At 36.7% G+C, this 138,841-nt stretch overlaps 14 protein-coding genes across 21 annotated transcripts; 4 read left to right on the top strand and 10 right to left on the bottom strand.

Annotated features, from left to right (window-relative positions):
* Positions 1–2,912: 2,912 nt before the first annotated feature.
* On the top strand, positions 2,913–11,407 carry LOC120429626 (SET domain-containing protein SmydA-8-like). Of its 2 annotated transcripts, XM_039594660.2 has the most exons (4): positions 2,913–3,166; positions 9,138–9,164; positions 9,772–10,525; positions 10,584–11,407. In XM_039594660.2, the coding sequence occupies exons 1-4, from the start codon at positions 3,017–3,019 to the stop codon at positions 11,366–11,368; spliced, it is 1,716 nt and encodes a 571-aa protein (XP_039450594.1). In that variant the 5' UTR covers positions 2,913–3,016; the 3' UTR covers positions 11,369–11,407. The 2 variants fall into 2 exon arrangements, with proteins under 2 accessions (XP_039450594.1, XP_039450597.1); XM_039594663.2 differs by lacking the exon at positions 9,138–9,164.
* A 26,737-nt stretch (positions 11,408–38,144) lies between these two features.
* LOC120429866 (SET and MYND domain-containing protein 4-like) lies at positions 38,145–40,199 on the top strand. Its single transcript, XM_039594944.2, has 2 exons — positions 38,145–38,594; positions 38,656–40,199. The coding sequence occupies exons 1-2, from the start codon at positions 38,239–38,241 to the stop codon at positions 40,046–40,048; spliced, it is 1,749 nt and encodes a 582-aa protein (XP_039450878.1). The 5' UTR covers positions 38,145–38,238; the 3' UTR covers positions 40,049–40,199.
* Positions 40,200–44,541: 4,342 nt separating this feature from the next.
* Positions 44,542–45,095, top strand: LOC120428983 (uncharacterized). Its single transcript, XM_039594124.1, has 2 exons — positions 44,542–44,975; positions 45,053–45,095. The coding sequence occupies exons 1-2, from the start codon at positions 44,542–44,544 to the stop codon at positions 45,093–45,095; spliced, it is 477 nt and encodes a 158-aa protein (XP_039450058.1).
* A 498-nt stretch (positions 45,096–45,593) lies between these two features.
* LOC120429859 (zinc finger protein Xfin-like) lies at positions 45,594–52,505 on the bottom strand. The gene is made up of 12 exons (XM_039594933.2): positions 52,350–52,505; positions 51,981–52,283; positions 51,434–51,913; positions 51,148–51,369; positions 50,856–51,089; positions 46,848–46,928; positions 46,607–46,789; positions 46,464–46,541; positions 46,181–46,405; positions 46,035–46,115; positions 45,834–45,977; positions 45,594–45,770 (listed from the first exon to the last, which is right to left on the bottom strand). The coding sequence occupies exons 1-12, from the start codon at positions 52,380–52,382 to the stop codon at positions 45,657–45,659; spliced, it is 2,178 nt and encodes a 725-aa protein (XP_039450867.1). The 5' UTR covers positions 52,383–52,505; the 3' UTR covers positions 45,594–45,656.
* Positions 52,506–57,331: 4,826 nt separating this feature from the next.
* On the bottom strand, positions 57,332–59,848 carry LOC120429264 (zinc finger protein Xfin-like). 2 transcript variants are annotated; one of them, XM_039594500.2, is made up of 11 exons: positions 59,719–59,848; positions 59,366–59,658; positions 59,172–59,303; positions 58,794–59,021; positions 58,649–58,726; positions 58,406–58,591; positions 58,263–58,346; positions 57,997–58,206; positions 57,847–57,927; positions 57,615–57,782; positions 57,332–57,550 (listed from the first exon to the last, which is right to left on the bottom strand). In XM_039594500.2, exons 2-11 carry the CDS (start codon positions 59,654–59,656, stop codon positions 57,464–57,466), a joined length of 1,545 nt encoding a protein of 514 aa, XP_039450434.1. In that variant the 5' UTR covers positions 59,657–59,658; positions 59,719–59,848; the 3' UTR covers positions 57,332–57,463. The 2 variants fall into 2 exon arrangements, with proteins under 2 accessions (XP_039450434.1, XP_039450424.1); XM_039594490.2 differs by having other exon boundaries at positions 59,366–59,687; positions 59,790–59,831.
* Positions 59,849–60,767: 919 nt separating this feature from the next.
* LOC120428993 (zinc finger protein 91-like) lies at positions 60,768–85,255 on the bottom strand. 2 transcript variants are annotated; one of them, XM_052707701.1, is made up of 14 exons: positions 85,171–85,255; positions 84,216–84,545; positions 83,904–84,158; positions 83,578–83,844; positions 83,315–83,515; positions 82,920–83,255; positions 78,347–78,544; positions 78,186–78,278; positions 78,037–78,123; positions 71,879–72,097; positions 71,643–71,816; positions 71,267–71,587; positions 71,131–71,208; positions 60,768–61,882 (listed from the first exon to the last, which is right to left on the bottom strand). In XM_052707701.1, exons 2-14 carry the CDS (start codon positions 84,543–84,545, stop codon positions 61,700–61,702), a joined length of 2,742 nt encoding a protein of 913 aa, XP_052563661.1. In that variant the 5' UTR covers positions 85,171–85,255; the 3' UTR covers positions 60,768–61,699. The 2 variants fall into 2 exon arrangements, with proteins under 2 accessions (XP_052563661.1, XP_039450069.2); XM_039594135.2 differs by having other exon boundaries at positions 71,131–71,172.
* Positions 74,173–74,981, bottom strand: LOC120429873 (elongation factor 1-alpha-like). The gene has a single exon (XM_039594955.2). The coding sequence runs from the start codon at positions 74,766–74,768 to the stop codon at positions 74,496–74,498; it is 273 nt and encodes a 90-aa protein (XP_039450889.1). The 5' UTR covers positions 74,769–74,981; the 3' UTR covers positions 74,173–74,495.
* A 6,909-nt stretch (positions 85,256–92,164) lies between the features above and the next one.
* On the bottom strand, positions 92,165–99,672 carry LOC120429814 (zinc finger protein 585A-like). Of its 2 annotated transcripts, XM_039594876.2 has the most exons (21): positions 99,527–99,672; positions 99,027–99,393; positions 98,688–98,969; positions 98,506–98,616; positions 98,179–98,355; positions 98,012–98,116; positions 97,865–97,951; positions 95,267–95,485; positions 95,037–95,210; positions 94,650–94,982; positions 94,341–94,400; positions 94,186–94,272; positions 93,915–94,130; positions 93,618–93,851; positions 93,462–93,563; positions 93,214–93,399; positions 93,067–93,147; positions 92,794–93,003; positions 92,649–92,732; positions 92,421–92,576; positions 92,165–92,360 (listed from the first exon to the last, which is right to left on the bottom strand). In XM_039594876.2, the coding sequence occupies exons 2-21, from the start codon at positions 99,336–99,338 to the stop codon at positions 92,250–92,252; spliced, it is 3,327 nt and encodes a 1,108-aa protein (XP_039450810.2). In that variant the 5' UTR covers positions 99,339–99,393; positions 99,527–99,672; the 3' UTR covers positions 92,165–92,249. The 2 variants fall into 2 exon arrangements, with proteins under 2 accessions (XP_039450810.2, XP_039450804.2); XM_039594870.2 differs by lacking the exon at positions 99,527–99,672 and having other exon boundaries at positions 99,027–99,513.
* Positions 99,673–100,505: 833 nt separating this feature from the next.
* On the bottom strand, positions 100,506–102,788 carry LOC120429467 (zinc finger protein 260-like). Its single transcript, XM_039594553.2, has 7 exons — positions 102,690–102,788; positions 101,742–102,059; positions 101,591–101,680; positions 101,438–101,527; positions 101,147–101,374; positions 101,020–101,076; positions 100,506–100,959 (listed from the first exon to the last, which is right to left on the bottom strand). The coding sequence occupies exons 2-7, from the start codon at positions 102,057–102,059 to the stop codon at positions 100,681–100,683; spliced, it is 1,062 nt and encodes a 353-aa protein (XP_039450487.1). The 5' UTR covers positions 102,690–102,788; the 3' UTR covers positions 100,506–100,680.
* A 537-nt stretch (positions 102,789–103,325) lies between these two features.
* On the bottom strand, positions 103,326–105,784 carry LOC120429367 (zinc finger protein 567-like). 3 transcript variants are annotated; one of them, XM_039594546.2, is made up of 6 exons: positions 105,764–105,784; positions 104,292–104,912; positions 104,148–104,231; positions 103,868–104,086; positions 103,586–103,810; positions 103,326–103,530 (listed from the first exon to the last, which is right to left on the bottom strand). In XM_039594546.2, the coding sequence occupies exons 2-6, from the start codon at positions 104,889–104,891 to the stop codon at positions 103,453–103,455; spliced, it is 1,206 nt and encodes a 401-aa protein (XP_039450480.1). In that variant the 5' UTR covers positions 104,892–104,912; positions 105,764–105,784; the 3' UTR covers positions 103,326–103,452. The 3 variants fall into 3 exon arrangements, with proteins under 3 accessions (XP_039450480.1, XP_039450479.1, XP_052563663.1); XM_039594545.2 differs by lacking the exon at positions 105,764–105,784 and adding an exon at positions 104,986–105,745; XM_052707703.1 differs by lacking the exon at positions 105,764–105,784 and adding an exon at positions 105,606–105,736.
* Positions 105,785–106,699: 915 nt separating this feature from the next.
* LOC120428727 (zinc finger protein Xfin-like) lies at positions 106,700–110,475 on the bottom strand. The gene is made up of 9 exons (XM_039593806.2): positions 110,386–110,475; positions 109,865–110,326; positions 109,622–109,810; positions 109,074–109,562; positions 107,848–108,255; positions 107,713–107,796; positions 107,438–107,656; positions 106,944–107,177; positions 106,700–106,882 (listed from the first exon to the last, which is right to left on the bottom strand). Exons 2-9 carry the CDS (start codon positions 110,324–110,326, stop codon positions 106,805–106,807), a joined length of 2,163 nt encoding a protein of 720 aa, XP_039449740.1. The 5' UTR covers positions 110,386–110,475; the 3' UTR covers positions 106,700–106,804.
* A 693-nt stretch (positions 110,476–111,168) lies between these two features.
* Positions 111,169–113,109, bottom strand: LOC120429728 (zinc finger protein 791-like). The gene is made up of 5 exons (XM_039594788.2): positions 113,088–113,109; positions 112,917–113,026; positions 111,996–112,148; positions 111,541–111,939; positions 111,169–111,485 (listed from the first exon to the last, which is right to left on the bottom strand). The coding sequence occupies exons 2-5, from the start codon at positions 112,995–112,997 to the stop codon at positions 111,303–111,305; spliced, it is 816 nt and encodes a 271-aa protein (XP_039450722.1). The 5' UTR covers positions 112,998–113,026; positions 113,088–113,109; the 3' UTR covers positions 111,169–111,302.
* Positions 113,110–113,223: 114 nt separating this feature from the next.
* LOC120429720 (uncharacterized) lies at positions 113,224–115,505 on the top strand. Its single transcript, XM_039594768.2, has 3 exons — positions 113,224–113,825; positions 113,887–114,969; positions 115,066–115,505. Exons 1-3 carry the CDS (start codon positions 113,443–113,445, stop codon positions 115,376–115,378), a joined length of 1,779 nt encoding a protein of 592 aa, XP_039450702.1. The 5' UTR covers positions 113,224–113,442; the 3' UTR covers positions 115,379–115,505.
* Positions 115,506–127,316: 11,811 nt separating this feature from the next.
* LOC120429158 (serrate RNA effector molecule homolog) lies at positions 127,317–135,456 on the bottom strand. Of its 2 annotated transcripts, none has more exons than XM_039594385.1 (8): positions 135,317–135,456; positions 134,852–134,999; positions 134,530–134,784; positions 134,284–134,466; positions 133,433–133,499; positions 128,256–130,288; positions 128,087–128,194; positions 127,317–127,711 (listed from the first exon to the last, which is right to left on the bottom strand). In XM_039594385.1, exons 2-8 carry the CDS (start codon positions 134,986–134,988, stop codon positions 127,636–127,638), a joined length of 2,859 nt encoding a protein of 952 aa, XP_039450319.1. In that variant the 5' UTR covers positions 134,989–134,999; positions 135,317–135,456; the 3' UTR covers positions 127,317–127,635. The 2 variants fall into 2 exon arrangements, with proteins under 2 accessions (XP_039450319.1, XP_039450303.1); XM_039594369.2 differs by lacking the exon at positions 127,317–127,711 and adding an exon at positions 127,791–127,974.
* Positions 135,457–138,841: the final 3,385 nt, after the last annotated feature.

Below are 138,841 nucleotides of genomic sequence, written 5' to 3'. Positions count from 1 at the left end.
AAAATGGTCAAAATTATCCCATAGTTCTAACCAATATTTGCAAAGCCCCTTAGGGGATATATCAAAAAAAAAAAATAAAAAATCAACTTTCAAAATTTCAACTTTTTGGAATAATTTTAGGTTAAGGACCCCATTTCATGGCCAAAATAATGACCCCGACGAAATTGGACAAAATTATACCAAAGATCTAAACGTATTTAACAAAAGAAAAAATAATAAAAGATTGTGTTATGGGCACTTTGAAACTTTTCCATTTGTGCGATTTATGATAATTTTATTTCTAAGTCGGAATACCAAACGAATAACAAATCTTGTTATTAGGAGAGTTTTTGAAATGTATAACATTTCCTCTTATTAGCGTGTTATTAAACATTTTAAGTATAATATCACTTCAATTCTTAATCTTGTTATTTTATAAGAAACTGTTATTTTTTTCTTTTTAAAGTTGTGGTTCAGGATAAAATAATAACACTTGTTGTCACAATCAAAAGGATTAAAAGCTTATTTAAGGAAAAATAAAAAAAGAATTTTGATTTATCAATCAAGATAAACGCCATACTAAAATATCCCAAGTTGCGATTAGCCGGATTTCAGTTATGGAATTTGGAAATCATATCCTAATATTTACATTATTTTTTGATTTAGTTTTGCAAAAAATAAATATATTTACGTTGATCTCGTAAAAATTTTAGACGACAAATTTAAATGTTAGTTCTTATTTTAAAAACTCGGAAACGTAGATCAAAAGCCGGGTATTTTTTAATATTCTGTTTTTAAATTTCAGTCATAGAGCAATTTTCCGAAATTTCTGTCATTCTTTTTTTTGTATTTTTTAATCCTACTGAAACTTTTTTGGTGCCTTCGGTATGCCCAAAGTAGCCATTTTGCTTCATTAATTTGTCCATATAATTTTCCATACAAATTTGGCAGCTGTCCATACAAAAAAGGATGTATGAAAATTCAAAAATCTGTATCTTTTGAATGAATTTTCGATAGATTTGGTGTCTTGGAAAAAGTTGTAGGTATGAATAAGGACTACACTTGAAAAAATGGTACACAGAAAAAAAAATGGTGTTTTTTAATTTAATTTTTGTCACAAAAACACTGTTTTTTTTTAATGTTCATCAAATGCCAACTTTTCAGAAATTTCCAGATGGTACAAAAATCTTTGACGGAGTTGTGAGAATATTCACAGATTTTCCGAAATATTTTTTTCAAGGGTGGGCAAACTTACGCACTAATTTTTAAAAATGAAAAAAAAACTGCGACTATTTTCAAAAAAGTTACCTAAAAATGGCTATAACTTGAAAACGGTGCACATTATCAAAATTTCACTGTACACTCAAACCCCGATGGTTTGACAGCAACTGTTGTCAAACGAACGGGGTCACTTTTTAGTTTGACACCCCTTTTACACGGAGTTCACACACACTACCAAACGTTTGTTTTGATAGTGTGCGTGAGCGCCGTGTAAAAAGTGACAGTTCGTCACTTTTTAGTTTGACTTTGTCAAACCAACGGGGTACAAACTAAAAAGTGTCAAACGAAAAAGTGACCAACCACCGGGGGTTGAGTGTAGTACTTTTAAATTTCAAATTTGATTTTTCATCGAAAAATTAAGTTGAAAATCGAAAAATTAAGTTGAGTGTAACAATGTTCTACAAAGTTGTAGAGCAGACAATTACAAAAATTCCGATATAGAGACATAAGGGGTTTGCTTATAAACATCATGAGTTATCGCAATTTTACGAAAAAAAAAGTTTTGAAAAAGTTACTTTTTGCATTTCTTTTTGTTTCGTCGTCCGTGTCTGTCACGGGTGATCGTGAACGGCCGTGATCGATGACGACTAACTTTTTCAAAACTTTTTTTCGTAAAATCGCGATAACTCGTGATGTTTATAAGCAAACCCCTTATGTCTATACATCAAAATTTTTGTAATTGTCTGTTTTACAACTTTGTAAATTATTGTTACACTCTAAAAAATAACCCTAAAAAGTTAGAAAAAACAAGAAATTTTAAAATGAAAAATTTTGTTCTAAATGAAAAAATTACCCTTCTGGGTCAATGTAGATTCGAAAAGAACATTAAATTTCCCATAAAATGACATGTTCCAAAAAATTTTACAGTCAAGTAACGGAAAATGGGAGAATTTTTAAAACTTTTTTGTGTATTTTTCGATGAAAAATACGTTTTTTCGGAATTCTGAGTACGCCATCAAATCGAGCGTCTAATTTTACATTAAAGTCCCTTTGACACAAAATTTCTATCTCATCACCGTTTCACATCGTTTCCCTCCGTCACGAGATATCAAAAAACGGACCTCGGATTCGTGATCAGGGACAAAAGTTACCCCTTAGGACAAAGTTTCACGCAAATCGAAGAGGGGTCGGGGCAACTTTTCCCGATTTCGTTTGAGTTGGTAGAGAATTACACATTATATAGATTAAACTAAACAAAAAAGAAATAACCATAAATAATTTTATCATCCAAATTTTTTTCAAACATGGTTTTATATAAAATTTTGCCCGCTGGATAAGAACATCGTTCATTGCAAACAACTTTCGAGACATCATAATTCGTCCAGACATAAATTCTGTCACGTCTCCATCAACAGACCATTAAACTGCCACGCGTCTCCATTAATCCATTCTGTATTGTGCTCCGTCTGTTCGTGAAATCATTTTCATTCTCTCACATCAGCTAATGATCACCGCTTTTGTTTACAAACAATCAAGTCTCGGTGTCAACAGGTCGCATGACCCACCATGAATCTTCTACCGGTTTAGGTTGGCATTCACTCGGATCATGAACTCGACTCTCGCGAACCAAAGCGCATGCGTTAGTCACTTCTCAAAGAGTTTCGCACTTTCTGTGCGCCCGCAATCAATCGATTGGGTAAAATTTTCACTCCCAGTTCTCAGTCGCAGTCCCACCGCTAAAGATCGTGCTTCCGTGGTTTCGTGTGTCGTAAAAAAAACGTGGTCCGCTGTTACCCAATCAAAGTAGTTTGCCGGAATGAGTCTCGCACCGTCCAAATGTGCCCTGTGCGGAGTTGAGGCGAGCCTGAAGTGTGCCGGCTGCAAGCGGGTCGTGTACTGCAGCCCGGAACACCAGAAGAAGCACTGGAAGCGCCAGCACAAGAACGAGTGCGCTAAGCCTTATGAGGTGAAATTACGGGGCCGCGGTCGTAAGCTCTCCGAAAAGCTACTCGGGGACTATCCGGAGTTGATAGGGGTTTCCAGATGAATCGAAATCAAAAAAAGTTCAATAATTTAAAATTGTGTAGAATTTTCACAAAAAAAAATCTTCTTTACCCACAAAAAAAAGAGAAATTTTCACAAGTGCGAATGAATTTTTCAGTGAAATGAACGAAATGCATCTATAAATACTTCAACACAGATTCTAGACACACACTCACACCACCTATAGGGAAGAGAGGAAAAGTGGTTGTGAGAATGAAACAAATCGTTCAGCATACCGGCGCGCGTGTCACAAGCACGTGAATTGCGTGAACGGATTTCGTGAAATGCTGAAGAATGCTGTATGTTGTGTGTACCACCTGCTTCTGGTGGTACACAGCAGATGTGGGAGGGAAGCCGGCGTTTTTTTGGCACCCGATGTTTGTTTACATTCGAAGCAGACACGGCGAGATTATGGATCGGTGTTTTGCACGATGTTTGCAGAATTTTGTGGAGGTGCTACAGGGCTTAGATTCACGCCAAGACAGTGGAATTCATTGGAAATTTTAAGGTTTTGTCTTGAATTGATGTCATCAACATAGCTCAGAGCTATAAACGTAAAATTCCCAATAAAATTATTTTTTTTAGGGATTTGGCTTGAATATTGTGAGTACTTTTTAAAATCAAAGAAGCCATTTTACAGCAATACAAATCTCCATACAATTTTGGCAGATCGTTATCAAAACATTGGATAAATGTTTATCAAAGTAGGAAATTTCTTATCAACAAAATCGGCAAAATTGTAGGTTTTGATCAGTGTGTCAGGACAATAACGATAATGTATCATTATCGTTATAGTTATTTCGATAATACTATCGCCGATAATGGACGATAACTCATTTTTAAAATCGACTTAGTTCAGTGCTTTCACTAAGAATATATGTTTCGAACATGTAGTTAAGTAAAAAAATAAAATTGTTCACAAAATGCCGTATTTTTTGAAAGTACTCAATTTTTCTAAAACTGCAATATGGATTTCAAACGAAACGAAATTTGGTATAATTTTAAATTCAAAAGATTTTTTTGTTAAAAACTAAAATTTTCACATTTTATTTTTTATTTTCGAAAATACTAAAATTTTAAAAATTTTCGATATGGGTATCAATCAAAGCAAAACTTTGTATGCATTTTCACCTGATTGAAATTTTTTAGAAAATACAAAAAAATCACAAAATAATGTATTTTTTCGAAATAAAGTCAAAATGCATTCAACATTTCGCTTCCGTTGCGAATTTTGAAAATTTGAGTATTTTCGAAAAACACGATACTTTGTAAAAAAAATATTATTAAAAAAAACAAAAAAAAAGTTAAAATGTTGCCAAATTTTGCTTCGTTTTGACAATTTGCAATAACCAATATGCAAATTTTGGCATTTTCGAAAAATACGATATTTTGCGAAAATTTTAGCTTTCAAAAAAACTCTAATAAAGTGAAAAAAATTGAGTATTTTCGAAAAATACAGTAATTTTTTGTTTTGTTTTACAAAAAAGTTTATATAGTGGATAAGCATAAAAAAATTTGCTTCGTTTGATACTCATGACAAATTAAAAACAAACTTGATTATTTTCGAAAAAAGTACCGTTTGAGCAATTCTCTAACAAAACCGGAAATGGATTTCATTTGCATTTTTCGATTTGGCTCAAACTTTGTGGGGGCCTTCCCTATGACCAAATATGCTATTTTGTGTCATTGGTTCACCCATACAAGTCTCCATACAATTTTGGCAGCTGTCCATACAAAAATGGTTTGTAAATATTCAAACAGCTGTAACTTTTGAGTGAATTTTCTGATCAATTTGGTGTCTTGGGCAAATTTTTTTATCAACATTTTTTTCACTAAAACTCAATTTCCCAAAATACGTATTTTTTTATTTTCGAGATTTTTTGATATGTTTTAGGGGACAAAAATCCGCAACTTTTGAGCCATAGAGAAACATGGTCAAAAAATCTGCCGCCGAGTTATGAATTTTTGAAAAAATAGTGATTTTTGGAAAAAAAATCGAAGTTTTATGCAAAAACAAGTTTGACATTACTTTTTAATGCAAAATTGAATTTGCAATCGAAAAGTACTTTACAGATTTTTTGATAAAGGGCTCCGTTTTCAAGATATAGGCACTGAAAGTTTGATTTTAGCGAAATATTTGCAGTTTTTCAATTTTTAAAAATAGTGACCATGAGTGACCATTTCTAAAAATATTTTTTTTGTAAAGTTCAGATTTTAAATGGGCGTAATATTCAATATTTGGCCCTTTTAAAATGTAAGTCTTGATTTAAAAAATTTCAAAATATTTTTTTCAAAAAGATCGAAAAATTTTACGAATGTTTCATGTATTAACATTGATAATCGGACCATCAGTTGCTGAGATATCGTCATTAGTAAATGGTGGGTTATTTTGGTGAAATTAAGAAAACTTCAATTTTCGTGTTTCTTTTTCTTAAAGCGGCTCTATCTCAGCAACCCGAGGTCCAATCTTCAATGTCTCTTAGACAATTTTATAGCAAATTTTCTGAACTTTTCAAAAAATATATTTTTTGAAATGGTCACTCATGGTCACTATTTTTAAAAATTGAAAAACTGCAAATATTTCGCTAAAATCAAACTTTCGGTGGCTATATCTTGAAAACGGAGCCCTTTATCAAAAAATCTGTAGAGTACTTTTCGATTGCAAATTTAATTTTGCATTAAAAAGTAATGTCAAACTTGTTTTTGCATAAAACTTCGATTTTTTCCAAAAAACACAATTTTTTCAAAAATTCATTACTCGGCAGCAGATTTTTTGACCATGTTTCTCTATGGCTCAAAAGTTGCGGATTTTTGTCCCCTAAAACATATCAAAAAATCTCGAAAATCAAAAAATATGTATTTTGGGAAATTGAGTTTTAGTGAAAAAAAAGTTGATAAAAAAATCTGCAAATTTTTTTTCCGTGTACCTATTTTATTCTCAACAATACCTACAACTTTGCCGAAGACACCAAATTGATCAGAAAGTTCACTCAAAAGTTACAGCTGTTTGAATATTTACATACCATTTTTGTATGGACAGCAGCCACAATTGTATGGAGACTTGTATGGGTGAACCAATGACGCAAAATAGCTTATTTGGTCATAGGGAAGGCCCCCACAAAGTTTGAGTCAAATAAAAAAATACAAAAAATAAAAATGGTCGAAATCGGCCGATTTCGTAGAGAGTTGCTCGTTTGTGAAAACTTTAGTATTTTTCAAAAAAAACTATTAAAAGGTCAAGGAATAGCCTACAAAATATCGTTTTGTTTGATATCTTTATTGCAAATTATGAAAATTGAGTACTTTCAAAAATACGATATTAGGCGAAAATGAGTATTTTCAAAAAAATACGGTACAGTGTAGTTTGGGAAAACATTAGTATTTAAAAAAACTATTAAAATATGAAAAGTCCTCCAAATTTCGTTTTGGTTGATATCTATATTGCAAATTATGATATTTGAGTACTTTCAAAAAAATACTCTAATAAAGTGAAAACGCATACAAAATTACGCTTCGTTCAACACCCATATCGCAAATTTTGAAAATTTGAGTATTTTCGAAAAGGATAAGGCAATCTGTGAAATTTTTAGGATTTTACAAATCCTTGACCTGGTGCACAGTTTATACTAACAGGCTATAGTAACCAATAAAAGGAGAGGCCGTGGCTGACTGGTTACGGTGTTCGCTTTATAAGCGAATGGTTCTGGGTTCGATGCCCATCTGCTCCCAACGAGAAAGTTAAGAACACATAAATTTGAAATGATGAATATGACCGAAAAATCAAAGTCGCTCGAGGCGGAGTTCGAACCCCCGTACTTTGGATTGGTAAGCAAAAATGCTAACCACTAAGCCATGTCGACTTGGTGAGCGTGGACTGGAATTAGGAATACTGTTACAGAGAGCGAGTTGTGGCGCTATAACCACGGCAAATAGTGTCCAGGGCATTCGTGGAAATACAATGTCCCATCCCAGAGGGTCCCGGAGTACCAAACCTTCTTAGCATGGTGCTCCCAACGAATACAAACCAAAATCTCGGAGCGTATGGTGGTGTGTCCCCACGCTTCTTCCTCCCCTGTCGATTCAGAATTGTGTTGTTGTTCGAACACTCAGTGCTCAAACTCAACCCAATTATGAGTCATCTCTGCGATACGGCTTTACGCAGTAGGCCTGGCCGCTTTAACGCTTGTGTTGTTTCAATGCATTCAGATGCAATGGCGCACTACAAATGTTAATAAATGTCAAGAAGAGTGCTAGGCGTCATCTAACCTAAGGCACTCTCCAGGATCCCTTCGAAAGATTGGCTGCGCTAGGGTCTGATTAGATTAGATTAGACAGGCTATAGTAACCAATAAAACAACAAACTATACATTACAAATTAAAAAAGTTTATAAAGTTGAAAAGCATGAAACATTTTGCATCGTTAAATACTCATGGCAAATTTGAAAAACTTGAGTATTTTCAAAAAAATGCGATACAGTGTGGTTTGTGAAAATTTAAGTATTTTTTCAAAAAAACTAAAATTATGTAAAAAACCTACGAAATTTCGTTTCGTTTGATATCTATATTGCAAATTATTAAATTTGAGTACTTTCGAAAATACGGTATAATTTTTGAATAACTTAATTTCTCAATGTCTCTTATGCAAATTCATAGGAAACTTTCTGATCTTTTCGAAAACAATATGTTCAGAGATGGTAAACAAATTATTCAGGAAATCTGTTGTCAAGATACTGCCAAAATTGTATGGAGACCTTATGATCGAACTAATGATGCAATTGTCTTCTTTGTTCATAGATAAAGGTACACACAAAGTTTCATCAAAATCAAAAATTCAAAAATCAAATTTGCTATAAATTTGCTCTTTTTTGGGAGAATGGCTCGTTTTTACAAAATCATGCATTTTTGCCTTCCTCTCTGAGGCGAAGCATTAATCCTGCTAAGAGCTAAATATGAATTTTCACAAAAGCTCTTAGACCCACCTTCATGTAAACCTATCGACTCAGAATCGAAAACTGAACAAATGTCTGTATGTCTGTGCATCTGTGTATTTGTCTGTCTGTCCGTCCGTCTGTCTGTGTGTTACCAATAATGTCACTGAGTAGTTCAAAAGTTATGTATGAAAATGTGTTTTTGCATTTATTCGAATGTTGGATAAATGGCTGGAAATCCAATCAAATAGCATCATGTTGTACATCATTTGATATGTAATCAAAAGATCTTTCAAATGAGTCCAAAATATTGAAGATCTGGCAACCCTGTTTAAAGTTAAAACCACTTAAGTGACATTTCTGTACTTTTGAAGCCGGATCTCACTTATTTGTATGAAAAGTATGTCCAGATCAATCATCCGATCTATCATTGGATAGGTAATCAGAAGATCTTCCAATGGAGTCTGAAAAAAATCGGGTTTCCTTATATAATACACTAATGATGAAAATTCGAAACCAATATTTCAAATATTAGTATTAATTGTTAACAAAAACGAACTACCTTTCTATTGAAAATTAAAAGTCGATGCACTGCAAAGTCACAATGTTTGCAATATTCGAAGAATTGATAAATAAAAAAACTAAAAGTTTATTTATGTTGGTCATTGAAAGTATCGTATCTGAAGCAAATCGGAACAATTATGCTTTGAACTTGTTGGCTTTGCTTAACTTATCAGCAAAAATATTTAGATATTTTTTCTTCACATGGGTACTGCTTTCAATTAATAAAACACAACCGACATTGGTAATTTTCGTACAAATAAAACACTCGTACGTTTTAACCTATTTGCCTCTATCTTTTTTTTGCAAACTTAAACACACAATATTAAGACAGGACAAAGAATTGATTAATTTTAAGGCTAAAGCGTCCGTACCTACTAAAACTTTAATATTTATGTTTAATAGATCGTGCAGCACTCTGAGAACGCGAAGGTATTATTCAACGAGAATATCAATTTATTGCGTTGTATCGAGTTTAATGTCTTCATCCCCATTCCTTAAACGTTTTAACTAAGCATTACGTAGAGCAAAAACTAACAATATAAGCTTGTAAAAATTAACTCAATGAGAAGCATGACTCAAGTAACATCAGTAAAACTGCAAGCTACTAACATTAAAAAAAACGTTCATCCTTCCATTCCATTCAAATTAGCTTAAAAAATCAGATCGGTTGAACAATATTCTGATAACACAGCTAATAATTGTAAATTCTTCGTTTTGCACCACCCACAGTGAACGTCAACTCCCACAAGATTACATAATGACCAGTGTTGAGTCTTTCCACAGTGAATCGTTTTCCACCTCCGTATTACCAATCTGTGTATAAATGTTCACACTCCAAATGTATATAAAATGTGTTACAATTTCTCCTTCCCGATGTAAACCACCCAGTGATTGTCGATCACCTATCAAGTTGTACTGTCTATTGTGTTATTCTATAAAGTCCTTTTCTGTACATTTTCCTCGTTCCCATCGATCCGTCCATCACTTTCCAAGATCTCTAACGCTTCTTCTCTCCCGAACGCGCGATCATCGCCAGCTGGCCCGCAACGAGGAAGTGGGTCGCTTCTTCCTGGCTACGGAGGCCATCCCCAAGGACACCATCCTGTTCACCGAGTCACCGATGGTCATCGGGCCCAAGTGGAATCTGGACGAGTACGAGCAGCGATCGGCGATCGTCCCGTGCGTGGGCTGCTTTACCGACTGCCAGCTGGGGGTGTACCGGTGCGATCGGTGCAACTGGCCCGTTTGCAAGCCCGACTGTCCGGGGTTGGTCAACGCGAATCTGCACGCGATCGAGTGCCCGATTCTGCGCTTTGGAGGGGGTCCGAAGCCCCGCGATGATCCGGAAGCGGTGTTTGATTACTATCGGTACGATGCGATGCTGGTGCTGAAGTGTCTGGCGTTGCAGATCCACAACAGGCCGTTGTTCGATCAGATGATGCAGCTGGAGAGTCACTACGAGGCACGCAAGGGTAGTCAGTACTATCGGGATGCGGACGACCGGACGGTGCAGTATCTGCTGAAGAACTTTTTGGCACCGCTGAAGAAGCAGGAGGAGATCCAGGGCAAGACGGTGCTGCCGGTTGCCGATGCCAAGACGCTGCACAAGATCTGCGGCATTCTGGAGGTGAACGCGATGGTGATTCCGTTGACCAACGGTCGCGAGATCTGCGGACTGTACCCGATCGGATGCATGCTCGAGCACTGCTGCATGCCGAACTGCTTCTACACGTTCGACTGCACCAAGGGGATGAAGCTGACGTTCAAAGCGGGACGGGACATTCAGAAGGGTGAGTTCGATCTTCTTGAACTTACTCGTGTACGATCTAACCAGCTCATTCCTTTCAGGTGAACACCTCTCCACCACGTACACCCACGCCCTTTGGGGAACGCAGCAACGTCGCGATCACCTCAAGACCAACAAGTACTTCTCGTGCAGCTGTGCCCGTTGTGCGGACCCGACCGAACTGGGAACCTACCTCAGTGCTCTGCGCTGTCTGGGCGTAGATGGCGTCGGATGCAGCGGATACCAACTCCCGATCGATTCGCTCAACGACGCTAGCGACTGGAAGTGCAACCAGTGCCCGGTACAGATAGAAGCGGACCAGGTCAACTTCCTCCTAGCCAAGATCGGCGAAGAAATGGACGACGCGATCGAGCAGAAAACCTCGATCAAGCAAAAGGAGGACATGATCGCCAAGCTGTTGACCTTCCTGCACCCGAACCACTACCACATCTTCGCGCTCAAGCACTCCCTTATCCAGATGTACGGTCACCTCAAGGGCTACCAAACGCCTCAGCTGTCCGATCGGGACCTGGCCGACAAGATCGGTACCTGTCGCGAGCTGATGAAGATCATCGACACGCTGGATCCGCACTCGTTCCGGCTGAGTCTGTACGCCGCGGTAGTCCTGTACGAGCAGCACACGGCACTGCTCGAGGTTACCGAGCGGAAGCTGAAGGCGGGAGTTTCCAAGGAAGATGCCGCCGTGCGGAAGAACTACAACGAAGTGCTGCACTGTCTGATGCGGGCCAAGCAGGTGCTGGCCAATGAAATGGGAACGCAGCAGGGTATCAGGCTGCTGGAGGAAATTAAGAGGGCCACGGAAAAGGCGGAGGGAATTATTGTGTAGATTGGTAGTTTTGAGTGAATGAATAAAAGTCGTTTGTTTCTTATTAAATAGTTTTATTTTCGCGGGTTTCAAAAAAATGAAAATTTTATTTTATATTTGTTTATTTTCGTAGCTAACAAAGTGTGTAAATAATGTATGGCAAAAGGTCGAAAGACATAAGGTCGAATGGTCAAAAGGTCGATTGGAAAAAAGGTCGAATGGACAAAACGTCGAATTAAAAAAAAAGTTCGATGTGAGCCTTATTGCTTAAATATTGAAAAACAGCTATGGAAAGGTGTTTTGAACGGTTTGCATTAATTTCACTCCTATATTCTTGAAAATTTAGTGGTCTTCTGAATAAAAACTTGCCCCAAGATTGTTTGGGACTTTATGAAAAGGGAGGGGGAGGGGGCTATCTAGTTCTCCGATCGGGCTCAAAATTTTTCTGGAGGTTCCTTGGCCGAAATAATTAGGGTACCAATTAGGGTACCAGGGTACCTATACATGTTAGGGTACCAAAAGTTGCGTATTTCAATTACGAAAATTTTGGTACCTTAACATGTATAGGTCATCGCTGAATTTTTTAAGTTATCGCCGTTTTAGTGAAAAAAGTCGTTTTTTCCCGTTTTCGTCATTTTCCCATTTTTGCTCGTGGCGCGTCGAAAAACTCAGTTTTTATTTTCAAAAGATCGTATCTCAGAGTATCGAAAATATAACTTCACCATTTTTTGATATGTTATGTGGAATTTTCCGAGGAATCCGATAAAAATATTTTCAGACATAGGCTCTTTGGTCCCGAGACCTTCAAAACAGCATATTAAATTTTCATACGACCTTTTCAAATGTTAAGCTAGATTTTTGAAACTTCTTACTATTTTTCTTAAATAGTTAAACTAATCACCTTTCTTTTGCATCTAAGACATCTAAAATCGGATGAAATGGCGCGGAGATATGACTTTTTAAAAAAGTGGTTTTTGCAAAAATCGACGAAAATTGCCATTTTTCGAACCACCCTAACACGGCGTAGGTCACCCTAATGGCCAAACAAAAAAATACGGGTCCAATTATATCGGCCAAGGAACCCCCAGAAAAATTTTGAGCCCGATCGGAGAACTTTTTTTTCGAATCATGCTGTTTTCGTGGGGAATTGCTGAAATAAAAATTCACAAAAACATTGTTGTAAGAATAGGTTGTAATATTTTAGAAATCGAACTTTTTTTTTCATAGAACTGTTCATGTATGAAAGAATGTAAAAACTCACAAAAATATTACAAAAATCAAGAATAAATGTGCAAGCTGAGAAAAACGCATTTGAAGTTTGTCCCATACATAAGGCTACGTGTTAAGTTTTCGCGAAAAAAACAGGATTTGAACAATTAGAACAAAGTACTGGATGTTATAGGCTCTTTTGAAAGAGCACACGATTTTGAACCAAACTGCATCAAAAACTCGAATTCGATGAAAACTCATATGGGACATTTATGCGATCAGGGGCAGTGCTCATGTTTGAAAAAATAGGATAGCTCACAATATTATTTCAGAATATTATCACAAGAACTTCTATTTGTTTAGGGAATGGAAAACTTCTCAAAAAAGGGCTTGGATTTTATTCTGTTTATTGAAGAAAAAAAGATCATTACTAAAAGGATGGATTAACTCTCAGAAAAAACGGACTTGTTTCTGAGACAACACTTTTTTCAAAAATATTTTAGATGATTATAATTATTAATATTAGTTTCATTTTTTCACATTCGACCATTTGTCCTTTCGACGTTTTGTCCATTCGATCTTTTGTCCACTTTCGACCTTTTGTCCATTCGACCTTATGTCTTTCGACCTTTTGGCATTCGACCTTATGTCTTTCGACCTTTTGTCGCACGTGCAAAGAAACTCTACCGTTTTGTTCACTATTTCAAAAAAATAGTTTGGTCGTTAAAATATTTTTTGAAGTCCGAATCGAATCGAATGAACTTCAAAACATATTTCAACGACTAAACTTTTTTTTAATTCCTCAGAATATGTTCCGTATTCAATAGTGCATGAACGACCAAAAGGTCGAGAGGCATAAGGTCGAATGCCAAAAGGTCGAAAGACATAAGGTCGAATGCCAAAAGGTCGAAAGACATAAGGTCGAATGCCAAAAGGTCGAAAGACATAAGGTCGAATGGACAAAAGATCGAATGGACAAAACGTCGAAAGGACAAATGGTTGAATGTGAAAAAATGAAACTTATATTAAGAGGCAATATTTGTAAATATTGCTCGGTTTGTTCTAGAGGTCGTATTGAGGTGCTCCGATTTGGATGAAACTTTCAGCGTTTGTTTGTCTATGCATGAGATGAACTCATGCCAAATATGAGCCCTCTACGACAAAGGGAAGTGGGGTAAAACGGGCTTTGAAGTTTGAGGTCGAAAAAACATTAAAAATCCTAAAATTGCTCGCATTTCCGTAAAACTTCTTCAATTCCAATTCTCTTAGATGCATTCGAAAGGTCTTTTGAAGCACTTCAAAATGTGCTATAGACATCCAGGATTGGTTTGATTTTTTCTCATAGCTTTTGCAAATAACTGTTAAAAATGGATTTTTTTTAAACCTTAATATCTTTTTCCAACAGCCTCCAACACCCATACTCCGGTAGGTCAAAAGATAGGTAATTTCATGGACTATAAGCCTACGGAAATAACTTTTTGGCCAATCGCAGTTTTTCTCATAGTTTTTCGATTTTTCTATAACAAACATTTTACAACGTTAGTTTTTGCCCTGTAGGCCGTCATAGCGGCATTTTTTGGTCTCAATTTTGTCATATTCGGAATCCTCGGAAAATTTCACGTAAGTAAGATGTATTGGAGTTGTAAATTTGATTTCAAAAATAATTAAATAAAACATTTTCGAAAAAAGAAATTGATCTTATTTACCCTGTGATAGAGCGTCCAATTTCCCGGGGCTACCAATTTCCCGGGAAACGGGAAATTTTTAACCGATTTCCCGGGAAATCCCGGGAATTCCCGGGAAATTTTAAAATTATTGAAAATTGCTCTAATCTTAGTTCTGAATCATATTTTGCACTAAAATTGAATTGAAAGATCAACTAATAGCTTGACTGCATGTAAAAATTCATACAACTACAAGAAAATGTATATTTTTCTAATTTTTTAAGCTCAAATCATACAATAAATCAAAAAATGATCTCTTGTTTTTTTTATTGAAAAGTATTTTTTCATCAAAGTGTTTGGACAGTAAGTAAAATGAATCCATACCGCAAACTTAAATTTCTTTAAAGTTGCCTCTGTGACCAGTTTGAGAAAGTATGTTTTGACACATTAAGTCGAAACGAATAAAATCATTCAGAAATTATTTTTTTCATAACAAATAACTTCTCTAAACCAAGTTATACTGATGTCAGCAGCTCTTGATCAAAATAGTTAAACTTTTAGGTTTTTCCTTAAAAATTTAACTTCTCGTGTTTGTTTTACTTCAAATAACTCAATGATTTCAAATATTTGAAGCAAGTTTTCAAAACATGTTTGCATTTTTCGTGCACCTCTTAAACAATTTAACATGATTTAAATTATACGATAAATTGTCATCATCCCACTACCACTCTTCGATTTTATTTTTTTTTTCAGGTTAAACCTTCTAACACCCATTGTTGCGCCAGTGCTATATTTTTTTAATAGAAATTTTTTGAACGAATTGAAGTAATTCTTCGTGCAAAAACCTATTTGAAATATTTAATGATACCCATTAAATTTTCATCTAATTTAATCATGTTAAACAAAAACGTAAACTATTCGTATTGTTTATTTTCATTAATCTAGGTCCAGTTGCTTCAGAAACCAATATTATCAGAAATAAATCATGATATTAAATTTAGTTTCTCCATTTTCTAGAGCATTTTTTAAAAAAATGGATCCAAAAATATTAAGAAAATGTATACTTCCGCTTGAATTTCGGGAATTCCCGGGAAATTTCTAAATTTCCCGGGAAACGGGAAATATTTTTTAACGGGAAATCCCGGGAATTCCCGGGAATTTTTTTCCCGGGACGGGAAATTGGACGCTCTACCCTGTGATCAATACGTCAAATCCCGTATTAAGTAGGCGAATATCTGTTTTACCCCTAATGCGACAAAATGTTAAAACATATTTTAATTCAATTTAAATGGCATTTTTTCAAATCAAATTTACAACTCCAATACATCTAGCTAAAATGAAATTTTCCGAGGATTCCGAATATGACAAAATTGAGATCAAAAAGTGCCGCTATGACGGCCTACAGGGCAAAAACTAACGTTGTAAAAAGTTTGTTATGGAAAAATCGAAAAACTATGAGAAAAACTGCGATTGGCCAAAAAGTTATTTCCGTAGGCTTATAGTCCATGAAATTACCTATCTTTTGACCTACGGGAGTATGGGTGTTGGACGCTGTTGCAAAAAGATATTAAGGTTTTAAAAAAATCAATTTTTGACAGTAATTTGCAAAAGCTAAGAGAAAATTTCAAACCAATCCTGGATGTCTATGGCACATTTTGAAGTGCTTCAAAAGACCTTTCGAATGCATCTAAGAGAGTTGGAATTGAAGAAGTTTTACGGAAATGCGAGCAATTTTAAGATTTTTAATGTTTTTTCGACCTCAAACTTCAAAGCCCGTTTTACCCCACTTCCCTTTGTCGTAGAGGGCTCATATTGGACATGAGTTCATCTCATGCATAGACAAACAAACGCTGAAAGTTTCATCCAAATCGGAGCACCTCGATACGACCTGTTACACATTGGTGAAAAACTCGCTCTTAATAATTATAATCATCTAAAATATTTTTGAATAAATTGTATTCTCACAAACAAATCCGTTTTTTCTGACCAAATTTGAGAGGAGGGAAAAAATAAAAATTGAAATCACATGCCAAAAGTGTTTTAAATTGCCTTTTTTGTTATTTGCAATCATTACTTTTAATTTTTTTCAGTATTGATTTTATTAGCTGATTTTAAAGGGGGAGGGGGGACATAATCTTTGAAAAATATTTGCAACGGCATTAAGACTTAGAAAAAAACACATTTTAACAAAAAATGAAAAAAACTGTTGTTTAATTTAAAAAAAAAACTGTAGAGACAATCTGAACATTTTCAATTTTTATCATAACCGTCTACAAACTGAACAAGATTTATTACAATTGTAAGCATCACCACTAAAAACATAATAATAAATCTATTCCAAATCCACATCCTAAAGGTCAAATAAACAAATAATAAGCCTGTAGCAAAAGTTAATTCGGCTTCACCTACTGCAATCTGCTAATGTTCCACAAAACCCGGGAAAATCCCATCGGAGGAAGTAAATTAATCCTATTTTCCCTGTTCCAGCCTAAGCCACACACTTCATTCACACGGAGAGATGAGTTTTAGCTAATCCCCCCATATCATCCCGTCACGGTCATTATCATCTTCACCATTCAAGGGCCCGAGCATTCTGCAGAAGTGCTAAACCAGTGATAAAGTGCAATAATCCTTGTTCGGAACTCTCAGTCTCCCTCGCATATTCAACGTTAAACGTATGACCACACGAGAGCTTACTGACTTTAACGGGATGAGTTCATCCTTTACCAAGTACAGACTCCCCCTGGCCCCGGCGACAACGATATATGAGTTTTCCGGTGTGGTCACGGAGTTGGTCCTCGTCTATAGCTCAAATGTGATGATGTTATTCCAGTAAGTGGATGTGCTCCAAAGCTTCAAGCTGCCCATCAAATTACTGAATTTATGTTAATCTCATGACCTACTTTGGAGAAGCTTATTCATTTGAGCTGCCGAGTTTATTTTCAATTTTTTATTTAACCTTTTACGGATTTTTTTTTTTAATCTGCATCTTTTAATTAACCCAAACAAATCAAATATTTTCCCCACCCTTTCTGATGAAGCATTCGAAAAAGGATCCTTCTCGCACAATGAAAACACAGCAAGCAAATACCGAACCCCTGAAAGTGTAAATATGGAAACCAGGAAAAATAAATCACAATTTTAAATTACACCCTCTCTTTCATGGTTTACGATGCCTGCCAACATCCCAAGCATAATGAATATTTGGGAAGTTGGAGAGGGCCCCCACTCAACCATTCATTGAACTCTTTCGCAGAGTAAAATTTCATCTCAACTTTGAACGGCACACGGGAGGAAAGCCCCGGTACTTACGAGAGCCGTCAAAGCGTGAAAACTGCTATTATTTGGGTAAAATAAACACAACATGTTTCCACCACACCCTTCACAGGGAGCTCGCTCTCGAGTGGGCGTTGGGAAACTTTTGCACTCAGCTCAACATTCTTTCACGCATTTTTGGAGCAAAATAAAGCGAAACAGAAACAGAACGCTTTGAAAGAGCTTTTCATTGCCCTTCACGCCAATTGAAAGGAGAGTGGGTTTTTATTCTCTATCGAGATGGAAATTATACAAATTCATTGCGTGAAGACAGCGGAAAATGTTGTTGGGAAATGACAGCAATTGCAAATTCTTTAACTAATTGAAATTGCCTCACAGCTGTTAGAGAAAAATTGATTTGAAGCGTTGTCAATGTCCACCCATTAGTCTCAGTTGCATTAGAGCAATTCTCTACCAAAACCAGAAATGGATTTTATTTGGATTTTTGATTCGGTTCACACTTTGTGGGGTCTTTCCCTATGACCAAAGAAGCCATTTTGTGACGTTGCTTCACCCATACAAGTCTCCCAGCTGGCAGCTGGCCATACAAAAATGGTAATATTCGAAAATCTGTGACTTATGAAGGAATTTGTGTTGGTGTCTTCGGAAAAGTTGTAGATATTGATGAGGACTATTTAGAAAAAAATAGGTACAAAAATAAACAATGTTTGCTGATTTTTAAATACCCTTTTTCAAAACTAAATTTTCCAAATCCATAATTTTTGAATTTCGAGATATTTCAGGGGACAAAAACCCGCAACTTTTGAGCCATAGAGAAATATAGTCAAAAAATTTGCCAATGATTTAGACATTTTTGAACAAAAATGTGATTTTTGAAAAAAAAAATCAAGGTTGAGGTACCGTAAACTGGGGTGACTTTGATAGCCCGGGGTGACATTGATAGAAATTTGATTTGTCCACTTATTTTGATACATCCAATGTAACAGTCACATTTTTGCATATATGTTTGATAATAAGCTATCCCTTAATGCTTACATACTCAAAATTCTCAAAAATGTTAAGATATTGATTTGACGGGTGTGGTGCTCTAATCAACACTCTCCACGCTACTCCAGATCAGACTGACTCTGTTGATGTTTACTTCCCTAAACCCTGTCCTCAACCTCACATGACAGCTTACCGCTCTTCGCTCAGGGCTGTACTCAATCACTCCCACTGACATTGGTGTCAGGGCCGTACTCAGGTACCACAACGGGCATTTGAAAAACCTATCAAAGTCACCCCGGGCTATCAAAGTCACCCCAGTTTACGGTATCAAAGTATGACAAAAGCTCGAAATACAAAAAAAAACAAATGCAAAAATAATCAAAACAAACAAATGTCAAACATCCATCAAAAACTTTGTTTTGCAATGAAAATTGGCTGTGCAAGCCATGCGAACGTAAAATTATTGACAACCGGGAATATTTTTTAAAGGAAAAAGAATCCATGGGACCGTCGTTGAAGAAATCCTTCGAGCAAAAGAAAATATCGAGGAATGAAGAGAATCGAAGTTTGCAGTTAGAAGGAGCTGAAGAAATCATCGGTAGATGGAGCAATATTAAGATCGATAAGATCGACAACCTGAGAGGCGACTGTAAACTGTGTAGGGGAAGGTGGGGCAAGACGACCATATCGGGCAAGATGAACAATCGCTCGTACGGCCGTAATTTTTACACTTTTGATTATTCCAGTATGAGGAATTGAATGAAGTTTTTGTCAAAACCTTAGTTTTCTTATAATTTTTGGAAAGTACAAAATAAGGCCCAGGGTTCGTTTTAAGGCTCATTTTATCAAAATGCTATTTTTCCTAGATCAGTAGTGTCCTTATCAATGACTTGCACGTATTATAAAGTATGATTTAACTTTTGGTTATTTTTGTTGAGAGCTTTTAAAAAATCTTGTTCAGGTGGAGCAAGTGTACCACATGGATTATTTGTATGGAAAAAAATACGAATTGCTGTAACAACATATTTTATTGGGAAATACTTAAAAACTGATAAACAGTTGATAAAAAAAATCCACGCAAAATATAGCGATATTATGAAAAAAATCAATTCATCATCTAAGTAATTATTTTTTTCGGAAAAACGTTCAAATTTATAGTAAAATATTATAATTTAATCTAAAAATGAAAGAAACGTTTCAAATAAATTCTAATCTGATGTATCTGTGATAACAGTTCAATTGTTAGCAAACTAACATGTTGTTTTATGCATTGTTCGTCTTGCCCCACTAGTTGAGTAGAACGTACGGAAAATCAAAATTTTTAAAACCAATTTTTTACATTAAAAACAGGACTTTTTAAAAACTTGTTCTATCAAAGTCTTAGTCAAGACCTGGAATAAGATGATTATAAAAAAATCCGACAGATTTTTTAACGTTTTCAATGGATTATAACGAGCATTTCCTTAGCTTGTTACACTTGCCCCACTTTCCCCTAAATAAGTAAATTTTTAGTAAGATTTGAGTAAAAACGAAAAAGATGAATAGTTTACTGAAGTTACCGCTTATGATTTATAATAAAACAAAATGTGTAAATAATGGGTAATTTTGGTCCCTGATTGCGAATCCAAGGCTCATTTTTTGGTATCTCGAGACGGTGGGGTTGTAAGACCCTTTTCAGTTTTCAGGATTTTTACTAAGACGGGTGATTCTCCGCCAACTCACACAGCAGTTGCCCCGATCCCTCTTCGATTTGCGTGAAACTTTGTTCTAAGGGGTAACTTTTGACCCTGATCATGAATCCGAGGTCCGTTTTTTGATATCTCATTACGGAGGGGCGGTACAACCCCCTTCAATTTTGAACATGCGAAAAAAATAGGCGTTTTTCAATAGTTTGCAGCCTGCAACAGTGATGAGATAGAAATTTGATGGACTTTTATGTAAAATTAGACGCCCAATTTGATGGCGTACTCAGAATTCCGAAAAAAAACGTATTTTTCATCTAAAAAAACACTAAAAAATGTTTTAAAAATTCTACGATTTTCCGTTACTCGACTGTAAATTTTTTTTTGGAACATGTCATTTTGAGGAAAATTTAATGTTCTTTTCGAATCTACATTCACCCAGAAGGGTCATTTTTTCATTTAGAATATTTTTTTTTTATTTTAATGATTTGTGTTTTTTTTCTAACTTTGCAGGGTCAAGTAACGGAAGATGGGAGAATTTTGAAAACTTTTCTGGTGTTTTTTTCGATGAAAAATACGGTTTTCGGAATTCTGAGCACGCCATCAAATCGGGCGTCTAATTTTACACAAAAGTACCTTTGACACCAAATTTCTATCTCATCATTGTTTCAGGCTGCAAATTATTGAAAAATACCTCTTTTTTGCATGTTAAAAAATTGAAGGGGTCGTACCGCCCCTTCGTCACTAGGTATCAAAAAACGGACGTTCTTAAAATTCCGAAAAAAAAACGTATAGGACCCCCTTAGGAGCAAAGTTTCACGAAAATCGAAGGTTACCTGCTGTGTGAGTTGGTGGAGAATGGCAAAAAAAACTATGTGCAAGAAACCAAAAATTTAAAAATATTTTTGTAAAAAAAAATCCATTCAGTTTTCAGAGAGTTTTGAGATTGCCGTGAAATGCAGTTGGTTTGTGTTTAGCTTGAGGCACGAGGGGGAGGGAGGGGGTTCTGAGATTTCAAAAAAAGTGTCCACGTAAAAATCCATTTGTAAAAGCCGAATAATAAAATGTCCTACCCATTTGCTTCAAAAGTTTGAAGCTTTAACCAAAAGTGGATGAGAAAAACACACAAAGAAAAGCAAATTCTTATTGTTTCACAAAAAATTACCTTAAATTAAAAAAAAGCAAATGTTGGTCCAATCAATGTTTTGAAATATAAACATTTCAAAAATTTTAAATCATGTCTAACATGCAAGAAATCTAATTTGTGCATAATTAGCGCAACTCAACTACAAAAATAGGTAAAATTTCTTTAAAGTCATCCATTGCAAATGTCTGTTCATAGCTAAAAGAAACGATGCTCATTGCGCTGCCATAACATTTATTTGCTTAGTCTCCACTTAACACTAATTCACAGCAATTTTTCAACCACTTTTGTCAGCAATAACCCTTTCAGCGCTTATAAATCCCCCTTCCCTTTGAATCGACCAACCTGAAGTAAACCCCGTTCAGTAATGGTTGGCAAAAATTTCACTCAATAAATCATGCTTATCGTGGGGAGCAATTTTCCCACCTCAAAAGAAAGTGCTTACCTAGAGTGGGGAAAACTTCAGGGTATAGGAAATGGCGAACCATCAGGTTGTGCAAGCAAACACAGCACAACTAGCAATCATCTTAATCGCTTTGATACAGATCGGAGTTAAAAAGGGAAAAGTTCTTATGTGAATCTTAAAAAAATGTTTAGGAGCAATTTAAAGTAAAAACAACATTAAAAAAAATGTTTCCATTTTTTAAGATTCAATCGCCCTCTTAAAATGTTACCCCCAACACATATTCACCCACTTCCGTCCTCGTGAGCACAATTTTCCCACGATTTTCATCCTTCTGTTTCCCAGCGATCCATTTTACGCTGCTCTCTGTTCCGAGTAGTACCATTTATTTTTCACGCAAAGAAGACCCCCAGCTCTATGGATTAAAATTGATGTTTACCTCTTTCAACGAAGCTCTCCTCCAAGTTGTGGTTTTTTTTGGCTGCCCTCGAAAGAAAATCCGATTATGGATCTGTGTTTTGGAGGGGTGAAAATGGGGTCATTTTTTCCATCCCCTCAAACAGGACCTTTTTTCCTGATGATGTCAGCATGGTTGAAGTGTCACATAATTTAAATTAGAAAAAAAGCATGTTAATACTGGCAACACTGCAAAATTGTGTTATTAAAAGTTTATTTAAAAAAAACTATTTATAAACTGAACATTAAAGCTCCCCTCAATCTAAACATTAAATTACTTCAAGTAAGCACAACATCCATCGAATCAAAGCCATTAAAAGCACAACCTGCTGGGGGGAAGGATGACTATAAATATACAGCAGCAGATTGGGTCCCCAAAATTTATTGATGGGATGCAGGTTAACAAGGTGATAAATTGCTTCGGCTCATGCCGTTCGGGTGCTGAACTTAGACGACGATTTTCACGACATTTATAAGGCAGAGGGGTGAGTTAATTGTGGCACTTGATGACATCGCCGAAACGGGCTCGGCTTGCTTCCGGTGAGACATCCAATGATGAGAAGTGATTAATCAAGTTGTTACTTACTGTGTTGTACAACATTTGTAGCTCTGTTATTCTGGGGAGAGCACCCAAACCTCTTTCTACTCCAAGGAACCTTCCACCCCAGTGTTTGAACTAACGACCTTCGGATTGCGAGTCCAACCGCCGCCAGCGATTCCACCGGAGTAGGCTTGGTTTGGTGTGTTGTTTGTACTTATGGCATGGAGACGACTCCTACACCTGGAATGACTTAACGGCCTAACAACCAAGGCCGGGACCGACATTTTACTTCCTCATCCGATGGAAGGTGGCATGAAACTTTGATTTCTAGCTTACTTTAAAACAAAGGAATGATTTGAAACAATTATGTAACCGATACTATTGTATAATTTGACAGGAAATTTTTTTTCGTGGTAGACTGTACTAAGCAACACAACAAAAAACTAGCAATTTTATAGAAATGTTTTTTTGAAAAAGTGGTAATTTGGCACTTTGGAATTTTATTTTTATATTTAATGTGTATTGAATGGGAGAATTTCGATCATTTAAAAAAATAATTAAAAATAAATAGGGATGGTCACCAAGATCGACAGAAGACACCAAATTCAAATAAATTTTGTGCAATTAAAATATAAATACAGTATGTAAAAAAAGTATTTACACCCCTTGGGCACTATGCACATTTTGTGATGAAACATGTATAAAACCCACGTTTTTAAATACCTAAGCAAAAACGTTGTTATGGTTTCGTTTGAGCAACCTGCCAAAAATGTATGGAATTTCTTAATTTTTGTTCTCGTGGATCAAACTTACTTTTTGCCCAGGTATTTAAAAACGTAGGTTTTAAAGAAACCTAAAGATCGGAAATTTTATGCCCTTTCCGATTCCACATAGGTTGACTTTTGAATCGTGGACCGGTTCGGATGCCGGCGGATTTTCCTACGACGTAATTCCGGGTTGGTACGAAATTCCAACGAAAAATCTATTCTATCGATACAAATACCCCCAAAACGGTGTCATACCCACTCCAAAATTGTTTATTTAGCAATTCTATGGTAATATATTGACATTTAGTTGAGTTAAAAGTTTGCAAAATTAAGTTTAGATAAGTTTTATTTAGAATTTCCAGAGTTATATAAACTTTTATACTAAGTAGTCAGTAAACTTTATATTCAATCAAATTTTTTTTTAATCCGTCAAGGATGCCTATTTGGAGTTGGGAGACTGGATTTATGATGATTTGTCAACAAAAAACATTATTTATGTTAATTTTTCGAAAGGTGTACAATAGCGTGTCCCAAAAAAACACGAAGTCGAGGAATTCAATGTGCTCAGTTCTCAAATGATAGAAAATCATGTTAGAAACAACTCTCTCATACATGAAAACTTTCGGAAAAATCGTTTACCACGTTCCCTGGGCATTTTTTTGAAAAAAGTCAGTTTTTTCGACAATTTCACAAAATCTGCTCAGAAAAAATGGAAAATTTTAAAATTTCAAATAGCCTATGCCATTAAATGATGGTCTGTGGTCCAATGAACAAGTTAATGTATCGATTTGGCCTTTAAAAACCTTGTTTTTACTTTCCCGGTAGCTTTTATGTCGAAAAATACGAGTTTTTGCTTTACTTTTTTTCAATCTTTTCCCTCGGTATTGAACACAAAAATTTCCTCATATGTGAGAATACATGCATCTTGTAGGAAATTTTCCGCTGAAGATTTTCGTCTAAGCAACTTTGAAGTTTCATTAACTCTGAGCTGAGATATTCCAGTTTTTGTGAAGAAAGAATATTGAATATTTGAAAATGTTGATATTAATCATCATTGGCATACACAGTAAAAAATAATGTAAATTTGGAAGCTGTAATTTTGGAAGGATGAATATTATCTCTTTTATGATGTAATTTTACCTCAATTTAGACTGAAAAATTGACATTACACCATAAAAGTGGTAAAATTACACATTTCCAGAGGTAAAATTGCACCTTTTTTCTGACATAAAAGATGTACCCCTTCCCAGATGTAATATTCTCATGATTTTTTTTTCTGTGTACAATATTAAGGATAATTTAAGCCTAATTTGAAGTGCGGCTGTATCGCATCTGGTTTAAACATGATTGGTTAATCCTTCAATACTAAGGGCCACCTGGTGTTGTTTTCTCATGGCACACTACGTGCTAAATCAATGAATTACCCGGGTTCGCAACGACTGATTATTTTTAATCTTTCTGGTTTTGGCGAGCAGTCTTGTCGAAAAAGAAAAACAGATTTTCTCTACTTCACCGACGTTTCGGCCGAAACGTCGGTGAAGTAGAGAAAATCTGTTTTTCTTTTTCGACAAGACTGCTCGCCAAAACCAGAAAGGTTCAATGAATTACTTTTAGCAAATAACTCATATTTAGAGCATTTTGCATTTAAACCAATCGATGCACGTTTGCTGTGTTTCCATGGATACAAATAAACAAATAACAAATATAAGGTTCAATTGTACGCATTTCCGTGATCTGAACCACAACGTAACGTTTACACTCCCTTCTTATAACTCCTGTCGATAAATCCGATGTTCAGGTCAATTAAAAATATCACTAATATTTGGAATTTATTCTATAGGGATCCATCCATTAATCACGTAGACATTTTTTTTAAATCTCAGCTCCCTCCCCTTCTCATGGTCAATTGTCCATAAAAAAAACTTTTTTGGATGGAGCGTGGACAATTGCCAACCCCGTACAATCGAACCATATATTTCGATGCCTCTGTGCTCTTGTACTAAGCTTACTGGTTTTCCTATCTAGATAGCATAAGAGAGCACAGATGCATCGATTTGTTATTTGTTTATTTGTATCCATGGAAACACAGCAAACGTGCATCGATTGGTTTAAATGCAAAATGCTCTAAATATGAGTTATTTGCTAAAAGTAATTCATTGATTTAGCACGTAGTGTGCCATGAGAAAACAACACCAGGTGGCCCTTAGTATTGAAGGATTAACCAATCATGTTTAAAAATAGATGCGATACAGCCGCACTTCAAATTAGGCTTAAATTATTCTTAATATTGTATGATAATGATGATTAATATCAACATTTTCAAATATTCAATATTTTTTCTTCACAAAAACTGGAATATCTCAGCTCAGAGTTGATGAAACTTCAAAGTTGCTTAGACGAAAATCTTTGGCGGAAAATTTCCTACAAGATGCATGTATTTTCACATATGAGGAAATTTTTGTGTTCAATACCGAGGGAAAAGATTGAAAAAAAGTAAAGCAAAAACTCGTATTTTTCGACATAAAAGCTACCGGGAAAGTGAAAACAAGGTTTTAAAAGGCCAAATCGATACATTAACTTGTTTATTGGACCACAGACCATCATTTAATGGCATAGGCTATTTGAAATTTTAAAATTTTCCATTTTTTCTAAGCAGATTTTGTGAAATTGTCGAAAAAACTGACTTTTTTCAAAAAAATGCCCAGGGAACGTGGTAAACAATTTTTCCGAAAGTTTTTATGTATGAGAGAGTTGTTTCTAACATGATTTTCTATCATTTGAGAACTGAGCACATTGAATTCCTCGACTTCGTGTTTTTTTGGGACACGCTAGTGTACAAACTTTTTTTGCACCTTTTTTATTTTCGTAATAGTATTTGTTATATAACTTTTTTATAGAAATCATCTTTTCATGAGCTTTTTGTAGCAAAATGTTTGGCATGAGTTTCTGAACAAAACGTAGTACTAGGTTCCTGTCAAACTTTAGATTTTTTACATGTTTCATCACAAAATGTGCATAGTGCCCAAGGGGTGTAAATACTTTTTTTACATACTGTAGCTGTGGCATAACTCAAATCATGCCAAAATATTTTATGATACTCATCACTTCAATATTATTTTTTTATTAATCCCCTTATCGACCTCGATCGGAACCAAGGAACCTAAGATCGATCATTTAATTGTATTCATTCTGGTACATACAAAAGAAAAGAAAAAGATTCAAAAAGCTTTCTGCACTCTCAAAAATGTTCTAATAATTCATTGATTTTTCATGGAGGTAAATTAATTTTGAAATTTTGAATCTTCTGGAAAAAAAATCTTCTTGAACCTTGGTAAAAAGTTTTTTAAAACACAAAAATAATCACGTTTAAAAAAATAACTAGAAAAATTTCTGTTCAATGATTTCCTGTAAAAATGTAATTGTGTTGTTTTTCTAACAACAAATTCTCACCTCTATTTTTTTCATATGGGATCAGGCCAGTATGAAATTCTGCCCGAAGAGTTTTATTAACAAAATTGACATTATACCTCTTTTTGCTGAATGCAGGCCAAAGGGCATTGCCCACCACAGGACAATTAACCATGCACAGTGCAGGATCGATACAGTTTTCAACAGTGTGTCACGCGTGCATCGATTTTCACCTACAATTTCCCTAATCCATCATGCTGGTACATCGCAAGTCCCCGTCCACAAAGGTCGCCCCTTCCGGTAATTGAATTATGCAAATCGATAGTGTCACAGAGTGTTGTCGCCACATGAGTTCAAAATATCGTGTGTGTGCGATGAGCAATGACTAATGGTAGAATCGTAATTTAGAATATTACGTTCTGTTCAATGACATGATTGTGATCAATGAAAATGTTATTTATGCATTAGTCTGATTTTTTTACGACTTTCACGATTCGTGATTCACGATGAGTCTACAATTAAATTACGTAGGGGAGAGTGGGGAGACTTGATCCCCTTTTTTTGTATCGCACATTACTCTGTCAATTTCTCACAATACTATGATCTTTTTGCATGAATTGAAAGCTTAAACATTCAACTATGTTTGACTGATAAGGGTATTTCATCAGATAAACTCTTCGAATAAATATTTTAAACCGGCATTTTCAAAATGTTGGGGGTAATTTGATCCCCCTTTCAACATTTTGAAGAAATCTTAAGCAAAATGTTTCTTATTCATCCAAACTTTCAATTTTCTATAAGATACAGCAATTTCACATTAAACCTGTACGTTTGTGTTCAAAATATAACAAGTTTAGCATGTAAAATATTTAAAAACTTAAAATTTTCTTTTTTAGACCAAAATTGAGCATGTTTACAAAAGCTGGTAATTTTTGTTTACAAAACTTTTGAAAAATGGTTCAAACTGCAGTTAGTTATGTACAACTATACTAAAGGAAACTATGTACGAAAACCCAGCCAAATTATTTAATCTTGAGGCTGATTCCAGTGACTGTAAAAATGCTGGGATCAAATCTCCCTAAACGCACTTTTTTAAACAATTGATTGTAAAAATAGTATGACGATAAATTAAACGTCAAATGCGTAAGGGTTTTGGAGTTGATAAGTTTATCAAACAATTCATGTATAAAAAATATTTTTTTGAGTAATTTTTGAGTGTTTTCTATACTTATCAAAACAAAGAAAAAAGATCTCTTGGAAGTTTTTTGCAGCACTTCTTAGAAAAATGTGTGTAACTCAATCTAAACATTTTTTAATTTTTTTCTTTGTTTTCTACAATGAGTTTTAGTCAATTTCGCACAACTTTCTAGAACAAAGCTAATTGTTTTACCCACATGCTGACGAGATACAGGCTTGGGATCAAGTGTCCCCGGGGATCAAGTCTCCCCACTCTCCCCTATAGTTAAGTTTCAACTAGCATGAGTAGATTTAAACTAATTATTCAAAATAGGTAAATATTGACGTGTGTTCGACCAATTCACTGCGTCTTTTATTACTAGTATCATGAAGCAACGCATACAATTAAAATTAAAATGTTCATGTTCTGCTCGCAATGTCGCCTCCCATTTATCACCATTTCCCACCAAACGATTCAATGTGGACAAAAATCAGGTTTATTTCATTAACACACAACAACACCAGTGAAAGCCAGCTGGTCGCGGAACAAACATCCTTCACGTGGCTTATTGTCCAACGGTCGAACTATAAGCTAAAGGATACATTATTCATGGTCTAATATAGCACCCATTCTGTTGGGACATGTGGGTGACAACCTTATTATGTTTTAAATCATATTGCAATCATAAAAATAAGTTTTATTCAAATTTTAATTAACGATCGTGAACAATCAATACCGACTAAATAAGTTTTTGAACGGAAAGAAATAAAACTTTTTCAACATCATTTGCCACCCTGCTCGTCACATGGTGGTTCCGCGGAACAGGACATCGCGGTTTGTTTGTCGGTGCCGGTGTGGTCATGCCCCGTTAACAACGGCAAACAAAAAAGCGAAAGTAAGTGTACGGCTAATTACATAATTACTTTGTCGTAAACCTTTTCAGCTGTCAGCTGTGCCGGTCGGTGATGGTGGTGGGAAAATAAGCTCGACGCATGGTAATGAAATTTTCCCGCGTCTGTGTGAGTAAAAATGTTACAGGAAATCGGATCGTTGTCAGATTGTTTGAGTGGGAGTTGTGTTATTATCACTCGAAAATTGTCTTTAATGTGTGATCGAGCTTTTTTAGTAAATTACATGATGTTTTAAAACTACAAAACTTCCCTCCAAAATCCCCGGAACTGTAAGGAGTACAGTGTGGAAATTTACGTTGCCAGATATTTTGTTTAACAGCATTGATATAATTTTAAATTTTATTCTAAAGCAAATTTTAAACTAAAATCCAGTTGTGTTATTTTGTCACTTTAAACATCGAGATTCAATTCCCCAAAGTAAAATTTTTCGAGGACTTCAGATAATCGAGTCTGAACTGTAATGCTAAAAGTTTGACAAAAATCCAATAACGTATAAACATATTACTTGACCGAGCCACGTAGCCCAGTGGTAACGCTTCCGCCTCGTAAGCGGTAGATCGGGGTTCAAATCCCGGCTCGGACCAACACAACTGGTGATCTTTTCCCTTCTGGAATCGATTGCTTAGTAAAGGGAAGGTAGTGTATCGTCACAAACTGGACCTTATCACGACACCTTAGGGAGGCGACCTATGGAATGTTAACATCAACCTTAACATGTTAACATTAAGTTGAGAATGAAAACTGCCACTGAATCCGCTTTGTAAATGCCGGCCCCGATACTCTTCAAGGGTGTTCCCCTCAGGAACTGGGAAAGATTTACTTTTTACTTTATATTTTATCAGGTTTCATGTCTGTTTCCGATATGAAATATAAAGATATTCGAACAGTCAAAAGGAAAAATTACTAAATAAACCGACAAAACTTTTTTCGTATTTTTTATTTACTTATTTGGGTCATTCCATCTGAAGCGGAACAGCATTTGAAAATTACCCTCTCCGATCCTGCTCAAATTTGGCTGAGCTGTTGATACTATCAAAACATGCAAGAATCCCGAATTTCATCCAAATCGGACCACCCCCTCCATTTTTGTACCTCCCCAAAAAATTGACTTTTTGGCGATTTTTGGCCAAACCTCCTAGTTTCAAACGGCGATAGCTCAGGAACCACAAATCTCAGAAGGTCGGTCTTAGACTCAATTTTGAAGGAAATTGGACGTAGAATCCATTTCCGTGATCAAAATGTTGATTAATTTATTTTTTCTATCTGTATTGCGCAATTGAAGACTTTAAACGGCCGTATCTCAAAACACCCCAACTTATTTTTTTTATTTGACCTCACCATCGTGTTCCCCGGCCAATTTTACATAAGAATCACTTATCGACAGAAATGAATATGTTTCGTTCCAGAGATATCGAATTTTAAAGTTTTGTGTTTTCGAGATTACCTGCATCAGCTTCATTCGCCGCATCTGCTAGAAGCACACAGGCGGGCTGATCAATAACTGCTACCTGGCCATTTATTGAAATAATATTTCATCATAACTTTTTCGTGCACAGTTGAGATGGAATGACCCATTTTTAACATCAAATTCGAGTTCTACGACCCAATTTCGGTCAAATTTTAATGATTGATGGCATAATAAACTATTTTCTCCATATTTCATTACCACCATTTTGACCGCCATCTTGGATTTTTTAGGTCACTTCAGAGCAGTTCACGAGTCATAAGTAGGGCCAGTGATTTATCGCGGTTACAAAATTAAAATTTCACGGTAATTTCACGGTACTCTTATATCTGCTTAATATTAACTCAAAAGTGTGTTATTTTCAAAAATAATTGTGAACAATAAAGACACTGAAAAAAAGTATTAGAGGTTACACATCATTGAAATGTTTCCAAAATCGTCAAAATTTTTCGATTTTGGGAATAATTTTGTCAGTTTTGAAAACATTTACAACGAAATCGAAAAAAAAATGTTGACAATTTTGGAAACATTTCAATGTTATTGAATTCAACAACACAGAGTTACCAGATTGGCTTATAGAATTTCTATCCATGTAGCAATATATCAAAGTGTACGAAATTACCCCCTGGCAAAAACTATTTAAATTAAAATTTGCAGAATTTTTGTCAACTAAATTAAAGATTCAACTGTCCAAGTTTGTCTGAGAATTTAAAAATGTATTTTGCTAAAATCAAAACGCAGCACATCCTAAACGACATATTCACCAAAAGTAGAGTCAAGAAAATGAAAGAAATAAACTTCTGTTGTGTTGTCATAACTTTCAGCAAAATTAAAACATGTGTGTTTCAAAAAAGGATAGGCAATATTTAATTTTTAACAGTTTTTTAACATTTTTATTGATAATTCCGAAATTTGCAAACAAGAAAAAAATAAAATAAGAAATGAATAGAACAAATAATACAGTCATGCCCCGGTTTTGCACGCCTCGGTTTTGCACTGCCCCGGGTTTGATTCGTTCAGCTGCCTCGGTTAAGCAAATATCAAACAATTATAGTGTTTTAGAATCGGGATGATGGCAGCTATCCGTTGCAATTGTAATAACATGAATTTTTTTCACAAAAATACGTTTTTTTTCCTGTATTTCGAAAATGCCATGTTTTCGATAAAATATTCAAAATTATTTTGATTGCAATATGGGTATCAAATGATCGGATTTTTTCATACATTTCGAATGTAATAACAACATTTTTGAAAATACTCAAAATTTTCACAAAACTACATATTTTCGAAAAAATACTCCAAATTTCAGTTTTTTACAATATGGGTATCAAACGATCAGGATTTTGTCATACATTTCGATTAAAAAAACATTATTTATTTTGAAAATACTTAAAATTTTCACAAAACTACGTATTTGTGAAAAAAATACTCAATATTTTAGTTTTTACAATATGGGTATCAAACGATCGGGTTTTTTTGCATAAATTTTGATTATTATAACAATTTTTTTATTGAAAATACTCAAAATTTTCACAAAACTACGAATTTTTGAAGAAAAATACTCAAAATTTCAATTGTTTGTATATGGATACCAAGCGATCAAGATTTTTTCATACATTTCGAAAGTTATAACAATTTTTTTTGAAAATACTTAAAATTTTCACAAAACTACGTATTTTCGGAAAAATTCTAAAATTTTATTTCTTACAACATTTTGAATATAATTACAACATTTTTTGAAAATACTCAATTTTTTCCCAAAACTACGTATTTTCGAAAAAATACTGAAAATTTAAGTTTTTTATTATATATATCAAGCGATCAGGAATTTTTCATACATTTCGAAAGGTATAACATTTTTTTTGAAAATACTTACAATTTTGACAAAACTACGTATTTTTGAAAAAAATACTCAAATTTTAAGTAATTCAGTAATTGCCATACCGTGAAAAACTGAAAGTTGTGTATATTTTCAAAAATACGTAGGTTTGTGAAAATTTTGAGTATTTTCAAAAAATGTTATCTTTACATTCGAAAGGTATGAAAAAATCCCGATCATTTGATACCCATATTATGAAAAACAGAATTTTTTAGTATTTTTTTTTTTTGAAGATACGTAGTTTTGTGAAAAATTAGGATTTTTCAAAAAATGTTGTCATTACATTTGGAATGTATAAAAAAGTTCCGATCATTTGATACCCATATCGTAAAAAACTAAAATTTTGAGTATTTTTTCGAAAATGATTTTTTTTTTACATTCGAAATGTATGAAAAATGCCGATCAATTGCTACCCATTATATGAAAAACTTAAATTTTGAGTATTTTTTTTTTCAAAAATACGCAGTTTTGTGAAAAAATTAAATATTTTCAAAAAATTTTGTCATTACATTTGGAATGTAATAAAAGATCCGATCATTTGTTACCCATATCGTAAAATACTAAAATTTTGATTATTTTTTTGAAAATACGTAGTTTTGTGAAAATTTTGAGTATTTAAAAAATGGCGTTACATTCGAAATGTATGGAAAAAACCCGATTATTTGATACCCATATTGAAATAACAATAAGTTTTCGTTTTTTTAGAGAAAAAAGTGGCATTTGCAAAATACAGTAAAAAAACGTATTTTTGTGAAAATTTGCATGCAATTATAATTGCGATTGATAGGTGCCTTCATCCCGTTTCCAAAACACTATAACTTTTTGATGTTTACATGATTTTTCATACGATTATAGCCAATGTCTCCCATATAGCCAAAATCCCATAAGCTCTGTGCTTCAGTTATGCACGCCTCGGTTTAGCATCCCCCATATGTGGTGCTAAACCGAGGCACGACTGTATTATGACTTCAAAATTCAAACATATATATTTTTAAATTTTCCTCTCAAAAAAATGCTATTTTGTAAATTATACAGAGATTTTAAAACCAAAAATGCTTAAACTGCTTTGCGTTTTGTTTCATGCAAATTTGAATAACATTATATTTTTTTTTAAATTTTGTGCATTTAGGAAAAGAAAATCTATATTTAATTTGCAACCAAGTATCTGCAATTCGTTGTTATGAACAATTCCTTTGAAAAAAAATCCATTCCATTTTTTTCAACAGCTTCCTAACGCCTGTTGAATATTTTGAAAATATACTGAGCAAGTTTTAGTAAATTATTTGGCATTTCACGGTACTTTCGCAGCAAATTTCACGGCATCCGCAAAATCGTGAAAAATCATTAGCCCTAGCATAAGCTTTAAGCTCGTCAATCATATTTATATAAGACCAAAAAAAATAGTAATTCGATTATCCGAAAATTCGATTATCCAAAGTAAAAATTCGGACAATCGAGTCTGTACTATAATCAATAATCATGTTGAGAAAGTTATATTAACGCAGAAATGCTCCTTTCAGAAATTTTAGCCATCCTTAAATATTTTTCTGAAAGGTTGAAGTCTCAGAAGAGCTTTATAGATTAATTCTGCATTTAAAACTTCAATCTTTTGCAACACGTTTCTCGTCTTAGTAACTCCTTTGGTGCTGCAAGTAGCTCGCATTATGATTCAAAATCCGAACTTTCTCGTTTCCAATTCACATTTAGATTTCCAATTTGGCGGTACAATTTGTTTGCGCCTCCAACGGTGCTAGCCCACGTTCCTTCTAGGAAGAAAGCTCCTTTCGGATCGAGCCCCATTTCGCGCCAAAAGCTGGTAAAAATGTAAATCAATCACACATTTCTTATTTTTGCTGCGTTTTGCTTGGTCGCTTATCCCTTTCACATTTTTCTTTCAAGACTGCCTGATGGAAAATCCAAATTCCAGCCTCGTTTTCCTTTTGGCGCAGAATTTTTCCCTCGAACTCGACAGGCAGATCTAAATCGGACGAGCTGAAAGAGCCAAGTTTAATTGAGTTCCATATCTCTTCGCACACACTTTGCGCGATTCTAAATGTGAACATTTTTTATGAAAAATTATTTGAATCGTTTACCCCCCTCTCTTTTCCACGTGATTTTCCCCTCACTGCGTGACAATTTGTCGCGAAAATTCGCACTTTCCTTGTTAATCCTGTCGGTGCTAGTTAAAATAAATATCAATCAACCAGTCGGAAGAAAAACGAAAAGCCGTTGGGGGGGTGGAGGTGAACTTTTCCTGTGCCCATAAATCACGCAGCATCCCTCAATCTCCCGGAAGTGTGCGTGTTTCTTATTCATCAAACTCCCACGTACCTTCCGGGAAGTTTTCGTTGGGCCGCCCGGAAAGAAAAAAAAAAGTTGAGCCAAAAGTCGCGCTCGCTGCCGCTATTGCTGCTGGTTGGGCTGAGAAATGAGGGATTATGCTACAGCAAATAGTACATAAAACTGGAACCATGTTGGCGCCACTAGGAACCCTCCCTCCCCCTTAACATGCTGTCGAAGAGTCGAAGGTCGTGAACTTTTGGTTCCGAAATGAGTGGGGAAAAACAAGTCTTTAATCTAGTCATGCTGCTGGGGGAAGGACGGCAGATCTTCAATACGCCGCCAGTTATTGGCGAAAGTTTGGGCAGTTTCGCGGGCAACATGAACGAACCAGGCGTCAAATCTGATCGGAGTAGCAAGATGAATAGTGTAACAGATTGGATTAACTCATGCAGAAGCGAGGGTTAAATTAAATAGACACCAATAAAATTTGTTACAATCATCAACCTGATCCTTAAATATATATATTTCATCTTGAGACATAAATCTACTAAAACTATAAAAGTTACAACTCTACGAGATTTACCCAAATGGCCCCCACTGAGATGAAAGTTTGTTTTCTTCTGAACAGCACGTGGAGTATCATATTGATCGGTGGAAATGGAAAAAAGTTGCATCGAAGTTTGCGCGTTGGAGTGGCAAAAATTACTGGGGAAAGGTGTGAAAAGTTGAAGATTTTATTTGCTGATAGAAGAGATGGCTGAATACAAAACAAAAAAAAACACCCAAAAAGCCAAAAATAAAGTTTTATTTTTAGGACCCTTTCAAAAAAATACTCCAAAAATGCAAATTTGGTATTATTTACGCGCAGGTTTAAAATCACTCAGTTTTCGTCAAAACCGAACCTTCTCGGAAATGAGTAATGGAGGCATCTGTAATATTTGAGTGAATTTCACTCAGAAGTCCACGGAAACTGAGTGATATTCACCTAGATCTGCATGAAATTCACTCAAATCTGACAGATGCCCTTTTTTGATGAAAACTGAGTGATCTTGAACGTGCGTATAGGTTGTACATACAAATTTATATAGGGCTTTAAAACCCTCCAGTCAACGTTTACGTATCCAGATTTTTAAGCGAAAATTGCGTTCGAATGATGAACGCCCGAAATATCAAAATCACGCAGTGGTACCAACATTACGAAAAAAGTGTGCCATATGTATGACAGCTACATTTTATTTTCTAATTCGAACACCATCTTTGCTTAAAAACCTGGATATCGTTTCAAACGCAACAACGCGTTTAAAACGGAATACGTAAACGATTCGAATTGAATTCCATTTCAGAATTCCGATTGAGTTGACTGGGCCTATTTCTAGAGATTTTTTTTTTTTTTTTTTGGAAAAGTCCTATAGGCTATTGTGTTTTATGTGTTCACGCAAACCCCGACGGTTTGACACTAACTGTTGTCAAACGAACGGGGTTACATTTTAGTTTGACACCCCTTTTACACGGAGTTCACACACACTACCAAACATTTGTTTGATAGTGTGCGTGAGCGCCGTATAAAAAAGTGACAGTTCGTCACTTTTTAGTTTGACTTTGAAACTAAAAAGGCGTCAAAGGGGGGGGGGGGGTTGAGTGTTTATAGGGCCATTTAAAAAAACATAGCTTAATCCATCTTTAGGTGATTGGTGCTATCCTCACATTCATATAGTGAATATCTCCATCCAGAATTGCATTATTCCCCCTTAACATGTTTAACAAATTAAGCTTCAATACTCATTTCTTTCGATAGGGTTTTCAGATCTTCAATCCTTTTGGCTCATCGGTAAGGTCTTTTGATAACTTATCCAACGATAGTTCGCATGATAGATCCGGACAACGTTTTCATCAAAATATCTGAGATCCGGCCTCAAGAAAGTGTATAAACAACACTAAAGTGCATATAACTTTTGATATGGTTATCAGAACTTTGATGTATCAGGCTCATTTGAAAAGTCTTTTAAATATCTAACTGACGGTGGGTCGCATGATGGACCCGGACATCATTTTAATCGAAATATCTGAGTTCTGGCCTCTGAAAATTGTATAAATACCATTTAAGTGCTAATAACTTTTGATAGGGCTATCAGATCTTCTATGTTTTAGAAACGCCTTTTTAATACCTTTCTAAAAATGTATAGCATGACGGGTTTTCTTGCAAAAAACACTCTTTTTACAACCTTCCGGACTTTTGTTAAAATCGTTTCTTTAACATAACTTTTGAAGTACTTTTCTAAACTTCATAATATTAACTAGGGTCTTGTGGGACCCCTAGACGGATCGAATGAGACCAACATGGTCCAAATCGGTGCATCCATTCCGGAGATAATCGTGTGCATATTTTTCGGTGCACAGACTCACATCCAGACACACGCACAGACATTCGTTCAGAATTTGATTCTGATTCGATAGGTATACGTGAAGGTGGATCTACGAGGTCGAATAAAGGAGTTCATTTTTTGAGTGATTTTATAGCCTTTCCTCATTGAGGTGAGGAAGGCAAAAACACTAGATTTGTGCCTTATTTGACATTTTATCTTTCAGAATGATGATACCTTCTGTCAAAAACTTGAGTAATGATGAAAATAATATTTAAAAAAAAAGCGAAAGCGAGGAGCGAGACACAGTTAATCAACTATTTTTTTCTAATTAATTAGAGCTGATTTTGGTTAATTGGGTCCTAAAATGAAGCATAGATTGCTGATATTATTGTTTACAGCGATAAAGCTTATTTTTCTGAGTACAATGACCCTTTGTACGACCACAATGAGTTTAAAATGGATTTTTAAATCAATTTTGAAAAATTAACCTCGCGGTCCTTCTTGACAGAAAAGCTCCTACTTGACAGCTCGTTCCAAGGGGACCATAGTTGATCCATCGAAAAAATGTTGTCTGGTCAAAAATAAAATTTGCATTAAAATTAAAAATAGTGATCAGAAATGGTTTTTAATCGTGTTTTTTTACCGTTGTACATAAAAATTGACATAGGGCTTTAGTACCCAATTGGGTCCTAAAATGAAGCATAGATTGCTGATATTATTGTTTACAGCGATAAAGCTTATTTTTCTGAGTACAATGACCCTTTGTACGACCACAAAGTGTTTAAAATGGATTTTTAACTCAATTTTGAAAAATTAACCTCGCGGTCCTTCTTGACAGAAAAGCTCCTACTTGACAGCTCGTTCCAAGGGGACCATAGTTGATCCACCGAAAAAATGTTGTCTTGTCAAAAAAAATTTTTGCATTAAAATGAAAAATAGTGATCAGAAATGGTTTTTAATCGTGTTTTTTACCGTTGTACATAAAAATTGACATAGGGCTTTAGTACCCAATTAGCTAATTGATTAGCGCCTCGCTCGTGAACTATTTTTTTATCAGACTCATTACACTACGGTTTTGTGCCCATTTACATTGTTCTGCTTGAAATCTTTTTAAAATCGTCTGGCAGCACTATTCACATGACAGTTGAGACCGTGTATAACACTTTGTAGAACAGTTAACCGAAAACAACATTTTTGGCGCGCAAACATCGTTCGTGCGCTCGAGACGCGAAGGCAGACCTGTTCCGGTGCTCCGAAAAAAAAGATTCTCGCCACGATGGAAATCAACATCGCCTCGCTGCAGGACCACATCCTAACCCGGGCCAGGGGTCGGCCGGACGTTCACGCGGACTTTGATTTCGCGATCGAACGGTACCACCGCGAGTTCCTGGCCAGTACTGGCGGCCGCAAGATGGACCTGGAGTCCACGTGGCGCCACGTGCTCGAAAACGGCCCCCGGGTGGATGATGTTCCGGAGCGGGCCAAGAGCAACGCCAAGGCTGTGGCTGTTCGGCAGGAGGGCAATCGGTACTATGCGGACCGCGTACTGGACGAGGCGGCGGAGAAGTACAACGAAAGTATTTGCTGGGCGGAACCGGGCTCGGAGGAGCTTGGGATTGGGTTCGCCAATCGGTGAGTTGGGGCATTGATTTTGTGGGGATGGTTTACTGGAATGATTGTTTACTTCTTGCAGGTCGGCGATTTGCTACGAGCACGGCGATTACGAGATTTGTTTGCTGAACATCGCGTTGGCCCGGAAGCACAACTGTCCGGTCAAGTTGGAACCGAAGTTGGCTGCTCGGGAGCAGAACTGTCGGCAGCAGATTGCCGCAGGCATGTCCCAAGTATCCGTTCCGAATCCTCGGTTCGCGATGAACGTCGAGACCGATTCGAAGATTCCCTTTATGGCAAAAGGTCTGCGGATGACGGAGGTTCCGGCGTACGGACGTGCCATGGTGGCTGAGCGAAGCTTCCGACCGGGGGACGTGCTGATGAAGGAGAAGGTATTCATGACGATGAGCGATCCACAGTACCAGTATCTGCACTGCCACTTTTGCGGTGAATCCAAGCTGTTCAACCTGATCCCGTGTTCGGATTGTGCTTCGGTCATGTACTGCAGCGATAAGTGCCGCCAGGAGGACAAGAGAACCCTGCACCGTTTTGAGTGTGGCATCAAGGAGAAGCTGAACCACTTGTACACGAGCATCGTGGCCCTGGGACCGAGGATGTTCCTCTACGGGCTGACCCTGTTCGGAGACAACGTCGATGAAATGCAAAAGGTGTGCGAAGCGCAGAAGCGATCCGGATCGAACCCGATGGACGTGGACTACTCCAACGGGTATAACGCCCTGGAGGTTTTCAAGAATCTGAACCAGGTCAAGGTCACCAAGAAGGAAGAGAAAAACTACAGGCGCTTCATGTTCACCGCGTCCATCTACTTCACCGTCTACATGCAAAGTCCCGCCGTTCGAGCCCTGATCGTCACCGAAGACCAGCAAAAGTTTATGCTCCGCTGTTTCATGGACTACAAACAGATCTGCCTGCAGGCAAGCATGTTCTTCTGGGACGAAGCCAACGCGCCCCTCTTCCCGATCGCCTCCATCATCAACCATTCGTGCGATCCGAACGTGTACGCGATCCCCCGCATGAGCCACTTCAAAATGGTCGCGCTCAAACCGATCGCCAAGGGTGAGCAAATCTTCTTCTCGTACGGCCCCGTCTGGTACAAAAACGGTGACAAAGCCAAACAGGACAGCACCATGAGTTTGTTCCTGTTTCAGTGCGACTGCGTGGCCTGCAATCCGGCCCGGCTCAAGCGCTGGCTGGCCACCCAAAAGCGCCTGGACGAGCATGGCATTCGGGACCTGCGCACCTGCTCGAAGGTCATCGCTGACGATTTGGCTCCGCTCGCAGCCAAGATGAACGCCGTGCAGCAGTTTATCAAGAAATACGCGCACACCCATCCGAACGAGTCGTTCTGCTCTGTGCTGCAAGGATTCACCGATATTCTTTACGAGGCGCTGATGAACGAGTGGGCCAACAAGATGCGTTCGGAGGCGCTGGAGCAGGTTGATCGTGGCCTGTAAGTGGACGTCTTTTTCTTACTTTCTTTACTATTCATGTTGATTACATTCTCCTGATTTTGAAATCGGAAATCGAACAGCGACCTGATAAGATACCGAAATGTTGTATTAATTTTTGTTGATGAATTAAAAGTGATTTTTTGCTAAACAACTCATAAAATAAAATGTATTTTTTAGTCTCATCTTTGGAAATCAAGGAGTTATTAGACTACAGTAAACAAAAAAAAAATTGGCACATTTTGACAGTTGCAGAAACGTCAGCCTGCATTCATTAAGTCTTGTTTGTGAGTTTGCCGCAAGCAAGTGTGGCAAACTGTCAAACACGAAAAGGTGCGAGTTTGTTTGTTTGTTTGTCATAGTCTAATACCACCTTCAGTCACAAACACAAATCGATCTAGGGCAATTCCATGCAAAATAGGGAATCGGTTGTATCGGACCCTCTCCGATTTCAATAAAACTTTGAAGACATGTTATCCTAGCCTTATTTAAGCCATTTTTGTGTTTATGGAGCCAATTACACTTGTCAATTACATTTGAAAAGGGCGTTATTTAAATAGTTTTTGGGTTTTCTGGACAAAAAAAATACACTGAAATAAAAAAAAACACCATCTCTATAAATTTTTTTTATATTTAAGATTAAAAGGCTTTAAATATTTTAAAGCGCTCTTTCAAATGTTGCTCCAGATTTTTAGTATTCCGTAGGGTGATATTTTTCTGGATTTCAGCATTCTTGGGGAAAAATTAAAAGATCAAAACATTCAAAACTGAGAGTTCCAATATTCAAAATTCAAAGTTTCTGATATTCAAACATTTTTGATTTTCATAGTTATCTAACCTAAAAATTTAAAAATACAAACATTAAAATATTCAAAAATTCAAATATACGAAATTTCATAAATTAATAAATTTAAAAATATAAAATTCAAAACAAACAAATTTAGGAATTTAAAAATAATAAAAAACAAATTAAATTTTAAAATTCAAATAATTTAAAAAGTCAAAATTGAAAATTCTAAAAATTGCAAGTTAAAAACAGCAACGGTTTTTTTGCGAGAGTTTTCCTGTTTTCCGTTTCGTTTTTGCCTTCCTTCACCTTACTGAGGAAAGGCTATAAAATCACTCGAAAAACGAAATTCTTAATTTCACCTCCTAGACCCACCTTCACGTATACTTATCGACTCAGAATCACATTCTGAGCAAATGTCTGTGTGTGTGGTGGGATGTTGATAAAAAAAATTGCACTGAATTATCTCGGCACTGGCTGAACCGATTTGGACCGTATTGGTCTCATTCGATCCGTCTTGAGGTCCCATAAGTCGCTATTGAAAATTATAAAGTTAGTACTTCAAAAGTTATGCTAAAAAAACGATTCTGACAAAAGTCCGGAAGATTGTAAAAAGGGTGGTTTTTGTAAGAAACCCCGTCATGTTATACATTTAGGTATTCGAATGGCCTTTCCAACGAGCTCAAAAGATTGAAGATCTGACAACCCTATCAAAAGTTATAAGCACATAAGTGTTATTTATGAACTTTTTAGAGGCCGGATCTCATATATTTCTGTAAAAACGTTGTCCGGATCCACCATGCGACCTGTCGTTGGAGTGGTGATCAAAAGACCTTTCCAACGAGTTCAATAAATTGCAGATCTGACAACCCTATCAAAAGTTATAAGCACATAAGTGCCCTGAATTATGAAGATCTGACTACCCAATCTGATGGTATGAATAATGAATCAAGTTGATAGAATACTGAAAGGTCCGCTCTTTTGTATCTATTTTGGATAGCATTACCCTATAAATGTGAAGAAGGCACCAACCACCTAAGGGTGGATTAAGTATAACGTAACTTTACTTCCATCCATTGAGATAAATGTATAAGTCACAGCTGTAAGGATCTCCCAAAACTATGTACTGCACTTACAAAAACTTTTGTTAACCGACAACTAAGAATTGTATTAAAATTGAATTGAATTGAAAATTGAAAACAACCAAGAGAACAAAAAAATATACATTCTCAAATGATCAATTGTTTAAATTCATAAATGCTCATAAATTCTCAAATAAAAAACTTTAGTTCCTAAATTCTCAAATTATTGATTTTTTCAATTATTAAATTATTAAACTCCTAAATTCCTTTATTCTTAAATTATTGAATTTTTAAACTAATAAATTATTAAACTCTTAAATTCTTAAAATCTTTAATTCTTAAACTCTCAAATTCTTAAATACTTCAATTCATGAATTTCTAAATTAGAAAATCCCTGAATTTCAAAATTCCTAATTTACTGAATTCTTAATTACAGATCCTTTTGAAATGAAGAACTGCAGAGTTCTTAACCCTCTAACGCCCATGGTTACTCCAGAGCTCCACTATTTTTTGTGTTCAAAATTAAATCTCTCTGCAACCATGCATTTCTTTAACCTGGCTCATTAGTTTATATAGAATGTTAACTTATAATCATTAAAATTTCATGTAATTTGGTCGATCTGATTACAAGTAATGTACAAGAACGTAAAAAAATCTCGATTTTGCTCTGGGCGGGAAGGGGTTAAATTCTCAAGTGATATTATTTTTGTCACCGTCATAGATTACACAAAATCTGATATTATTGGAGTATTTTTGGAGTCATATTTCAGGATAGAGAAATTTTGAGAAAAAAATAATACAAATTTCGTGTTTCGATTTTTTTGTGTGTCTCTTTAGCGAGAATCATCAAGTACAAACTGTATTTAAATTTTCAAATCCGTAGATTTATGGTTTTGTAAGATTTTTAAATTTATAAATATTACAATCTTTTTTATTGTTTAAATTTTTTAATTTAAAACCCATCGGAGGTCACGTACGTGTACTTTGTACACTGAAAGAAAGGCGCACAGCAATATCACATGTTTCACACGTGAATCTGCCCCATACGACATGGCATGTGAATGTCATGTGCAAATCACTTCGAAAATTCTCATCGCGCGACGTGGTAAATTCAATAGAAAAACACGTGAACTTAACGTGGCGACACACTTGAAATTGAAATGATGTTCTTGTGATTGTTAAATGAAATTACATTCGATTTCATGTGATTTTTTGGTCGTAATAAAATATATTTATTGCTTTTTTAAATTTATATTTTTACACCCTTTAGCTCAATAATGTCATACAATAAAACAGAAAAAAAATCACGTCACTCGTCTTATTTGTTTTCTTCCATTTTTAATGACGATGACGACGGTGCGGATCCGAGCCATTTTTTGTCAATGTTAAAAAGCATCAATTGGGTACTAAAGCCCTATGTCAATTTTTATGTACAACGGTAAAAAACACGATTAAAAACCATTTCTGATAATTTTTTTTCATTTTAAAGCAAAAATTTTTTTTGACAAGACAACATTATTTCGATGGATCAACTATGGTCCCCTTGGAACGAGCTGTCAAGTAGGAGCTTTGCTGTCAAGAAGGACCGTGAGGTTAATTTTTCAAAATTGATTTAAAAATCCATTTTAAACTCTTTGTGGTCGTACAAAGGGTCATTGTACTCAGAAAAATAAGCTTTATCGTTATGAGCAATAATATCACAAATTTAAACTTCATTTTAGGACCCAATTCACATAAGAATAGCAGCTCCTTCCGGCCACGCCAGGATGGTTGTGTACTTTGTGGCCATCGCGGGAATCAGCACTGGCGGCAACTGCTCCCAGAACTTGTCACAGAACGCCTTTTTTCCTCGGCTGGCCGTATTTTTCCTAAGAAATTAAATTCCGGAACTCTATTCCCTGGAAAAGTGATGAAATATGTATTTTATTAATTACCGTTTCTATAAATAAAAGTAAATTAGTACCTACCATAATTTTTCCATTTTTTAAATTAGAGCTCAAACAATGAGCATTTGCTTTCTCGCCATCTTACTTTATGAAATCACTGTCTAAACATAAACATATGATTCTAACGTGACTTCTCACTTCAAAACCAAAGGAAATGTCGATTGGGGCAAATCAAATTCAATTCATTTGAATCTCACGTGACTTTCAAATCAAAATCAAAGGATAAGTCGATTGGGGCGAATCGATGTGCAATTCATTTGCATCTCACGTGAACACCATGCGAAATGGGAATGAATTTGTTTTTGGCCAGCGATCAGCTGGTGCTGAGTGATTTCCACATTCATCTCACATTAAAAGCATGTGAGAGTCAAGGGAAAAGCATGTGAAATTATCGTGTTGCTTTTTGGAGTAGCTCACGTGAAAAAGCATTTGATTTTACTATGTTGATTTCTTTCAGTGTACACAGTTTGTAAGGGCACTTTTAAGAAAGGCGAAAACACGCGACTTCCTTAAGGTTAAATTTTACAGTCGCTATTCTACACTCAGCCAAAGCGGTCGCATTTGCGCTCGTGAACTGTTCGCTTTCTTCTGTGAGACTGTTGCGGCCCAAGGTCGTTCATTGTTCTAGTGCCAAACGAAATGAAAACTTTTCGCCAGAACTCCCTGGTTTTTGACTTTAATGTCATGCCAGCGGTTCCCGAATTGGGGACAATCCAGAACTTTCTGCAGCAGCAAGTCAAACTGGACCTGTCGTCGGTGCGTAACCTGCAGGTGAACGTGTCGAGGAATCAGGTCATCATCGAGACAACAACGCCAGAACAAGCTTTCCGCATCGCTAGGGACCACAATTCAAAGCACTTCATTGTGCATGAGAAGAAGCGGTTCCTAATTCCGATCTACGTGGAGGATGGCACTATCGAGGTTAAAGTCCACGATTTGCCACCTCGAATGCCAAATCATCTCATCGAGGATCAACTACAACAATACGGGGAGATAACTTCAATCCACAACGAGGTATGGCGCGACTTCTTCCCCGGTATCCCGAACGGGGTGAGGGTCGTGCGGATGAAAATCAAAAAGCCGATACCTTCATTCGTCAAGATTGAGGGTCTATCGGCGTACATTGTTCATAAAGAACAAATTAAGACGTGTCGCTATTGTTCCCAAAAACTACATGCGGGGCAAAAATGCACAGTCGCATCAAAACACATGGACAGCAACAGCACCAGATCAGATGAAGAAGACGAAGACGACACCGTGAAAACAACAGAACCAGAAAAGAAGATTGACAACGATAACGCACCCGATTTATCGTTTCAAGATAGACACGAAAACGAACTACAAACACCATACACCGCAATCAACAGCAGCAACGAAAACGAAAATCCACTTCAAATAACGAAAGAACCATGTTTTATTTATGCAGATACAAAAAACTGCTACAACTTGTTGGAAAAGAAGAAGAAGTTAAGAAGATTAAACCTGGCCCAAAAATGTATTAACAAGAAGCCAAATAAATAATTTTAAGCAAAAAAAAAAAAAAAAGGTTAAATTTTATTTAAGATTTCATATCCAAATTTCTAAATATTTTAATTTCTTTTTTGGATTTATTTTTTTGCCAATTGTTATGGCTGTGTTACAATCCATAGAACATTTTCAAAGTTTGAATGACAATTTTGTTACGAGAGAGGGGGTCCAGGAATTCAAATTTTTGCGTAACGTAATTAAAAAACGCTCCCTACGGTTGCGATCTGAAAGGTTTACTTTATTGTTGTAGCAAATGATATTATCGAATCGTGTTATGAACGCTTATTCTTATCTTCCCTGCTCACACCACTGACCCTTGTGGATTTCCTTCGATTTGAGCTTCGTGTTGGTTCTGCACGCACTGGTTGAGATTTACTCTTCGTTTTCTGAAAAACAGTACAAACTTTTAACTAAACCGTTTGGAAGTCAAATCACTCGTAAAAACATACCGATTTCGAGGGCAGATGCACTCGAAAGTGTTTGACGGCCATTTGCCGCGTAGGAAACGCTCGGTCACACTGCGTACATTGGAACGTGTCGTTGCGTCTGTGTACCATTCTATGCTTCATTAGGGCCTTTCTGGTTTTAAATTTCTGTTGGGAGATGAAGAAAGTTAAACTCGTTCGTGTTAATTGTTGCTCTTTGCTTACCTGCTTGCATGTGCTGCACGTGAAACGCAGCTTTTGGTGAGTTTGCATGTGAAGTCTGAGAGAGTAGCTGCTGAGGCAGGGCTGAAAGTTTAGAAAGAAAGCCAATGCGTTCAACACATTAAGCTATATCGAGTATTTTTACTAACCTTTTGGCATATTTCACACACGTTCTTGGCTTTGGTTTCGTTTAGCACGTGTGTGCGAAAGTGAACATAGGCGTATTTCCGAATAAACATGTCTGTTTTACCGCACACTGTACAGGTGTAAGTGCCCTTCTCATCCTCGGTTACTTTTTCCAAAAATTGGATCGTTACCTCGTTCTTCGAGTGGGTAACCAGATGCCGTCGAAGCTTAGTCCGGGTTTCGAATGTCTATAAAAGCAACGGGATTTAAAAACTTAGACAACAAAAAAACAAAAATCAAGCATACCTCGTGGCACGTTTGACACTCAAGCAATTTTTCATGAACTTTTGCATGCAGAACTAGCTGTCTTCTGTTTCTCACGCGCTAGGGGGAAAAAAATAAAATCAGATAACAATGCATTAATTAGACAGAAATAAGACTGTACTAACCGTTCCGCACAAATCGCACTTGAACAAGCCAAGCTCGATCGCCCTGTGACCACGGTTGTGGTCCAAGAACAATTGTTTCTTAGTGGTTTTGTAATCACACTTTAAACAGCTGAAGGGACCAGTTTCTTTTGTGACAACTTTCACGCGATCCCGAATGACGGGTTTCTTTTTTGCTGGAATTTTCTGAAAATGTATTAAGAAAGTTAGAAACAGGTCAACGTCTAGAATAATTTCAACTAACCTTTGGTTTTTTAGCTATAACAACTTGTTTCTTACTACGAACAGATTGATCCTCTGCAATTGCAGCAGCGGCGACCTTTGCCTGTAAAAATAAATATACTTTTAACATCTCAGAGGGGCAATTTGTAACAATCTAAATTTCAAGGTTGTTAATCGATAACATTATCGTCGATAATATTATCGTCTGACGATAACGATATCGTCGGGACGATAACGATGATCTATCGTTATTTCGATAATTCTATCGGTGATAATCTTATCGCCGACAATGAACGATAACTCATTTTTTAATCTTTAAAATCGACTTATTTCAACCATGTCATGTTCATTTTCAATGCTTCCACTAAGAATATATTTTATGAAAACCTAGTAAGTTTCAAAGTATAAACAATATTAAATATGTACTCAAATTGTCCAAAAAATACCGTATTTTTCGAAAATACTCAAAATTCAATTTATTGGTTTTTTTTTGGAAAATACTAAAATTTTCGCATATTACCGTATTTACTCAAATTTTCAAAACATGCAATATGGGTAGGGTTAGTGAATTTTCACGAATTCGCGGACAGCGTGAAATTCGTGAAATTTGAAGATTTCCGTGAAATCCCGTGAAGTTTATGAATTTTCTGAAATCAATTCTTTGAAATAACAACATAATAAATATTGCAGCCATTAAGTCTTTTAAGAAAATTTCATTAGTTTTAAAATGAAATGCATTTACTGAGAGGTGGATGCTGCAAATACTTAAATAATGTTAGCATAAATCAGTCAAATTAAAAAAACATATTCTTGGAATCATCGAGTTATCACAAGGATGATGTCATTGATCGCAGTTCTTCTTATAGCAAAAAGTTTAAATGTTTACATTTTTTTTTCTTTTTTTACCAAACTTGATAAAATTGAGTGAAATATTATGATGTTTTTGAAATATTGATTTTTAAATGAATTTTTTTAATTGAATTTATTTATTTTTAGAAATTATTTAAAAGCACACATTCATGTAAAAGTAACACTAAATAGTCTCTTCCCTTTATTTGAATTGATGATTTGTATTATGAAATCACCTTTCAAGACCATTTCGGATTTTTTCTGAGTCCTGTTCAATTTTCATGATATTTGATTATTTTGGGTAGATGGTTTCCGTGGAAGTTAAAAAATACCACTTTTTTTGTTTGAATAAAATTTTGAAGATTTCGTTACAGATTAAATTATTTTTGCCTATTGAAATATATATAGAGCCCACCCATAAATCACGTGGATACTTTTTAGGAAATTAGGAAAAGTTTTTTGTGTCACCTTGAAAAATGGAGTGAAGATTTTTTTTAGTTGTAAAATAATATATTATGAAGCATAAGGGTGCATTTTCATAACCCCAGAATTTTTGTTCTTGAATTCATGTTACCGGTTCAATTTTGACAACAATTATTTTGCAGATACTTTCGCATTATTTTTGACGAAAAATCTCAGAAACATGCTTGCTTACTCAAAAAAAGCTCACCTACATAACTTTTTTTTGAATTCATCATAAAATACTTGAAAAAACTGATGTTAAAAATTCGAGGTGAGCGAAGCAACAATTGAATTCTTGTTCGACAACAATTCAATTCTTGTCTTACAAGAATTCAATTCATGTCGAGCAAGAATGATTTATAGCGAACAAAAATTCGTGCTATAACGGATTTGACAGATGTTTGTGTACATTTTCGAGCTGGTTGCTTTTTTTTTTTTTCCTTTGCTATGTCAGAGCACTGACGGCTAAGAAAGCTGGCTGCTTTCATATTTTGCAAGGCGGTCAAGTTTTCGAAATCTTTCCACTTTTGGACGCCGTTTTGGTAAGCGGCGAATGTAACCGGATAGCCGCCGAAGTGGCCACGGTAGGTGGAGGCGATTGCCTGGGGGAAGAAATCGTGCTTGAGCTGTTCGGCAACGAGTTGACCGATGGCGATAAAGACGGCGGCGTGGCCGACCGGGTTGGGCGGACAGAGCTGGACCATTTTCGAGGGCTTAGGCGAGTTCGGAGAAGCACTCGTCGATGTGTTTGTAGACCTGCCTCCATTGAGATTTGCGCCGTAGGCCATTTGGGGCACAAATGTGGTGCATGTTTTGGGGGGCAGCGTTTTGTTTGCAAAGTTGGACGATCCTGGTCTCCGGATTTTTTTTTCCTCTTGCCGCCATACAGCCCGCAATGCACAATTCTTTAATCATAAACCAATTTTTATCAAAATCAAAAATCACATCTTTGTGTGCGGTGGTGTGTTTTCCGTTTTTCACCAGCTGGTTTTGACAGAAGCATGATATTTCTCGGCATTTTTCAGCGAACGCACCCCGTTTTGGCTGCGTTGCTATAAAATTGAATGCAACTTTGCACCGGTCCGGAACCGGTTTGACAAGAATTCAGCAGCAAGAAACAAGAATTCTGGGGTTATGAAAATGCACCCTAAAACGTAGTTTCAGTAATTTTAACATTAGATTATCAGAGTTATATTAACATTTTTTACGTTCCGCGAAATGTCCGTGAAATTTGGTATTTTAAAATTAAGGTCCCCTTGAAATTTGCAATTTTTGAGCGTAAAAATCACTAACCCTAAATATGGGTATCAAACGAAGCAAAAATTTTATGCTTTTTTTATTTCATTAGAGGTTTTTTTTTTTTTTTTGAAGATACTGAAATTTGTATAGAATACAAAATACCCCATTTTTTCGAAAATACACAAATTTTTGAATTAAAATGTTAAATGCTTTTTTATTATTATTTTTTTTTGAGTTGTATTCACAAAGTACCGTATTTTTTCGAAGGTACTCAAATTTTCAAATTATGCAATATGGTTTTCAAGCGTAGTGAAATTTTGTATGCTTTTGCAATCTATTATAGTTTTTCTAAATACTGATTTTTTTACAAAATACCGTATTTTTCGAAATACTCCATTTTTTTATAATTTGCAATATGTGTATCAAACGAAGCGAAACTTTGTATGCTTTTTCACTTTACTCAAGCTTCTTTAAAAAAAAAAACATATCACGAAATACCATAATTTTCTAAAATACTTCAATTTTCAAAATATGCAATACAAAGCGAAATTTTGCTTCATACATACATTCAAATTGTGTATGCCTCATACAAAATGTTGCGTCATATTTGAAATTTTTAAATTTTGAGTAATTCAAAAAAATACGGTATTTTGTGAAAATTTCAGTATTTTCAAAAAAAAAATCACTACATTTGGCATAATTTGATAATGATAGTTCATTATTACTAACATTAAAAATCCTAATTTTTTTGCAAATACCGTATTTGTTTTTTTTTTTTTTTGAAAATACTCAAATATGGGTTTCAAACGTTGTGAAATTTTGTTCTTTTTCACTTTTTTATATTTTTTTTGTTGGGATTTTAAATTTTAACTAAATACCGTATTTTGCGAAAATACTCGAGAACTAATTTAATGGTCACAAGCCATGGTTTCTAAAGCAGGTACTAAGGCAGACTATGAAAAACAAACAAACCAACTCGCCAAACTTGTTTACGGCAAAATCGCAAACAATTTAAAATGTATGCAGGCTGACATTTCTGCAAACAACCAAAGCAGGCAAACTGTCAAAAAGTGCAATTTTGTTTGTTTGTCATAGTCTTATACCAGCTTGAGACATAAGTATTTGAAAATTAGGGTCTATTTTGGTGCCACTTTGAAATGAAAACAATTCTATTGTTTCTTCAAAATCTTACTAAACGGAAGTGTCTGAAAAAAAACGTAGCAATTTTTTAGAAAAATCTTTTTTTTGTTTACAAATTTAAATTACAATTTTTTTCTAAACGGTTCAGATTTTTTTTAGGATTTAAAATTATCCAAAAATCACATTTTAAAACATATCACTTTGCCGAAGACACAAAATCGTTCAGCAAATCAATATTGAATATGGATTATGTATTGAATATTCAAATATGCAGACTTATATGGATTTTTGCTCATAAGACAATTATACGTAGATCAGTAAGGTACCTCTTGTAACTTACCCGAAAAATTCTCAGCGTAGACTTCCACAGGTGAATGGTGAAGTTTGTCGCATTGCTGAAGAACACGTTGCACGTTTTACAGTGCAGTGGCAGATCCGACTTTTCGCAAGCGACTCTACTGGAAAAATCAAACTCCATGTGGGAATCTTCCGCCTCTGTTGGAAGCGCCACCGGCTCGGACGAGTTCGTGTGAGTCTTTTTGTGGTTCAGGTGCTCGACCTGCCCTCCGCATCGCTTTACATAGGGATTTTCATTAATTATTGAAGAGATGTTTAAAATTTAAAATGCTTACCAAACCGCAGATTGAACACTGATAGTTACCATCGATGACATATATGTGCTTTTGCACATGAGCTAACGCCTTGTCTCGAGTTGAGCAAAAAGTCTCGCAGAACGAACAAGTGTAATTGTTAGTATCTTGATTACGAACCAGCAATTCTTCGTACATTGGTCTCATCACGACTGGGTTGTGGGTTTTATAATGCATTTGCAAGTGATATCTTTTATAAAATATCTGAAAAGAAGAATCAAGCACAATCTAATCAAAATAATTCTTCAAATGAATCATCCATTCTCACCATCTGGCACTTGTCGCACTTCAACCGCTCCGGTGCACTTTGTTCGTCCAGCGATTCATCGAAATCTCCCTCCTGCTCTGTTCTGGCCTCATCCTCCAAGGGTTGACCCACACTCAACGTACACCGAGATGCTTCTTCCGGCTCGTCTTCGACCACCGAGTCGCCAAACGCATCATCCTCAATGATCAGCTCTTCCTTAATCACCGTTTCGTAGCAAAACGTCGAGCTACTTTCATCCGTGAGCGGTTCCGCCGCCGCCACCACCGCTTTGTCAGCCTTTTCCACCGCTATTTTTGACATCGGAATCGCCTCTTCGAAATCCTCAAGCAGCAGGTCCTCTTCAAATGGTACCGTTTGTGTTACGCTAACAGACACGTCTGGTTCCGGAACGGGAATAACCGTGGAAACATCTACCGCGGGTTGCATTCCCTTCTTGTGGACTCCCTCATGCCTTTCATTGTCAAACTTTGTGCCGAAACACTAGAAGCGTTATCAAAAACGTTAATTTAAAGTTGAAAAAACTCAAAAACATTAAAAATTAACCAACCCTCCCACAGTATCGACACTTGTACAGTTCAAGTCTGATTGCTTTGTGCTTTCTTAAACATGCTTGAAGGTTCGAAAGTTTGCCAAACGTTCGCTTGCACTCGGAACATTTGAGCTCGTTGGGGATTTCCGCTGGAGGTTCTTCGCTCACAGGTTCCGGGTGTTCGTCGAGGATCACTTCCTCCTTGGTCACCGTTTCGTAGCAGAAAGACGACACTTCCGACGCGTCCTTTGGAGGATCATCTTTCACAATCGTTAGGAGTCGAATCTGGTGGGTCTGTTCGGAGGGTTGTCCCTTGGCCAACTGTTGAAACAAAAATAATTCAATTGTTTTCTTTAAACAGAATACCAAACCAAAACAGTTACTTACGGTGACGATTTTGATTTGTTTAATTAAACTCATTTTCTAATTAAACTGCTTCTAAATTCTCTGTTCTTCGCTGTGTTTATTGCAAAACAACAAAATCTAACGAAGCTTCTGATTTGTTTACCTCTGTTAAAGCCGGCTTCGATCGCTTTGACGTTTGTTGTCTGCACTCAAACAAATATTCCCGTTAATGTTACGCGATAAATCCCGCGTTAGAAAATCAATGTTTAAGAAGTACAAAAAAAAGTAACTATAACTATAAAATGTATGACTATGCTCATTGGTAAAGTAGCTAACTATATAAGGGACCATCCACAAACCACGTTATGGGGTGGGGGGGGGATAGTTGGCGGTTGTCCACGCTCCATACAAAAAAGATTTCTTTGTATGGAAATTGTCCACGATGGGGGGGGGAGGGGTTGAGATTACCAAAAAATGCCCACGTGGTTTATGGGTGGTCCCTAAATGGGTCATACTATTACAAGTTTAGCATGCTGATTTTGACATGCATAACCTCGTGCATAACAATAAAGCTAACTTTTCTTTGTCACAACCTTTTGTTTTAATTCTCTACACGGTGTATTTTCCAACAATATTGAAATTTTAAAAATCGGCATGTCTAATATTTTTCACATTGGAAAAAAAGTCGTCGGGAGATAAACTTGTTTTTAAAGATTTTTTTTTTGATTATTTTTGATTTATCTTCATGAAAAACGCTAAAAATACATATATTCATGTATGTATCCATCAAATAACTTACGAATATGCTTGAAAAGACTCTTAAATTACACATTTCATCAATATTTGACCACCAATCTTCAAGTTTCCGCACCAAATTTACGCTTTTAGTGCGCAAGTCTTCTCAGAAAAAAAAAAACATCTAAAATGCATTTTTCTGCATTGATCATCATCTAATATGATTATATTCAAATTGTTTAGGCTAGTTTGAAACTATTTGGAAATTTTATGAAATTCCGATGTAACCGCTAAAAGTTTATTTTTTTTTTCAAAACGAAAATTTTGTCAATACTTAGATATATTGGAAGCTAAAGATTGCAAAGGAACTGTAAAGACGTTCAATGTATTTTTAAACACCTTTTTCATTCAAATGTTGAAACCATACCTCGTAATTTAAATTATTATTTTTTATTTTATTTATTTGCTATTTATCAACTGGACATGTGAATATTCGAAATTCTGTACCTTGACCAGAGATGTTCTGATAAACTGCGCAATAGAGGTAGAAAAAATATTTTAATCTAAATTTTGATCACGGAAATTGATTCTACGTCCAATTTCCTTCAAAATTTAGTCTAAGACCGACCCTCTAAGATTTGTCGTTCCTGAGTTATCGTCGTTTGAAGTTAGGGGTTTCGCTCAAAAATCGCCAAAAAGTCGTTTTTTTGGGGTGGGTACAAAAATGGAGGGGGTGGTCCGATTTGGATGAAATTCGGGATTTTTGCATGTTCTGATATTCTCAACAGCTCTGCCAAATTTGAGCAGAATCGGAGATGGTAATTTTCAAATGCTGTTCCGCTTCAGATGGAGTGACCCATATATAAAAAATTTCGATGGTTTTGTTCGAACGCGAATCAGTTGAACACGGAACGTCGGATCGAGGTGCTCTTTGTTGCGTTGGGTTCGTATAAGTCCAAGGAAAGGAAGGTTCTTACGCCAAAAAGTTACAACTTTGGCCACTCTGGAACCGATTCCGGAAAATCTTCAGATTTTATGGGAAAAGTAACGTAAAATCAAATTTTGTTCACAGTTCACAGAGCAAACAAGTTAAAAACGTCAACAAACGTAAAAAATGCAGAACGAAGTTTCTCGGGTAAGGCTTGTTATACATTAGAGTGTAACAAAAATGACTTTTTGGCGGGCATTCAAGGGTTTGTTCCGGTGGGCATACTAAGCCCAAATCCAAAATATGAGCTTGATTGGACGTAACAGGAGCTGGCGCTCCGCCTTTCAATTTTAAATGGGATTTAACCCGTAAAAAAAGTTTTTTTTCAAAAATGACACTTTTTGAGGCATTTTGGCCAAAGAAACGTTTATTTCCAACATCATTGGCGTGTAGGCCAGATTAGAGACCTGGTCTAAGCTTGCTAAATCGGTCTGGCAACGTATGTTTTGAGCTTGGCAACACTGATAAGTTTTACTGGGCGTAAAGGCAAATGCTCGTTTGGATACGTCAATCTCGCGTCTGTTTGGGTACGTCAAATTCACTTCATCCAGTCTCCCTTTTTAGGATCTCTAGGCCAGATCCTTGCGCATCTTTGGGACCATCCATAAACCACGTGGACACTTTTTTGGAAATCTCATCTCTCTTTGGAACCCCCCCCCCCCCTTCGTGGACAATTGTCCATACAAAAAAAAATCTTTTTTGTATGGACCGTGGACAATCGCCATACCCCCCCCCCCCCTAAGGTGTCCACGTGGTTTATGGATGGTCCCTTTTGGTATGTATAACATTGAAATTTGGAGCACCCTAGAGCTCGGTACAGGCCTTCAAAGTTTGGCATTTTTTTCGAAAAATCGGCCCCGGCAAAATCAAATGGCGTCTAGGGCGTCGCGAGGCGCGACGCATATCTTTTTTGCCGGGACCGATTTTCAATCAATCAAGCCACTTTTTTGTAATGTTGGTACCACTGCGTGATTTTGACATTTCGAGCGTGCACCATTCGTAACGCCATCTTCGTTCAAAAATCTGGATACAAGACGCCATATAATTTTGCGGGAAACCATGGGCTAAGTTTCATCCAAATATAAAAATAAAAAAAAAATCGAAAAATGGGAAACTGTATAGAATTAATCATGTTAAAAAAAATAGTTCAGACTGAACTGTAATATTTTCTTGAGAGGCGTTACCAAAAAAAAATCCAGGGCTGTGGAGTCGGAGTCGGAGTCGGAGCCGGAGTCGGTGGAGTCGGGTCTTTTTGGGGACCTGGAGTCGGAGTCGGAGTCGGAGTCGTCAAAACTCGAACAGCTGGAGTCGGAGTCGGAGCCGGAGTCGGCTAAATTTTAAAAGCTGGAGTCGGAGTCGGAGTCGGAGCCGAAGATTTCTGATAACCCGGAGTCGGAGTCGGAGCCGGAGTTATCTTAAATTTAACAAAAAATATGTTTTTTTTAATGTTCACTATAGAACAGCTTAATTTACAAAACATCTTATATTTTTAATTGATATTTCAGATCAGTTTTTGAAACTTTTTATTGTGATTGAAAAGCTCTAATTGTGTTATTACACTATAATCACTAAATGATAACCTCTTACCCAAGTATGTAGTATCATAATTTAAAAAATAATAAAAAATATTGGTTATGTAGTCAGACATATCTAATTGATTCTTGAATGCTTCCTTTTGCCTATATTTATGTGCATTTTCAATTCAAATTTGACGAAATTTCATCCAGTTATTTCTGAAAAAAGTACACACACAGTCATCTTTTACCCCGATAGCATATGTCTTGGAAGTTTTAAGTTAAATCATTTTTTAGGAAAAAATTACGAGGTACATAAAAAGATTATAAATAGTAATCACTGTTTTTGCAAATCGAAAAAAGTCACTGACAGTTTAACTTTTGTAACAAATAATCAACGATAATAACAATCTCTTACTTGGAACTCAACATGCGCATTTTGTTTATAACTGAGTACAAAAAATCAAAGTGTTGCATTTGAAATAATTGAAACTAACAAAAAATATCAAAACAAGTTGCAACAAATTTTTAAATAATCATTGATTGTTGATGTTGATGTTGATTTTAGGTAAACTATTTTGATATTGTTGCAAATAATTGTTGAACAAATCTCAAGAATTCAGTACAAAAATAAACTAATAAAAAATGTGTAGAACAAAATATAGGATTTTAATTTTTTCAAATATTATTAAGAAAAAAGCAAAATCAAACAATATTTAGACAATATTTTACTTGTGGATATTTGTTTTTTATTATATTTTAAGTTTTTTCATATATTTTGATGGAGGTGTAAGATCATTCGTAAAGCTTCGTTTTAGGTGAAGATTTACGAAGTATCGTGCGCCTCCTTTTTAAAGTATATAAAATTTTAAAATTAAAATAAATTAAAAATTTCCAGGGTTAAATATTTTCCATGTCACAGATATTTGAAAATGACATCTTAAGCGTCCTTTCCACGTAGAAATTGTTTAGATACATTGATTTGCAATAATAATCTCTTTCAACCATGGCGTGATGTCCATGTACGTCTTAAAAAAAAACAAAAAAATGTTTCATTTAAAATTGTCATTTGAAAACAAGGTGCCCGTCACTGTACTTCTTACAAATGTAAGCCTGAATGTGAGCAAATTGAATTTTAATGTTTAATAGATCATTAAGGCCAGGTTTCTTTTAGTTATTCATTCAAAAACAACAATTTAATATTTAAATTTATTAACTTTGAAAAAAATATTTTCAAATTTGAGGTTAAGCAAATAAATCCAAATTTACTTACAAAACTTCTTCTCAAAATGATATTTTTTGATTTCTGTATCCATAACGTATAAAACTTGTTTTCTAGAAACTTTTTTTCCGTTTATTTTCTTTACTTTACTTTTACTTAACTTATTTTTCTTGAGAAAAACATGACGGTTAGAAAGTATTTAAATCCTTTGATCAATGTTTTAAAAATAATTGTCTTATAATAGTTAACTAACTTTTGAAACTTTTAAAAATATGTGGAGTCGGAGTCGGAGCCAACCATTTGTTGAAAGCTGGAGTCGGAGTCGGAGTCGGAGTCAGCTAGAGTTGGTAGGCCGGAGTCGGAGTCGGAGTCGGAGCCAACCATTTGTTGAAAGCCGGAGCCGGAGTCGGAGTCGGAGTCGGCTAATCTGAGAAAGCCGGAGTCGGAGTCGGAGTCGGAGTCGTTTGAAACATGACCCGACTCCGCAGCCCTGAAAAAATCTAATATTTTGAAGCAAATACTAACACAAAGTCCATTAGGAATGATTACAGTTACGATAGAGCCAAATAGCATAACATGTTGTTTTCCGTTTATTTTTCGATAATTGCGGTGCCGGCATAATACACTGTTTTGGCTGGCTATTATTAATTATTAATCAATTTTATTATTTGAAAAACCATGAAATTGATCCTTTCGGTTACGTTGTGCTGAGGTTATCCTGAGCTTTCGCAGCTTCGTTGTGCGTTTGCAACTGCAGCTTCACATCAGAGTTGCTTTCCTTTTGCTGAAAACAAAAAAAAAACTTATATTTATACCACTCTAAGTTGGTTTCCCATATAAGAACCTACCAAAATTGGAGACGGATGCGTTTTAAAGTGGTTTAAGGCAATTTGTTTGCTAGGAAATGTTTCCTCACAACGGGTGCAGTGATAGAGATCATCGATGCCAAGAAATACCCGTACACGAGCGAAGTGTGTCTGTTTGTGTCTGATGAGTCCTTTTCTGTTTTCAAATTTCTGTTGAAAAATGGTAAAAAAAAACCGCAAGTTAACGCATTTGAATTACAAACCTCAAACTTACCTCGTTGCACGTGTAACATGTGAAACTCGGATTTGCGTGAGTTTCCATGTGTCGTGTATAATACTTGAGACCACCGCAGCGCTTTAAAATCAAGGTTAGAAATTATTATTCAAATGAAAACAATGGGCAGTTTACGATTTCTTAACTAACCAGCTGACATATTTCACACTTATACTTGTCGTAGGTGTGCAAGCGAAAGTGGCTCGTGGCATGTCTCCGGTTTTTTTGTGTTTTGCCACATATTGAACAGGTGTAAATTCCATTCTCATCCACGGTAACTTGTTCTAAGAATTGCCTTGTTACTTTGACTTTCGAGTGAACGTTCCGATGGAGGAAAAGTTCCGATTTGTTTATAAATTTCTAGAGAAACAAAATAGTTTAATAAATTCGATATTAAAAATTATCTTGGAGCGAACCTCGTGGCATGTATGGCATTCAAAAGTATTTCCCTTATCATGACTCTTTTTATGACGGACTAGTATCAAATTGGTTTTAAAGCACTAAAAAATAAATAAATTATGAGATTGCTGTAAATAGACAAAACGTAAACTATGCTGACCATTTGGCACACATCGCACGTGAACAAGCCAAGTTCCAACGACTTATGACCACGCAAATGAATTCTAAGCAGATTAAGTTGTTCAGTCTTATATTCACACTTGGAGCAGTTGAAGAAACCGTCTTGGTCTTTGTCTTGCTTGGAAAGATCATAAGGAAGCCTGGTTCCTCTTTTGCCTAAAAACGACTAAAATGGATCCCAAAGTTAGGAAGAGACGCATCGTTTGAAAATATATTTACGAACCTGTAAATATTGAGCACGATCAACTTTTTCATCATTCCCAACAGATTGGTTCTTTACCGAAGCAGCAGGGATCTTCGACTGCAAAAATATCAAATTTTCAGTTGGGTGTAAGAATTATGCGATAAACGACATGAAGCCAATTTACCAGAAAGAACTTTTTCCTTTTTTCGGCCCTTTGTTTTTGCAAAGCTTTGACCGTTAATTTCTTCTGCTGACCCTCCGTGGGCTGACCTTCTCCCAACGATGGTCGAACATCCTTTTCTTCTGATTGTGGCGACGATTCGACGGCATCTTCGGAGGGTTGCTTCTCACTTTCCGTTTTCGTCTCGTGAAATATAAGTTCATGTCTTTTGAGGGAAGTCTTGTTCAGGCGCTACAAAAGTTCAAATTTAATTTCTCTTTTAAACTATTTGTTCTCGTAAAGAGAGTAATTGTGCTTTGAAAATTATGCTTAATCGTAATGCGTATAAAGTAAAATCAGTAATTAATTTTAGGTCCCAATTGGCAACCCTAATCAACGTACTTTACCACAGATTTTGCAATCGGCTAGAGAGGCGACCCGTCCTGCTTTGGTTTTTTTCTGGAGTGGTTTGGGTTCTGGTTCTCTCTGGTGTACGCGCTCATGTCTGGATTGCTCTATGTTATTTACAAAAGACTAGAAAAAATCAAAATAAAATTCAGCTAATATTCAAATAACCAATTAAAAACAACTCAAACCTTCTCACAGACACTACACTTGAAGAGTCCAGCTTTAATTACGTTGTGCCTCCTTACGCATCTGTTAAGTTTAGTAACATGATCAAACGACTTATTGCACTCGGAACATTTGAACGGGAGCTCGTTTGAGGTGGTTTCCGTTGCATGTTCTGCCGGATCCTCCAGGGTGACTTCCTCCTTGGTCACCGTTTCGTAGCAGAAAGACGGGGTTTCCGGATCGTCCTCCGGAGGTTCCTCTTTCACGACCAGGGAATCGTGAAGCAACTTTTCGGAAGGTTGTTCCGTTGCCATCTCTGTGTTAATAAATACTTTTTTGAACTTGCTATATTTAAAATAATCAAACAAAAACTTACTGTAATAATTTAGATTAGTTTTATACAAATTATTCGACTTCGGAATTTAATTTAACTCTTAATAAATTTACAGTTATGAGCACTGTTTACAACAAAACATCGCGAGTTTGTTATCTTTGGTTTTGTTTACCTCTGTTAAAAATGGCTGCGTTCTGGCGGCTCTGGTTCACTTTGGACATTACACTCGAAAAAAAAAACATGATGGACTGAGTTCGATTTTCCACTTTTTCATACACACAGAAAAATATTTTATACGATCAGCCTGTACGAGGTATGATCTAACAATGTTTTTGTTGAATTATTTTGTATAATTTGTATAATTAACAAATTTTGCGTTGAAACAAACCCAATTTTCCATTCCACAAAATGCTTTCAAGTGGTCATTTCGTGCTTGCCGTTTCATTAGGGCTCATAACTTTTTTAGGCTAGAGTGTGTCCCTTTCACACCTTATGGAAACTGTCATTTGAGTGAAAGGGATACACTATTGTTTACAAAAGTTATGTGCCCTTTTGAAATGTTAGGCTCCATTTTTAAAGTGTAAACTGTTAAGATTTTTGTCTTTTTTGTGGTAACTGCTGTCAATATCTGAGTTTTGCCTTCCTCACCTTACTGAGGAAAGGCTATAAAATCACTCGAAAAATAAACTTCTTAATTCGACTTCGTAGACCCACCTTCACGTATACCTATCGACTCAGAATCAAATTCTGAACAAATGTCTGTGCGTGTTTCTGGATGTGAGTCCGTGCACCCAAAAAATGCACTCAATTATCTCCGGACTGGCTGAACCGATTTTACCGTATTGGTCTCATTCGATCCGTCTTGGGGTCCCATAAGGCCCTAGTTAATATCATGAAGTTTAGAAAAGTTATGCTAAAAAAAAAGATTTTGGCCAAACTCCGGAAAATTGTAAAAAGGGTGGTTTTTTGTAAGAAAACCCACCGTGTTATATATTTTTAGAAAGGTCGAAGATCTGATAACCCTATCAAAAGTTATGAGCACTTAAGTGTTAATTATACAGTTTTTGGAGACCCGATCTCAAATATTTCTGAGCAATTCTCTACGAAATCGGTCTTTTTTCTTCAATTTTAATTTTTGTATTTTTTAATCCGGCTGAAACTTTTTTGGTGCCTTCGGTATGCCCAAAGAAGCCATTTTGCATCATTAGTTTGTCCATATAATTTTCCATACAAATTCGGCAGCTGTCCATACAAAAATGATGTATGAAAATTCAAAAATCTGTATCTTTTGAAGGAATTTTTTGATCGATTTGGTGTCTTCGGCAAAGTTGTAGGTATGGATACGGACTACACTGGAAAAAATAATACACGGTAAAAAAAAATTTGGTGATTTTTTTATTTAACTTTTTATCACTAAAGCTTGATTTACAAAAAAACACTATTTTTAATTTTTTTTATTTTTTGATATGTTTTAGAAGACATAAAATGCCAACTTTTCAGAAATTTCCAGGTTGTGCAAAAAATCACTGACCGAGTTATGAATTTTTTAATCAATACTGATTTTTTCAAAAAATCGAAATTTTGGTCGTAAAAATTTTTCAACTTCATTTTTCGATGTAAAATCAAATTTGCAATCAAAAAGTACTTTACTAAAATTTTGATAAAGTGCACCGTTTTCAAGTTATAGCCATATTTAAGTGACTTTTTTGAAAATAGTCGCAGTTTTTCATTTTTTTAAATTAGTGCACATGTTTGCCCAGTTTTGAAAAAAATATTTTTGAAAAGCTGAGAAAATTCTCTATATTTTGCTTATTCGGACTATGTTGATACGACCTTTAGTTGCTGAGATATTGCAATGCAAAGGTTTAAAAACAGGAAAATTGATGTTTTCTAAGTTTCACCCAAACAACCCACCATTTTCTATCGTCAATATCTCAGCAACTAATGGTCCGATTTTCAATGTTAATATATGAAACAATTGTGAAATTTTCCGATCTTTTCGAAAAAAATATTTTTGGAATTTTCAAATCAAGACAAACATTTTAAAAGGGCGTAATATTGAATCCACGTCTTCGTGGGCTTCATAGTGCTTCGTCAAGCTGTATTTATCGTCGAATTCCTCTTGACATCTCGGGCATTCTAGTGGAATTTGACGCTTTTCGTGAAGTGTTTGATGTGCTTCAAAATTACGCTTGGTCATAAAACTCTGCAAAAAGACGATTTGGTTTAATCCACTCGATCGTGAAATTGAGTTTTTCTTAAATTCTTAAATCCTTAAATTCTTAAATTCTTAAATTCTTAAATCCTTAAATTCTTAAATTCTTAAATTCTAAAATCCTTAAATTCTTACATTCTTAAATTCTTAAATTCTTAAATTCTTAAATTCTTAAATTCTTAAATTCTTAAATTCTTAAATTCTTAAATTCTTAAATTCTTAAATTCTTAAATTCTTAAATTCTTAAATTCTTAAATTCTTAAATCCTTAAATTCTTAAATTCTTAAATTCTTAAATCCTTAAATTCTTAAATTCTTAAATTCTTAAATTCTTAAATTCTTAAATTCTAAAATCCTTAAATCCTTAAATTCTTAAATTCTTAAATTCTTAAATTCTTAAATTCTTAAATTCTTAAATTCTTAAATTCTTAAATTCTTAAATTCTTAAATTCTTAAATTCTTAAATTCTTAAATTCTTAAATTCTTAAATTCTTAAATTCTTAAATTCTTAAATTCTTAAATTCTTAAATTCTTAAATTCTTAAATTCTTAAATTCTTAAATTCTTAAATTCTTAAATTCTTAAATTCTTAAATTCTTAAATTCTTAAATTCTTAAATTCTTAAATTCTTAAATTCTTAAATTTTTAAATTCTTAAATTCTTAAATTCTTAAATTCTTAAATTCTTAAATTCTTAAATTCTTAAATTCTTAAATTCTTAAATTCTTAAATTCTTAAATTCTTAAATTCTTAAATTCTTAAATTCTTAAATTCTTAAATTCTTAAATTCTTAAATTCTTAAATTCTTAAATTCTTAAATTCTTAAATTCTTAAATTCTTAAATTCTTAAATTCTTAAATTCTTAAATTCTTAAATTCTTAAATTCTTAAATTCTTAAATTCTTAAATTCTTAAATTCTTAAATTCTTAAATTCTTAAATTCTTAAATTCTTAAATTCTTAAATTCTTAAATTCTTAAATTCTTAAATTCTTAAATTCTTAAATTCTTAAATTCTTAAATTCTTAAATTCTTAAATTCTTAAATCCTTAAATTCTTAAATTCTTAAATTCTAAAATCCTTAAATTCTTAAATTCTTAAATTCTTAAATTCTTAAATTCTTAAATTCTTAAATTCTTAAATTCTTAAATTCTTAAATTCTTAAATTCTTAAATTCTTAAATTCTTAAATTCTTAAATTCTTAAATTCTTAAATTCTTAAATTCTTAAATTCTTAAATTCTTAAATTCTTAAATCCTTAAATTCTTAAATTCTTAAATTCTTAAATCCTTAAATTCTTAAATTCTTAAATTCTTAAATTCTTAAATTCTTAAATTCTTAAATTCTTAAATTCTTAAATTTTTAAATTCTTAAATTCTTAAATTCTTAAATTCTTAAATTCTTAAATTCTTAAATTCTTAAATTCTTAAATTCTTAAATTCTTAAATTCTTAAATTCTTAAATCCTTAAATTCTTAAATTCTTAAATCCTTAAATTCTTAAATTCTTAAATTCTAAAATTCTAAAATCCTTAAATTCTTAAATTCTTAAATTCTTAAATTCTTAAATTCTTAAATTCTTAAATTCTTAAATTCTTAAATTCTTAAATTCTTAAATTCTTAAATTCTTAAATCCTTAAATTCTTAAATTCTTAAATTCTTAAATCCTTAAATTCTTAAATTCTTAAATTCTTAAATTCTTAAATTCTAAAATCCTTAAATCCTTAAATTCTTAAATTCTTAAATTCTTAAATTCTTAAATTCTTAAATTCTTAAATTCTTAAATTCTTAAATTCTTAAATTCTTAAATTCTTAAATTCTTAAATTCTTAAATTCTTAAATTCTTAAATTCTTAAATTCTTAAATTCTTAAATTCTTAAATTCTTAAATTCTTAAATTCTTAAATTCTTAAATTCTTAAATTCTTAAATTCTTAAATTCTTAAATTCTTAAATTCTTAAATTCTTAAATTCTTAAATTCTTAAATTCTTAAATTCTTAAATTCTTAAATTCTTAAATTCTTAAATTCTTAAATTCTTAAATTCTTAAATTCTTAAATTCTTAAATTCTTAAATTTTTAAATTCTTAAATTCTTAAATTCTTAAATTCTTAAATTCTTAAATTCTTAAATTCTTAAATTCTTAAATTCTTAAATTCTTAAATTCTTAAATTCTTAAATTCTTAAATTCTTAAATTCTTAAATTCTTAAATTCTTAAATTCTTAAATTCTTAAATTCTTAAATTCTTAAATTCTTAAATTCTTAAATTCTTAAATTCTTAAATTCTTAAATTCTTAAATTCTTAAATTCTTAAATTCTTAAATTCTTAAATTCTTAAATTCTTAAATTCTTAAATTCTTAAATTCTTAAATTCTTAAATTCTTAAATTCTTAAATTCTTAAATTCTTAAATTCTTAAATTCTTAAATTCTTAAATTCTTAAATTCTTAAATTCTTAAATTCATAAATTCTTAAATTCTTAAATTCTTAAATTCTTAAATTCTTAAATTCTTAAATTCTTAAATTCTTAAATTCTTAAATTCTTAAATTCTTAAATTCTTAAATTCTTAAATTCTTAAATTCTTAAATTCTTAAATTCTTAAATTCTTAAATTCTTAAATTCTTAAATTCTTAAATTCTTAAATTCTTAAATTCTTAAATTTTTAAATTCTTAAATTCTTAAATTCTTAAATTCTTAAATTCTTAAATTCTTAAATTCTTAAATTCTTAAATTCTTAAATTCTTAAATTCTTAAATTCTTAAATTCTTAAATTCTTAAATTCTTAAATTCTTAAATTCTTAAATTCTTAAATTCTTAAATTCTTAAATTCTTAAATTCTTAAATTCTTAAATTCTTAAATTCTTAAATTCTTAAATTCTTAAATTCTTAAATTCTTAAATTCTTAAATTCTTAAATTCTTAAATTCTTAAATTCTTAAATTCTTAAATACTTAAATTCTTAAATTCTTAACTTCTTAAATTCTTAAATTCTTAAATTCTTAAATTCTTAAATTCTTAAATTCTTAAATTCTTAAATTCTTAAATTCTTAAATTCTTAAATTCTTAAATTCTTAAATTCTTAAATTCTTAAATTCTTAAATTCTTAAATTCTTAAATTCTTAAATTCTTAAATTCTTAAATTCTTAAATTCCTGAATTTCTGAATTCCTAAATTCCTGAATTCCTAAATTCCTAAATTCCTAAATTCCAAAATTCCTAAATTCCAAAATTCCAAAATTTCAAAATTCCAAAATTTCAAAATTCCTAAATTCCTAAATTCCTAAATTCCTAAATTCCTAAATTCCTAAATTCCGAAATTCCGAAATTCCGAAATTCCGAAATTCCGAAATTCCCAAATTCCCAAATTCACAAATTCCTAAATTCCTAAATTCCTAAATTCTTAAATTCCTAAATTCTTAAATTCCTAAATTCCTAAATTCCTAAATACCTAAATTCCTAAATTCCTAAATTCCTAAATTTTTAAATTTTTAAATTTGTAAATTTGTAAATTTGTAAATTTGTAAATTTTTAAATTTTTAAATTTTTAAATTTTTAAATTTTTAAATTTTTAAATTTTTAAATTTTTAAATTTTCAAAATTTTTAAATTTTTAAATTTTTAAATTTTTAAATTTTTAAATTTTTAAATTTTTAAATTTTTAAATTTTTAAATTTTTAAATTTTTAATTTTTTTTTTTTCAAATTTTTAAATTTTTAAATTTTTAAATTTTTAAATTTTTAAATTTTTAAATTTTTAAATTTTTAAATTTTTAAATTTTTAAATTTTTAAATTTTTAAATTTTTAAATTTTTAAATTTTTAAATTTTTAAATTTTTAAATTTTTAAATTTTTAAATTTTTAAATTTTTAAATTTTTAAATTTTTAAATTTTTAAATTTTTAAATTTTTAAATTTTTAAATTTTTAAATTTTTAAATTTTTAAATTTTTAAATTTTTAAATTTTTAAATTTTTAAATTTTTAAATTTTTAAATTTTTAAATTTTTCAATTACTAAATTCTTAAATTCTTAAATTCTTAAATTCTTAAATTCTTAAATTCTTAAATTCTTAAATTCTTAAATTCTTAAATTCTTAAATTCTTAAATTCTTAAATTCTTAAATTCTTAAATTCTTAAATTCTTAAATTCTTAAATTCTTAAATTCTTAAATTTTTAAATTTTTAAATTCTTAAATTCAGAAATTTTTAAATTCTTAAAATCTTTCCTAAATTACGAAAATTCCATAAATTCTAAAAAATTTAAAATTCCAAAAATTTAAAAAAATTCGAAAACTCCAAAATTTCTTAAATTTTAATAAATCTAAAATTCTAAAAATTCTAAAATTCCTCAATAACAAAAATTCTATAAATTCTAAATTTCCACAAATTCTAAAATTCCAAATAATTTAAATTCCAAAAAATATAAAATTTAAAAAATTAAAGAAAAAACTTCCAAAATTTCAAAATTCCTAAATTCCTAAATTCCCAAATTCCCAAATTCCTAAATTCCTAAATTCCTAAATTCTTAAATTCCTAAATTCCTAAATTCCTAAATTCCTAAATTCCTAATTTCCTAAATACCTAAATTCCTAAATTCCTTAATTCCTAAATTTTGAAATTTTTAAATTTTTAAATTTTTCAATTTTTAAATTTTTAAATTTTTAAATTACTAAATTACTAAATTTTTAAATTCTTAAATTCTTAAATTCTAAAATCCTTAAATTCTTAAATTCTTAAATTCTTAAATTCTTAAATTCTTAAATTCTTAAATTCTTAAATTCTTAAATTATTAAATCCTTAAATTCTTAAATTCTTAAATTCTTAAATCCTTAAATTCTTAAATTCTTAAATTCTTAAATCCTTAAATTCTTAAATTCTTAAATTCTAAAATCCTTAAATTCTTAAATTCTTAAATTCTTAAATTCTTAAATTCTTAAATTCTTAAATTCTTAAATTCTTAAATTCTTAAATTCTTAAATTCTTAAATTCTTAAATTCTTAAATTCTTAAATTCTTAAATTCTTAAATTCTTAAATTCTTAAATTCTTAAATTCTTAAATTCTTAAATTCTTAAATTCTTAAATTCTAAAATCCTTAAATTCTTAAATTCTTAAATTCTTAAATCCTTAAATTCTTAAATTCTTAAATTCTTAAATCCTTAAATTCTTAAATTCTTAAATTCTAAAATCCTTAAATTCTTAAATTCTTAAATTCTCAAATTCTTAAATTCTTAAATTCTTAAATTCTTAAATTCTTAAATTCTTAAATTCTTAAATTCTTAAATTCTTTAATTCTTTAATTCTTTAATTCTTTAATTCTTAAATTCTTAAATTCTTAAATTCTTAAATTCTTAAATTCTTAAATTCTTAAATTCTTAAATTCTTAAATTCTTAAATTCTTAAATTCTTAAATTCTTAAATTCTTAAATTCTTAAATTCTTAAATTCTTAAATTCTTAAATTCTTAAATTCTTAAATTCTTAAATTCTTAAATCCTTAAATTCTTAAATTCTTAGATTCTAAAATCCTTAAATTCTTAAATTCTTAAATTCTTAAATTCTTAAATCCTTAAATTCTTAAATTCTTAAATTCTTAAATCCTTAAATTCTTAAATTCTTAAATTCTAAAATCCTTAAATTCTTAAATTCTTAAATTCTTAAATTCTTAAATTCTTAAATTCTTAAATTCTTAAATTCTTAAATTCTTAAATTCTTAAATTCTTAAATTCTTAAATTCTTAAATTCTTAAATTCTTAAATTCTTAAATTCTTAAATTCTTAAATTCTTAAATTCTTAAATTCTTAAATTCTTAAATTCTTAAATTCTTAAATTCTTAAATTCTTAAATTCTTAAATTCTTAAATTCTTAAATTCTTAAATTCTTAAATTCTTAAATTCTTAAATTCTTAAATTCTTAAATTCTTAAATTCTTAAATTCTTAAATTCTTAAATTCTTAAATTCTTAAATTCTTAAATTCTTAAATTCTTAAATTCTTAAATTCTTAAATTCTTAAATTCTTAAATTCTTAAATTCTTAAATTCTTAAATTCTTAAATTCTTAAATTCTTAAATTCTTAAATTCTTAAATTCTTAAATTCTTAAATTCTTAAATTCTTAAATTCTTAAATTCTTAAATTCTTAAATTCTTAAATTCTTAAATTCTTAAATTCTTAAATTCTTAAATTCTTAAATTCTTAAATTCTTAAATTCTTAAATTCTTAAATTCTTAAATCCTTAAATTCTTAAATTCTTAAATTCTTAAATCCTTAAATTGTTAAATTCTTAAATTCTAAAATCCTTAAATTCTTAAATTCTTAAATTCTTAAATTCCTAAATTCCTAAATTCCTAATTTCCTAAATACCTAAATTCCTAAATTCCTTAATTCCTAAATTTTGAAATTTTTAAATTTTTAAATTTTTCAATTTTTAAATTTTTAAATTTTTAAATTTTTAAATTACTAAATTACTAAATTCTTAAATTCTTAAATTCTAAAATCCTTAAATTCTTAAATTCTTAAATTCTTAAATTCTTAAATTCTTAAATTCTTAAATTCTTAAATTCTTAAATTCTTAAATTCTTAAATTCTTAAATTCTTAAATTCTTAAATTCTTAAATTCTTAAATCCTTAAATTCTTAAATTCTTAAATTCTTAAATTCTAAAATCCTTAAATTCTTAAATTCTTAAATTCTTAAATTCTTAAATCCTTAAATTCTTAAATTCTTAAATTCTTAAATTCTTAAATTCTTAAATTCTAAAATCCTTAAATTCTTAAATTCTTAAATTCTTAAATTCTTAAATTCTTAAATTCTTAAATTCTTAAATTCTTAAATTCTTAAATTCTTAAATTCTTAAATTCTTAAATTCTTAAATTCTTAAATTCTTAAATTCTTAAATTCTTAAATTCTTAAATTCTTAAATTCTTAAATTCTTAAATTCTTAAATTCTTAAATTCTTAAATTCTTAAATTCTTAAATTCTTAAATTCTTAAATTCTTAAATTCTTAAATTCTTAAATTCTTAAATTCTTAAATTCTTAAATTCTTAAATTCTTAAATTCTTAAATTCTTAAATTCTTAAATTCTTAAATTCTTAAATTCTTAAATTCTTAAATTCTTAAATTCTTAAATTCTTAAATTCTTAAATTCTTAAATTCTTAAATTCTTAAATTCTTAAATTCTTAAATTCTTAAATTCTTAAATTCTTAAATTCTTAAATCCTTAAATTCTTAAATTCTTAAATTCTTAAATTCTTAAATTCTTAAATTCTTAAATTCTTAAATTCTTAAATTCTTAAATTCTTAAATTCTTAAATTCTTAAATTCTTAAATTCTTAAATTCTTAAATTCTTAAATTCTTAAATTCTTAAATTCTTAAATTCTTAAATTCTTAAATTCTTAAATTCTTAAATTCTTAAATTCTTAAATTCTTAAATTCTTAAATTCTTAAATTCTTAAATTCTTAAATTCTTAAATTCTTAAATTCTTAAATTCTTAAATTCTTAAATTCTTAAATTCCTGAATTTCTGAATTCCTAAATTCCTGAATTCCTAAATTCCTAAATTCCTAAATTCCAAAATTCCTAAATTCCAAAATTCCAAAATTTCAAAATTCCAAAATTTCAAAATTCCTAAATTCTAAAATTCCTAAATTCCTAAATTCCTAAATTCCGAAATTCCGAAATTCCGAAATTCCCAAATTCCCAAATTCACAAATTCCTAAATTCCTAAATTCCTAAATTCTTAAATTCCTAAATTCTTAAATTCCTAAATTCCTAAATTCCTAAATACCTAAATTCCTAAATTCCTTAATTCCTAAATTTTTAAATTTTTAAATTTTTAAATTTGTAAATTTGTAAATTTGTAAATTTTTAAATTTTTAAATTTTTAAATTTTTAAATTTTTAAATTTTTAAATTTTTAAATTTTTAAATTTTTAAATTTTCAAAATTTTTAAATTTTTAAATTTTTAAATTTTTAAATTTTTAAATTTTTAAATTTTTAAATTTTTAAATTTTTAAATTTTTAAATTTTTAAATTTTTAAATTTTTAAATTTTTAAATTTTTAAATTTTTAAATTTTTAAATTTTTAAATTTTTAAATTTTTTTTTTCAAATTTTTAAATTTTTAAATTTTTAAATTTTTAAATTTTTAAATTTTTAAATTTTTAAATTTTTAAATTTTTAAATTTTTAAATTTTTAAATTTTTAAATTTTTAAATTTTTAAATTTTTAAATTTTTAAATTTTTAAATTTTTAAATTTTTAAATTTTTAAATTTTTAAATTTTTAAATTTTTAAATTTTTAAATTTTTCAATTACTAAATTCTTAAATTCTTAAATTCTTAAATTCTTAAATTCTTAAATTCTTAAATTTTTAAATTTTTAAATTCTTAAATTCTTAAATTCAGAAATTTTTAAATTCTTAAAATCTTTCCTAAATTACGAAAATTCCATAAATTCTAAAAAAATTAAAATTCCAAAAATTTAAAAAAATTCGAAAACTCCAAAATTTCTTAAATTTTAATAAATCTAAAATTCTAAAAATTCTAAAATTCCTCAATTACAAAAATTCTATAAATTCTAAATTTCCACAAATTCTAAAATTCCAAATAATTTAAATTCCAAAAAATATAAAATTTAAAAAATTAAAAAAAAACTTCCAAAATTTCAAAATTCCTAAATTCCTAAATTCCCAAATTCCCAAATTCCTAAATTCCTAAATTCCTAAATTCTTAAATTCCTAAATTCCTAAATTCCTAAATTCCTAATTTCCTAAATACCTAAATTCCTTAATTCCTAAATTTTGAAATTTTTAAATTTTTAAATTTTTCAATTTTTAAATTTTTAAATTTTTAAATTTTTAAATTACTAAATTACTAAATTCTTAAATTCTTAAATTCTTAAATTCTTAAATTTTTAAATTTTTAAATTCTTATATTCAGAAATTCTTAAATTCTTAAAATCTTTCCTAAATTACGAAAATTCCATAAATTCTAAAAAATTTGAAATTCCAAAAATTTAAAAAAATTCGAAAAAAAAATCCAAAATTTCCTAAATTTTAAAAAATCTAAAATTCTAAAAATTCTAAAATTCATCAATTACAAAAATTCTATAAATTCTAAATTTCCACAAATTCTAAAATTCCAAATAATTTAAATCCCAAAAAATATAAAATTTAAAAAATTAAAAAAAAAACTTAAAGTCAAAAAAATCGAAAATTTTAAAATTCTATAGTTCTTGCCAAAACGCCAAAACCAAAAAAGTTTACCTTCTGGCAGATATCACATTCCATCCGGAAAGACGAGTCCTCCTGCAAATGTTGTTCAAGATTATCATTCTTGGAAATCTAAAAAATAAGTTAATAAAAATATTTATTTCAAGTGAATCACTAATCTAATCTTTACCTCGTTTTCGTTCTGCTGGGTCGCTCCCTCGGTGAGATCACTTTGTTTCATCACAGATTCACAAGATTCTTTCTCCTGTCCTCCTCCGGCCTCATCCTCCTTGACGTGATTATCTTCCAACAAATTTCGAGATTTTTTTTCCTCCTCGTCATCCTCAATTATCAGCTCTTCCTTCGTCACCGTTTCGTAGCAAAAAGAGGCGCCAGCTTCCTCAGTGTTACCCTTTTTTGCCGCTTGTGCTGCTGCATAATCTGTGGAGTTCTTTTTTCTTATCCGATGGGTAATCTCATGCCTCTCGAGGGATTGCTTATTGCGTAGGCGCTAGAACAATAGGGTTGAAACCAGCATAGGATTTTTATGCTGTTGAATAACTCACCTTACGACAGGTTTTGCAATCGAGAGCGGTAGATTTTCCTGCTGTATCGCCCTCCTTTGACGGATTTTCATCTTTTCCTTCCGTCGGTGGTTTCCCATCCGAAGCATCGGGTACTTCTTCCGGTTTCTTATGAATCTGCATGTGTATCTTGTGCTCGTATGCATCTCCACATCGCTAGAAAAATAAATCAAACTATAGTTCTACCATAAAAAAATATAATCCAACTTTTATCATACCAATCCACACGTTTTACACACGAAAAGCCCTTCAATTAAGTTCATATGCCGAAACACATGAGCATTGGCCGGTGCCCGGTTGATAAACTTCTTATTACAGATGGTGCACAAATAAGTGCCGTCGTCTGCCTTAACCAGCTTTGCGGAATATTTATGCTTCGTTTCGTCCCAGTCGTGTCTTGTGATGTGCGTTAGAAGCTCTGCCCGCGTTGGGAATTTCTGAAAACAAGAAGGGTCATCATTTATGTTTTTAATTATGTTACAAATTAACTACTAGGGTATATGGCCCTATTTTGGACCTACTATGCAAAGCGTCAACATATTTCGCATAGTTCTCAGGAACGGTCTAACTAATTTGGCTCGTTTCAGGATTGTTTTGTGCATTAATTTATGCTTAACAAAGTGTACTATTGAAAATTTAAAATAATTTAACCATTCCATTGTAATAAGCATTCCAAGTAAAACATTTTTTGGATGCTTTTTGGACTTATGAAATGTATTTTGGAGACATCGCTGAACCTATTTTGGACCCACACTCTGATTGGTTGAAATTTGGACAACTCGAATTGCGGCGTGCGGCGGCAACACGCACACTTACAAAAACTCGGTTTGATAAACCAAAGGGCCTATCCACGATTATAATTTGGAAAATATTTATTTCAGAAATTAAACAATTATGATGAAACAATGGATTTGAATTTGAAAACGTGTTTTAATCATATTGAATGGAAACTCACGCATCTTTAGCAGGTATCTGTCCTATTTACAATTTGCATATTCTTACGACCTAATTGTTCAAGCATTAGAACATAAAAGACAACCCGTTATTACTCGCAATAAAAACACCTTATCTTAAAATTAAATGAATGACACAGATACATAACAAGTTACAATGAAAAAAGGTTCTAAATTTTACGCAGAGCTTATGTTCAAATATTATTAAACAATCGAGAAATTTTAAAGGGAGATTATAGCTTGTAACTTGGTGTGAAACTTTCTCATCTGTCATGTTAAACTTTACAGTTGCTTTACAAAAAGTTTAAGTACATTTTGCACTTGCAAACAATGTAATATTTGAAAAAAATCTTTGTTTGACTACCGGGGTGCCTTTGATAGTCATAGTTTGTCTTGTTAAAAGCAGATTTGAGGTTTTCAAACATTAAACTTTCAACTTACTATCACTTAGGTTGCTGATATAATTTTTAAGAAAATCATTTATGTCAATACTTAGTTAATTATGTTTATAAGCTTTTTAATATAATACATATAAATTTTAGGTAATATTGTTCAAAATTCAGAACTTTGCCTGAAATTCGTTGAAACTAGTTTTGTTTATTAAATCATGGATTTGTATTACATGTATAATCAAAAGTTTTCACATTTTATATGAAATTTGTTTTTCTGGAAATGCCTTTAAATTATGAGATGTTTTAAAATTATGTTTCAAAGACAAATAATATTTAATAATATTTATATTACTTATTTTAACTTTTCCTAGTACCCTTTTCCTATTAAAAGATTGTCCGAAGAATCCGAAAATGCATTCCGTTTTACGATTCAAAATCATGTTCATTGAAAAAATCATGACACGTTGAGAAGATGAAAATAATGCTATTTATCAACATTTTCTTAGTTATAGTTAACTAACTTTTTAAACTTTTCAAAATTTCATGAAAAGTTTTTCATGAGGTACTTTGAGCACTTCTCTACCACCATACCATTCCATACAAGGGGTGGGACACAGAGTAACTGAGTGACTCAATTTTACAAAATTACTCAGTGTGGCTCAAAGTTACTCAATCTACTTCACAATTTTTCTCACCGAGTTTCGGAATTTGTGAATAAACCAGTGTTTGACAGAAGAGCGTGTTTACAAATGAATTAGACATATCTAACGCCATGATGCTGCAAAAGTTTCCATAGCCGAAACCCGGAGCGAACTATTCCGTCTGTTACGGATTTCGTTACGGAATGTACCGTGCTGATCGTCGCCACCGGTACCGGTGAATTCGATAGTGGACAGGTTCGAGAGAATGCATTGCTCGCCTTCACCCTCGGTGTTAAACAGTTGATCGTCGATGTCAACAAGATGGAATCGGCTGAGTCCCCGTTCAACGAGGACCGTTTTAGGACATTAAAAAGGAAGTCTCATCCTACATCAAGAAGATCGGCTACAACCCGACCGCCGTCGCTATCGTGCCCATCTCCGGATGGCACGGAGACATGCTGGAACCGTCCACAAGAGCGTGCTCAACCAGGCCCTGACCGATCATTCCTCGATCGCGCACGTGACATCGGCTGTAAGATGTACATGGACAAGGAGTGGAAGGCCTACTCAGACATTCAGATCCAGAACGAGGAGGACTCAGAGGACATCGACCAAATGCATCGAAACGGACCGCATTAAAAGAAACCAAGCAAAAAGCAAAAATAAACGCTTTTATCTTTAGTTTTATTTGACTCCTTTGACAATAGCTGAATTTTCGCAAGTACCCGCATGACATAACCGGAAATCGACATCTGGTTCACTCAAGGGAACTGTTCTCGCGGTCGCTAGTATCGATTGTTGTTTGGTGGCCGGCTACCATGCACAGGGACAAGGAAGACGATAGCATCATCACCAGACCTCCGGCAGGGCTTCTTGGTACATTTCGACGGACTTGACATCAGTGGTCAGGTTGGCCGGGGCGGAGACGATGGCGATACCGGGTTTCCGTTCCCGTACCACCGATTTTGTTGACATCAGATGCAGGGACTTGTCGGTGAAACTGGTCGGCGTCAGGATGCCATCCATAGTTTCAAATATGCACTTGCCTTCAGCCTTGTCTTCTTGCGCCTCGGTACCGTGGCTTAGGAACGTGTCACACTGATTTTGGGGACGCGAAACCATGTTCCAAATCGCCCACAAATCGTTCGACTAGATGTCCTTACTGTGTGGATGGTCGTTTCCACGTTGTTTCTTTGTGCCTGTCAAAGTCAGTCGTCTCTGGTGCCAAATGTCAGTGTCAAAATTCGTTACGTCGTTTGAGAGTATTGAAAAACTTTGAGTGACTCAATGTTACTCAAAATTATTCAAATTTTCTCAATATTACTCTCTGTCCTACCCCTTGATTCCATACCATTCCGTACGTATTCAATTTTTACTCATCATTTTGCGGAAAAATATCAAACCTATCAAAGTCACCCCGGCTATATGTCTCAAATCATAAAATTCATAATGTTAACATCGCATTAACCTCTTTTGCTTATTTTTTTTCCAAGATTTTTATTTTTCTAGCTGGTTTAATTGTGTTTCTAACATGATTGACATGATAAAACTTACAAAAAATATATTTTCCATATGTATATTTCTCTGATTAGTTTGCAATACGTCTTAAAAGCCATCACGATCTCCGACACTTTTTTGATTTTTTTTCTGAACCAAACCAAATTTTGTTTGTTTCCCAGTAAAGAGCATTTAAAAGACGTGCAGATGATAATTCAAAGCATTTTTTATTTATAATTCGTAAATTGATCGAGAACTAATCGAAAAATTGATTTGTTTACAACTAGCGCTTAGGATCTTTTTAAAACTAACTCAAGATTTTTTAAATTTAATTCATACGACTTTTTCAAAAACCACTCGTAAGCGATGTTGACAGCTCCTGTCACGGTGACAGCTGACGATTTAATGAACTAGACCCTTTAGGTTTTTCAACCGGGTAGCCAGTTTGCATTTTTTGAAGCAAAAATTAAAAATATATGCGGCTAAATTGGAGATAATGATGTTAAGACAAAAATAAATCAACATCAGTTTAAATTTTGGGATAATTTGCAATCGGTCCTAACAATCATCTAAATCTCTAGCATCAATTTGCATTTTTATCGTTTAAAAAACATATTTTCATTGTTTCTGTTAATCATTTGCTTTTTAAAGCTTAGATTTCATTCAAATAATTACAGTCAAAAAAATGAATTAAAAATATTAAATTTAAAAATTTCAATTAATTTCAATGAAATATCGAAATAAATTGATAAACAAAACTGGCAACACCTTGTTATGCATGTGTTGGTGATAGCCTTGAACCGACGGTAAAGTAGGTCCAAAAACTGATCCAACGCGGCTGATTTGAAAAAAATATTTTGAAATGTGTTTTTTTCGATAATAGAATAGTTATTTCAATGGTTTAGTGACGGAAAACAAGAAAGAATCAAATAAACAACAGTTGCATTGCTCGGAAACCAGACGAAATTGCTTGGTGTCAGTGCAAAACAGAAAAAAATCATCAAGGTGTCGCGAGCCAAATCTGATAAGCAACGAGGCCGGAATATTTGGACCTAATCGATGTGCTAGAAAAATGAAAGGAAGTTCGAATGGCGTTGGAAAAAGTGGCTGAAAAAGCGGAAATAATCAAAAATGTTAACATTTTTGGAAGAGGTAAGATACAAAACGATCCTGCCTACACTTTCTGTTGGTTGAATTCAGTGAATTCGTACTTTAAAAGCCTGAAATACCTCGATTAATAAAAATAGGTCCAAAATAGGTACTAGGTCCAAAATAGGGTCATATACCCTAATTAACTTTTGGTATGATTTTTCGAATTTTTCAATTTCATAGAAATTTTTAATTTCAGTTGTTAGAACTTTTTTTAAGAATTTAAAAAATTAAAAACTTATGGTTTGAAAATAATTTCAAAATTTTGGAATATTATAATTTCAAAATTTCATTATTTCAAAATATAATAATATTAAAATTTTCAAACCAAGTGCCAGTAAACTCACACCCCATTTGAATTAGTCAGCTATTGAAAGGTACCCCATATGAGCTTAAGCAAATCACTGCACTGATGTTTTTGCCAAAACAATCCAATAAATCAAATATTTTTTATCAAATTTTCGAGTTTTTTGAACTCTTGAACTATTTTTTTTTATTATTTGTTTTAGAATTTTAAAATACTAAAATTTTTAAATTTTGGAATTTAAGATCCTGAAAAAATAATTTTAGGAATTAAGAAGTGTGAAATTTTAGATTTTTTTTTAATTTTACGCATCAGAACTGAATAAATCTAGAATTTCATAATTAAGAATATTCAAATATTAATTATACCAATAAAAAATTCTTGAGCTATAAAATTCCAAAATGTCAAATTCAGAAAATCCAAAATTTTGAAAATTTGTAAATTCTGAAATAGTTGAATTTAAAAATCCTATAATTCTTAAATTTTAATTTTCTAATATTCTAAAACTTTTATGTTACTTAAACTTGAAATTTTCTTAATTCTAAAATTCTAGAGCTCTTATAATATCTAAAATTTCAATATTTTAGATTCTGTAATCCTAGATTTATTTGATTCTAAATTTGAAATTTTTCTAATTCTGCAATTCTAAAATCGAAAATTTTTTAAAATATAATATAAAATTAAAGAGTTATAAAATTATAATTTCCTAAAATTTTAAAATTTTCGCATTCTAAAATAATTAAGCATTATAGAATTTTTGAATTCAAGTATATCAGAATTTTAAAATTTTCAAGTTTTAGAATATTATAAATTTCAAAATTATACAGTTTATAAATTAAATTTTTTATAACTCTACAATTTAATTATTTTGATTTCAGAATTAATTATTTTTAAAATTTAAGACCTAAATTTTAAAATTTTGAAAATGTATGCTTTTAGGAATATAAGAGCTTTAGAATAATAGCGCCTTTAAATTTCAAAATTATAGAATTTTTGAATTAAAGGGTTTCAGAATTTACAAGTTTACTAATTTTACGATTTAATAATTTTAGATTCTTTGAATTTTAAAATTGAGAATTTTATAAAATAAGATTTTTAGAAGTTTTTTAAACCTTAGGGAAGTCGCGTGTTTTCGCATTTCTTACAATTGTCCTCACAAGCTGTGTACAATGTACACGTACGCGATCGCCGGTGGGATTACAGGATTTAATTTGTTATGTTTTTTTTATTTTAAAATTTTAGAAGTTGGGATTATATTATTTTTTTACAGAATTGATTGTTTTTTTGAATGTCCGAATTTTAGAATTTGATTTTTTTTATTGTCAGTAGAAATCTGACGGTATTAAATCGAGGAATTGCGAAAAAATCTCAATCTACTTAAGTCCAGACTCGATCAACCGAAGTCTTCGCAAATATTTTTTTTCTCATCTTCTTACTCACCACATTACATTTGTGACATGTAAATCGAAGCTCTCCGCTGTGGTGCCTTCGCTTGTGTTTTGTAATGCTTGCCCTGTATACAAAGCGCTGAAAAAATAAATCGCATTATAGTCATTGAAATTGCCGAGCATACATCATTATCAACCTACCGCGTCGCAAACATCGCACGCAAACGTTTTATCCTGCTCAGTTCTCTTGTGTACGAGTTCATGTATTCTAAGTTCGGTCGAATTTCCCAGTCGCTGGAAATGAAAAGTTGATTTTTTGAGCAGCATTGTAGAAGGTTGAGGAAAAACAAAGAAAATCTAACCAGTTTACAAATTTGGCACTCGTACAATCCCAACCGCTTTGCCGAGTGTCGCCTCGCACATCTTCGGGCTAGGAACTGCTCTCTGAACCGGCGCGGACACTCGGAGCACTTGAAAAGGGTATCATCTTCTTCTGATTTATAATCCTCCTTTTTATGGATCTCCTCATGCTTTTTAAGAACATACTTGCTACAACAACACTGAAAGGAATAAGAGATGCTGAAGTTAATCGATTTTAAAATACCAGTTCATTGTTATCCGAGCATTCGTTGGTGAAGGTTGTCTGAATCAACATGACTCGTCGCGTCCCGGCGCAAAACGCCGACAATATTGCCCTACCTGCGGCTCAAGCAGGCAAAAAAGTGGGAATTTCCAAAAGGAAGGTTGAGGCCTCAACTGATGGCCAAAAACCGGGGATTTCCAAAAGGAAGGTGCTTTTGGAAGTGACATCGAACAGCAAAAAGACGAAAAAGAGCGACGGTACTGTACCGATGGATGAGGAGGAGGAGAACTCTTCGTCCCACGAGGAGCAGCTATTGAAGAACAACAAGTTTGCTGGACTGCCTGACGAGGACCAGGTAGCGGAAGCAAAGGAGAATGAAGTGAAACAGCGTAAGGAGAAACTGCCTCCTTTTTATGTGCGGCAATCAGCAGCAACGATCGACTTTCGAGCGGGGCTGGTTGAACTCATCAAGTCTGGGAAAGTCCTAGGCAACATTCGTCTGTGTCAGGACGGATTTAAGGTGCTGGTGCAATCCAGGCAGCACTATCAACTGGTCAAGGATTACTTGACCGAAAAGGCGGAGTACTTTACCCATGATGTCGCCATGGATAAGCCGTACAAAATCGTCGTCAGAGGTCTGTACGACATGCCAGTGGAGGAATTAGCTGCCGAGCTAAAAGTTTTGAAACTGGATGTGTTGGCCGTGCACAAAATGAGCCGACGCAACAAAGACATCAAGTACCGTGACCAGCTCTACCCGCTGCATTTGGCTAAGGGATCGACGACGCTTCCTGAGCTGAAGGCAATTCGAGCGGTTTTCAACATTATCGTGTCGTGGGAGCGATACCGACCAGTGCATCGTGACGTCACACAATGCTTCAACTGCCTGGGTTTCGGGCACGGAGGTAAGAACTGCCACCTGAAGCGTCGTTGCGCCAAATGTGGTACCGATGCGCACATCACATCCCAGTGCATCCAAGATTCGCTGGTGAAGTGCCTCAACTGCAACGGTGAGCACTCGTCAACCGACCGAAAGTGCCCCAAGAGAGCTGAGTTCGTGAAAATTCGGCAGCAAGCATCGACGAAGAATCAGCCTCAGCGTCGTAGAACTCCTCCAGCCCTGGTGGAGGAAAATTTTCCACCTCTTCAACCGCGACGCCAGGTCCCAAACTTGACACCGTTGCCGTTGGATCCCAGGAAGAGAGCTGAAGTGAACCATCCACGGCCGGGTTCCAGCCAGGAGCCGAGACCGCCACCACCGGGCTTCAGCCAGGAGCCAAGACCAACCCAAGAACCAGCAGTTGAGGAAAACGGTAATGATCTTTACACCTCAACCGAACTCCTCAATATTTTCAAACAGATGTCCGCTGCACTGCGTGGATGCAAAACCAAGACCCAGCAGATTGAAGTGCTGACCTCGTTCGTCATCCAGTATGGATCGTAGGTCCCTCAAGCTGCTGAATTGGAACGCTTGCTCCATTAGGAGGAAGAATTTAGAGCTGGTGGATTTTCTTCGCGAGAAGGAGATCGACGTAGCCGCCATCACGGAAACTCATCTGAAGCCCGGTGAAAAAGTTTATCTGCAAAACTACAAGATCGCGACGCAGCTCGATAGGACCACCTCTGGAGGAGGAGGTGTGCTTGTCGCTGTTCATCGTGGTCTCAAGCCACGCCGGCTGCCACACTTTAAGCTGGACATCATCGAGGCCGTTGGAGTGGAAATTCCCACTTCGGTTGGCCCAGTACTCTTCATTGCTGCATACTGTCCACGTCAGGTGAATGCCAGAGATGGTTCAGCAGCAAAACTGAAGAGCGATATCCAGAAGCTGACACGGCGGAGCGCAAAGTACATCATCGCTGGTGACCTCAACGCGAAGCATGAAGTTTGGGGAAACAGCAGGAGGAATCGGAACGGAGTGATTCTGCACAACGATCTGCAAAACGGATACTACAACGTTGTGAGTCCGGATCGTCCAACGAGGGTGGCTCGGTCTGGGAATCACTCAATCATCGACTTCTTCATTACCAATATGGCTGAGAACGTGGCTCATCCTGAGGTGTTTGAAGAGTTGAGTTCTGATCACTATCCGGTGGTTGTGGAGGTTGGAGCTTCCGTTACTCCGCAGCGGCAACCAACCCGGAAAGATTACCACAACGTTGACTGGCAGCAGTTTCAGCAAGTGGTCGACAGCAACATCGACTATGATCAACACCCGGAAACTTCTACCGATATTGATCGTTCGCTGGAGGTGATCCAGCAGGCTATCAACCAAGCAGAGGCTGCCAACGTTCGGGAGGTTCCTGTTAATTTTAAGGTAACTGATATTGACGTAGATACTAAACACTTGATTAGACTTAGGAATGTTTATAGGAGACAATATCAACGGACTGGGGACTATGACAAAAAGATTTCAGTGAACAATTTGAACAAAATCATACAAGACCGACTTGACAATATCAGAAATCAAGAATTTTCAAAACATGTAAGCCAGCTTGGGAATTATTCAAAACCATTTTGGAAACTTTCAAAAGTTCTTAAAAACAAACCAAAGCCTATTCCTCCTCTTATTGTTGAGGATTCTCCTTTGATTACATCCGAGGAAAAGGCAAATGCACTTGGGCTTCATTTTGTTAGTTCACATAATCTTGGCGCTTCCATGACCAGCCGTAAAGAAACATCAGTTGCCAATAGTATTTCAACAATCAACGACTCTACCTTTGAATTTCCTGCAGATTCCCATGTTTCTGGTGAGGAAGTCAAAGTTGCAGTTAAACAAATGAAAAATATGAAAGCTCCAAGCTTTGATAACATTTTTAATCTAGTGTTGAAAAAACAGAGTGATCAGTTCTTTCAACACCTAGCCAATATTTTCAATAAATGTTTGCAACTTGGTTACTTCCCCACCAATTGGAAACTGGGCAAAGTCATACCAATTTTGAAGCCTCTAAAAGATCCAACATCGCCAACAAGTTATCGCCCCATTAGTCTTTTGAGTAGTCTGTCCAAACTCTTTGAGAAGGTCATCTATTCAAGGCTTTTGGATTTTACTAACGATAATAATATAATTTTGAACGAGCAGTTTGGCTTCCGAAAGGGACATAATACTGCTCATCAGCTTACGAGAGTAACCAAAATCATCAAGCAGAACAAGCTTGAGTCTAAATCAACTGCTATGGCTTTGTTGGATGTTGAGAAGGCTTTTGACAATGTTTGGCATGATGGTTTGATACATAAACTGTATTTATACGGTTTTCCAATGTATCTTATCAAAATTATCCAGCACTATCTTTCGGAGAGATCGTTCAGGGTTTTTCTGAATGGGATTGCTTCTGGATTATTCAACATTGATGCTGGGGTTCCCCAAGGAAGTATTCTTGGCCCACTTCTGTACAATATTTTTACATCTGATTTGCCTACTCTTTCTGGTAATGGTGTGTTGTCACTTTTTGCTGATGACACTGCCGTTATTTATAAGGGTAAAATAACCAGATATTTAGTTGGCCGTCTACAGAAGGGTCTTGACGTTCTTTCCGAATACTTTGGCGACTGGAAAATTCGCATAAATGCAGCCAAAACTCAAACCATCATTTTTCCACTTTCCAAATCGGCCAGATTTGTTCCAAAGGATGATGTTTTGATTAAAATGAATGATGTTTCGATACCCTGGTCAAAGGAAGTTGTCTATTTAGGTCTCATACTTGACTCGAAACTTTTGTTTCGGCAGCATGTAGATAAAATATTGAACAAGTGCAGCATTCTCATCAGGTGTTTGTATCCTTTAATTAACAGAAAATCAAAGCTATCTTTGAAAAATAAGCTAGCAGTTTACAAACAAATAATTTACCCCGTTATTAAGTATGCAGTACCTGTTTGGGAGTGTTGCGCTAGAACTCATAAATTGAAGCTCCAGCGTGTCCAAAACAAGGTACTCAAAATGGTTTTGAATGTTCCTGGCTGGACAAGATCAAGTGAGGTTCATGAATTAGCAGAAGTTAAAATGTTGGATCAGAAGATTCAAGAAAAATGTTTGAAATTCAGGGAAAAATGTGCTATATCTGAATACCCCTTGATTCAAGGATTGGTTTAGTTTATGGTAAGATTAAGTTAGTTTTAGGTTAGGTTATGTTTTCTTAACATTTTTTTTTCCTCATTGTACCTAGTGTTACAAAAATGATAAATCATATACTTTTAAAGTTATAAAAATGAACAGTGTTTAAATCACGAAAAGCAAACTAAAGCTGAAGAGCCACAGCTGACCACTTATTATGTAAACCAAATGTAATTATTATAAGAAAGATTCAATAAAGTATATTTAATTCAAAAAAAAAAAATACCAGTCGATTTTACCAACCTTTCCACATGTTTCACACTTGTAGCGTCCAAGTTTAATATTATTGTGACCTCTTTCACATCTAAGAGCCAATGCAGATTGCTTAAACGTCTTGTTGCACTCGGAACATTGGAAGGGGCGTTCTTTGGTCACTTCCATTGAATGTCTGCTAAGAGCCTTCTTCGTAACCGCTTCGGACGAGCCGTCCATCACCTTCGAAGGTTTCTCCTTCACCGCCGCGTCAGGAAGTGGCTTATCCTGCTCTTGAATCGCTGCTTTGACAGACTGTAGGTGTAATTCCGCTCTCTTCTTGTGGTTAAGTTCGTGTTCTTTGAGGTCATGAAGAGTTCCTGAGACCTGGAATGAAACGATGTTCAGCTGCATTGAAGAAGGAAAGCGTCACAGTTGATACTAACCCGGTTACAAGTTTTGCACTGATAAAGTTTAAGCCGTCTTGCCACATGCTTTCTCATACATTTATTGACCGAGTACTTTGACTTGAACGTGCGATCGCATTCGGAACATTTGAAGAGGCCATTTTCGAGCTGTGTGTGTTGATTTGTTTCTTGTTTGTGGCTGTTCACATGTCTTGTATGTACTTCCTTAGAACTGGAAACCTTAAATAGTATGGAGTCAATCAGTAAACAGTTGATCCTAAAATTATTAAAACTAAACCAACCTTCTCACAGACCTCACACTTGTAAAGTTCTTTTTTGATTGCAATGTGCCTTTTCATGCATCGGTTGAGGTTATTTCTGGTATTGTATGTTTTACTGCACTCGGTACATTTAAAGATTTCCGTTGATTGTTCGCTAGCATGTTGTTGATCTTCCTCCGGAAGGTCCTTCTTCGGTTCTGGAATCGCTGGCTCGACAGCTTGCAACAGTTCCGTGTTTGGTTTGTGCCTTGCCTCATGTCTTCGAAGGTCAGAAAGAGTTCCGGCGCGCTAGAAAAGAAAAGATGTTACGCTTGCACTCTTAGACGAAACTCACGCCAAGTTCCAACCAGGTCACAAAATTTACACTTGAAAAGTCCCAGCCGTCTTGCCAAGTGTCGTTTTGTACATTTGACCGCCATATTACGCTGCTTGTACGTTCGATCGCATTCAAGACATTTAAAAAGGCCATTTTCGTCGATTGACACACCAGATTCTTCTGACTTAACCTCTCCGGCTGGTTCCGAGTCCGAAACATCTTCAGCATTTGACCCCTTCCTGTGGACGGCCAAGTGCCTCACGTGCGTATGCCTATCACTAGAGCACTAGAAAGATAACGGAATAATCGGTTTAGAATTCCTGGAAGTGAAAACCAAACCAACCTTTCCGCAAACTTTACATTTGTAAAGTCCCAGTCGCAAAGCATTGTGCCTCTTAACGCATCGATTAAGATTCCATACATTGGCAAACGTTCGATTGCACTCTGTGCATTGGAAGGGGTGCTCCTTAGAAGAAATTGCCGTTGCAGGCCCGCTCACAGATTCTGGTTGATCCTCTAGAATAACCTCCTCCTTGGTCACCGTTTCGAAGCAGAAAGACGAGCTTTCCGTTCTAGTTTCCAACCCATCCACAGGTTCCTCTTTCACAACCGTAAGATGATGACCTTGGGGTAACGGTTCGGTAGGTTGCTCCAAGGTTTGCTCCGTTGCCATCTGTGAGAAATTAATAGATTCCTAGCAGTTAATAAACTTGCAATTTAATTTTGATTCTTTTTTACACTTTTAGGCTTGATATATAGCCCAAAAACAAAAATTTCCAAAACTAGAATATTTTATTTGTCAATAAAATCATTTTCCAATTATAAACTTTAAAAAAAATATTAAAGAAAAATCAGGCCTGAAAGAGTCAAGACGTGTGGCCACTGGCAACAAACTTTGTTCAGAAAAATCGGAAAAGTACGTTGGTATAAAATTTAAACAATTATCTGTTAAAATATTCTACTTTAGTTTATCTATTGAAGCAAAAATACAATATTATCATGGCATATCATGGCAATTTCAAACCAAAAAAAACTAAACTGCATAAATTTTTGCAGCAAAGCAAGTGTTTCCCAAACACATAATGAAATTTTATGTAAAAATACAACAAATCGAAATTTGTATGACCCAATCTGACTTCCAAGGCTGAATGTTACCCCCGATGACGGTACCATAAAGTACAACAACTGACATCTTCTAGCAAGTTGTTCTCCAGTTCAGTTAATATTGAAACATTTTAAACTGACAAGCATTATTTATCCATCGTCATTTCGGTTATGTTTACGGCATAACAACTCACTGTAACAACTTTGGTTTGTTTTATAAAACTGATTTGATTTTAAGTGTTGCTAAATTCACTGTTTCTATCCATGGTACTGTTTATAATGACATTATAAACATTGTTTATGCGGTAGAATAAAAGAAGTTTGTTATTAATTATTATTTTTGTTTACATAGCAAAAATGGCTGCGTGCTGATTACTTTTGACAGATTTTGAAACATAAATATGCACTCAAACAAATTGTCATATCGATGCTGGGTGGATTGTCACCTTACCTAATTCGTAGGTAAATCGCTCTGATCATATCTTTTTCTAAATTTCAGAACTTTTTAAAACTAAAATTAGCTCAAATCAGATTCGAGCTGTCACCGTCGGCGCGTAAACATCGTCGTCGAATTGTAGCTCTCGCGAAAGTTAATTTATTAGTGCTCCCGGTGTGTTACCCAGCACCCTGGGGAAACGAAAGCAGCCCAAGCCGCCGCCGCTGCCCGGCGAAGGCGATTCCGGCCGGGATAGTGCATCGCAGATCGTGCAGCGGGTGGACTACAAGAAGGCCCGCAAACAGCAGAAAGAAAAGGTGGTGACGCCGCCGTCTTCGAGACGCCGCCGAAGAAATTCCACCGGCGGTATCTCATCGATTTCGGACCAGCTCAACGAACATCGGCCACTGACCCAACCCGGGAGGTCTTCCGGAGGATTCCCGACGGCGAATCAGTTCGAGATGCTCGACTTCGACATCTCCGGCGATGAGGTAGAAAACGTAAACAATGGCGGCGGTGGTGGAACTTTTGCCGTTGGTGATGGTGCTGCTGGTGGTGATGCTGCTGGTAGTAATGTGAAAAATCCGCCTCCTGCTCCCGCAAAAATACGCTGTCCGCCGATTTTCGTCCACGGTTCCAGTGTCCCAGCGCTTAATCGACTGATGTCAACAACCCAGCTGAGCGCCGACGATTATCACCTGCGGGTAAACAAAGGGTACATCCAGATCAGGGTGTCGACTAAATCCCACTTTACTTCTGTGGTGAGTACTTTGAAGCAGGCAAATGTCCAGTTCTACACCCACGGGACCAGTGATGAAACCCCGGTGAAAATCGTCCTTTCCGGATTGCCAGTGTTTCCGGTAGAAGAAGTTAGGCGGGAACTCGAAGATGTGTTTCTTCGTCCCACAAGTGTGCGTCAGATGGGGAAATCGAAGCACGGTGATTACGCGCTATACCTGCTGCAGTTTGAGAAGGGAACCGTGAAACTTCAGGAGCTGCAACAAATCAAGGCGCTGTTCAACGTGATCGTCCGTTGGAGGCACTACTCCAAGAAGAAGTCGGACGTCGTCCAGTGTTTCCGGTGCCAGCAGTACGGCCACGGGATGAGAAACTGCCATCTGGAGGCCAAGTGCGTGAAGTGTGGTGAGCGCCACCAGACGACCGCATGCGCACTCCCCGCGCGAGCCGACGTCGTGGTCAACGACGACCGCTCACAAATCCGTTGTGCTAACTGCAGCCAAAATCACACAGCGAACTACAAGGGTTGCCCCACCCGCCTCAAGTACCTGCAGGACTTGAAGGCAAAGAAGAAAACGAGTCCCGCCAGCAGAAGCAACCTTCCGAAGGTGTCTGCAGTTCCTGCGCCTGCCCCCAGGCCACAAGGTGGCGACTTGAGCCAGCTGCTCGGCAGCATCGCGAATCCTGGGGTCTCGTACTCGCAAGCAGTGCAGGGCCAGCCCGAGTCGTCAACCTTGTTCACCGTCGAGGAGTTCATGTGCCTAGCCAGTGAACTCTTCACTAGGCTTTCGAATTGCCAGTCGAAGGCCATGCAATTCCTCGCCCTCAGCGAGCTCATTATCAAGTTTGTTTATAATGGCCAACCTTAGCTCGCTGAAGGTGATGAATTGGAACTGCCGTTCCATCCGCAACAAGGTTGTGGAATTTTTCCACTTCCTCGAAGCTCACGAAATCGACATCGCTGCAATCACGGAGACCTGGCTGCAGCTCAACAACTCGGTGTACCACGAAAGCTACACCATTGTTCGCGCGGACCGTAACTCACCGGATGCTGCTCGAGGGGGAGGAGTTGCACTTCTGGTGCGTAACGGGATAAAGTACTCCAAGCTCGAAACTTCGACCCGGGCAATCGAGTCCGTTGGGGTCACGATCAATGTGGATCCCGCACCAGTGAACATCGTTGCTGTTTACTACCCTGGCTCGACCCGCAGGGCAACGCTTTGTCAATTCCGACGCGAAATACGGCAGCTCAGCAGCATCGATGGGTCAGTCTTCCTGGTGGGTGACCTGAACGCGCGACATAGGATGTGGAACTGTGCCAGGGCCAACAAAGCAGGACAAATCTTGCACCAAGAGTACGAGTCCAAGGACATCTACATACACGCTCCGGATACTCCCACCCGCTGCCCCGCTGGACGAGGGAGGCCTTCCACGCTGGACCTGGTCATCTCAAACAACCTGGTGCAGATGTCGAAGCCGATAACGCACGTCGAACTGTCGTCGGACCATCTGCCGGTCACTTTTAAGATCGACGCTGACGTTCCAGTCGCCCCGGCTGGAAGACTCGTCCGATGCTTCGACAGAGCGAATTGGAGTACATTTGCTCGCTCGATCGAGCGGGAGGTCGACCTTAACGCAAGCTGGATCAACGATTTGGATCGCTCGGAGAAAATCGACGACGCCATCGACAAGTTCACCGCCATCCTGAAAGCTGCTGAGGAATCCGCTGTCCCTTCGCGTAGGATCCTACCTCAGAAGAAAGACATTCCCGACGAGCTGAAGCTGCTAATCCGGCTGAGGAACGTACGGCGTAGGCAGTTCATCCGGAGACGTGACCCGCTCATCGGAGCGGTGGTGACCCACCTGAACAACGTCATCAGCACCAAAAGCGCCGAACACCGCTACAAAAACTTCGGCTCCTTACTAAGGACGCTGGACAACGGCAGCAACAAGTTCTGGAAGCTTACCCGCAACCTCCGGAACACGGTCAAGTACAGTCCCCCGCTGAACGTCAACGGAGACCTCGTAGCGAGCCCTTCAGCGAAAGCCGAAGCGCTCGCTAGTGCATTCGCCGCTGCCCACAACAACGAGCAACCAGGTGATCCCGAAACAGCGGCTGCTGTGGAGAACGCGCTTGGCCACATCCGAGCGACAACTCCTCCCGTGCCTCCGGCCGCCCTTGTCAAACCGAAAGAGGTCAAGGCGATCATCCGCACGCTCAAAAACCGGAAGTCTCCTGGGCAAGACGGAATCCGGAATACGTGCCTCAAGCAGCTGCCAAGAAAAGGGTTGGTCGTCCTGACCAAAATCTTCAACGCTTGCCTGGCCTTGGGCTACTTTCCGGCCGGCTGGAAACACGCGAACGTGATCGCCATCCCAAAGGCGAACAAGGACATAACCAATCCAGGTAACTACCGCCCGATCAGCCTTTTGAGCAGCCTGAGCAAACTCCTGGAACGGGTGATCCTCGTCCGGATAAACCGTCACCTGGAGACGGAGCAACTCATTCCACACGAGCAGTTCGGCTTCAAGCCGGGGCACTCAACGGTGCACCAACTCGCCCGTATCTCGGAGATGGTGAAGCGCGGTTTCCTGGCGGGGAAGTCAACCGGCATGATCCTTCTCGACGTCGAAAAAGCCTACGACTCCGTGTGGCAGGACGCCGTGGTCTACAAGCTCTTCCGCTCGAACCTCCAGCCGTTCCTGGTCAAGATCGTCGAGTCGTTCCTGACAAAGCGGTCGTTTACGGTGACGGTGAATGGCGAGCGTTCTTCCGTCCACAACATCCCCTTCGGCGTGCCCCAAGGATCAGTGCTGAGCCCGACTCTCTACAACATCCTCACCTCCGACGTGCCGATGATCGATGGAGTGTCGTACGCATTCTTTGCGGATGACACTGCATACTTGGCATCGGACAAGGACCCGAAGATCGTCGTCACCCACCTACAAGCGGCACAGAACAACCTCGAGGAGTTTCAGCGGAAGTGGCGCATCAAGCTGAACGCTGGGAAAACCCAGTCCATCTTCTTCACCAGGAGGCGTGCTGCTCGGCACCTTCCCCGCAGATCGATCAGCATCAACGGCCAGCCTGCAACGTGGGACGACGAAGTCACGTACCTGGGAGTGGTGCATGACAAGAAGCTAAAGTACGACAAGCACGTGAACTACATCATCGGGAAGGTGGATCGGTCCACCAAAGCGCTCTACTCCCTGCTGAATCGGCGGTCGAAGCTGAGCATCAAGAACAAGTCGCTGGTGGTCAAGTGCATCATCCGTCCAATGCTGACCTACGCTGCTGCGGTCTGGGGCAACTGCGCCAAATCGCACCGTAAGCGACTCCAGGTGAAGCAGAATAAGCTGCTCAAGATGGTGCACAACCTGGACCCGTGGTACCCGACCGACGATCTACACAAGCTGGCCGGCGTCGACACCGTTGACGCAAGCATCGAAAGGGCAACGAGAACCTTACGGACTTCGTGTGGGATGTCAACGAATCCGCTCATCGAAGCACTCCTCCGCCAACAACTGTGATATTAGTTTTTAAGCCAAACATAGATCTAGGGTTTTTTCTCAAAAATTATTTTCCCTAAAAGAACACCCAGTTAGCAAAATCTAAACGTAGAAATATGTATCCTCCCTGCAAAGGCTTATGAATTGATCTCAGTTGAAAGGTTCTCCAAATCTCTGAATTGCAAATGTAACATCCTGGAGCAGAACAGTTAAATTCTAATAAAAACACTATTGAATTGAATTGAAAATTAGCTCAAATTACATCGTCGTGATAGTCTTTTTTGCATAGCGATTTTGGGATGATTTGATTTAAAGACGCAGTTTCGTGCAGCTTTCAATCCATCACATCTTCATAGATCCCTTAAACTCGATATCAATCGTGAGAAATTTAAAAGCTATACCGTTAAAAAAAGTGATCGTGTTATTATTTTGACACAGCAAGCACTTTTGCTGTTTATCAGAGCGTCCAATTTCCCGGGGCTACACAATTCGCGGGGAAGGGGAAATGTTCAACAATATTCCCAGGAAATTTTAAATTTATCAAAAACTGTTCTGACCCTGGTGCTGGTTAAAATGGTGCCACAAAATTGTATAGAAAATCAACTTAAATGGTCAAAATAAGTGTGAGGATCAATTAATGCTTTGACCTTACCTTGGTAAAAAAAAACCTCAAGAAAATATATAAATTTTCTAAATTGATAAGCTGTCTATAATTTCATACAAAAGGTATTATTTTTTAATCACAGTGTTGGGACAGTGAGTAAAATTGCTTGTAAATTTGTCTCTGTGATCAGTTGGAGAAACTATGATAAATAATAATATTATGAAATGAAAAAAAATAGTGCAGTAAATATGTTTTTCATGGCAAAAAAATAAATGAAAAAATGCAGTAAATCTGTTATTCAAGGCAGATATTTTTTCAAGAAATTAATTTTTACTTGAAATACCATTTTTATGCAATTACAACTCAAAGTTTTCGAATATTTGAAGCGAGTATTTGGAATATTTTAGCCTTTTTCTGGCACCTTTTTAATAATAAGAAGTAGTTTTTTATGATTTTTTTACGATTCAGCATAATAAATGACCTCAGTTAAAAGAATTTTCACAGCAAAAAAAAAAAGTTTAGTAGTTTCATATTTAGCATTCTTAGACTGGTTGCAACGCGGCTCTACTTTGTTCTAGCTGTTTCATTTTTCAAATAGAACTGAAACAGACCACGCGCAACGCGGAGTTGCAGTTTTATTTTTTGAGCAGTATTTTGAAACCGGAATAAAACTGCTCGACGAGTTTGTTTCAAACGTGAGACGGTTTGGAACTGGAATAGAACTCAGTTTCAAAAAAAATCAGATATATAAAGATATCCACGTATTCTTACACACACACTATGATGCTGTGTTGATAATCATACGCACACAATTAAAAGCATTTTTTTGAGACTGTCTAAGACTGTCTGCAGCGCGAAGTTTTATAATTGTTTCAAATTGCGAGCAGTTTTACATATTAAGAACTGGCGGAAATGAAACTAGAACACGATGCTCGCAACGCGCTGATCTAAATGTTGTTTCAAAAAATGCTTTTAATTGTGTGCGTATGATTATCAACACAGCATCACAGTGTGTGTGTAAGAAAACGTGGATATCTCTATATATCTGATTTTTTTTTTTGAAACTGAGTTCTCCAGTTCCAAATCGTCTCACGTTTGAAACAAACTCGTCGAGCAGTTTTATTTCGGTTTCAAAAAACTGCTCGAAAAATAAAACTGCAACGCCGCGTTGCGGGTGGTCTGTTTCAGAAAAATTAAACAGCTAGAACAAAGTAGAGCCGCGTTGCAGGCAGTCTCACGCCCTTGGTAGCTCTAGTGCTCTATAAATTTCCAGACGAATTGATAAGAGTAGTAAATTGAATTTAATGAAATAAAACTGAGTTCTTCCATAAACTTTTTCTGTAAATTTAAATAAAAATACCAACAAGTTTAGAAAATGTATACTTCCGCTTGAATTTCGGAAATTCCCGGGAAATTTACAAATTTCCCGTGAAGCAGCTATCTGGCAAAAGTTTTGCAAAAAAAGTAAATTCTAGGATACTTTTCACAACAACATGCAACATGGGTTTTCTATGTAGATAGGACCTTTTGAAAAAGTTAGGGAGAATTTATCCAGATTTTTAAGCGAAGATGGCATTAAGAATGGTGCACGCCCGAAATGACAAAATCGCGCATCGGTACCAATATTAGAAAAATAGTGAGGCTGTCATTCCATGGTACACTTTTTTTTTGTAATGTTAGTACCACTGCGTGATTTTGACATTTCGGGTGTGCACCATTCGTAACGCCATGTTCGCTTAAAAATCTGGATACGTTAAGATTTAGCAATTTGGACAGAAATCAGGACCATCCATAACCTGACAAATTCTTTCAGATTTTTTTTTATTATTTGAGATGTGCCATGCGATGTGTGAAGTTCTTGAAAAATGTAATACGATCCACTTTTTACATTTTAAATTCAACATTTTTATTTCTTGATGGAAATAGGTTTATAGGATGGTTGACAGATGTTGTGCAGCTTGTTGGTATCCCAACTGACCTTAAGTTCACGAGTCCAGCTCTTCATTATTCAGAGAATTTTCCCGCGAATCTCGATCTTCCTCGGTTGCGTTGTCTTCCTTTATCTGTAGCTCTTCATCCGACTTATTTTTGTTTTTCTGAAAAAAAAACAAACGCATTTTTTTAAAACGTTAAAATTCAAACTACCTACAACTTACCGAATGCGATTTAAAGTGCAGCAAAGCATTATCCCGCCTGGCATACGTTTTGTCACACCGCGTACAACGGTAGCGGTCATCCTTCTGCAGAATCACTTTCAAATCTGATTTGTGCTCCTGTTTGTGTCGAAACAGGGCGGGTCTGGTCTCAAATCTCTGCGGGTGAAAAATACAAACAACCATTTTATTTTTTAGTTTTTTTTTTTTTTTGCACACTTCACAGCTCACCTCTTTGCACGTGCTGCACCTGAACCGCAGTTTTTCGTGTTGACTTTCGATGTGTTGGATGAGAATGTTTTTAGATGCGCAGCGCTTGAAAATTTAGGAAAAGTATTTAGCGAATGCAGACAAGTTAGATCCTTCGAACGCTAACCTTTTCACATATTTGGCACACGAATTTTTCCGTCACGTGTGTGCGAAAGTGTGCAAAGGCGTACTTCCGTTCCGTGTGTGTTTTGCCACAAATTGAACAGGTGAAAACGCCCTTCTCGTCCTCGGTAACTTTCTCCATAAATTGCTTCGTTATCACGTTCTTGGTATGAATGATTCGATGTTTGAAAAGATCCTTTTTTGTTGCAAATTTCTATAAAACAGCAAAAAAGGTTAGTAAATTTTTCATGTAAAACATTGATCTAGTAAAACCTACCTGATGGCATGTAAGACATTCAAATCTTTCCTTTAAATGAGTTTTCTTATGACAAAACAGATGCTCTTTGTCTGGTAAGCGCTGGTGGAAAAAATAACAGTATCAGATAACAACAAATAGTCGTCAACGTAGATTGATTTAACTAACCATTTGACACACCTCGCACGTGTACAAGCCAACCTCAACCGCCTTATGGCCACGAACATGACCTCTGAACAGTTTTGATTTAACCGTCTTATAGTCGCACTTGGTGCAGTTGTAGAAGCCATTTTCATCCGTGAAAATTTTCGAATCATCTCTCGGGAGAAGACGAATCGTTTTGCTTCTACTTTTCTGAAATGATTTTTAATAAATTAAAAAAAAAAACAATTCTAGATTATTTCGACGTGACTCACCCTAATCCTTAGACCACGTTGTGTCGGTTGCGACTTAACTTTAGGAACAACTGGTTTTTTCTTCCCAACGGGTGGCTCTTTTTCATGAGTTGTATTGTTTAACTAGAAAAATAATTATTTTTCATTAATATTTTTTACAAAAATAAATAAATTTACCTCTAAGAATCTAAGCTTCGACTTCCACAGATGAACGTTCAGATTAGTCTTGTTGTTGAAGAACACGTTGCATGTCTTACAGTGCAGTGGCAGATCCGACTTTTCGCAGGCCACTTTACTCGATGAATCGTAGTCGGTGTGAACGCCTTCAATCTCTCTCGGAAGTGCCTTTTGATTGGACATGTTCTTGTGGGTTTTGATGTGCAGCTGATAGTCGTAGTTTTCGCCGCATCGCTGAAAATGGGGGTGTTTCAATTATTATTTACGGCTTTTAATACAATTTCGAAGGTTGCTCACCAAACCACAGACTTTACAGTGATAAACGCCCTCGATAACATTCATGTGTCTTTGCACATGAGCAAATAGTTTGCTCCTAGTGCTGAACCTAGTCTCGCACAGCAAACATCTGTGACCTTCCTCATCTTCGACCATCAAATATTTATACTTCGATTTAACCTCATCATTTGCGTGGGTTTTATGGTGCGCCAACAAACTGTATCTAGTATCAAATTTCTGAGGAAAAATAAATAAGTTATTTTATAATTTCTTGGTCCACATTATCACTCACTTCATGGCATTTCCTGCACTCTAGAGGAATTTCACTCTTTTCGTGAGACTGCCTGTGTGATGCAGCATTACGTCTATTCGTGAAAATCTATTGAAGAAATAGATTAAATGACATGACATTCGCTGTCTAAATAACAAATTATAACTAGAGCTAACCTTCTGACAGATATCGCATTGTTTGGGAATAACTTGACCTGGGGTTTCTTTGTTTGGAAGCTAAAATTAAAATCCAAATGAATAATTTGAATTCAGATCTACATTTCGACATAACTTCAAGGAGGTATTAGATTATGACACAAAAACAAACTCGCATATTTTCGTGGTTGACAGTTCAAATTCAAAGCAAATGTATGCATGCTGACGTTTCTGCACACAAACGCAGGCAAACTGTCAAACAGTGCTAGTTTATTTGTTTGTTTGTCGCAGTCTAATACCTCCTTCAATATCATTCAGTTGAGTTTTTACCTCGCCCTCCTTAGGTTCACTTTGTTCCTTCAGAGATTCCCTAGAATCTTCCTCCTGTCCTCTTCCGGTCTCATCCTCCTTGACTTGACTACCTTCCAACGAATTTCGAGGAACTTCTTCCTGCCCCTCGTCCTTTCCTGATTCCTCTACCGCATCGTCCTCAATGATCAGCTCTTCCTTCGTCACCGTTTCGTAGCAAAAAGAGGCGCCAGTTTCTTCAGTCTTATTCCCCTCTTCCGCCGCTTGTTCCGGTTCTGCGACATCATCGGTCCGCTTCTTTCGTATCCGATGGATAATCTCGTGCCTCTCGAGGGATTGCTGGTTGCGTAGGCGCTAAAATTGACATGAGGATTAATCTTTAAACCTAAAATCTACTAAATAATTCACCTTTCGACAAGTTCTGCAGTCAAGTTGGGTAGATTTTTGCGTAGCAGCACTTTCCTTCGACGAAGTCGAATCTGGTTCTTCCGCAGGTGGTTTCCCATCGGAAGCATCCGTTGCCTCTTCCGGTTTCTTGTGAGTTTGAATGTGTATCTTGTACTCGTATGCATCTCCACATCGCTACAAAAATGTATCAAAAACAATTGCCTCATCTAAAAAAAATCAAAATCGCTCACCAGTCCACACGATTTGCACTCGAAAAGCGCTTCAATTATGTTCATATGCCGGAACACGTGGGGAATGCCCGTTCTCAGGTTGATGAATCTCCTGCTGCAAACCGTACATAAATAGTTGCCGTCGTCTTCCTTAACCAGCTTTGCGGCATAACTATGCTTTGTTTCGTTCCAGTCGTGTCTTGTGATGTGCGTAAGCATCTCCGCCCTAGTTGGGAATTTCTGGAAAACGAGTGTATTTCAAGTTTTTTAGGAATTTGAGAATTTAAAAATTTTATAATTAATTAATTTAATAATTTATTAATTTATTAATTTATTAATTTATTAATTTAATAATTTAATAATTTAATAATTTAATAATTTTATAATTTTATAATTTAATAATTTAATAATTTAATAATTTATTAATTTAATAATTTAATAATTTAATAATTTAATATTTGCAGGCCAAGGATTGATACCTAAGAGCATGCAATGGCACTGACCTTGTTGCGTGCTCTTCGGTTGACGTCCACGTAAGGAACATCCTGGAAGGAGCGTAACTAACTACATCCGTAGTTCTGTTAGATCATCCGAATTATCTTGATCAGAACAGTATAGCTCTGGTTTCTTGCGAGTATCCTATTTTCTTACCTCCACGTTGGCTTGGTTTTCATGATGACCTAGCTGGTGGCCTGTGGAAACGGATCGTAAACCTTTGACCACCGCGGGTCAGAGTCGAGACGGCTAAAAGAAAGGGGCGCGACAATGTGGGAAAGGGAAGTAATTTGTGATTGTAGACGGTATTGTTTTGATTCGCAGTATGTTGAGTCAACTGCTGTGGATGTACCTGAAACATCGCACAACGGGGTTTCTCTTCTCTTCATTCTCAGCTACCACCTATCTCCTATTTTTATTTTGCTCTTCTGATTCCCATTTCTTCACTGATTCTTTTATTTAATATCCAACATTTGATTTTAATTTTACTAACTTTTGATTCTCTTATCTCTCAAAGATTTTCCACTCTTTTCTATCAATTGATACTGCTGTAACAAACTTTGTTTTGTTTTTTTTTTTTCCTTAAAAATATACTTTTCCTTAATGTACTAGTAATATCAAGTCTATTTATCATTCGCCTAATCTTTTTTGATTTTATTGCGAATTTATTTATTTGAATAATTCTTTATCTTTCCTATAAATTATCATTACTATAATCTATAATCTAAGCTTGTTTTGTATCTCTTTTTATTAACTATTGTCTAATTTTACATCTAATACATCTAGCTTCTCATTTTTATTCTTCAAAATACGCTCATCATTCTCTTACTATTGATACTTGATTTTTATAAAATAAATTATCTTTTACTGTCAATTGTTTTCAATCTTCACCCTTTTTTTCAAACAAGTGAGGTTTGAGCCCTTACTCAATTTATGGAATGGTTAAAGGATTAACACAAATATTACTATTGTTTTTTTGGTAAACTTTTATAACATGCTTAGGACCAAAAATTGTAATAAAACACCGCGACAAAAGAAATAGCAACAGATAAACAGACTCAACAATAGGGAAGATTTCAAGAGAAAACAATACACAGTAAATAACAATAAGTTTTTGAATTCAAACTAAAAATAAAACAGTTTTTGCTTTAATGAAAGTTGATAGGCACACTATAAATGGTAGGCGCTTATACTTACATCAAACCCTACGTAATGTACCACCCCCGGCCGAGTTAAAATGCGTAACCGGAAAAGAAGGTGTGCATGCCTGGCACGAACACTCAAAGCGTGTTCTAGCGTGCTGCTCGTACTGACTCAGAGCAAGGGTGAGATGTAGGTGTAAGGGCAGTGCGTGTTCGTCGGGAACCTAGTGCATAAGATCGGTCAAGGCCCGTTCTTACACTGAAAATTGCGAATTGCGAATTGCGAATTGCGAATTGCGAATTAATAATTTAATATTTTATTAATTTATTAATTTATTTATTTTATAATTTTATAATTTTATGATTTTATAATTTTATAATTTTAAAATTTTATAATTTTATAATTTTATAATTTTTCTAGTTTTATAATTTTATAATTTAAGCGTGATTGCCTCTCACCCAGTCGGCCTGGGTTCGATCCCAGACGGTCCCGGTGGCATTTTTCGATACGAGATTTGTCTGATCACGCCTTCCGGGGAGTAAATGTTGGCCCCGGACTAACCTAAAAAGGTTAGGTCGTTAGCTCAGTCCAGGTGTAGGAGTCGTTTCCCTGGGTCCTGTCCTGGTGGAGTCGCTGGTAGGCAGTTGGACTCACAATCCAAAGGTCGTCAGTTCGAATCCCGGGGTGGATGGAAACTAAAGTGTAAAAAGAGGTTTGCAATTGCCTCAACAATCAAGCCTTCGGACACTTAGTTTCGAGTAGAAATCTCGCAATCGAGAACGCCAAGGCAATGCTGTAGAGCGAATAATTTGATTTTTTTGTTGGAATTTTTTAATTTTATAATTTAAGAATTTAAAAATCTAAGATTTTAAGAATTAGAGAATTTGAGAATATTTTAAATTGAATCGCCGTTACTGTAGATGATGCGAGGTAAAGTTCAAATTTCACATCTTTTATCTGTGTTCTCATCTTTGTACATACCACATTGCACGTATGGCACTTGAACAGAAGTGCCCCTTCTTGGTGAGTAAGCATGTGTTTTTTTATGCTTTCCTTCTTGACATAGCGCTGAAAATTTCAGTAAAAAGAGTCATTGAAACTGTTTTAATGTTTAACTCAGCTACAAACCTTATCGCAAATTTCGCACGCAAAGTACGCTGGCTTAACTACGGGGGTTTTTACTCTACTATGAGTAAGTTCATGATTTTTAAGATCACGTATGGTTCCCAATTGCTGGAAAAGAAACGATTTTTAAGCTGCATCGCCTGAACAAAATCTCCCAAACGCAAACCAACCTTTTTACACAATTTGCACTCGGTCAATCCTAACCGTTTGGCCAAGTGCTGCTTTTTACATCTATTGGCCTGGTACCGTTCTTTGAACCTGCGTGGGCACTCGGGACATTTGTAACAATTTTCGGATGACTCGTCCGATTCTTCACTTTCGTTTTCATTGCTGTCCTCATTGGGCGTCTTTTCATTATTATCAGCGCATGTAAAGTAGGGAGAGTGTAAAATAGAGTTTTGCTATTTTAGAAACATTTTTAATCAGTTTTCAGAAACGTTAAAATTACTACTGCAACTATTTTAGAGCTGTAAGTGTAAATCGGAAGGGAACTGTACCATTGAATTTTTCTCCTCTGAACTCGGCAGATCTCCACCGGATTTTGGCTGTTGTTGTTCGTTTTTGTGGGTGAACTCATGCCTGGTAAGGTTAAACTTGGAACAACAAAGCTGGAAGAGTAATTGGGCAATTGAATTAGAATTTTACAGTAGCAAGGCTAGACAGAACTAATTTTGCCAACCTTTCCACATGTTTCACACTTGTACCGCTCACTTTTAATAACCTTGTGCTTCCACTCACATCTTTGACGCAGATGTTTTTTATCAAATGTTTTGCTGCACTCGGAACATTTAAAGCGGTGGCTTTTTGAAATTTCCGTTGAATTTCCGCTAGGGCTTTCGCTCACAGATTCTGGCTGCTTCTGTTTATTTATTTCAATATCTTGAACAGGCGGCTTTAATTTCTTCAAATTTCTCTTGTGGGATCTCTTGTGTCTGTCGTTGTCTTGCTTAGTACCACAACACTAAAAATAAAACGAAACAGTCGAATTTGTCTGTTAAAGTTTAAAAATTAAACCAACCTTTCCACAAAATTTACATTTGTAAAGTTTATTTCTAATGGCATGGTGTCTTTTTAAACATTTTTTCAAATTGTTTTCTATAGCAAACGTTCGATAACATTCGAAACATTTAAAGGGGTGCTCTTTTGGGATTTCTGTTGGTTCTGGCAGATCGTCGGCACGTTCAACCGGATCCTCCAGAATAACTTCCTCCTTGATCACCGTTTCGTAGCAGAATGACGCGGCTCCCGGGTCAATCTCCGGAGGCTCCTCTTTCACAACCGTAAACACATGAGTTTGGTGCAACTCTTCGGAAAAAATTTCCGTTGCCATTTATGGATCTGATATGGTTGTTGGTAAACTATCGGGCTATCGTTATCGATAAACGCTAAAATTACAATAAATTGATTAAACCAAAAACCTTTTGTGAATATAACGATATTCTAGTAATGCAAAACATTCTCCACTCCCATCTTGATTCACTAATCTGTCACCTTTGTTTTTGTAGTGGTTTTGTTTACCTCTGGGAGAGTGGCTGCGGCTGCACGGGTGCACTCATAAAAATCATCCCGATAACACTACCTGCCATACTTATGCACTGTTTTTATATTCACTATTTATTTTTGTTTACAATGTCATCGATGTCATCACGAAAATATGACCGCACACTCAAAGTAAAAAGTATCCTTTTTTCAAGTTCACCCGTCGTCATCCTTTAAAAGGGTATCGAAAATGTACTGATTTTTACTTATCCTTTTAAAGGTGACGCCGGGTGAACTTAAAAAAAGGATAGAAAGTATCCTTTTTGAGGATTGAAAGTACCCTTTTGAGGGATATTTCTGATTTTGAGTGCAGAAGACATGTTACACTGAAATAAACTTACACTTTGAGTTCAGGTGCATTTAACTGAAAGGTAAAAAGGTGTATGCATTTCTGCGCAATAAAATTTTAGATCAAGCTAAAAAAGAGTAAATCGGCTAAAGTCAGAGTGTAATGGAGCGTTCTTTTGTTACATTAGGCAAACAATATTTTTGATCATTTTAGAGAACCTACATTTGTCAAACTATCAAGTGTAAGTCAAGTGTCAGTCTTATGTGAAATTGTCTGATCGTTCCGATAAAAATATTTTCAGATTTTTTTAAAGTCTGACTTAACATTTGAAAACGTTAAAAAATGCTTTTACAACGAAATTGGGGTCAAATGGGCCCTAGATGATTTTTGCGGTGCAAGTGGTTATTTTGACTGGAATGCTGGGATATTTTTACATAAGAAGTGCATTTTAGATGGCCACATGAAGCCTCCTTTCTAAGCGCAGATCGATTTTCAAGAAAAATTGTTGAAAAATAGGGAATTGGGGCGAAATGGACCCTTTGCCATTTCGTGAGTACCAGTCGCGTTTAATTAAGTACGATTTTAGGTCCAATTTCGACTACTGTGTGCCAAAGGTATTCAAAAACAATTAAAAAACAAAAACAATAAAATTTTGTTTATTTGACCTTTAAAAAAAACTACAGCCTGCATTTTTTTTTTCGGTAGTGTGTGTGAACTCAGTGTAAAAGGGGTGTCAAACTAAAAAGTGACCCCGTTCGTTTGACAACAGTTGGTGTCAAACCGTCGGTGTTTGAGTGTATCAATATTCCTTTTTTATTCAAAATTTAATCAAAATTATTGAACATCACGACGGAACGATAAATTCTTTCTTCACTTGTGGACTGACACTCACTACAGTGTGCGGAATGCATTGCTCGATATCAGGCTCAGTTTTGATGGGCAGATTTTGCAGCTCCTCTTCTTTCACCGAAGCAGTTACCGAACTCTCTTCGATAATGTAAAATTGTTTTGATTCCACCTCCAGCTCGCCGTTAGAGTCTTCAGCCTCATCTTCTTCCTCGTTGATGACTGGCGGGAGCGTTTGCCCGTCTGTTGGAAGGTCTGTTTCGGCGTTGTCAGTATTCTAAAAGAATAAAATTGATTAAAAATTGCAAAAATAATTAACAGTTTTTTTTTTTTAAACCTGTTCGAATCGATGTCGAGCCTCATGTTTCTTCAGATATTGATATGTACCAAGGTGCTTAAAAAGAAAATGATCATTTTTATAAATATGCTTGATTGAAATGATAAAAAAGTCATAAAATACTAACGATCAAGCAAAAGCGACATTTGAAGTATCCCATTTGCCGGGCTTCGTGCTTCCTAAGACATCCTCTAACCAAATTAACACGATCAAATGTTTTACCGCACTCTGGGCACTTGAACATGTGATTATCGACTGCAACCTTCGCCGGGAGTATGTTTGTTGCATTTGTTGCATTTTTTTCTTTAGTGTGAGATAACATGTGTCTATAAAAATTTGCCTGTGTATCGAAACGCTTTTAAAAGAAATAAGAAAGTCAGCTTAGTATTTAAATAAACAACCAAATTTGAATGTGTACCTCCTTGCAAATTTGACAACCAAATATTTTGTTAGCTCCGCAGCTTTGGCTCTTTTCATGTTTCTCAAAAAGTTGCTTCGAACAAAAGCGCTAAAAAAGAATTGAAGGAAAAATTTTGGACAAATTTCTCAATCGTATCACATCAATACCAACCCTGTTGCAAATGTTGCACCCAAACATTTTAACCGTTCCTCTCTTATGGGATTCCATGTGATTCGCAAGATGTTGTTTTTTACTTAAGCGCTTAAAGTGTATGAAAAATCAATTATTACATCAATTATACATTTCAAAAGCCAACACCAACCTTGTTGCAAATCTTGCACTCAAACAGTCCTAGCCGTATTATTTCGTGCTTCTTTTCGCATGTGTTGGCGAATTTCTTTCTCTTGAACAATTTGTTGCACTCGGAGCATTTAAAGTGCTTAAATTGATTTTCATCCACTGGAGCTGGCATACCGTGCGAGCGTTCATCACCGGATGGCTCATTCTCGGCCAGCTCGTCCTCGAGGATAACTTCTTCTTTGGTTATCGCTTCATAGCAGAATACCGGAATTTGTGATTCCTCACGGGGTTCCTCTTTCACGAAGACAGAATACTGCTCCGGCAGTTGCTCCGTTGTCATCTGGATGAAAATCGAAATTTGACAATTTTGAGTGAAACAGTAAATAGACCTATCAACAGTAATGAGTACTAAAGTGTATATCATACACTTTTTGGATGCCGGATCTTATATTTTTTGATGAAATGATGGGCGGATCCATCATGCAAACCGTTATTGCCTGAGGCCGATGAGTTATACATTTCAAAAACCATGAAGTTTGATACCCATTTTGCCCAAACTCGTATGGTTTGGTAATTGTCCTTCCATCGGAACACCCCTGAGAGATCTTGCCAGTACAACTTTTGTGGCTGGACTGTTCCGGGGCCTCAACTTAGACTGCTCCAAACTCCAGGCCATCTGGCTCCATGCCCAGGCTGAAGTTTACTCCTCGGCGTCCAGCGATAGAATGATCTCCCTCGACTGACCGGGACTAGTTTTATTAGCCTAGATTGGGGACGCATGTCCCGCCCCTTAGCGTCGGCTATCCCATTCCTACGTCATTCACTTTTTGTTGCAACCGTGCTTCCACTCAACAAGACTTGTTGCGTTGCAGACCCCTTCCTCGACACTTTTCGTTTTTCTGGATTGACACCTCAACAGAATAGAGCCCTTAGGACAAAGATCTTTGTCAAAAGTTAATTTAAAACTTACTTTTATTTCTTGGATCGGTACTTTAATATTTAAGCTGCAAAATTTAATTTATTTGATAAACACCACCAAGGGATAAGATAAACACTAAGTATTGTTTACATGTCTACATTTGTCAAAAATTGGCTGCGTGCTGCGTAATTTAGTTTAACCGCGCACAGTGTGCACTGAGCTAAATAAGCGCTGTATTTTACCAAAAAATGTTACTTGAAAAGAGTTATCTACGTGCGCATGTATTGCGTGTACGTACACAAAAAAAATTGAGGTTACATTTTGTACCTGCCAGCAAAACAAATGGTGTGCAAGTATGCGTGAGAGCGGGCTTAGATAACTCTATCGAGCTGTCAAATCGCAACATGGAGTTAAACTTTCTGTTCAGTTGCTGTGAAGCTTACCAAGGCTTTTCAAAAAGATTAACTCCATATTGCACGCACACACTCTCACTTTTAATTTCTCGATAGAGCTTTATTACGTTTCGCGTACCCACACTATCGCCCCCTTTGGTTTTGCTGCCTGACAAAATTTAACCTCACTTTATTTTCGTGTACGTACACGCAATACATGCGCAAGTAAATAAATCTATTTTTGCATGCTCGGGGAGAAATTTGCCATAACAATTTAAATGGGCCAAACACGAAGTCTGAGGAATCAAGTTTATTTCAATCGAGATTTCAATGGTTTCGGAAAATAAGTTTAAACAACAAACAATAGAACGAATCTTTAACCTGCCAAACATATGAAAAACTCCCCTCATTGGACTGATAGCTTAACAATCTTTTTTGATATTGTTCGATTTCTCTCGGTTGTCCTCCACATCAGATCCAATTACGGCAGCTAACTTCAGCTACAAAAAAAAACGGTCTTAGAATGACCCAATAGAACCAACACGTCACAATTACCTTGAGGAACCGGATTTCCGACCGTTGAATGTGTGAGTTCAGGTCATATTTCGTTGGGAAAAATTTGTTGCAAGTTCTGCAGTGCCTTGCAGCACCTTTCACGCAAACGACATCCGGATTGGGTAGTTCCTCGTCTGGGCCATCTTCGTCGCGTTCTTCCGGCACCTCGTTTGCATTTTCGTGCCTTTTCATGTGCACTTGGTGGGCAGTTCTGGTTAAACCTCGCTGGAAAGATCGACAAAATTAAAAGGGTGTTCGGAATGTGTCTTACCTATTTCTTACCAGGCCACAAGCACTGCACGAAAAATGGCCTTCCACCTTCATAATGTGTCTTCTTAGGTGCCAATATGCTAGCTCGCGATGTGTGAACTTCGCATTGCATACGGCGCAAATCGATTTGCCGTTCTCGTCCTGTGGAATGTTGTCCAGAAGCTCCACGAATTTTGGGTCCATTACATGGACTCTTTCGTGCCTCGTCAGGCTCACTTGGGTGGTAAATGTCTACAGTTGAAAAAGTTATCTGTGAAAATGCTTCGTTCAATGATTAAACGCTATCGCTTACCTCGTGGCAAGTTTGGCACTCATAGCGAGTGTCATTTTCGTGAACCCTTTTATGAACTTCAAGATTGCCTTTCCGCGCAAAGCACTGAAAGGTTGAAATTTGATTAGCTAAATGGTTCCAATCAATTGCTAAACTTAATCTAACCTTTCCGCACCCGTCACACTTGTACCGCTCCGTGTCCAAGTTGACGTGGTCTCGTGTGTGATCTCTCAGTAGGAACTGCTTCCCAAACGAGCGATCGCACCGGAGACAGTCATACTTCCGAACCGTTTCCTGTCGCGCTTTTACTTTCGGTTTCGCTAGGCTAGTGCTTTGCTCTTGAGCAGTGTCGTCGAAAATTAATTCCTCTTTCACCACCGTTTCGTAGCAGAAAGATGAGCTGGCGCCATCGATTGTGGCCGGTTCCTGCTTGAAGATGATTTCCATGGGGAGTGTTGGGATGCTGTCGCAAAGCTGCGGTTCTTGCTTCACCGCGACAGATTCTTGAAAGTTGTAGTGCTGTGATTCGTGGCTATTTGACGAGGTTTCGTTGATTACCATCGGCTCCTGTTTAACCGTCGCCGAAGCACAATGTTCAGCTTCAGACACCACCGTCTTTTGCAGCTGTTTCTCACCGGCCTGGAGGCACTGCTGGTGATCTTTGAACGTATTTTTCAAATCGAACTGAATGTTACGCCGTTTGCAGTACAGCGAAACATCCGGCGCCTCCTCGAAAGGATTTTGACTGACTTCGGGCATCTTCATGGCGTGTTTGATGGCGTAGAACTGGAATGAAAGTATTGATTAGCATATGGTCTGAGTATTGCCACCTTTGAACAAAGTTTGCACTTGAATTTACCCTCTTCAAGGACTTTCTTTGTAACCTTTGTCACATTGATTGCATTGATAATTCAGACCGTAAGTTTTCTTCTTGTGCGCATTGTTTAAATTACTATCTAGTCCTGCTTTACCTAAAATTATCAGCAAACACACATACTTCAACTGGTTTGAGGTCAGGTTCTGTCTTTTTAAAAGTCTATCTACACGTTGTACATTTTATCAACCTCACCCTATCCAACACTTCAGCATTTATATACTGCTAAGCAAAGTGAATCAGCATATGTTTCGTTTTAATTGGGTCCTAAAATGAAGCTAAGATTGCTGATATTATTGTTTACAGCGAAAAAGCTTATTTTTCTGAGCACAATGACCCTTTGTAAGACCCCAAAGAGTTTAAAATGGATTTTTTACCGTTGTACATGAAAATTGACATAGGGCTTTAGTACCCATTTTTCCGTTATTGAAAACATCCTTAAATCCTTTGATTCTTGTTCAATAGTAGCCTATATTTGATTTTTAATTAATATCCTTTTTTATTTTTTACTTAAAACACAGTTTGAAGAGTAAATTTTCGGACACAAATATCTTTTCTTATATTAAGGCTTTTATAAAAAAAAATCTTTGCACTTTATTTTATACCGCTTCTGTTTTCTTTTGCCAGGATCATCCAAACCACTATACAGGTTAAAACCAATGGAATTTGATCGAATAATTTTGTATATATTGTATTAAAATGATTGTACATTGTACCGAATCAAAAAGAAAAGAAACTACGTAAACTTAATTGATTTTTTCACCTTTTAAGCTTCAAAGTTGGAGAAACGTAAACAGTTATTAATAACAGTGAAAGGTTATAAACAAACATACTGTTGAAATCTGTCAAAAACCGGCTGCGTTCATTGTGCACCAAGATTAAAAATCACATTGTTTTAACAGGAATTTAATAACTATGATATGTCACGCTTTGCAATCTCGTTTCAAAAAGTCACAAATAAAAACGTGTACCGTCATCTGGGGCGAATTGGGACAGCTGTTTTACCCTTGTTACGGCACAATATTTGGATGTTTTTGATTGTTTACGGATAGAACAGACACAGATCAACAAAAATAGTACATCGATTTCCAAATTGCAAGCTTTGAAGTGCTCTAAAATCGGCTGTCCCTAATCAGACTGTAGCCCCGATTCGCCCCAGAAGACGGTACTGTTAACTGGGTGAGTCGGGTGAATAGGGACAACAGCCTGAATAAAGACAGCTGTCATGGTGAACTTCACAGCAACTGGACAGACAATTTAACTTCATGTTGCACTTTGAACATCTCGACAGCTCATTAGAAAGTGCGCAAGCAAGATTCTATCTAAAGTTGAACACAAGACAGAAATAGGACCGATCCACTTACCTGCCAGTTTTTGACAAAATGGCAGCAAATTAAAATTTAGAAAAAGTTTAAACCCACCAAGAGCAACCCAAGAGTCGGTGACGAGTGGTAAAGAAGATATTACACTATGGCAAACAAACTCGAAAATTTTGACGGTTTGTCTGCGTTGTTTGTTCGCCAACATTTGTTTGCAGAAACGTCAGCTTGCATACATTTTGTCCCCAGATTTTGTCTTGTTGTCAAACGCGAAAAGGACGAGTTTGTTTGTGATCTAGCACGTGATGCAATACCATGCTAAGGGAGCATTTCGAATCTGGTCGAAACAACAGCGAACCTTCCATGTTCTACTGACATGTTTCAATAACTTCTTATTGAAACGCTTGTCAGTCTTGTCACTTACGCAAGTTATCAGCTTTTATTGCTCTTCTGTTTGACTGGTTGGACCGCTTTCAAACAAGTTTCTAAATCAAATCACTGATCTTGTTCGATTTCGATTCTTTATCGTCGACTTTGATTCCTTTTTCGGCAGCTAACTTCAACTGAAAAAATAAACACTTTTTTAGAAATGGACCAATTCGTTACTCCGTCCATCCTGATTACCTTTAGAAAGCGAATCTCCGATTTCTGCACGTGCACGTGCAGGTCACGTTTCGTGAGGAAAAACTTGTCGCAAGTTTTGCAGTGCAGTGGCACCTCGCCCTTCTCGCAAACAACGTCCGGATTGGGCAGCTCCCCTTCGCTTTCACCTGCATTGTCGGGCGGCTGCTCCGCCAGCTCGTTCCAGCTCTCGTGCATTTGCATGTGCGCTCTATACGTTGACTTTCTGGTACATCGCTGGAAAGGGCGGAACAATATATGAGTGGTGTTAAATATATTTCAGATTTATCCAGATTTTTAAGCGAAAATGGCGTTTGAATGATGAACGCCCGAAATGTCAAAATCACGCAGTGGTACCAACATTACGAAGAAAGTGTGTAATGTATGACAGGCATATTTTATTTTCTAATGTTGGTGCTTCTGCACGATTTTGACATTTGGGACGTTCACCATTCGAACGCCATCTTCGCTTAAAAACCTGGATACTTTATTCTTACCAGACCACATATTTTGCACAAAAATGTGTCCTCTAATCTACTAATGTGCCTCCTTAAATGCCCATACGCAGCTGTTCGAAGCGGAAATTTCGCTTCGCACATGACGCAGCGCCAGTTTCCGGTCTCGTCCTGTGGTATGTTGTCCAGGAGTTCCACGTACTTGGGGTCCATCTCATGGACCCGTTCGTGCTTCATCAGACCCATGTGGTTGGTGAATTTCTACAGTTAAAAAAGTTATTTTTGAAATTGTTAGAAGACCAAAAGCTGACGCTCACCTCGTGGCATGTCTGGCATTCATAGCGAGTTCCTCTTTTGTGAATCTTTTTGTGTATATCGAGATTGCCTTTCTTCGGGAAGCACTGAAATGATTTGATTAAAGTAGATGAAATAACAAGCATTTTAAAACTAACCTTCCCGCACACTTCACACTTGTACCGCTCCGTCTCCAAGTTCCTATGGTCTCGTATGTGATTTTGCAGCAAATGCTGCTTCGAAAATTTGCGACCGCACTGAGTACACTCCAAGTGGCCATCCGTTGATGGTTGAACCGGTTCCTCTTGGGAGATTTCTTCGATGATGAATTCTTCCTTTATCGAGCTGGCTTCCGGTTCGAGCGGTTCGGCCTTCACTACAACGGCATCCGGTTCTTCCTTTACAGAGACTTCGACGGTTGTCTGCGGTTCTTGCTTCACCACAACGGAAGCTTGAACCTTATCGACGGGTTGTTCCGATGTCATCTCGTCACGTTTTTTTGATAAACTTTGAGCTTTTTCGTGCATTTTCATGTGGATCCTCAAACGACGCTCAGAAATGCACCGCTAAATTTGATGATGAGATTTTTTTTTCAATGTGTCCAACTTATTATTAAGGAGCTATTACACTACGGCAAACAAACAAACAAACTCGCACTTTTTGACAGTTCGACGGTAACATTTCAAAAGGCATCATGTACATTTTGACACTTTCTGGGTTATTGTATATTCTGAAAGTACTTCTAATAAGCTACCTCTCCACCAAAAATGAGCAAAAGTTACTTCAGTAAAGTCTGTTTAATCATGATTTTAAATAAAGTAACATAAACAAAATCTCTGCCATCAGCAGTCCCTGTTTATATAGCCCTGTCAACCTGTCAAACAAAAGGCTACATAAACCTCGTGACGAAAAAAAAAGCAACATGAAAAAAGCGCCATGTACATTCGGCGAAGAAAAACGAATCATAACAAAGCGCCCCCCTCAGTGACAGCAGGGTGATATCGACGTTGGTGATTTCAAAAGAAGTTATGTTTGTTTTTCTCAAATAAAATTACGGAAATAATGTTTTATTGAATATGGATGATCAAGTATCAACAAATGCAACGTTTTTCATCGTTTGTTATCATTAGAACATCTTATTTTGCTTTTATATAAAAATGGTAATTGAAAATGGATGCTCAACATTCAAATGCGTTTTTCTCAAAACGCATGGTTTGTACATGATGCTTTTTGAAATGTTGGCATCGAGTTGTTTGTACAAACGTCAACTTGCATACATTTTGCCTTGTTTGCGAGTTTGGCAAACTGTCAAACACGGAAAAGTGCGAGGTTGTTTGCTTGTTTACTGTAGTATAATAGCTCCTTTATTACTGAAATTGCTTACCAATTTGCATGTTTTACACTGATACGTTCCCTTTAACCGGACAAGGTGATTACGGACGTGTTCACTTGCCGAAACCTTGTTGTTGAATATTTTATCACATTGGGTACATTTGTACTCGCGTTCGCTGACCATAACCAGCATTCCCGACTTATTAATGTATATGCTGTGAGTTTTTGCATGCTTCTTAAGAGCTTCTGCAGTTTCAAATCGTTTGTCGCATTTGGTGCATTGGAAATTTAACGAGCTGACCTCGACTGCCATCGGCTCGGCAGATGCCGAATCTTTAGCCGTCTTTTGGAGCCGTTCGTCATTGGTTTGGAGCCACCGAATGTGCGCGTTGAACGCCTTCTTCGAATCGAACTGGATGTCACACCGTTTGCAGTGCAGCGGCACATCCGGCGACTCCTCGCAGGCATCGCGGCAGATCGCGGACAACTTCTTGTGAAAGCTCAGTTCGTGTCTTTTCAGATCGCTTTTGGTGGTGTAGAACTGGAATTAAAATGATGATTAGTAAATGGATTTGAACCGTTGAATTCTGAACTAGCTACCGATGAACAAGTTTCGCATTTGTATTTGCCCGCGTTAAGAGACTCATGTCTTTCCAGATGTTCCCTAAACGTTGCTCGATCCGTGTAAACTTCGTCGCAATGATGGCACTGATACTTCAGAAGGGACAGTTCGACATTCTTCTTGTGAGTCATCATGTGCTTCAAATAAATGGCTTTTGTGCCAAATCCCTAAAAATTTATAAATTATGCATCCTACCAAGAGAAAGTTCAGTAAAATCTCACCAAATAACACACGTCGCACTCGTATCTAAACTTTTCCAACGTCATGTGGTTTTCAAAGTGAAACCGAGCTGCCGTAAACACTTTGAAAGGTTTTCTACACTTGGTACATTTTATCACCCCATCCTTATTCAACAGTTCAACGTCTATGAAACGCTCGTACTGCTTATCACAGAGAATTAGCAAGTGCTGTGATAGCATTTCTTGATCCAGGAACGTCTCCTGACATATGTTGCACCTGAATCCTTCGCCGAAAGATTCGGTTTGGGAGTCCACCTCCATATCCTCATCCTCCTCGTTGTCTAGGTAGTCATCTTCCAGTATAAGTTCCTCCTTGGTCACCACCGTTCCGCTGTAGATGGCTGGGATGCGATTGTCGTCTTTTGGCAAAGATTGTGGTTCCTCTTTCACGGTGACCGGATATTGTAGAACCATATTCGAGTCGGTTGATTGTTCTGACGCCATCTGAAGAAATAATTTGGCAGAATAAATATCAAAACTGTTCAAAAAATTGTATTACTTACGGCATAAAACGTCTTAAAATTTAAGTTATTATTAAAAATTGCAACAAAATGTGCATCACTTTTTCTTAGCAGTGCATGCGTGAAACTGACCGATCCGTCCTGTGAACTTGAGCAAACTTGTAAACAAAAACAATCTGTTTTTTTTTTTTCATCTGTCAAAAACTAGCTGCGTGCTGCTTACTTGTGATTTGTCGGTAAACAGAATGCACTAAAAGTCAGCTGATTTTCTGATTTTTAAGTAAAAGCAGAGCTGTGGCTTTGCAGCCGAGGTCGTAACTTAAAGTCTCAAAGTAAGATATAACAACTGGCGACGAGGATGGGATTCTGTAAAAAGTGGGAAAGCAGCAGGACACAAAGTCATACAGGGGACGTCAAGACAAGATGTCCCATATCCGGCTGCCGACGAACAACGATAAGAGTGAGAACGGGAATCCGAAGATGAGGGCCGCTCGGAGCAAAGGTTAGAGAAGACGTAAAGAAGCAAAGGAAAAAAATGCTACCATGGCAAATTTGCCAGAAGTTGGTCCGCGTGGATCAACTGACAGTCTCAACCCGACTGCGTTTCTGTATTTCCGAATCAGAAAGATATTGCATCTTGATGGCCAATTCAAAGCTTTCAATGAGCTACCAGCTACGTTTCGAAACTCTCTGAAAAATATGTCCCAAAAATGTGGCTTTGAGGTGTACCGACAATTTAATTAAACGTCCGTAATTGAAAGGCAATGGTTCGATCACTAATCAGTCTCCTGAAAAAATGACATTAAAGTTTAATGTTCTAAGCTGTCTTATTGAATTCACGTTTTATTTCACATTAACCCCAGAAAATAATTTAAAAGCTAGAAAATAACACTTCAAATGATTACAACAAAGGTTTACTGAAGAAAATAAAGATTATATAAAATTAGCCGCTGCCGTCGTCAATCGCCGCCCTCCAGCTTGACCTGAACCAACTCGGATGGATCCAGTGCACCGCCCTGCAGTGGCTCCCCAACATAATCGTGATCCGGCATATTACTGCTTTTCACGTTGACCACCATTTGCTGAACGCTTGGACCAGGTTCGCCGTTTTTACTTGCTGCCCTCTCGGCGTGAGTTTTTAGCTGGAAGAGCAAATAATTTAGTTGATGTTGGTTTCAATCCTTCAATTAAGCTTACCCGCTTAATTTGCTGGCCTTTCTTCATCGAATAGTTCAGATGGTGTTGAAACGAAACGTCCGACGCGTAGTGTTTGTTGCAATTCTTGCAGTAACGTGGAATGTCCGACCGTTCGCACACTCCCATGGGCGGGTGCATCTTGATGTGCCGGTTTAGTTCGGACTTTGTGCCGTATGACTTTTGACAAATGCCGCAACTGTACTTGCCGGACTCGAGATGGCGATGTCTGCGCATGTGAGAATTGTAATTGTGCGCCGATAGGAACGTTTTGTTGCATATTTCGCAGTAAGACGATTTGTTTTTGGTGTAGGATCGTTTGCCGGCGGAATCAGTCAACTCGGTGATAATTTTGTGCGCCTTCCACAGGTGGCTGCGCAGGAACGGTAGCGTGATGCAGCACTTGAAAAAAAAAGAAATCTTAGAGAAAGCTTTTTGAAAACAGTTACTTCAAATACCTTCCTACAGTGCTTGCACTGAAACGTGCCGTTCTTAATGTTTTCGTGCTTCTCCGAGTGAAGGGAAAAGGCACGATCGGTATCAAACTGCCGGTCACATTCCGGACATTGGTAAACCAGCTGTCCCTCGTGTTCCATGATCATTGCCGATGGCTGTAAGAATAAAAAATTAAAATTCATCATCAAAAATATTGTTTTGAAAAATATTTTAAAAAATTACTGGGAATTTTTCTAAACTTCTGAATTTTTTTATAGAAATTATACTGCCCATGATCGCATAAATGTCCCATATGCATTTTTATCGATTTCGAGTTATTGATGCAGTTTGGTTCAAAATTGTGTGTTCTTTCGAAAGAGCCTATAACATCCAGTACTTTGTTCTAGAAATCAGGAGGAAATCCAGTTTTTTCGCGAAAACTAAACACATAGCCTTATGTATGGGACAAACTTCAATTGCGTTTTTTTCAGCTTGCTGTTTTTGCATATGGGAAATTTATGCGAACATGGGCAGTATATGTCAAGTAAAAAATACGTTTCATGGACTAATATGGTGATGGCGATGGATATATTTTGCATATATTTTGTCAAACAGAAATGTTTACCCCTTTTGAAACGGTTCGATTTTGATAAAAATATGAATTTTTGCTTGCTTTGGTAGTTTTAATAGCTCTACCAACTTGACAATTGGAGGTAGATTTTTAATTTGTACTGTTTTCTGTTCCCTTGGGATCAAAGTTTGTACTGAAAATTTTACTATAACCCTAGTGAACAGCAACTGACGTGAGCAGGATGGACTGTTTGTTTACACTTTGTCTTTGGCTCATTTCCATTGTTTTGCTGGAAATTAACCGATTTCTAGTACCGTTGCTTCTTATTTGACCTGAAAAGCTACAGAGTTTACTGCATAATGTGGGTTCTTACGTGGGACGTATCCAACGGGTCCTCGACATCATCTGGCTCATCCTTTATCACCACCGCTTCCTCTGAGTCTTCGGATTGCATGACTTTCGCTTTTTATTTTAATGTAGGACCTCAAAAAACACGAAAAATCTAAATTTAAAGGATTGTTTTGATACATAACATTTTGTTTACCTTTAGATCAAGCTGCTAATATTGACATTAATTTTTTGACAAGTGCGTATGCACGCACAAAAATGTCATGCTAAAAGTGTTCGCCTTGGAAATGTTCAGCAAATTTTCCTCCGTGTTCACATGAAATGACACCTGTTGATCATAAAGAGCTGCGTGCGTGCTCTAACTGTTCTATAACGGGAATTTCAAAAGCCGGTCCGTATAACAGTTAGCGGTTTGCACAGCTGTCATGCACCAAACAGCTGATTTTTGCGCGCAATTTTGTCCCTTTCACATGTCCTGCGGATTGTAACTGTGAAATTTGACAAAAATCAGTTTTCCTTAATTTAAAGTTATTTTTTCGGTACATTCCACCATGAATCGTCCAATTCAAACCATGTTGATGCGCAAACTGAGCGGCGAGCTACCGTTGACGCCAAGGCAACAGCAGAGACCCCAGGAGAGCGCCCTGCAATCGCTGCACCGTCAGCATCTATCCACCTTGGGCAATCGTGGCAAAACGAGCGACCTGTTTTGCATCTTCCACCAGGTGCAAGAATCGGGACTCGCCGCGGCGATCGCGTGGCCCGAAGATCCGCCCAAGAGCAACGAGAAGGCCGCGGAACTGCTCGCCCAGGGCGATGAGCTGATGGCGCTGGATAACGTTTTTCGCCACGACGAGGCCGTCCGGAGGTACAACGAGAGTCTGTGCTGGGCCGAGCAGGGGTCCGAGGTGATGGCGTTGGGGTATGCGGCAAGGTTAGTTTCTTTATTCATGTTAAAAATATGTTTTATTTTTAAACTGAATTTTATTCTCCAGAGCCAAAGTCTGCCTAGAAAACGAAGAGTACGAGTTTGCGCTGTACAATGTTGCCCTGGCGCGCAAGCAGCCCAATTGTTCGCCGGACCTGCTCGAAGAGCTGGCCACGTGCGAGACCAAATGCCGCGAGCAGATCGCCGAAGGCAAATCGTTCGCAAACGCGCCCTTCGCTCGCCTTCCGATGCGCCTCGAGCCCAACCCACGAATTCCGTTTATGGCCAAGGGTCTCGCGATGAAGCAAGATCCGGACTACGGCCGATGTCTGTTTCCCGACGATGAAATTTTCCGACCGGGGGACGTTCTGATGGAGGAGGAGGCCCTCGTCGCGATGAACGATCCCAAGTTTCGGCTGGTCAATTGTAACTACTGCACGGAGATGAAGGCCTTCCAGCTGATTCCGTGTCCGGGCTGTTGCTCGGTGATGTACTGCAGCGAGGAGTGCTTGGAGAAGGATGGCCAAGGTGGGCACCGGTTCGAGTGTGGTATTGGAGAGAAGCTGAACTACCTGCACACGTCGAACGCCATTGGCCCGCGGATGTTCTTCACCGGGTTGACGCTGTTCAACGATGACGTCGTTGAGATGCGAAAGTTCTGCGAGTCGCACAAGCGATCCGGAGCGAACCCGTTGGATCTGGACTACCGCAACATCGACGGGTTGGAGCTAGAGAAGTTCAAGAACTTTCACCAGGTCAAGTTCCCGAACTTTGACGCCAATCAGCGTAGACAGTTTGCCTTCGCCGCGTGTCTCTATCAACAAGCATACCTCAAGCACCCCCTCGTGCAGTCGCTGTTCGTAACAGAACCCAACCGGAAGTTCATGCTGCGTTACTTCTACGACTACATCCAAGCCCTCGCTTACCTCAACGTGACCCACTGGAACAAAGCCGTCAACTCGTTCTTCCCCATCGCCTCGATCTGTAACCACTCCTGCGAACCGGATGCCATCCTAACCGGCGGAACGCGCACCGCCAAGCTGATCGCCCTCAGAATTCTCGATCCGAACGATCAAATCTTCATAACGTACGGACCGAACTGGTTCCGCGACTTCCCGAACAAACCGCACGGAACGCGCGCTCAACTCAGGTAATTGCATAAAATCTCCATGAGATCTACAAACTGACACGGCGGGCGCCGTTGGTGGCCGACGACTGTTACCTATTTATTATTTATTTATTTCAGCTTCGATTGCATCTGCAAGGTGTGCAATCCGATCGAACGTAACTTCTGGGTTCAGATGGGCTGTCCGTTTGGTCCGAAAGCGCTCAAGCACTTTCAGATTGTGCTTAGTATCATCGCCGATTCGCGGGCACCGCACGCGGCCAAGCTGAACATGATGCAGCAGTTTGTGGAAAAGTTTGACGTCGACTATCCGAACGACGAGCTTTGCTCCATCTTAGCGAGCTATTTGGACGGGCTGCGGAAGGCTTCCGTGGAGAGGGGGTTGGTGCTGGCGCGGAGTGAGGCGCGGGAACGGGCGGATAAGATGCTGTGATGAATGTATGCTCGAAAAAATGTTGATTGTTTAATTGTAAAGTTTCCATTCTTTTTGTATAATTAAGTTTTATGGCACAAAGTTGCTTTTGTCATTTCATAATAAAATTACTGAAAATTAAAAAAAAGTCTTCTGAACCAAGAGCTTAAAGAAATCCCATATTTGAATCAATTGAATTATTCTTGAACTTTCTACATCTTCCTCTTTTTTATATTGAGTAATTAAAAACTTCGTGCGTGATTTTCTCGAAGTATGTACATTCGCAATTTTCAGTGTAAGAACGGGCCTTGACCGATCTTATGCACTAGGTTCCCGACGAACACGCACTGCTCTTACACCTACATCTCACCCTTGCTCTGAGTCAGTACGAGCAACGCGCTAGAACACGCTTTGAGTGTTTCTTTTCTGGTTACGCTTTTTAACTCGGCCGGGGGTGGTACATTACGTAGGGTTTGATGTAAGTATAAACGCCGAACCATTTCAAGTGTGCCTATCAATTTTCATTAAAGCAAAAACTGTTTTATTTTACTGTGTACTGTTTTCTGCTGAAATCTTTACTAGTGTTGAGTCGTGTTTATATGTTTCTATTTCTTTTGTCGCGGTGTTTTGTTACAATTTTTGGTCCTAAGCATTTTGTAAAAGTTTTTCAAAAGTACTATAGTAATATTTGTGTTAATTCTTTGATCATTTAAAAAATTGAGTAAGGGCTCGAACCTCATTTGTTTGAAGAAAAGGGTGAAGATTGAAAACAATTGACAGTGAAAGAAATATACTATTTGAAGAATCAATAGTAAAAGAAAGATAGTAATTTATTAAGTATAAGGCTACCAACTCTTGCTGAGCAAAAATCCGTACACTTTGCCGATATGACACCATGGTGTAAAAAAACTGTCAATGTATTATTTAGATAAATTAAATTTAATATATTTGAGAATTAAAAATATAAAACTGTGTCGTTTTTACAGCAAAATGCTATCAGAGTGCTTATGACTTGCACGTTTAAAAGTATTCATAAAATAAACCATAATTTGAATCAAATCATTATGTTCTTCATTTTTTTTTGTTAAACGTTTAAAAGTTTACGAAATGTCAAGTTTGTTTATCGTTCTTAGTGTTTTCACGAACAATTTTCCAGAGTTTTTTTTATTGAAAAGGTCTTAAAACATGTAAAACATAACATTTTATAGGACCTTTAAAAAAACTCTAGATTTGTTAATTCTGTTGGCAGTATAGTAAGCCACGATTTTCACATTAATAAACTTTCATTACTTGTCTTAACCTACTACACTAAAGACGTGTTTCTAATAGGTTATGGGCCCAGACAGGCACCATAGCGACCATCGATAAAAAGTTATTTTTTTCAAACGAAGATTGTTTTATGAAGAAGTTTTGGGAAGATGGAACTGGAAGAACCAACTTCCAAAGTTTCAAGTGGAAGTGGTTCTAAAACCTGTTCCGGCATAGCTACTTCAAGCGTTTGCGGTTCAGGTGGTTCGAATGCGGACTGGAAGAAGACGACGGGGTACGTCGATGGAGCAGGACGGTGCCAGAGAAGACCGGCGAAGGAATGTCAGTCATCGGTACCTGATCAAAGCTTGACATCGAATCGGAAGGAAAGGACAGCTCATTCAGCTTGCAGTGTCGGTGCGTGGGCACCTGGACAGGCGGAGCCGTGGATTTTTGATTCAGGAGCCACAAAACACATGTGTCGAAACCCGGACGAACTTGTGGGCAGTAAGCGGATCAAGGATAATATAAATGTGGCCAACGGAGCTGCAGTGCCAGTAGTTGCTGCTGGAGCGTTGAATCTAGACGCGGATGTGGCAGGCAGGTGTTCTGGTATCACATTGAGCGGTACGATTTGTGTCCCAGACCTGGCAATCAATCTGCTCTCTGTGAGTCAGATTTGTAAGAAAGGACACGAAGTGGTGTTCACTAGCAAGATCTGCAAGGTCATCAATTGTGAGAACGGAGAAGTTGTGGCGATTGGAGTCGAGTCGGACGGACTGTACCAGCTGAAGCAAGTAAACCGAGCGATTGCGTGTATGACGACTGCTGAGGATGAGCTGATGTTGTGGCATCGGCGTCTTGGTCACATGAATTCGCAGAGCATGAAGATTCTCTCAAGAATGTCTACAGGGGTGAGCATCAATTGCGGTGAACTCTCGCCGTGTGTGCCTTGCATCAAAGGGAAACATCAGCGGTTACCGTTCAAGAGGACTGGAACGAGAGCTGAAGAGGTGCTAGAGCTTGTGCATACGGATTTGTGCGGGCCAATGGAGAGTAATTCGATCGGCGGTAACAAGTATTTCTTGACTTTTATCGATGACGCAAGTAGAAGGACGATTGTGTATTTCCTGCGATCGAAGAAAGAAGTACTGGAGGCATTCAAGGATTACAAGGCACAAGCAGAGAATCAAACTGGTAGAAAGATTAAGCGGTTAAGAAGTGACAACGGAAAGGAGTACGTTGGCAGGGATTTCGAGGATTTTCTTCGTTCCAGTGGTATTATTCACGAAACCACAGTACCGTACAACCCGGAGCAGAATGGATTGGCTGAAAGGAGGAATCGAACGATTGTTGAAAAAGCGCGAGCGTTGCTGTTTGATGCTGGACTTGATAAACGTTTTTGGGCGGAAGCAGTTGGTACGGCGGTATATCTGATGAATCGTTCACCTGCCAAGGGGCTTACGTGTACACCAGAAGAGCAGTTCACCGGAAAACGTCCTGATCTATCGCACCTTAGAGTTTTTGGCGCCAAAGCGATGGCGCACGTTCCGAAAGTGAAGAGACAAAAATGGGACCCCAAGTCTGAAGCATGTGTGTTTGTCGGTTACGCAACCAACGCGAAAGGATATCGGTTGTACAATCCGACGACAAGGAAGTTTCTAATTAGCCGAGATGTTATCTTTCTGTGTGAGAAGCAACAACCGACTGAGGGAAACGAACGAGAAGTTGCAGATCTAGATCGTGTGGAGTTCTATACCCAAGGAGTCGTGCACCAGGTGCAGGATCGACCAGCAAATGTCGTGCAGATTGAAGATAGTGATAGCGACACAGATACTGATGGTTACGAAACGGTTGCTGAGGATTTGGACGAGACGGTTAAAGACTCGGCGTTGGATGCAGCTGAAGAAACGGTTGAGATACGTGCGGTCGATACGGATGCAGTACCTGGTGAGGATCGAGTGACGCCGGCGATTGAAGAACTGGCTGAAGCAAATGCAGTTGACGCGGATGTAGATCCTGTTGCTGGACCATCGTCTGCGCTCCCTCCGCAATTACAACAATCACTGTCTGGAAGTGTGATGAGGCGCAGCGAGAGGGAGCGCCGGTTACCAGGCAAGTACAATGATTTTAAGGTCACGTACAGCATGTACCCTCAGAAAACCGTTTCTCAACAGCATGGATCACGAGGTCAACAGGATGGCCGTGCCACAGCGCTCCCGTCACACCCAACAAAAGAGTCCGTTGGAGCGCAACATGATTCGAAGTCTGGTGACTGGGAGCGCCAGATCAAAGGCAAGTGTCCTGATACAAATTTGAACGGCGAACCATCTCTGCAGCTAATCATCCCACAGCCCGCAGGTGAACCATGCACGTTTCGAGATGCCATGAACCGAACCGATCGTGAGTTTTGGATTGAAGCGATGAACTCTGAGTATCAAGCCTTGATGGAGAACAAGACCTGGACTATGACAATGCTACCAACTGGACGAAAGGCGTTGAAAAACAAGTGGGTTTACAAAATAAAAGTCAAGTCGGACGGATCCATCGAGCGGTACAAGGCTAGGCTCGTCATCAAGGGATGTTCTCAGGTTGAAGGAGTGGATTATAACGAGACGTATTCCCCTGTGGTACGATATGCAACTATTCGGTATCTGATGTCCAAAGCGGCCGAGTTGAGTCTGGAAATCCATCAAATGGATGCGGTCACAGCGTTTCTTCAAGGAGATCTAGGAGAGGAGCAAATCTTCATGCAGCAGCCCGAGGGATTCGAGGACGGAACGGAAAGAGTGTGTCTGCTGAAGAAAGCACTTTACGGGTTGAAACAGGCGAGTCGTGTTTGGAATCTGAAATTGGACAAGGAACTGCGGAGGATGGGACTACAGCGATCCAAGTACGACACTTGTGTTTACTTCCGGATTACGGAAGGCAAGATGGTCATTGTCACTATTTATGTGGATGATTTTCTAATATTTTCCAATGATGACGAGATGGTAAGCACGGTCAAGAGTGCACTCACAAAGAAATTTCGAATGAAAGATCTCGGAATGGCCAAGCAGGTTTTGGGAATTCGTGTTACAAGAGGAAATGGAACGGTAGCAGTTGATCAAGAACGGTACATCAACGAATTATTAGAGAAGTTCAAGATGACGGAATGCAACCCAGTGCTGACTCCGATGGATCTTAATCAGAAGCTTAGCCGAGAGATGAGTCCAAGAACGGAAGAAGATCGAGAGCGGATGAAGCAAGTACCATTCCGGGAATTGATAGGTAGCCTGCAGTTCTTGGCGCAATGTACGCGACCCGACATTTGTCACGCGCTGAGTGTGGTGAGTAGTTTCTGTGAAAATCCTGGCGATGCACACTGGGTGGCGGCGAAGAGGATATTACGCTACTTGAAGGGAACAAAGGACCTGAAACTGGTTTACTCAAAGCAATCGGAAAACCGGCTCGATGCGTTCACTGATGCAGATTGGGGTAATGATCTCGATACTAGGCGTTCAACGAGTGGTTACGTGTTCATCAAGAATGGAGGGGCAATCACGTGGAGTTCTCGACGACAGCCAACGGTTGCTCTTTCTACTACAGAAGCGGAGTACATGGCTTTAGCAGCAACGACGCAGGAATCAATCTGGTGGAGAGGCTTCATTGGAGAGCTCTGGGGACAGAAACTGGCCATGCTGATAAGATGTGACAACAAGAGTGCTATCAGTTTAGCCGAGAAGGAGATGGGATACTCGCCAAGAAGTAAGCACATTGACATTAGGCATCATTTCGTACGTGAGCAGATTGAGATGAAGTGCATTAAGCTGTTACACGTGTCATCGGAGCAGCAGGTGGCGGATGTATTAACAAAGGCGGTTCCGGCCCCGAAGCTAAGTGAAGCTAGAAGAAGTTTGGGAGTACATAAAATCTAGCTTAAGGGGGGATGTTGGCAGTATAGTAAGCCACGATTTTCACATTAATAAACTTTCATTACTTGTCTTAACCTACTACACTAAAGACGTGTTTCTAATAAATTCAAATGTTCAAATGTTTTCACAAGTTTTAGAAAGCCTTTGGAAATGGATAAATATATTTAGTAAGGAATTTCTAAAAGAACAATTCCAGAGTTTTTTTTAAAGGTCCTATCAACATATGAAAGACAATAGTTCAAAAACTCTAGAATTATTGATAATCAAGTTTGAATTGAGGAAACCCTAGAAAACTATATTTAGTAAGGAATTTCTTTGGAATTTCTAAAAGAACAATTCCAGAGTTTTTTTAAAGGTCCTATCAACATATGAAAGACAATAGTTCAAAAACTCTAGAATTATTGATAATCAAGTTTGAATTGAGGAAACCCTAGAAAACTATATTTAGTAAGGAATTTCTAAAAGAACAATTCCAGAGTTTTTTTTAAAGGTCCTATCAACATATGAAAGACAATAGTTCAAAAACTCTAGAATTATTGATAATCAAGTTTGAATTGAGGAAACCCTAGAAAACTATATTTAGTAAGGAATTTCTTTGGAATTTCTAAAAGAACAATTCCAGAGTTTTTTTAAAGGTCCTATCAACATATGAAAGACAATAGTTCAAAAACTCTAGAATTATTGATAATCAAGTTTGAATTGAGGAAACCCTAGAAAACTATAATTAGTAAGGAATTTCTAAAAGAACAATTCCAGAGTTTTTTTTAAAGGTCCTATCAACATATGAAAGACAATAGTTCAAAAACTCTAGAATTATTGATAATCAAGTTTGAATTGAGGAAACCCTAGAAAACTCTCCCTTTTTAAATCAAACTCACAGGAAAATAAAAATTTCTAGTTAACAAAAGCTTCGACCAAATCAAAAAAGCAATTCAATGATTACAAAGTTATTAAATTCCATACAAATCAGTATTATGCGTAAAATTCCCTACACAAATTCCGGCCTGTTAAAAATCCGCGAAGAGGTTCGAAAATCCGTATGGTAAGGAAAAAATCCGTACAGTTGGTAGCCTTAATTAAGTAGATAAAGAGATTAACAATAGTTAATAAATAGAGGCAACAAACAAGCTTAGATTATATTAAGTGCAATTTATAGGGCAGATGAAAAATTATTCAAATAGATAAATAAAGATAAACAAAATTGACATCGCTGCCAAATTAAGGGAAAACAGACAGTTTGTTACAACAGCATCAATTAGTAAATAGAGTGAAAAAGCGTTGAGAAATAAGAGAATCATGAAAGTAAAATCGAAAACAAATAGACGATAATAAACAGAAGGCGTGTTAGAGAATCAGTGAAACAAAATAAACAGAATATAAATGGTAGAAAAAACGAAAAGAAGTGAAATCCCGTTGTGCGATGTTTCAGGTACATTCACAGCAGTTGACTCAACATACTGCGAATCAAAACAATACCGTCTACAATCACAAATTACTTCTCTTTCCTACATTGTCGCGCCCCTTATTTTTAGCCGTCTCGAGTCTGACCCGCGGTAGTCAAAGGTTTACGAGCCAACTTGGAGGTAAGGAAATAGGACACTTGCAAGGAACCAGAGCTATACTGTCTTGATCAAGAATGATCTAACAGGACTACGGACGTAGTCAGTGACGCTCCTTTTTTTTGTGTGTGTGTGTGTGCAACCATCCAAACGGGACCACGCGGCCACTTCTTACAAATTGAGTTGTTTCCATGTATTTTTGGATCTACATTCTATACTGTAGCATAGAGATTTGATCATAGTAAGCCGTTGTTACATGATCATTGTTACCCAAACTAATTACCAATTAAGTTGACATTCTGGAAATGTTACATTGGCGACGAGGATGAAGAAAATGAAAATTCGTTGAAGCACTTGAAAAATTCAAAGTCAAATAAAAATGAATATTTGTAGAAAAGAACTTCTAAAAGTTTTAAAAGGGCAATAATACTTGAATGAAATATTTCTGAAAACAATTTCACGGCATTTTGGTGAAAAAAAAAACGGAAAATGAAGTCAATTTTGTCAAAAACAATGTTATCCATGTTGTGATTAATGATTAATCTTTATTTTAGCAAACTAGGAAACTTTATGCGACTCAGAGGACTCATTTAAAAAGCAAGTTGCACAATAAGAGGTTGGATCAAGTTCAAGTTCAAAAACTTCATTACGATTTGAATAATTTGGAATTTGATTAAAAAATTGAAAACCTAAAACTGTAAGTAAGGTGAAAAAAAAATAAGCTGGTGTATTGATCGATTGTTTAAATTGGTAAACTGTATTGGGAAGAAACCGATTGTTTAAAAAAAAGTTTGCTGCCTTTGTGACAAATTAAGTGATACTTTCAAGGAACCATACAATATTTGTTGTGATTTTCCTGTGAAAATTAAAAGATAATAAAATTGCTAGAGTGCAAATGAATGTCTGCAAACAGAATAAACAAAGACAGTTTTACCAGGATAAAAAATAGTCTAATACAAGAGGTAATTGGAAAAAGTTTTGATTAAACGGTAAGACTCCGGTCTACCGGGGTTGAAACGTATAGCTCGTTTGACCTTAACTGTCGAGACTCCGGTCTGACAAGTAAATCGTTAAGACTCCGGTCTACCGGGACTGGAACGATCCGTCGTTCAGTCTATTTTGTTGAGGCTCCGGCCTGACAAAGAAATCGGCAGGACTCCGATCTGTCGGGATTGAAACGAATCCGTTCGTTTGATCTATTTTGTCGAGATTCCGATCTGACAAAGAAAGCGGTAGGACTCCAGTCTACCGGGATTGGAGCGATCCGTTCGTTCAATCTAATTTGTCGAGACTCCGGTCTGACAAAGAAAATCGGTGGAACTCCATGTTCATCGTGCCAGATCGATCCGTCGATTGGTGTAGTTGGGATGATCAATTCGCTCAACAGATTTGTTAATAAAATGATTGGTAAATTAATTTGATGAAGTTTCAGTATATGAGATAGATTTGAAATCGAATAAATCGAATCTTTTCTTTTGTTATTTTTTTTTTCGAACCTCTAAACTATAACTTCATATTGGTCTAGATACATTTCTTTAATTTTAGAAGGAAAGAAGAAAGATTATCAAAAAGGATTCCAAAATCAAGAAGAAAATAAACAAACATATGCGAATAAAAATTGATAGTCAACAATTAACAACTATGAAACTATAATGATATTATGATACATTATATAAAGTTATCAGTTTTGGGATGAATATGAATCTTAAACGAACGTATGTACTAAAGCAATTCAAATTCATTTCAAACAAGGAAGAGATGTAGCATAGAGATTTGATCATAGTAAGCCGTTGTTACATGATCATTGTTACCCAAACTAATTACCAATTTAGTTGACATTCTGGAAATGTTACATATACATGCAAATAACTCGCATAGGCATTTGGAAGGTGTTAGCTCTGCCGAGCTTCGGTGACCCATTTCTACGCTGGCTAGCCGAGCGCGAGGTACTTCAGCTTTATCGACAAGCCCCGCCCTGAAGAACGTTTGTATCAATCGGATTCAAACTTTATTTAGAACTTCCGAACCCTTGTCAAATAGACAAGGACCCAGCGCGTATATAGTTAATAGTAACAGTATTCCTAATTCCAGTCATAGCTCACCAAGTGGACGGGGGATCGAACCCCGACTCAAGCGACTTTGATTTTTCGTTCTATTTAGTATTTCAAGTATTTCTAAGTCTTAAACTTTCTCGTTGGGAGCAGATGGGCATCAAACCCAGGACCATTCGCTAACAAAGCGAACCAGTCGGCCACGGCCGCTCCTTAGTAAGATTGGCGTAGTTGTCTTAATTGGATTGTATGGATGTTAGAGTAGATGAAAGAGTTATTTGAACAATATTATGGAAAGCTCTCACCAAAAACACGAAATCTTCAAAAGCTTGGTTCCAATCTTCTCGGCACGTTCCTCTTGAATCATCAGCAGGAAAAATCATCAGTAGAATTCCGGGGAGCGGACCTGGTACCGATACACGACTTTGAAGTAAACGGATGATGATCACCACCCACACCTTCTTCCTCGATGTTCCAGCAACGCTTGAATTAACAACCACTTCGCGATTGTTGTTCCTGCCTTTTTTGCTTTCGTTGATGTGTAAGTCGAATTTATTATGTTCTTATGGCTTACAATTGTAACAAGACCTTCAAATTTTAACTTATTTCACAAATTTTAAAGAAAATTTTAAGACGATCAGAAAGTGAAAAATGACAGCAAACGAAAAAAAAACGCGTTCGACCCCAGGCACAGCTTGCTTCGATCCCTAGTCAGTGACGCTCCTTTTTTCTCATAAAATTATTTTTATTAGGTCCTTTTCGATACTGGGACCTGGTTAGGACCGAGTCGGCTCTTGTAATTACATTTGACTTAATAATTACAGAGGATCTTGTGCAAATCTTGTGTGTAAATGTTAGTGGGAGGGGAGCCGATTACCCGCGGCCTACTCGGGGTCAGTAGGGAAGGGATTGATGCTAAAGACAAGGCGTGGGAAGGGAAGGGGGATTGTGTAAGGGTTTTGGTTGGCTCTGCTGGCCTTTGCTTTTGTCCTCAGCAGCAACTCGGTGTCCAGCTGCTGGGGCGTTCTTGCTTTGCTTCCGGTGCAAACCAGAAACGACGGCTTTGTGTGAAGGCGAGTTATACTAACTGAAGAAAAACTAAATGGATATTTTGGAATCTAAGAGGAACTGATAGATCGGATAGAGAACATCAAGGTCTAGTTGAGATAACGCGTCTCGTATCGGGATTTCTGGTGGTCTTCCTCGGGCCCTGAGGGTATCAGTGACGCTCCTTCCAGGATGTTCCTTGCCTGAGCGTCAACTGAAGAGATATCATCAGCATCATTCGCCCTTGGCCTGCAACTAGATGCCAGTTTTTTTTCTTCACAACTTATTTTTATTAGGTCCTTTTAGGTGCTACGACCAGGTTAGGACCGAGGATCAAAAGTACAACAAATAATAAATAATGAAATAAAAAAAAAAAACATTACTGAATTAGATGATCATTTTCTCGTGCCATGTGTTAGCAAGTGTGCGATCACGTCAATCTGTTCCTCGGGTGTCTTGCACTGCCTCAAGCGAACTCTGTATTCTCGGTAAATGGCCCACAGCTCCGACTGGTTGTACAGCATCCGTTCACCTTGTTGCTCCTTCGGGGTTGCACCGGCGCCGGCCAGTATTTCCTTGACTTCTTCCTGCTGGACGAGGATGTTTATCTTCCGGTACCGCTCCAGGTAGCGGAGGAAAATCCGCCGCGGTAAACACGGCTCCTGCAGGAGTCTGTTTGTCCTTCTTCCATGCTGGCGGCTTCGGCTTGGACGCCTGCTGCCTCGACTGGATGAACTGCGCACGTTTGGGACACCTCGTGGGATCCAGAACAGTTGACACATTTCTTGGCTTGCGTTTCTTCTGCTTTGCACTTTTTTGTGCTGTGGGAACCCCCACAGCTGCTGCACCTGGGCTTGAGATGGCAGTTACTGGTTCCGTGACCGAGTTCTTGCACTGGGTCACGTGTGGTTCTTTGTTGCGGTAGGCCACCCACCGGACGACGACTGGTCCCACTTTCTTCACCTTGCTACTCAACTCCTTGATACTGGTGTGCCCCTTGGGGAAGAGCACGATGAAAGGCGTCTCATCGATGGCGGGAAGCTGCTGCTTCCCCCTGATGGCGTGTACTGCCAAGACGTCCAGCTGATGTTCCGTCTTGAGCAGCTCCTTGATGTAATCCGGTTCCACGTTCGGGAGACCTCGCATTACTACCCGGTGCGGTCTCGCACTGCGCTTTCCGTGCGTGTAGAACTGCACCTTGTTCTTCTTCAGGTGAGCTTGCACCGTGTCGAAGTCGTCGCTCGAGAAGCACGTAATTTTGGTGCCGTACCGCGTCAGTTTGTGTTCCGGCTGGACATCACATGAAGACATCACCTTCGGGCGAAGCTCGTTTCTTTCACCACCAGCGGCGGCTGCTTCTTCTCCCCGGCCGACTTGCCGGTTGCTGGTACCACGGGGATGTTTTTTTTCTGCTGCTGGGATCGCATTGTTGATGTTGTTGCTCTCCTCCGCTAGCGGGCTGAACTTGTTGTTGCTGAGGAGTTTCTCCACATCGCCGTCGTTGCCGCCATCGCCGACGTTGATCTCCTCCTTAGCCTTCCTGCGGCGAACCTTGACCACGGGACGAAATTCGCCCCCGTCCTCTCCTCCTCCTTCGGATTCTTCCACCTCCATGCCCGTCGCCGCCTGCGTCTTGGGTTGAAACCCGTCCGGTTTTTCCCACACACTTTTCTTCAAGGCCGCGTTCCAGTAGAACGTCCTTCCATTCTCAGCCCTGTGCTCCGTCCACTCACTCTCCACCGTCGCGGCCGCCGCCATGGCCGTCGGCGAAAGTTAACAAAACACCGTCATAAACGCGCTAAAACTTTGAAAATTTCTACCATTGAAGCAGATTATTTATTGAAAACTTCTTATGTAAGTACTTTTTTTTGCTCTATGAATAAGCAAAAAAAAGTTAAATAAGTGTTACATACTTTACATTACATAAATGTGAAATAAAAATGGAACAAAAACATTGAAATTTATAACGTTTTGGATTAGGATTTATCTTTCTACTTTAAACAAATGTATATTAAACGTATTTGTTGTATCAATAACATTCTTTTAGTTTCGAAATATATTTTTTGAAATCAGTTAGCCCCCCCCCCTCCACTCTACACCTTTTGGGAATCATTTCTTTCACAAAATAAGCTAATATCCATGCCTTTACTACATTTATTTCAATATGTTTGGAATATAATTTAGCAGTTTACCAGCTACGGGGAATCGTTCCAAGATCAAGACTGCAGCCTTTCTTTCAGGAGATTTTCTTTTACTTTTGAAATTTTAAGATACGTGTTGTACGGATTAAAATAATACGAACCACAAGACAACGGAGAGGGGCACTGTTCCGCACAATTTAGTCAATTTCAGCGCTCTGTGATGCAATGTTCTTATTTTGTGTTTTAAATGCTGCGCGTTGTTTTACAATTGCTCAAAGTACTAGTTGTGTGTATGATTAAAAAACGATTGGGTTAAGTTTAGATAAACTCGTCCGGTTCGCGCGGTGCGTCCAGATCGCGATAGTGAATCACCGGACGGTAGTCGTTGCCCATTCTGTGGAGTAGTAAAGTTAGGTTTAGTCTCATTTTTGTTTGCTTGTTTGTTGTTCGGATCAAGAAAGAGTAAGAATAGCTTTTCTCTAGTTTTTCTCAAATCTTATGTATTTGCTCAGTGTTTTTTGGGGCGTGAAAATAAAAACTTTTTTTTTCTCTCTAAACAGCAACTCGAATTCCGGCTAGAAGAAACTATCGCTAAAACTGGCACTGTCCAGATCGCTGTACGCCACAATTGGACGGCGAACGTCCACCATCGAATCGCTGTGGAAAAAAGGGGGCAACCAAAAAGAAGAGGTCAGACTTGGAAGCTAGACTAGACTAGAGAAAAGCTAAACTGGGCGCTGACGAGAGAGAGGGGATGGTGGACACTTACCTTCCTCCACGACCGAATCCGGGTCGGCCACGCGGCGCCATCATGGGGGGCGCGTACGCAGAGTACATTGGGGCGTATCCGTGCGACATGCCGTACGGTTGGCGGTAGCTGTGAAAGACGAGTAATAAGTGAATTTCAAACTCAATGGTTCAGAAGTTGAGGAACTCACCCTCCGCCGGATGGTGCGCCGTGATCGCCGGCCGCCTTCTTCGTGTTACCCGGATGTTCGGGTAGCTGGGGCCGCTTGGCGTCCTTGAGGTAGTTGTTGAAGTACTCGACCTCCTTGCGCACCTCGTCGACCTTTTCGCCGTGCTTGTTGAAGATGTGTTTGCGCACAAAGTCGGGACCTTTGAACTTTTTGCCGGACAGCGGGCAGAGCCACTTGTCCTTGGCCAGTTCCTGGGTGTTGGCCTGGATGAACTTTTCCACCTCGGCTTCGCAGTCCTTGGCGCCGAGCTTTTTCATCTCTTCCTCCTCGAGGGTGCTGACGCGGGCCAGGAAGGAGCCCATTTTGCCCTCGAAGGTGCGCACGTACTCCTGGAGCTCGTTGGTGGTGACCTTGTTCTGGGGGGCGGGGCCACGGGCGTGGATGATTCCGCACCGGTTGGGCATTTCGTCCTCGTACGGGTACTCGCAGTGGTTGTAGAAATCGACCGAGTGAACAACGCGCAGGTACAGAATGAGCTTGTCCAGAACTTCGAGCAGCTGGGCGTCGCGTTCGACGAGTTCGCCGTCGGTGGTCTTCTTGGCCTCGGCCTCCGACAGTCCCAGCAGTTCGTCCTCCTCGGCGGAAGCTTCCTCGATCAGGTAGTCGGTGATGTTCTGCAGAACAGGGTTCTTCGAGTTGAGACCGAAGAACTCTCCATTCTTTTCTCCTTGACCTCCGTTATTATCCTCCGTCGAGTCCTTCCACAGACCGGCCTTGTCGTCCAAATTGTGCGCAATCTTGGCGCACAGCTTAATGTCACTTCGGACGATCATCTTGTGGCACGTGATGCCGTTCACCGGGCGAACCCGCCTGCTCAAGTCCTTGTTGACGATCGCTCCCAACTCGCAGTCCCGCAGCCGGATGTTGTTCAAATTCCAGCAAATCTCCTTAATGTTGACATCGCGCCGGAACGTGACCCACCCACGCCGGAACCAACGTCGCTCCAGCAGCGGGTCGGCGATCGCAACCCGCAGAAATCCGTTGTAACGCTTGCACATGGCTTCAACCTCCAGTTTCGTGATTGACGGGGCCAAATTCCGCAGGAAAATCGAACTCGTTCGATGCAGCGCACGCGGACTGCTAGAAGTATTGCTGTCCTTGACCAAATCAACCGTCTCCGTAGCTTCTCCCTGCGCACCACTCTTCTCACCGGCTTCCTTGTCTTTTTCCGCTTCACCTTCCTTGTCCGCCTCAGCCGGAGTCTCCTCCGGTGCCACCGCAGCAGCAGCTCCAACCTCTTCAGTGTCCATCTTCTCCGGCTCGTCATCCTTCCTGCCAGCTTCTTCATCCCCACTCTTGTGCCCGTTGCTCTCAGCCGCTTCCGGTTCCTCAACCGCCTTCGGACTCTTCGGAGTTTCATCCTCGTCAACCGGCTTCTCAGCGGCAGGCTCTCCCTCCACTTGACCCTCCTTTACCCCCTCTTCCTCGTCCTTTTTCTCCTTTTCCTTCTCATCCTCGGAGTCGCTCGAACTCGAACTGGACGAACTCGACGAGCTGGAGTTGGAATCCGACCGGCTGCGCTTTCTACGATCCTTCTTTCTCGTAGAATCCTCTTCCTCCTCGGCTCCTTTCGCCACTTCCGCTTCCCCAACTTGCTCCTCCCCAACCCCCTTCTCCTCCGCCTCCTTCTCCCCCTCCACCTCCCCCTCTTTCTCAACCCCATCCTTTGCGCTCTCCTCCGCCCCGTCCTTCTCCTCCTCCATCTTTTCCTCCTTGATCGAAATCTTCTCCTTCTTTATCCCGTCGTCCAGCGGTTCCCGCTTGATCTCCAGCTTGGGCTTCTCGGGCAGCAGCGATTTGAGCGTCGGAACATCCGGAACCACCGGCGGCGGGGGCTTCTCGTCCAGCACCTTCAGGTCCTCGTCGGTGCCGCCCTCGAGCTTGATGACGACGGTGTCCAGCAGGCGGAGCAGCGGATCGGCCTGGCTCGTGTCCACCGTGACCTTGGCGACCTCGCCCAGCTCCAGCACCTCGCAGAAGACGTCGCAGCGGCGCTGGAAAGTTAAGATAGGAAATGGAATTATTGGTTTTGAAACTAACTAAAGTCGAATAGAATTTGACCAGGAAATATACAATGCAAATTTGATTTAAAGTTTTTGTTTCACCTCATTTTAAAAATTGCCAAAAATATCAAGAGTGAGCCGAATAATTTTCGTTTCAAATGCTTCTATCAAAATTGATTACAGTTTTGGCAAAGTTATGAGCAATTTGTCTTTTTTCCCAAGCATTTTGGTTTAAAATGCATTACTATTGTTACTACTTGTTCGGTAACTGGACTGTACGAAAACTGACGAGGGGACCACCGATGCATAACAATTCCTCTACAAAATGTAAAAAAAAAGTTTTTTTTTAGTTTGTTTCCTGAGCACATTGTTGATTTTTCCTTTAATTTTGACTCGAAATTTCATAAAAAAAAAAAAACAATAAGTATGACTTTTAACATGTTTTTGCATCCACCAGCCCCTCGATCATTTCGGGTTTGTTTTTGTTTTTTGATGTTTGTCAGCTTAATAAGTGGGCTACATCCCAATTATCGAGCGCCCAGTTAAACAACACCCAATTACCGAACAAGTACTGTAACTGTAAACCTGTCCAGTTGTTTTGAAATCATAAGTTTCTAAAATATCTAAATACTAAAAAAACATGTTTTTTTCGCAAACAAATTTTTTTCCGGTATCTGCAAAGGCCTTACTTTTAACATGAAATTTGAAATCTACGAACCCATTTTAGTCATATTTTATCACCGCCATCTTTGATTACAAATTCTAAATCACTTCAGCGTAGTGGCCATACTTCAGATCAACAATCAAAAATAAAACAACGAAAACCTGTTATTGGTGTTGTTCGATTATGCAAGGTGAAATTTTCCAGGACCTTTACATAAACGAGTCTGGACTGTACCAAACAAAAAAATAAATAGAGAATAAAAAAAAAGTAAAAGTTTCATTTCGAATGCAGCTGGATTGAGTTAGATTATACCCCAAAATTCTTTCTGATTGCAGTAAAAACGGCCAGGCCTGCTGTGTTGCATTAACCGCATGAGACAGATTCAGTGAACGGAACCTATATTTTATAGAATTATCAGAGCAGTGAGGATGCGTGGACATACCGTAACAGACGCTCAAATAGCTAAATATGACTCAATTCGGAATTCTAAGATTCTCAAAATTTAAATATGTATTTCTATTTATTTTAAATAAATTTCCAAAAATTAAAAATTAACTTTTTTTAAATTTTTTTTTTGAGATTTGTTATTTTTCAAATTTTAAACGTTTTAAAAATGTCAATAATTTCTAAGATTTTAAAAATTAGAATTATTTTAAAAATTATTTGTTTTAAATAAAAATTTTCAAAAATACCAAAATTTTAAAAACGTCTAAAATTACCAAATTTTTAAGAGTTTTAATTTTTTTTAAGTGTTAAAGCCATTGCAAATACTTTTCAAAGTTTATGTCGCCCCCCCCCCTTCAAAATTGGTCTGAAAAATAAGGGGGCAAAAAAAAAATTTTCCAAAAAATTTAAAAATTTCCATGAAAATAGAAGTCTAATCAACTGAAAACAATCTAAAATGCATTTTTTCTGCATTTATTATCATATTTAGCATGTTTGGGCTTGTTTAAAAATGTTTTGAATTTTTATGAAATTTCAAAGTACAGCACCGCACAAAATTTATTTTTTGGAAAAAATAAAATTTTCGTCGATACTTAGATGATATTTTGGAAACTAATGATGGCAAAACAACTGGACAGGTGTATAATGCATTTTAAAATACTTTTTTCATTAAAGTGTTGAAATGGCTCGTAATTTTATTTTTTGTACTTTTTTTTTAGTTTTTTGCCCCCCCCTCCCTCGACTTTGGTCAGAGTCGAGGGACATAAATTTCAAAAAATGTTTGCAACGGCCTAATAAAAAATTTCTAAGATCTTGAAAAATAAAATAAAATAAAAATAACAAATACCTATTTCTAAGTTTTTAAAATAAACTTAAAAGAATAAAAATCTTAAATTTTATAAAATTTATGAAAATTTTAGAATCTATTTTTTTTTTAAATTTTGTCACATGTTTGATTTTGTTTTAAATTGTTGATTTTTTTTAAAATTTCTTTAAATTTTGGAATTTGCGGATAAGGGACCATCCATAAACCACGTGCACACTTTTTTTTTTTTTTTGGAAATCTCAACCCCCTTTCCATACATATTTTTTGACAAATTTAGACAATGCAAAAAAATTGACAAGACATCATTTTTTTTGTGGTCGTACAAAGGGTCATTGTACTCAGAAAAATAAGCTTTATCGCTGTAAACAATAATATCAGCAATCTAAGTTTCATTTTAGGACAAATTGGGTTCTAAAATTGAGCTTTAATTAAATATTGTTTACAACGATAAAGCTTATTTTTCTGAGTATAATGACTCTTTGTACGACCGCAAAGAATTTAAAATGGATTTTTAAATCAATTTTGAAAAAAATAACTTTGCGGCTCTTGACAGAAAAGGTTCTACTTGACAGCTCGTTCCAAGGGTACCATAGTTGATCGTTGGAAAATATGTTGTCTTGTGATTTTTTTGCATTAAAATGAAAAAAAGTGATCAGAAATGGTTTTAATCGTGTTTTTTTACAATTTTACATAAAAATTGGCATAGGGCTTTGGGACCCTATTGAAAAATGTAAAATTTTGTAATTTTTGGAGAAACATATGTTTTTTAGATACCCGGGTTTTTTTTTTTAATTTTCAAAATCTTAAATTTTTAAAGTTTGAGATATGCATTTTTTGAATTTGAGCATTTAAATTTTTCAATTTGATTATTGAATATCTTAATCTTTGCAATATTTTCCCCTATAAATCTCAACTTTGCCTGACCTTGTTCCTTCCGAACCCCGTACTTAGCTTTTATCAAAAAAGTAAAAGTAGTCATAATTTCGCATAATCGGAATGGCTTTAAATAGGACCGGGTTCAGGTTTAGTTACGTGACTCACGCTTATCTGCCTAACTTTGACAGAATTGAGCTCAAACAACTTTCCGCTTGGCAGAAACTAATCAAATCCTGACAAATTGTGAGTAAAAAAAACCCTTTTTCTGGATTTTTCAAGAAGCTGTAAACATGTAAATGAGATCAATTCAGATAAGATAACTCACCTTTAAGAAGCCAAACTGCTCGTCCTTTCGTTTTTGCGATTCCTCCGGATGGTACTTGATCTTGAACCTAATGGAAACAACGAGAATTTGGCAAAAAGAAAAGAGAGAGAAAGAGAAAGCAAACAAAATGTCTTTTAGAATGAGTTATAAAGTAAATTGAAAATGTTTGATTTTCTCTTTGAAAGATTCGAGCTTTTCACAAGCTAGTTTAAAAAGAGACAACTCTTTTGTTATCACATTCGTGTGCCCATTGACACAACCACAATATTTTCTCAGTTTTAACCCTTATTCTATTAAAATTTAAATACCTCTGGCTCTCAACACACACTCTCTGTTTCTTTCGTTTTCACGCCCGCGATTCGATTGCGCTCAAGAAGTCGTGTCGTGAGGGGCGAACCAGAAAAGTGGTCCACGCCCCCCCGAATAGGAAACCTACCAAAAGCCAAAGGCTCGTGAACGCAGCGAACCGGCATTGCTCGCCGGACGCGTTCTCTCAAATGCCGCGAGCTAGGGCCCTAACCAAGACGTTCGCGCGATGGACACTTTGTTCGAGTTTAAAGTTTACGCGGCCAGCAAGTGGAGGGGGAGCAGAACCTAGCACGGGGGAGAAGTGGGAGGAGTTACGGCGACGGCGTGTTCTAGCGCTGTCAAGGAGAAGAATTTATGGTTTCGTTAATCGTATAAACATGTGGGGAAGGTTGTTCCCGGGGCCGGGCCGGCGTGTGTGTGCGCGTTGTTGACGTTGCTCCTGGGGTGATGCGGTTCCGGCCTGATGGGAGGGTTGCGCGCACACACACAGGAAGGAGCGCCGGGCTGCGATGGGATCCTGCAATTGCAATCGTGGTTCTTACCATTCCTCGTCTTTGTGAGCCACAAAGAACTCGTTCAACTGTTGGCGCTTGAACTCGAGCTTGTAGTCGTTGTACTTCTGGATCGCCTCCGAGTCCGAGATGGCATCGTCCTGGGTGGCCAGGAACTGCTTCAGCGTCATCATGCACGGCTGGGTTTGCATGTCGCCGGAGGATTGCGGTTCCCTGGAAGAGCCAGCATCAGCAAAGAGTTCAAAAACAAGCTACAAGTCGCCCCCAAAAACTCACCTCTGATGCATCGGCGCCGGATGGCCGTACGGGCCGCCACCGCCACCCCCGTGCATCCCACCGTAGTGGTCGTGGCCTCCGCCATAACCTCCGTACATCCCGTACGAGTCGTGACCCCCGAAGCGGCCACCCCGTCCCTCGTCACCCCAGCCTTCGCCGCGCATCCGCTTCATCGGAGGACCCTCGCGCACCGGCGAGTAGCCGCGGTCCCGCGGCGGTGGCCGATAGTCACGGTAGTCTTGCCGGGGTCGTCCACTGAAAGAAAACAAACAAAATTTACCTTCTAGAAGCTTCTCAGCTTTGACCTTCTCTCAACACTTACCGCTCCGGCCAATCGTCTCGGCCGCGCGATCGCTCCGAACGGTCCGCTCCGCGCGGGTAGCTGTCACCGGCACTGCCGCGCTCGCCGCGGAACTTGTCGCGCCGCTTGCGGTCGTACTCGTCGTCGGAATCGCCCATTTTGGGAGTTGCTGGAAAGGGGGAAACATAACCTCAAATTAGTTTCATGGATTGAAAACTAGTTATTTCAAACAGTTGAAATTCGGAAGATAATTGTGCGAAAATTTGCAAAATCGCCGATTTCAGCGTCCAATCACCGGAAATTTGCGCACTAACGGTACTTTTCGCTAAAAATAGGACGCCACGAAAAAATGTTCCGTCATTCCGGTCTAAATCTAAAATACAATTTTCGGCACCAAATTCCCACACATTCCAATCACAAACACCACAAATCCGTTCAATGTCACACCATCTTTAAATTTATCACAAAATGTTCCACTTTACTTACGTTTTTAAGCACTAAAAAGTTGGATTTTGTTCTTGTCCGAAAATTGGATGCGTCCGCTGCCAGCAGATTGAAAAACTTTCGCTTGATGGCCCACGCGATGCTGTCAAAGGTTGGATGACGTTTGAGCGGAGAAAGCGGAAAAAAGACGCGCGCGGGGTAGGGGAACACTACAATGGGCAGTGTTGTTGTTGGAGGAGCGCTACAATGGGCGTCGCTTTGGAGGTAGGGATGCTCAGGATAGGTAAAGGAATTGGATAAGTTGTGAAAATTTGGTTTTAACACTAGGCTAGGCACAAGTTTCTTTAAACGAATAAATTTAAGGAAAAATGGGGTTTTTAAAGTTATTGTTTAGATGACTCAAAACATTTAAATCAACTCTAGAACGAAAAAAGTGTTTTAAAATCTATTTTACATCTGCCCAGTTATTTTGCAATAATCAGTTTCAAAAACTGTAAGACGAATGTTGTTTCATCAACAATTTAAAAAATTCTAAAGATTTCAAAATTTCTAATGGAAATAGAAGTCTGTGAAAAAAAGAAAGAATTTCTATATGTTTTTTTTTAATTTTTTCTTACTCTTGCTAGTGCCTTAGTTAAAGAAATAATTGTTCCAAAATGGATTATGGTCACGATTATGATGCAACACACAGCTAAAAGGAACTCCAAAACTCTGTTATGCACTTCAAAAAGACTCATTGTATCTTGATTATTCACCAATAAAACCGAATTGAATTGAAAAAATAGAAGTCTAATCAACTGAAAAAAATCTTAAAGACATTAAGGTACGTTTAAAATTATATTTAGCATGTCTGGGACTGTAGTCCCGATTTGCCCCAGATTACAGTACTGCAAAAAGTGTTTTTTTCGGCCAAAAAAAGGTTTCGTCGATACTTAGATATTTTGAAAAAAAAAAAAAAAACTAATGTTTGCAAAACAATTGGGCAAGTGAAAATAACATTTTGAAACACTTTTTTTATTCATTTAAATTTTTTGAACTTCCTGAATTTTTTAAGATTGTAACTCATGGGTACTATTTACAAAAAAAGCAACGAAGAAAATTTCATTTCATGCCTTTTTTAGTTATAATCAAACTTTAGTGGCCATATCTCGAAAACGGTGCAAATTCGATTTTTGAGTTTTGAGTTTTATTTTTTGTGGAAAAAGGTGAATTTTTAAATCGTTTCTTTTCGTGTTTCCATTTTTCATGAATTCCTACATTTGCCGATGACTCCAAATCGATTAGAAGCTTTCTTCATTTTATAAAGATTTTCGAATAATTTCGTATCACTTTTGTATGGTAGCTGTCAAAATTGTACGCAGACGCGTGGAGGGTAGGGCTAGTAATTTTTCGCGATTTCACGGAAGCCGCGTAATCCGTAAAATTTGTCCCAAGCCGTGAAATTTGGGAAATACTGTGAAATGCAGCGAAATTGTAAATATTCAATTGATAAATTGCTACTCAGTGCATTTAAGCTTTATTTTTTTATTCAAACATTTAAATCAACGAGCAGTTTATTCATAAAAAATGATTTCATATCCGATCTACAACTATTTTTTGAAGATATTGTTCAATAAAATGCTGATAGTTTCTTTATTGCGCAAACTTAAAAATGATTTTAAAAGAACATCAATCAACACTTCTTTGAAAGAAAACGCTTTTAAATTTTTATTTTTTTGTAAAATTATTAAATTTTATTAATCAACAATATTAAATAACGATGAACAAATTACATTTAAATATTTTGAATATGAATTATGTGTTTTAATTCAACTGATTATTAAAATAATAGGGGAAATATACTCATTTTAATCACACTAAGCCGTTCGACCCATTCTCATCACTTTTGCCGTTTTCCGCTATTAAATCAACATTTTCAGATGTATCAACAATGAAGAGTTGTTTGCTCACTTTAATTTGAGCTATTTATTACTTTGTAACAGTCAAAAACACTTTATTTAAGCTGTAATTCATGATCAAAGTGCTGATAGGCCGATAATAGAATAGGCTGAGAAAGGGTTTAGTTTTCCTACTTATGTTAACTGACAACCATTAACATTTCATCCAATTTGGTCGATTCAGTACTGAGTTACGAGGAAAAAGAAACAAAAATGGTTTTGTCTCTGGGTGGGAAGGGGTTAATTAAATTTTGCTGAACTTTATCAAAATTCTTAAATTTCCCTATTGCTGAAATTACGGAAAGCAAAAAAAAATCTTTACTGCACTTATTTCAATGATTCCAGTTTTGATAAATTTGAGGTTCAGGACGAGCTTTGTTTTGGAGGTATTTAAACAAATTAATTTAATAATATCTCAATAAAATTAAAACAGCTGAATAATAAATTCTTGACTTTCTTATTATTAGGTCCTATAAACAAAATTTAACATTGAGTGTTTCCCTTTCACACCTTATGTCAATGTTCATTGTAGCACATTGTAGTAAGCGGGATACACTCAATGTTTACATTTGTTTGTAAGACCTAATTAAAAACATCTAGCATTCAACTAAGGGATATTCTTCGAAATTTCCCAAGGTCAAACCAATACTCATTTTTTTCAAATAAATAATGGGTAAGACACTTTTCTGTATATAATTTTGCTAAAAGAATACATTTTTACGTTTATTTTGAGCAGTTTTTAGAGTACCGGGAAATTGCCGTAGAATATTTCAATCTATAATTTAATTTTGCTTAATAATGCCTATCCTCGTCTCATTCTCTACACAATGTTTTGTAATTTGCATGCTATAATTAAGCAGAAAAATCAATCCTATTTGAATCAAAAAAATGTTTTGTTGTTTCAATTTGACGATTTTTTGTTAAAGTAACACTGAAAACCAATTGAAACAACTCAAAACTTTGAGTTGAATTAACTTACTGTATTTTGTCAAACTCTGTAAGAAATAACAACAAAATTGTCGCTTTGATTCTACCTAAAACAGCGTTGATTCAACTTAACTTATTTTTTTGGTTTAAATAAAACCTATTGTTGTTTGCACGTGCCCGCTATATGTCAAAATGTTAAGTTTTTTCTCGGCAAGCGGATGATCCATTTTCGAAGTACGTTTTTTTTCGTTCCGTGCGGCCAGGCCATACGTGTGATTCTATCCGTGGCCTGTTCTCTTGCCGCGGGAATGAGCGTGAACAATGATTCGTGAAATTCGGGACGGAAGTGCTCGAGATTCGAGGTGATTTTAAAGCCACCAAGAACCAGGACTCAACATGTTGCAAGGCGGAGAACCAACCCAGCTCTGCAGATCGAATGGAAATCCCAAAAAAATAGCCTTCGACGAAACCAGCTTCGTAAGCATCTTATCATTTTACCTCAAAAGTCCCTTTTTAACGCTTTTTCCACACTTTCAGATGTCTGTGGAAAACCTCGATCTACCTGTAAGCCAGTACTGGCGTGATAACATGGCCGCCCAACTTAGCAAACTTGGCGGTTCAACGAGCGATGTTGTAAGCAACACCAGGTGCGGTGCAAGGACAGTGTTCAAGATTGTTCAAGAGTCGATTGGAATTATTTGAG

The sequence above is a fragment of the Culex pipiens genome, chromosome 2 (genome assembly GCF_016801865.2).
Source record: "Culex pipiens pallens isolate TS chromosome 2, TS_CPP_V2, whole genome shotgun sequence".
In the NCBI taxonomy this organism is placed as follows: Eukaryota; Metazoa; Arthropoda; class Insecta; order Diptera; family Culicidae; genus Culex; species Culex pipiens.
This window is presented reverse-complemented; position numbering and strand designations above follow the sequence as displayed.

What these genes read in the sequence shown, in the direction of transcription:
- LOC120428983 (XM_039594124.1), top strand. Translation starts at nt 44,542, where the DNA reads ATGCCAGCGGTTCCCGAATTGGGGACAATCCAGAACTTTCTGCAGCAG. An exon ending in AAGATTGAGGGTCTATCGGC is followed by an intron (nt 44,976 to 45,052) that starts GTACATTGTTCA and finishes AAAAATGCACAG; the next exon opens with TCGCATCAAAACACATGGAC.
- LOC120429866 (XM_039594944.2), top strand. Translation starts at nt 38,239, where the DNA reads ATGGAAATCAACATCGCCTCGCTGCAGGACCACATCCTAACCCGGGCC. An exon ending in GGGATTGGGTTCGCCAATCG is followed by an intron (nt 38,595 to 38,655) that starts GTGAGTTGGGGC and finishes TACTTCTTGCAG; the next exon opens with GTCGGCGATTTGCTACGAGC.
- LOC120428993 (XM_052707701.1), bottom strand. Translation starts at nt 84,545, where the DNA reads ATGGCAACGGAGCAAACCTTGGAGCAACCTACCGAACCGTTACCCCAA. An exon ending in AATGTAAAGTTTGCGGAAAG is followed by an intron (nt 84,159 to 84,215) that starts GTTGGTTTGGTT and finishes TTATCTTTCTAG; the next exon opens with TGCTCTAGTGATAGGCATAC. An exon ending in AGTGTGAAACATGTGGAAAG is followed by an intron (nt 78,545 to 82,919) that starts GTTGGTAAAATC and finishes TATTCCTTTCAG; the next exon opens with TGTTGTTGTAGCAAGTATGT.
- LOC120429728 (XM_039594788.2), bottom strand. Translation starts at nt 112,997, where the DNA reads ATGCAATCCGAAGACTCAGAGGAAGCGGTGGTGATAAAGGATGAGCCA. An exon ending in AGTGCAAGCACTGTAGGAAG is followed by an intron (nt 111,940 to 111,995) that starts GTATTTGAAGTA and finishes TTTTTTTTCAAG; the next exon opens with TGCTGCATCACGCTACCGTT. An exon ending in AAGGCCAGCAAATTAAGCGG is followed by an intron (nt 111,486 to 111,540) that starts GTAAGCTTAATT and finishes TTGCTCTTCCAG; the next exon opens with CTAAAAACTCACGCCGAGAG.
- LOC120429720 (XM_039594768.2), top strand. Translation starts at nt 113,443, where the DNA reads ATGAATCGTCCAATTCAAACCATGTTGATGCGCAAACTGAGCGGCGAG. An exon ending in GCGTTGGGGTATGCGGCAAG is followed by an intron (nt 113,826 to 113,886) that starts GTTAGTTTCTTT and finishes TTTATTCTCCAG; the next exon opens with AGCCAAAGTCTGCCTAGAAA. An exon ending in GGAACGCGCGCTCAACTCAG is followed by an intron (nt 114,970 to 115,065) that starts GTAATTGCATAA and finishes TATTTATTTCAG; the next exon opens with CTTCGATTGCATCTGCAAGG.
- LOC120429264 (XM_039594500.2), bottom strand. Translation starts at nt 59,656, where the DNA reads ATGGCAACGGAACAACCTTCCGAAAAGTTGCTTCACGATTCCCTGGTC. An exon ending in CGTGCGATGTGTGCCAAATG is followed by an intron (nt 58,347 to 58,405) that starts GTCAGCATAGTT and finishes TTTATTTTTTAG; the next exon opens with TGCTTTAAAACCAATTTGAT. An exon ending in AATGCCATACATGCCACGAG is followed by an intron (nt 58,207 to 58,262) that starts GTTCGCTCCAAG and finishes TTGTTTCTCTAG; the next exon opens with AAATTTATAAACAAATCGGA.
- LOC120428727 (XM_039593806.2), bottom strand. Translation starts at nt 110,326, where the DNA reads ATGGCGTCAGAACAATCAACCGACTCGAATATGGTTCTACAATATCCG. An exon ending in AGTGTGAAGTGTGCGGGAAG is followed by an intron (nt 107,797 to 107,847) that starts GTTAGTTTTAAA and finishes AAATCATTTCAG; the next exon opens with TGCTTCCCGAAGAAAGGCAA. An exon ending in TGTGCAAAATATGTGGTCTG is followed by an intron (nt 107,178 to 107,437) that starts GTAAGAATAAAG and finishes CGCCCTTTCCAG; the next exon opens with CGATGTACCAGAAAGTCAAC.
- LOC120429367 (XM_039594546.2), bottom strand. Translation starts at nt 104,891, where the DNA reads ATGAAGATGCCCGAAGTCAGTCAAAATCCTTTCGAGGAGGCGCCGGAT. An exon ending in AGTGTGACGGGTGCGGAAAG is followed by an intron (nt 104,232 to 104,291) that starts GTTAGATTAAGT and finishes TCAACCTTTCAG; the next exon opens with TGCTTTGCGCGGAAAGGCAA. An exon ending in CGGAAATCCGGTTCCTCAAG is followed by an intron (nt 103,531 to 103,585) that starts GTAATTGTGACG and finishes TTTTTTTTGTAG; the next exon opens with CTGAAGTTAGCTGCCGTAAT.
- LOC120429626 (XM_039594660.2), top strand. Translation starts at nt 3,017, where the DNA reads ATGAGTCTCGCACCGTCCAAATGTGCCCTGTGCGGAGTTGAGGCGAGC. An exon ending in AGCACTCTGAGAACGCGAAG is followed by an intron (nt 9,165 to 9,771) that starts GTATTATTCAAC and finishes GATCATCGCCAG; the next exon opens with CTGGCCCGCAACGAGGAAGT. An exon ending in GGGACGGGACATTCAGAAGG is followed by an intron (nt 10,526 to 10,583) that starts GTGAGTTCGATC and finishes CATTCCTTTCAG; the next exon opens with GTGAACACCTCTCCACCACG.
- LOC120429467 (XM_039594553.2), bottom strand. Translation starts at nt 102,059, where the DNA reads ATGACAACGGAGCAACTGCCGGAGCAGTATTCTGTCTTCGTGAAAGAG. An exon ending in AGTGCAAGATTTGCAACAAG is followed by an intron (nt 101,681 to 101,741) that starts GTTGGTGTTGGC and finishes ATACACTTTAAG; the next exon opens with CGCTTAAGTAAAAAACAACA. An exon ending in GGTGCAACATTTGCAACAGG is followed by an intron (nt 101,528 to 101,590) that starts GTTGGTATTGAT and finishes ATTCTTTTTTAG; the next exon opens with CGCTTTTGTTCGAAGCAACT.
- LOC120429873 (XM_039594955.2), bottom strand. Translation starts at nt 74,768, where the DNA reads ATGGTTTCGCGTCCCCAAAATCAGTGTGACACGTTCCTAAGCCACGGT.
- LOC120429859 (XM_039594933.2), bottom strand. Translation starts at nt 52,382, where the DNA reads ATGAGTTTAATTAAACAAATCAAAATCGTCACC. An exon ending in TTATAGCTAAAAAACCAAAG is followed by an intron (nt 46,790 to 46,847) that starts GTTAGTTGAAAT and finishes ATACATTTTCAG; the next exon opens with AAAATTCCAGCAAAAAAGAA. An exon ending in CGTGCAGCACATGCAAGCAG is followed by an intron (nt 45,978 to 46,034) that starts GTAAGCAAAGAG and finishes ATCTCCCAACAG; the next exon opens with AAATTTAAAACCAGAAAGGC.
- LOC120429814 (XM_039594876.2), bottom strand. Translation starts at nt 99,338, where the DNA reads ATGGCAACGGAAATTTTTTCCGAAGAGTTGCACCAAACTCATGTGTTT. An exon ending in AGTGCAGGAAATGCCATGAA is followed by an intron (nt 94,131 to 94,185) that starts GTGAGTGATAAT and finishes ATTTTTCCTCAG; the next exon opens with AAATTTGATACTAGATACAG. An exon ending in AACGTGGTCTAAGGATTAGG is followed by an intron (nt 93,400 to 93,461) that starts GTGAGTCACGTC and finishes AAATCATTTCAG; the next exon opens with AAAAGTAGAAGCAAAACGAT.
- LOC120429158 (XM_039594369.2), bottom strand. Translation starts at nt 134,988, where the DNA reads ATGGGCGATTCCGACGACGAGTACGACCGCAAGCGGCGCGACAAGTTC. An exon ending in CCGGCGCCGATGCATCAGAG is followed by an intron (nt 134,467 to 134,529) that starts GTGAGTTTTTGG and finishes TGGCTCTTCCAG; the next exon opens with GGAACCGCAATCCTCCGGCG. An exon ending in AGCAGTTTGGCTTCTTAAAG is followed by an intron (nt 130,289 to 133,432) that starts GTGAGTTATCTT and finishes TTAACTTTCCAG; the next exon opens with CGCCGCTGCGACGTCTTCTG.